Here is a 144179-nt window from a genome sequence, read left to right as displayed (position 1 = left end):
CAAACATGGATCCCATCTCAAATTTCATGGCCTCAAACCATTTCGCGGAATCTGGGCTCATCATCGCTTCCTCATATTTCGTAGGTTCGTCATGGTCAAGTAACATGACCTCCAGAACAGGATCATCATCATTAGCTTCTTCACTAATTGGTATAGGAGTCATAGGAACATTTTTCAGTGATAAACTACTTTCCAATAAGGGAGCAGGTATAGTTACCTCATCAAGTTCTACTTTCCTCCCATTCACTTCTTTTGAGAGAAACTCCTTCTCCAGAAAGGATCCATTCTCAGCAACAAAGATCTTGCCTTTGGATCTGTGATAGAAGGTGTACCCAACATTTTGGGTATCCTATGAAGTAGCACTTCTCTGATTTGGGTTCAAGCTTATCAGGTTGAAACTTTTTCACATAAGCATCGTAGCCCCAAACTTTAAGAAACAACAGCTTAGGTTTCTCGACAAACCACAGTTCATACGGTGTCATCTCCACGGATTTAGATGGTGCCCTATTTAACGTGAATGTAGCTGTCTCTAATGCATACCCCCAAAACGATAGTGGTAGATCGGTAAGAGACATCATAGATCTCACCATATCTAATAAAGTATGGTGACGACGTTCGGACACACCATTACACTGTGGTGTTCCAGGTGGCCTGAGTAGTGAAACTATTTCACATTGTTTTAAGGCCAAACTCGTAACTCAAATATTCGTCTCCGCGATCAAATCATAGAAACTTCATTTTCTTGTCACGATGATTTTCCACTTCACTCTGAAATTCTTTGAACTTTTCAAATGTTTCATACTTATGTTTCATCAAGTAGATATAGCCATATCTGCTCAAATCATCTGTGAAGGTCAGAAAATAATGATACCCGCCGTGAGCCTCAATATTCATCAGACCATATACATCAGTATGTATGATTTCCAACAAATATGTTGCTCGCTCCATTGTTCCGGAGAATAGAGTTTTAGTCATCTTGCCCATAGGGCATGGTTCACAAGCATCAAGTGATTCACAATCAAGTGATTCCAAAATTCCATCATCATGGAGTTTCTTCATGCGCTTTACACCAATATGACCTAAACAGCAGTGCCACAAATAAGGTGCACTATCATTATTAACTTTGCATCTTTTGGCTTCAATATTATGAATATGTGTATCACTACGATCGAGATCCAACAAACCATTTTCGTTGGTGTGTATGACCATAGAAGGTTTTATTCATGTAAACAGAACAACGATTGTTCTTTAACTTAAATGAATAACCGTATTGCAATAAACATGATCAAATCATATTCATGCTCAACGCAAACACCAAATAACACTTATTTCAACACTAATCCCGAAAGTACAGGGAGTGTGCGATGATGATCATATCTATCTTGGAACCACTTCCAACACACATCGTCACTTCACCCTTAACTAGTCTTTGTTCATTCTACAACTCCCGTTTCGAGTTACTAATCTTAGCAACTGAACTAGTACCAAATACTGAGGGGTTGCTATAAACACTAGTAAAGTTCACATCAATAACATGTATATCAAATATACATATGTTCACTTTGCCATCCTTCTTATCCGCCAAATACTTGGGGCAGTTCCGTTTCCCGTGACCAGTCCCTTTGCAGTAGAAGCACTCAGTCTCAGGCTTAGGTCAAGACTTGGGTTTCTTCTCTTAAGCAGCAACTTGCTTGCCGTTCTTCGTGAAGTTCCCCTTCTTCCCTTTGCCCCTTTTCTTTAAACTAGTGGTCTTGTCAACCATCAACACTTGATGCTTTTTCTTGATTTCTACCTTTGTCGATTTAGGCATCATGAAGAGCTTGGGAATCGTTTCCGTTATCCCTTGCATATTATAGTTCATCACGAAGTTCTAGTAACTTGGTGATAGTGACTAGAGAAGTCTGTCAATCACTATCTTATCTGGAAGATTAACTCCCACTTGATTCAAGCAATTGTAGTACCCAGACAATCTGAGCACATGCTCACTGGTTGAGCCATTCTCCTCCATCCTGTAGGCAAAGTACTGTCAGAGGCCTCATACCTCTCGACACGGGCATGAGTATGATATACCAATTTCAACTCTTGGAACATCTTATATGCTCTGTGGCGTTCAAAACATTTTTGAAGTCCCGGTTCTAAGCCGTAAAGCATGGTGCACTAAACTATCAAGTATTTATCATACCGAGCTTTGTCAAACGTTCATAACGTCTGCATATGCTCCTGCAATAGGTCCGTCATCTAGTGGTGCATCAAGGACATAATTCTTCTGTGCAGCAAAGAGGATAAACCTCAGATCACGGATCCAATCCGCATCATTGCTACTAACATTTTTCAACTTAGTTTTCTCTAGTAACATATAAAAATTTAAACGGGGAGCAACATCGTGAGCTATTGATCTACACCATAGATATGCTAATACTACCAGGACTAAGTTCATGATAAATTAAAGTTCAATTAATCATATTACTTCAGAACTCCCACTTAGATAGACATCCCTCGAGTCATCTAAATGATCACGCAATCCAAATCAACTAAACCATGTCCGATCATCACGTGAGATGGAGTAGTTTTCAATGGTGAACATCACTATGTTTATCATATCTACTATATGATTCACGTTCGACCTTTCGGTCTCGAGTGTTCCAAGGCCATATCTGCATATGCTAGGCTCGTCAAGTTTAACCCGAGTATTCTGCGTGTGCAAAACTGGCTTGCACCCGTTGTAGATGAACGTAGAGCTTATCACACCCGATCATCACGTGGTGTCTCGGCACGACGAACTTTGGCAGCGGTGCATACTCAGGGAGAACACTTGTACCTTGAAATTTTAGTAAGGGATCGTCTTATAAAGCTACCGCTGAACTAAGCAAAATAAGATGTATAAAAGATAAACATCACATGCAATCAAAATATGTGACATGATATGGCCATCATCATCTTGTGCCTTTGATCTCCATCTCCAAAGCATCGTCATGATTTCCATCGTCACCGGCATTACACCATGATCTCCATCATCTTGATCTACATCAATGTGTCGTCACTTGGTCGTCTCGCCAACTATTGCTCTTGCAACTATTGCTATAGCATAACGATAAAGTAAAGCAATTATTTGGCGCTTGCATCTTATGCAATAAAGAGACAACCATAAGGCTTCTGCCAGTTGCCGATAAATTCAACAAAACATGATCATCTTGTACAACAACTTATATCTCATCACATCTTGACCATATCACATCACAACATGCCCTGCAAAAACAAGTTAGGCGTCCTCTACTTTGTTGTTGCAAGTTTTACCTGGCTGCTACGGGCTGAGCAAGAACCGTTCTTACCTATGCATCAAAACCACAACGATAGTTTGTCAAGTTAGTGATGTTTGAACCTTCTCAAGGACCGGGCATAGCCACACTCGATTCAACTAAAGCTGGAGAAACTGACACCCGCGAGCCACCTGTGTGCAAAGCACGTCGGTAGAACCAGTCTCGCGTAAGCGTACGCGTAATGTCGGTCCAGGCCGCTTCATCCAACAATACCGCTGAACCAAAGTATGACATGCTGGTAAGCAATATGACTTGTATCGCCTACAACTCACTTGTGTTCTACTCGTGCATATAACATCTATGCATAAACCTGGCTCGGATACCACTGTGGGGAACGTAGTAATTTCAAAAAAATTCCTATGCACACGCAAGATCATGGTGATGCATAGCAACGAGAGGGGAGAGTGTGTCCACGTACCCTCGTAGACCGAAAGCGGAAGCGTTAGCACAACGCGGTTGATGTAGTCGTACGTCTTCACGATCCGACCGATCAAGTACCGAACGCACGGCACCTCCAAGTTCAGCACACGTTCAACTCGATGATGTCCCTCGAACTCCGATCCAGCCAAGCTTTGAGGGAGAGTTTCGTCAGCATGACGGCGTGGTGACGATGATGATGTTCTACCGACGCAGGGCTTCGCCTAAGCACCACTACGATATTATCGAGGTGGATTATGGTGGAGGGGGCACCGCACACGGCTAAGAGATCCAAGGGATCAATTGTTGTGTCTATGGGGTGCCCCCTGGACACGTATATAAAGGAGTGGAGGAGGGGGAGAGGGCCGGCCCCTATGGCGCGCCCTGGAAGAGTCCTACTCCTACCGGGAGTAGGATTCCCCCCTTCCAAGTAGTAGGAGTAGGAGTCAAGGAAAGGGAAGAGAGAAGAGAAGGAAAGAGGGGGCGCAGCCCCTCCCCCTAGTCCAATTTGGACTAGGCCTTGGGGAGGTGCGCAGCCTCTCCTCTCTCTTTCCCCTAAAGCCCAATAAGGCCCATATACTCCCCAGCGAATTCCCGTAACTCTCCGGTACTCCGATAAATACCCGAATCACTCGGAACCTTTCTGATGTCCGAATATAGTCGTCCAATATATCTATCTTTACGTATCGACCATTTCAAGACTCCTCGTCAGGTCCCCGATCTCATTTGGGACTCCGAACTACCTTCGGTACATCAAAACACATAAACTCATAATATAACCGTCATCGAACTTTAAGCGTGTGGACCCTACGGGTTCGAGAACTATATAGACATGACCGAGACACGTCTCGGGTCAATAACCAATAGCGGAACCTGGATGCTCATATTGGCTCCCAAATATTCTACGAAGATCTTTATCTGTCAAACCGCATAATAACATACGTTGTTCCCTTTGTCATCGGTATGTTACTTTCCCGAGATTCGATCGTCGGTATCTCAATACCTAGTTCAATCTCGTTACCGGCAAGTCTCTTTACTCGTTCCGTAATACATCATCTCGAAACTAACTTAGTAGTTGTAATGCTTGCAAGGCATATAGTGATGTGCATTACCGAGTGGGCCCAGAGATACCTCTCCGACAATCGGAGTGACAAATCCTAATCTCGAAATACGCCAACCCAACAAGTACCTTCGGAGACACCTGTAGAGCACCTTTATAATCACCCAGTTACATTGTGACGTTTGGTAGAACACAAAGTGTTCCTCTGGTAAACGGGAGTTGCATAATCTCATAGTCATAGGAACATGTATAAGTCATGAAGAAAGCAATAGCAACATACTAAACGATCAAGTGCTAACCTAAAGGAATGGGTCAAGTCAATCACATCATTCTCCTAATGATGTGATCCCATTAATCAAATGACAACTCATGTCTATGGTTAGGAAACTTAACCATCTTTGATTAACAAGCTAGTCAAGTAGAGGCATACTAGTGACACTCTGTTTGTCTATATATTCACACATGTATTATGTTTCCGGTTAATACAATTCTAGCATGAATAATAAACATTTATCATGAAATAAGGAAATAAATAATAACTTTATTATTGCCTCTAGGGCATATTTCCTTCAGTCTCCCACTTGCACTAGAGTCAATAATCTAGTTCACATTGCCATGTGATTTAACATCAATAGTTCACATATTTATGTGATTAGTTCACATCTCCATGTGACTAACACCCAAAGAGTTTACTAGAGTAAAAAATCTAGTTCACATCGCTATGTGATTAACACCCAAAGAGTGATCATGTTTTGCTTGTGGGAGAAATTTAGTCAACGGGTCTGCCAATTTCAGATCCGTATGCATGTATTATGCAAATTTCTATGTCTACAATGCTCTGCACGGAGCTACTTTAGCTAATTGTTCCCACTTTCAATATGTATCCAGATTGAGACTTAGAGTCATCTGGATGAGTGTCAAAACTTGCATCGACGTAACCATTTACGACGAACCTTTTGTCACCTCCATAATTGAGAAACATATCCTTATTCCACTAAGGGTAATTTTGACCGCTGTTCAGCGATCTACTCCTAGATCACTATTGTACTCCCTTGCCAAACTTAGTGTAGGGTATACAATAGATCTCGTACACAGCATGGCATACTTTATAGAACCTATGGCTAAGGCATAGGGAATGACTTTCATTCTCTTTCTATCTTCTGCCGTGGTCGGGCTTTGAGTCTTACTCAATTTCACACCTTGTAACACAGGCAAGAACTCTTTCTTTGACTATTCCATTTTGAACTACTTCAAAATCTTGTCAAGGTATATGCTCATTGAGAAAACTTATCAAGCGTATTTGATCTATCTCTATAGATCTTGATGCTCAATATGTAAGCAGCTTCACCGAGGTCTTTCTTTGAAAAACTCCTTTCAAACACTCCTTTATGCTTTGTAGAATAATTCTACATTATTTCCGATCAAAAATATATCATTCACATATACTTATCAGAAATGATGTAGTGCTCCCACTCACTCTCTTGTAAATACAGGCTTCACCGCAAGTCTGTATAAAACTATATGCTTTGGTCAACTTATCAAAGCATATATTCCAACTCCGAGATGCTTGCACCAGTCCATAGATGGATCGTTGGAGCTTGCATATTTTGTTAGCACCTTTAGGATTGACAAAACCTTCTGGTTGCATCATATACAACTCTTATTTAATAAATCCATTAAGGAATACAGTTTTGTTTATCGATTTGCCAGATTTCATAAAATGCGGCAATTGCTAACATGATTCGGACAGACTTTAAGCATCGATACGAGTGAGAAAATCTCATCGTAGTCAACACCTTGAACTTTGTCAAAAACCCTTTTCGATAAGTCTTGCTTTGTAGATAGCAACACTACTATTAGCGTCTGTCTTCCTCTTGAAGATCCATTTATTTTCTATGGCTTGCCGATCATCGGGCAAGCCAACCAAAGTCCATACTTTGTTCTCAAACATGGATCCCATCTAAGATTTCATGGCCTCAAACCATTTCGCGGAATCTGGGCTCATCATCGCTTCCTCATAGTTCGTAGGTTCGTCATGGTCAAGTAACATGACCTCCAGAACAGGATTACCGTACCACTCTGCTGCGCATATTATTCTGGTTGACCTACGAGGTTCGGTAGTAACTTGATCTGAAGTTACATGATCATCATCATTAGCTTCCTCACTAATTAGTGTAGGAGTCACAGGAACATTTTTCAGTGATAAACTACTTTCCAATAAGGGAGCAGGTACAGTTACCTCATCAAGTTCTACTTTCCTCCCATTCACTTCTTTCGAGAGAAACTCCTTCTCCAGAATGGGTCCATTCTCAGCAACAAAGTCTTGCCTTTGGATCTGTGAGAGAAGGTGTACCCAACATTTTGGGTATCCTATGAAGTAGCACTTCTCCGATTTGGGTTCAAGCTTATCAGGTTGAAACTTTTTCACATAAGCATCGTAGCACCAAACTTTAAGAAACGACGGCTTAGGTTTCTCGCCAAACCACAGTTCATACAGTGTCATCTCCATGGATTTAGATGGTGCCCTATTTAACGTGAATGTAGTTGTCTCTAATGCATAACCCCAAAACGATAGTGGTAGATCGGTAAGAGACATCATAGATCGCACCATATCTAATAAAGTACGGTTACGACGTTCGGGCACACCATTACACTATGGTGTTCCAGGTGGCGTGAGTAGTGAAACTATTTCACATTGTTTTAACTGAAGGCCAAACTCGTAACTCAAATATTCGTCTCCGCGATCAAATCGTAGAAACTTCATTTTCTTGTCACGATGATTTTCCACTTCACTCTGAAATTCTTTGAACTTTTCAAATGTTTCAGACTTATGTTTCATCAAGTAGATATACCCATATCTGCTCAAATCATCTGTGAAGGTCAGAAAATAATGATACCCACCGCGAGCCTTAATATTCATCGGACCATATACATCAGTATGTATGATTTCCAACAAATCTGTTGCTCGCTCCATTGTTCCGGAGAACAGAGTTAGTCATCTTGCCCATAGGGCATGGTTCACAAGCATCAAGTGATTCACAATCAAGTGATTCCAAAATTCCATCAGCATGGAGTTTCTTCATGCGCTTTACACCAATATGACCTAAACAGCAGTGCCACAAATAAGGTGCACTATCATTATTAACTTTGCATCTTTTGGCTTCAATATTATGAATATGTGTATCACTACGATTGAGATCCAACAAACCATTTTCGTTGGTGTGTATGACCATAGAAGGTTTTATTCATGTAAACAGAACAACAATTGTTCTTTAACTTAAATGAATAGTCGTATTGCAATAAACATGATCAAATCATATTCATGCTCAACGCAAACACCAAATAACACTTATTTCAACACTAATCCCGAAAGTATAGGGAGTGTGCGATGATGATCATATCAATCTTGGAACCACTTCCAACACACATCGTCACTTCACCCTTAACTAGTCTCTGTAGATTCTGCAACTCCTGTTTCGAGTTACTAATCTTAGCAACTGAACTAGTACCAAATACTGAGGGGTTGCTATAAACACTAGTAAAGTTCACATCAATAACATGTATATCAAATATACTTATGTTCACTTTGCCATCCTTCTTATCCGCCAAATACTTGGGGCAGTTTCGTTTCCCATGACCAGTCCCTTTGCATTAGAAGCACTCAGTCTCAGGCTTAGGTCCAGACTTGGGTTTCTTCTCTTGAGCAGCAACTTGCTTGCCGTTCTTCGTCAAGTTCCCCTTCTTCCCTTTGCCCTTTTTCTTTAAACTAGTGTTCTTGTCAACCATCAACACTTGATGCTTTTTCTTAATTTCTACCTTCGTCGATTTCAGCATCACGAAGACCTTGGGAATCGTTTCCGTTATCCCTTGCATATTATAGTTCATCACGAAGTTCTAGTAACTTGGTGATAGTGACTAGAGAAGTCTGTCAATCACTATCTTATCTGGAAGATTAACTCCCACTTGATTCAAGCAATTGTAGTACCCAGACAATCTGAGCACATGCTCACTGGTTGAGCTATTCTCCTCCATCTTGTAGGCAAAGTACTGTCAGAGGTCTCATACCTCTCGACACGGGCATGAGTATGATATACCAATTTCAACTCTTGGAACATCTTATATGCTCCATGGCGTTCAAAACATTTTTGAAGTCCCGGTTCTAAGCCATAAAGCATGGTGCACTAAACTATCAAGTAGTTATCATACCGAGCTTTGTCAAACGTTCATAACGTCTGCATATGCTCCTGCAATAGGTCCGTCACCTAGCGGTGCATCAAGGACATAATTCTTCTGTGCAGCAATGAGGATAAACCTCAGATCACGGATCCAATCTGCATCATTGCTACTAACATTTTTCAACTTAGTTTTCTCTAGTAACATATAAAAATTTAAACGGGGAGCAACATCGCGAGCTATTGATCTAAAACATAGATATGCTAATACTACCAGGACTAAGTTCATGATAAATTAAAGTTCAATTAATCATATTACTTAAGAACTCCCACTTAGATAGACATCCCTCGAGTCATCTAAATGATCACGCGAAACAAATCAACTAAACCATGTCCGATCATCACGTGAGATGGAGTAGTTTTCAATGGTGAACATCACTATGTTGATCATATCTGCTATATGATTCACGTTCGACCTTTCGGTCTCCAGTGTTCCAAGGCCATATCTGCATATGCTAGGCTCGTCAAGTTTAACCCGAGTATTCTGCGTGTGCAAAACTGGCTTGCACCCGTTGTAGATGAACGTAGAGCTTATCACACCTGATCATCACGTGGTGTCTCGGCACGACGAACTTTGGCAACGGTGCATACTCAGGGAGAACACTTGTACCTTGAAATTTTAGTAAGGGATCGTCTTATAAAGCTACCGTCGAACTAAGCAAAATAAGATGTATAAAAGGTAAACATCACATGCAATCAAAATATGTGACATGATATGGCCATCATCATCTTGTGCCTTTGATCTCCATCTCCAAAGCATCGTCATGATTTCCATCGTCACCGGCATGACACCATGATCTCCATCATCTTGATCTACATCAATGTGTCGTCACATGGCCGTCTCGCCAACTATTGCTCTTGCAACTATTGCTATAGCATAGCGATAAAGTAAAGCAATTATTTGGCGCTTGCATCTTATGCAATAAAGAGACAACCATAAGGCTTCTGCCAGTTGCCGATAAATTCAACAAAACATGATCATCTTATACAACAACTTATATCTCATCACATCTTGACCATATCACATCACAACATGCCCTGCAAAAATAAGTTAGACGTCCTCTACTTTGTTGTTGCAAGTTTTACGTGGCTGCTACGGGCTGAGCAAGAACCGTTCTTACCTATGCATCAAAACCACAATGATAGTTTGTCAAGTTAGTGATGTTTTAACCTTCTCAAGGACCGAGCGTAGCCACACTCGATTCAACTAAAGTTGGAGAAACTGACACCCGCCAGCCACCTGTGTGCAAAGCACGTCGGTAGAACCAGCCTCGCGTAAGCATACGCGTAATGTCGGTCCGGGCCGCTTCATCCAACAATGCCGCCGAACCAAAGTATGACATGCTGGTAAGCAGTATGACTTGTATCGCCCACAACTCACTTGTGTTCTACTCGTGCATATAACATCTACGCATAAACCTGGCTCGGATACCACTGTGGGGAACATAGTAATTTCAAAAAAAATCCTACGCACACGCAAGATCATGGTGATGCATAGCAACGAGAGGGAGAGTGTGTCCACGTACCCTCGTAGACCGAAAGCGGAAGCGTTAGCACAACGCAGTTGATGTAGTCGTACGTCTTCACGATCCGACCGATCAAGTACCGAACGCACGGCACCTCCGAGTTCAGCACACGTTCAACTCGATGACGTCCCTCGAACTCCGATCCAGCCGAGCTTTGAGGGAGAGTTCTGTCAGCACGACGGCATAGTGACGATGATGATGTTCTACCATCGCAGGGCTTCGCCTAAGCACTGCTACGATATTATCGAGGTGGATTATGGTGGAGGGGGCCACCGCACACGGCTAAGAGATCCAAGGGATCAATTGTTGTGTCTATGGGGTGCCCCCTGGCCACGTATATAAAGAAGTGGAGGAGCGGGAGAGGGCCGGCCCCTATGGCGCGCCCTGGAAGAGTCCTACTCCTACTGGGAGTAGGATTCCCCCCTTCCAAGTAGTAGGAGTAGGAGTCAAGGAAAGGGAAGAGAGAAGAGAAGGAAGGAGGGGGCGCAGCCCCTCCCCCTAGTCCAATTTGGACTAGGCCTTGGGGAGGTGCGCAGCCTCTCCTCTCTCTTTCCCCTAAAGCTCAATAAGGCCCATATACTCCCCGGCGAATTCCCGTAACTCTCCGATACTCCAAAAAATACCCGAATCACTCGTAACCTTTCTGATGTCCGAATTGTTGGAAATATGCCCTAGAGGCAATAATAAAAGCATTATTATTATATTTCCTTGTTCATGATAAATGTCTTTTATTCATGCTATAATTGTGTTATCCGGAAATCGTAATACATGTGTGAATACATAGACACCAACATGTCCCTAGTAAGCCTCTAGTTGACTAGCTCGTTGATCAACTGATAGTCATGGTTTCCTGACTATGGACATTGGATGTCATTGATAACGAGATCACATCATTAGGAGAATGATGTGATGGACAAGACCCAATCCTAAGCATAAGCACAAGATCGTATAATTCGTTTGCTAGAGCTTTTCCAATGTCAAGTATCTTTTCCTTAGACCATGAGATTGTGTAACTCCCGGATACCGTAGGAGTGCTTTGGGTGTGCCAAACGTCACAACGTAACTGGGTGACTATAAAGGTATACTACGGGTATCTCCGAAAGTGTCTGTTGGGTTGACACGGATCGAGACTGGGATTTGTCACTCCGTATTACGGAGAGGTATCACCGGGCCCACTCGGTAATGCATCATCATAATGAGCTCAATGTGATCAAAGTGTTTGATCACGGGATCATGCATTACGGTACGAGTAAAGTGACTTGCCGGTAACGAGATTGAACGAGGTATTGGGATACCGACGATCGAATCTCGGGCAAGTAAAATACCGATTGACAAAGGGAATTGTATACGGGATTGAGTGAATCCTCGACATCGTGGTTCATCCGATGAGATCATCGAGGAGTATGTGGGAGCCAACATGGGTATCCAGATCCCGCTGTTGGTTATTGGCCGGAGAGGTGTCTCGGTCATGTCTACATGTCTCCCGAACCCGTAGGGTCTACACACTTAAGGTTCGGTGACGCTAGGGTTGTAAAGATATGTATATGCAGTAATCCGAAAGTTGTTCGGAGTCCTGGATGAGATCCCGGACGTCACGAGGAGTTCCGGAATGGTCCGAAGGTAAAGAATTATATATAGGAAGTGCAGTTTCGGCCATCGGGAAAGATTCGGGGGTCACCGGTATTGTACCGGGACCACAGGATGGGTCCCGGGGGTCCACCGGGTGGGGCCACCCATCCCGGAGGGCCCCATGGGCTGAAGTGGGAGGGGAACCAGCCCATAGTGAGCTGGTGCGCCCCCCTTGGCCCACCCCTGTGCCTAGGGTTGGAAACCCTAGGGTGGGGGGCGCCCCACTTGCCTTGGGGGGTACTCCACCCCCCTGGCCGCCGCCCCCCTTGGGAGATCTAATCTCCAAGGGCCGGCGCCCCCCCCAGGGGCCTATATAAAGGGGGAGGGAGGGGACAGCCGCACCCTTGCATCTTGGTGCCTCCCTCTCCCCTGCAACGCCTCTCCTCCTCCGTCACGCGCTTGGTGAAGCCCTGCCGGAGTACTGCCTCTCCACCAACACCACGCCGTCGTGCTGCTGCTGGAGCCATCTTCCTCAAACTCTCCTTCCCCCTTGCTGGATCAAGAAGGAGGAGACGTCATCCGCTCCGTACGTGTTTTGAACGCGGAGGTGCCGTCCGTTCGGCGCTTGGTTATCGGTGATTTGGATCACGGCGAGTACGACTCCATCATCCACGTTCTAGTGAACGCTTCCGCTCGCGATCTACAAAGGTATGTAGATGCAATCTGAATACTCGTTGCTAGATGAACTCATAGATGGATCTTGGTGAAACCGTAGGAAAATTTTTGTTTTCTGCAACGTTCCCCAACAGTGGCATCATGAGCTAGGTCTATGCATAGTTCTCTTTGCACGAGTAGAACACAATTGTTGTGGGCGTAGATGTTGTCAACTTTCTTGCCGCTACTAGTCTTATTTTGGTTCAGCGGTATTGTGGGATGAAGCGGCCCGGACCAACCTTACATGTACGCTTACGTGAGACCGGTTCCACCGACTGACATGCACTAGTTGCATAAGGTGGCTGGCGGGTGTCTGTCTCTCCCACTTTAGTTGGAGCAGATTCGACGAAAAGGGTCCTTATGAAGGGTAAATAGAAGTTGACAAATCATGTTGTGGCTTTCACGTAGGTAAGAAAACGTTCTTGCTAGAACCCTATTGCAGCCACGTAAAACTTGCAACAACAATTAGAGGACGTCTAACTTGTTTTTGCAGCAAGTGCTTTGTGATATGATATGGCCAAAGTTGTGATGAATGATGAATGATATATATGTGATGTATGAGATCATGTTCATGTAATAGGAATCATGACTTGCATGTCGATGAGTATGACAACCGGCAGGAGCCATAGGAGTTGTCATAATTTTTTATGACCTGCGTGTCAATGGAAACGCCATGTAAATTGCTTTACTTTATTGCTAAACGTGTTAGCCATAGTAGTAGAAGTAATAGTTGGCGAGCAACTTCATGGAGACACGATGATGGAGATCATGATGATGGAGATCATGGTGTCATGCCGGTGACAAGATGATCATGGAGCCCCAAGATGGAGATCAAAGGAGCTATATGATATTGGCCATATCATGTCACTATTATTATTTGATTGCATGTGACGTTTATCATGTTTTGCATCTTGTTTACTTAGAACGACGGTAGTAAATAAGATGATCCCTCATAATAAATTTCAAGAAAGTGTTCCCCCTAACTGTGCGCCGTTGCGACAGTTCGTTGTTTCGAAGCACCACGTGATGATCGGGTGTGATAGATTCCAACGTTCACATACAACGGGTGTAAGACAGATTTACACATGCAAACACTTAGGTTGACTTGACGAGCCTAGCATGTACAGACATGGCCTCGGAACACAAGAGACCGAAAGGTCGAACATGAGTCGTATGGAAGATACGATCAACATGGAGATGTTCACCGATGATGACTAGTCCGTCTCACGTGATGATCGGACACGGCCTAGTCGAGTCGGATCATGTTTCACTTAGATGACTAGAGGGATGTCTAATCTGAGTGGGAGTTCATTAAATAATTTGATTAGATGAACTTAATTATCATGAACTTAGTCTCAAATCTTTTGCATAAATGTCTTGTAGATCAAATGGCCAACGCTAATGTCAACCTCAACTTCAACGCGTTCCTAGAGAAAACCAAGCTGAAAGACGATGGCAGAAACTATACGGACTGGGTCCGGAACCTGAGGATCATCCTCATAGCTGCCAGGAAACAATATGTCCTAGAAGCACCGCTAGGTGATGCACCCGTCCCAGAGAACCAAGACGTTATGAACGCTTGGCAGCAGCATACTGATGATTACTCCCTCGTTCAGTGCGGCATGCTTTACAGCTTAGAACCGGGGCTCCAAAAATGTTTTGAGCAACACGGAGCATATTAGATGTTCGAAGAGCTGAAAATGGTTTTCCAAGCTCATGCCCGGGTCGAGAGATATGAAGTCTCCGACAAGTTCTACAGCTGTAAGATGGAGGAAAATAGTTCTGTCAGTGAACACATACTCAAGATGTCTGGGTTGCACAACCGCTTGACTCAGCTGGAGATTAACCTCCCAGACGAGGCGGTCATTGACAGAATCCTTCAGTCGCTCCCACCTAGCTACAAGAGCTTTGTGATGAACTACAATATGCAGGGGATGGTAAAGACCATTCCTGAGGTATTTGCTATGCTGAAATCAGCAGAGGTAGAAATCAAAAAGGAACATCAAGTGTTGATGGTCAATAAAACCACCAAGTTCAAGAAAGGCAAGGGTAAGAAGAACTTCAAGAAGGACGGCAAGGATGTTGCCGCGCCCGGTAAGCAAGTTGCCGGGAAGAAGTCAAAGCATGGACCCAAGCCTGAGACTGCGTGCTTTTATTGCAAAGGGAAGGGTCACTGGAAGCGGAACTGCCCCAAATACTTAGCGGACAAGAAGGCCGGCAACACTAAAGGTATATGTGATATACATGTAATTGATGTTTACCTTACCAGTGCTCGTAGTAGCTCCTGGGTATTTGATACCGGTGCCGTTGCTCATATTTGTAACTCAAAGCAGGAGCTGCGGAATAAGCGGAGACTGGCGAAGGACGAGGTGACAATGCGCGTCGGGAATGGTTCCAAGGTCGATGTGATCGCCGTCGGCACGCTGCCTCTACATTTACCTACGGGATTAGTTTTGAACTTCAATAATTGTTATTTAGTGCCAAGTTTGAGCATGAACATTGTATCTGGATCTCGTTTAATACGAGATGGCTACTCATTTAAATCCAAGAATAATGGTTGTTCTATTTATATGAGTGATATGTTTTATGGTCATGCTCCGATGGTCAATGGTTTATTCTTAATGAATCTCGTGCGTGATGATACACATATTCATAGTGTGAATACCAAAAGGTGTAAAGTTGATAACGATAGTCCCACATACTTGTGGCACTACCGCCTTGGTCACATTGGTGTCAAGCGCATGAAGAAGCTCCATGCTGATGGACTTTTAGAGTCTCTCGATTATGAATCATTTGACACATGCGAACCATGCCTCATGGGCAAAATGACCAAGACTCCGTTCTCCGGGACAATGGAGCGAGCAACCAACTTATTCGAAATCATCTCGCGGAGGATATCGTTATGTTCTCACTCTCACGAATGACTTGAGTAGATATGGATATGTCTACTTGATGAAACACAAGTCTGAGACCTTTGAAAAGTTCAAGGAATTTCAGAATGAGGTAGAGAATCAACGTGACCAAAAAATAAAGTTCTTACGATCAGATCGAGGAGGAGAATATTTAAGTCACGAATTTGGCACACACTTAAGGAAATGTGGAATCGTTTCACAACTCACGCCGCCTGGAACACCTCAACATAACGGTGTGTCCGAACGTCGTAATCGCACTCTATTGGATATGGTGCGATCTATGATGTCTCTTACTGATTTACCGCTATCATTTTGGGGATACGCTCTAGAGACAGCTGCATTCACTTTAAATAGGGCACCGTCTAAATCCGTTGAGACGACACCGTATGGATTATGGTTTGGGAAGAAACCTAAGCTGTTGTTTCTAAAAGTTTGGGGATGCGATGCTTATGTCAAGAAACTTCAACCTGAAAAGCTCGAACCCAAGTCGGAAAAATGCATCTTCATAGGATACCCTAAGGAAACCATTGGGTATACCTTCTACCTAAGATCCAAAGGCAAGATCTTTGTTGCCAAGAACGGATCCTTTCTGGAGAAAGAGTTTCTCTCGAAAGAAGTAAGTGGGAGGAAAGTGGAACTTGATGAAGTATTACCTCTTGAACCGGAGAGTAGCGCAGCTCAAGAAAATTTTTCTGTGGTGCCTCCACCGGTTAGAGAGGAGGTTAATGATGATGATCATGAAACTTCGGATCAAGTTACTACTGAACTTCGTAGGTCCATAAGGACACGTTCCGCACCAGAGTGGTACGGCAACCCTGTCCTGGAAATCATGTTGTTAGACAACGGTGAACCTTCGAACTATGAAGAAGCGATGGCGGGCCCAGATTCCAAAAAATGGCTAGAGGCCATGCAATCCGAGATAGATCCATGTATGAAAACAAAGTATGGACTTTGATAGCCTTGCCCAATGATCGGCGAGCAATAGAAAACAAATGGATCTTTAAGAAGAAGATGGACGCGGATGGTAATGTTACCATCTATAAAGCTCGACTTGTCGCTAAGGGTTATCGACAAGTTCAAGGGGTTGACTACGATGAGACTTTCTCTCCCGTAGCGAAGCTGAAGTCCGTCCGAATCATGTTAGCAATTGCCGCATACTATGATTATGAGATATGGCAAATGGACGTCAAAACGGCATTCCTTAACGGCTATCTTAAGGAAGAACTGTATATGATGCAGCCGGAAGGTTTTGTCGACCCTAAGAATGCTAACAAGGTATGCAAGCTCCAGCGATCCATTTATGGGCTGGTGCAAGCATCTCGGAGTTGGAACATTCGCTTTGATGAGATGATCAAAGCGTTTGGGTTTGTGCAGACTTATGGAGAAGCCTGCGTTTACAAGAAAGTGAGTGGGAGCTCTGTAGCATTTCTCATATTATATGTAGATGACATACTTTTGATGGGAAATGATATAGAACTTTTGGACAGCATTAAGGCCTACTTGAATAAGAGTTTTTCAATGAAGGACCTTGGAGAAGCTTCTTATATATTAGGCATCAAGATCTATAGAGATAGATCAAGATGCCTCATAGGTCTTTCACAAAGCACATACCTTGAAAAGATATTGAAGAAGTTCAATATGGATCAGTCTAAGAAGGGGTTCTTGCCTGTGTTGCAAGGTGTGAAATTGAGCTCAGCTCAATGCCCGACCACGGCAGAAGATATAGAAGAGTAGTGTCATCCCCTATGCCTCGGCCATAGGGTCTATTATGTATGCCATGCTGTGTACCAGACCTGATGTAAACCTTGCCATAAGTTTGGTAGGAAGGTACCAAAGTAATCCCGGCAAGGAACACTGGACAGCGGTCAAGAATATCCTGAAGTACCTGAAAAGGACTAAGGACATGTTTCTCGTTTATGGAGGTGACGAAGAGCTCGTCGTAAAGGGTTACGTCGACGCTAACTTCGACACAGATCTGGATGACTCTAAGTCACAAACCGGATACGTGTATATGTTGAATGGTGGAGAGTAAGCTGGTGCAGCTGCAAGCAGAGCGTCCTGGCGGGATCTACATGTGAAGCGGAGTACATGGCAGCCTCGGAGGCAGCGCATGAAGCAATTTGGGTGAAGGAGTTCATCACCGACCTAGGAGTCATACCCAATGCGTCGGGGCGAATCAAACTCTTCTGTGACAACACTGGAGCTATTGCACTTGCCAAGGAGCCCAGGTTTCACAACAAGACCAGGCACATCAAGCGTCGCTTCAACTCCATCCGTGAAAATGTTCAAGATGGAGACATAGAAATTTGCAAAGTGCATACGGATCTGAATGTCACAGATCCGTTGACTGAACCTCTCCCTAGAGCAAAACATGATCAACACCAGAACTCTATGGGTGTTCGATTCATCACAATGTAACTAGATTGTTGACTCTAGTGCAAGTGGGAGACTGTTGGAAATATGCCCTAGAGGCAATAATAAAAGCATTATTATTATATTTCCTTGTTCATGATAATTGTCTTTTATTCATGCTATAATTGTGTTATCCGGAAATCGTAATACATGTGTGAATACATAGACACCAACATGTCCCTAGTAAACCTCTAGTTGACTAGCTCGTTGATCAACTGATAGTCATGGTTTCCTGACTATGGACATTGGATGTCATTGATAACGAGATCACATCATTAGGAGAATGATGTGATGGACAAAACCCAATCCTAAGCATAAGCACAAGATCGTATAATTCGTTTGCTAGAGCTTTTCCAATGTCAAGTATCTTTTCCTTAGACCATGAGATCGTGTAACTCCCGGATACCGTAGGAGTGCTTTGGGTGTGCCAAACGTCACAACGTAACTGGGTGACTATAAAGGTATACTACGGGTATCTCCGAAAGTGTCTGTTGGGTTGACACGGATCGAGACTGGGATTTGTCACTCCGTATTACGGAGAGGTATCACCGAGCCCACTCGGTAATGCATCATCATAATGAGCTCAATGTGATCAAAGTGTTTGATCACGGGATCATGCATTACGGTACGAGTAAAGTGACTTGCCGGTAACGAGATTGAACGAGGTATTGGGATACCGACGATCGAATCTCGGGCAAGTAAAATACCGATTGACAAAGGGAATTGTATACGGGATTGAGTGAATCCTCGACATCGTGGTTCATCCGATGAGATCATCGAGGAGTATGTGGGAGCCAACATGGGTATCCAGATCCCGCTGTTGGTTATTGGCCGGAGAGGTGTCTCGGTCATGTCTACATGTCTCCCGAACCCGTAGGGTCTACACACTTAAGGTTTGGTGACGCTAGGGTTGTAAAGATATGTATATGCAGTAATCCGAAAGTTGTTCGGAGTCCCGGATGAGATCCCGTACGTCACGAGGAGTTCCGAAATGGTCCGGAGGTAAAGAATTATATATAGGAAGTGCAGTTTCGGCCATCGGGAAAGATTCGGGGGTCACCGGTATTGTACCGGGACCACAGGATGGGTCCCGGGGGTCCATCGGGTGGGGCCACCCATCTCGGAGGGCCCCATGGGCTGAAGTGGGAGGGGGAACCAGCCCATAGTGGGCTGGTGCGCCCCCCTTGGCCCACCCCTGCGCCTAGGGTTGGAAACCCTAGGGTGGGGGGGCGCCCCACTTGCCTTGGGGGGTACTCCACCCCCCTGGCCGCCGCCCCCCTTGGGAGATCTAATCTCCAAGGGCCAGCGCCCCCCAGGGGCCTATATAAAGGGGGGGAGGGAGGGGGCAGCCACACCCTTGCATCTTGGCGCCTCCCTCTCCCCTGCAACACCTCTCCTCCTCCGTCACGCGCTTGGCGAAGCCCTGCCGGAGTACTGCCTCTCCACCAACACCACGTCGTCGTGCTGCTGCTGGAGCCATCTTCCTCAACCTCTCCTTCCCCCTTGCTGGATCAAGAAGGAGGAGACGTCATCCGCTCCGTACATGTGTTGAACACGGAGGTGCCATCCGTTCGGCGCTTGGTCATCGGTGATTTGGATCACGGCGAGTACGACTCCATCATCCACGTTCTAGTGAACGCTTCCGCTCGCGATCTACAAAGGTATGTAGATGCAATCTGAATACTCGTTGCTAGATGAACTCATAGATGGATCTTGGTGAAACCGTAGGAAATTTTTTGTTTTCTGCAACGTTCCCCAACACGAATATAGTCGTCCAATATATCGATCTTTACGTCTAGATCATTTCGAGACTCCTCGTCATGTCCCCGATCTCATCCGGGACTCCGAACTACCTTCGGTACATCAAAACACATAAACACATAATATAACCGTCATCAAACTTTAAGCGTGCGGACCCTATGGGTTCGAGAACTATGTAGACATGACCGAGACACGTCTCCGGTCAATAACCAATAGCGGAACCTGGATGCTCATATTGGCTCCCACATATTCTACGAAGATCTTTATCGGTCAAACCGTATAACAACATTCGTTGTTCCCTTTGTCATAGGTATGTTACTTGCCCGAGATTTGATCGTCGATATCTCAATACCTAGTTCAATCTCGTTACCGGCAAGTCTCTTTACTTGTTCTGTAATACATCATCTAGCAACTAACTCATTAGTTGCAATGCTTGCAAGGCTTATAGTGATGTCCATTACCGAGTGGGCCCAGAGATACCTCTCCGACAATCGGAGTGACAAATCCTAATCTCGAAATACGCCAACCCAACAAGTACCTTCGGGGACACCTGTAGAGCACCTTTATAATCACCCAGTTACGTTGTGACGTTTGGTAGCACACAAAGTGTTCCTCTGGTAAACGGGAGTTGCATGATCTCATAGTCATAGGAACATGTATAAGTCATGAAGAAAGCAATAGCAACATACTAAACGATCAAGTGCTAAGCTAACGGAATGGGTCAAATCCCGTTAATCAAATGACAACTCATGTCTATGGTTAGGAAACTTAACCATCTTTGATTAACAAGCTAGTCAAGTAGAGGCATACTAGTGACACTCTGTTTGTCTATATATTCACACATGTATTATGTTTCCGGTTAATACAATTCTAAATAAATAATAACTTTATTATTGCCTCTAGGGCATATTTCCTTCAGAAAAATGGCTTCTGAATCATCGGATTAGGTGCATGCACCCTCTTCTCCTCAAGACCAATTTTCTGAGCTACCAAGCTCCCCCTCATCATTTCTTTCTCTAAGAAGATTGCATGTATTGTTTCTACAAAATTTGTATATCTGTCTGGGCATTAGAAATGAAAACCCTTTGATCTATCTGGATAGCCAATGAAGTGGCAACTCACTGTTTTGGGATCTAACTTTGCAATGTTTGGATTAAACATTTTGGCCTCAGCAGGGCACCCACACGCCCTGAAGTGTTGTAGGGAGGGCACCGTTCCTGTCCATAGCTCATACGGTGTTATGGGCACCGACTTGCTTGGTACTCTATTGAGAATGTGAATGGCGGTTTTAAGCGCCTCCATCCATAATCACAATGGCAGGTTGGAATAACTCATCATGCCGCGCACCATATCCATAAGTGTACGGTTGCACTTTTTAGCTACTTCATTTTGCCGAGGCTCGCCCGACATTGAATACTGGGCTACTATGCCAGTCTCCTGCAAGAACTTCGCAAAAGGTCCAGGGACTTGGCCATATGGAGTGTGCCGACCGTAGTACTCTCCCCCACGGTCGGACCTTACTATCTTTATTCTTTTATCATGCTGATTTTCAACATCAGCTTTGAATATTTTAAATTTATCCAACGCTTCCGATCTTTCTTTGATTGGATAAATATAACCATAGCGAGAGTAATCGTCCGTGAATATTATGAACGAGTCATATCCATCCACACTTTTCACCGGAAATGGTCCACAAATGTTAGTGTGGATGATTTCTAGTGTGCCTGTGCTATGGATTGCACCTTTTTTGATTTGTTTTACATACTTTCCTTTAATGCAATCTATGCATTGTTCTAAGTCTGAGAATTCTAGTGGAGGAAGAATTTCACTTTTAAAACTAATCTTTCTATTCTCCCCTTGGAAATATGGCCCAAGCGATAGTGCCATAATTTCGATGAGTCGAATATTCTCTTTCTTTTCTTTTGTTCTTTATTCGACGCGGAAACATGTTCTTTCACATTACACACAGAATGCACTTTTTCATGTAGTGATAATAAATAAATCTCATCGTGTAGTAAAGCATCACCCACATAAGCATTATTTAACCATATGGCACACTTGCCATGTCCATAATGACATTCATAATTATCTTTGTCCAAAAAAGAAACACTAATTAAGTTTCTATGACATGATGGAACAAATAAAACATCTCTAAGTAGAAGATTGAATCCATCAGCTAACTCCAAGGAGATGTCACTGGCACCTTCAACTTCTGTTTCAACTCCGTTTGCCACTTCAATGCATCTTTCGCTTCTTTGCGTAGTCCGCGTCGAGTGGAATCCCTATAAAGAATTTGCAACATGAACAGTTGCTCCTGAGTCAATCCACCAAGTGGATTTTCAAAACTGTGTATATAGGAATTCATTTACAAATGAAACTATATTGTTACCTCTTTTTTCCATGATTGACTTTAGCCAATCAGGGCAGTCTTTCTTGTAATGCCCGTTCTTCTTACAGTGGAGATAAGTGTCTTTGTCCACTGGGAAAGGCTGTTGCTGACGCTGATGCTGATAGGGAGCTTTTCCTTGTGGCTTTGAAGGGGAGCTTTTGTTGTTTTGATTGTAATTCTTTTTCTTGTGATCCTTCACATAGTTGAGTGAACCACCATGTGAAGCTTTGAGTCTGTCCTCTTCTTGGACACATATTGCTATTATCTTTTCAATGTCCCATGTTCCAGTGACATATATTAGTTTACAACAAAAGTTTCAAACTCCTTTGGCAGTGAAGCCATGACCAGGTGGACCAGGAGCTTTGGTTTGATCTCCAGGTCCTCATCCATGGGCTTTAGCTTTGCTTCCATATTGCTCATCCTGAGGATGTGCTCTCTTATTCCATGACTACCACATGTGTAGTGTTCTGTCACTAGTTGCTTCAACACCTGGGTGGCATATATCTTTGAAGAGCCAGTGAACTGGATCTTTATCTTTGTAAGAAACTCCCCTGCGGAAGTGCACTCTGCAATGGAGCCTATAACGGTGCTCTCAATTGTATTCTTTATAAATGTCATGCACTTTTTGTTTGCATTGACCCAATTTTGGTTTTCTATGGAGTATGACATCTCCAAAGGAGCATAATCCGCCCTCTTTTTATCCCGCGCAGCATCATCATCAGTGGCCTCTCTTACTAGCTTTGTAGGTCTGACCGGCTGTGGAATGTCCACAACCCAGTCCAGCTCAGCACAGACAAATGCCAGTTCTGCTTTCTTCCTCCACTCAGTGTAATTGTCACCTTTGAGTGTCGGGACATCTTTTAGGCAACTCATCAAGTGAAAGCCTCCTGAAATCACAATTTAAGTGAGATCAGTATAACAATCATATGCATTAATCTAACGTTGGTCAAATTAAACATACAATTGTCTATGCAATTAAATCTATATTACCATTGGGCAAAATATGAGAAATAAATGCACCTTTAATTTCAATGATAAAACATGATCATGTTGTTAACAATGTTAGTCATAAAAATAACATAATCATATTCATCACTTTAACATGCTCTTAAAAACTTAGTTCTATCTAAACTTTCATTTTCTTTATAAAAGTGCACTATTAATTATTTACGCAACAGAAAAAACATTAACTTTTTACTTTTTACAGAAACTTTTCTTTGACTAAATAAAAAATCATAAACTTTATTAATTTCTTTATAAAATTCATGAACATTTCTTTTTCTGAAAATTTTCTATTTTCATTTTCAGAAACTTTTTCCTGTTTACTTTTCTATTTTCTGAACAAATTTTCTTTGGATTAAATTTGAATAGAAATACTATTTGAAATTTTCCCAAAACTAGGCAAAGACCGGCAACTCAGCCGCGGCCTCGGCCCAGCGCGCGTTGCTGCGGCCTCGACCCAGCACGCGGCAGCGGCCTCGCCCAGCGCGCGCGGCTGCTTGCCTGGGCCCAGCCGGCTCTCTCCCTTTCGGCCCAAGAGCCCAGCTCACCCCCTCATAGCGCTAGTATTCACCTTCGTTTATCGAGGCCTTCACAAATTAGTTTCTTCCCTTGTCCGGGTCGTCAGGTTCTGAATCAGACATGTCCATGAGAGTACACACCTTGAAGGTGTGTTCGTCAACCTGGTAAGCTATGTACATGCTGGCACGCTTTATTTCTTCCTGGAATCTGCATGTTTTGTGCTCGTTAAATTCTTATAATTCTTTTTGTAGCACCTTTTGTTGAGGTAGGTCACAACATAGCAAACGTATTGAAATCAACGATGGCAGAGAAAGCTTTTTTCACATATTTTTTTGTATTGATTGTTTCCACATGGCAACTGCAGACTATTTAATATGGCAAATGCAGTTTCTTTCACATGGTAACTAAAGTTTCTTTCACATGGCAACTACAGTTTATGTGTATAGTGTAATCATGGGCTATTTTTCAAACGACCAGCATGTCAAAAGATGGCAACTACATTGCATTCTACATGGCAACTACTGTCTTCATGGTAGTGCAACTGTATCATGTTTTTCTCGATGCACATGAGTTCATCTTACATGTGAAATACAGTTTGCATTATACATGGCAATTATACTACATCCCACATGGCAACCACACCACATTCAAAATGGAAGCTTCACTTTCTTTCACAACAAGCAGCAGCTAATATTTGTTTTCACAACTACAGTGTTTTTATTCCAGTTTTTCATTTTGTTTTGCATTCATGTGTTCACTACAGATGTCACCTTCAAACCAGCAGATATGGCAAACATATTTATTTATTTATTAGAATTTTTCAATGTTGAATGTGTCGTGTCATACATGGCAAATAAGACCATAAGATCATTCACTTACTTGTTAAATATCTTGTTGGTGTATATCTTACTCATTTGCCTCTCCATCGATAAATATGTTAGCAATTTAGGCTGCTTGAGTGCGGTGTTTGCTTATTGCTGTAGCTCAGATCCCAGTGTTGCAAAGCTGAATATTGCTTGGCAAACTGCAGCAATGAGTTGCCAGGGCTCATGTAACGCTTCAAAACAGCATTGAACCCCTCGCTGCATTGCGTAGTCTGCAGAAATGGAAAGAAGCACTGCAGGAAGTAGGCCGGTACCAAGTACATTCACTTCTCCCACGGGCTATTAAGTGTCTCGTTGTCTTGGACTTGGTATGTTTCAATCATAGTCGTCCAGCTCCGTTCAAACTCCTCCAATGTCATCCTGTGGTCCACACACAACTCGAATGCCTTGTGTAGCTCTGGACGGTCAGCAAAGAATGGTCCTAGCGTCTCTTCAGCCTTCTTAATAATATGCCACCTGCAGTGCCTGTGCACTGCCAACGAAAAGACCTCCTCTATGCCAGTACGCATGCTAAAATCCCAGTCTGTTATTATGTTCATCGGAGCAAGTCCATCCATGCACTCCAAGAAGGTTTTGAACAGCCAAGTGTAACCATTTGTATCTTCGCTCCGAACGAGACCGCAACCAAACTGCAAGGACTGATTGTGGCTATTTATTCCTATGAATGGAGCACAGGGCATCTTGTACATATTCGTGAGATATGTCGCGTCGAATGAAATGTAATCACAGAAATGTTTGTAGGCTCTTCTTGCAGCACCATCCATCCAATACATGTTTCTAACACAGTCCTCATCGTCAAATCTTATCCTGTAGAAGAAATCAGGATCTGCTTTTGCTTTCTCTTTGAAATAGGCGATTGTGTCTTCCATGCCAGCCAACCTACTCTCTCTATGGTACTTTGACGTCTGCTGGTATGTAGGGCATGCTACTCAGACTACCTTCTCTGTTGTGGATCAGGGACAGTATTTGGACCATTTTTGATGGTCCGACGTTACAATCATGTAGCAACCTTATGAATTTCTTCTCGTGGGGACTGAATCCTTTGTGGGCGCTCAGAAATTTTACTAGGTCAAACTTCTTTATGAGGTCGTGGTTGTGTTCTTCGACATATTCGGTGACCACCCACCATACTCCATCTGCGTTTAGCTTCATCCGGACAGGGCATTCCGTCTTGAGAATGATGCCTCTCTTTCGTTCCGGCACGACACGCACAACACCTTTACCCTTCTTGTTCTTTCGTGCCTTGTAGCACCTTATCTCACCTCTGCTGTACTCGTTAGTTTTTTTATTTTCCTATGGTATTCTGTGTTCACCGCAAATCCATGGAACAACGCATATCTCTGTTAGTATTCCTTGGCATCTTCAAACGAACCAAATCTCTGCCCAACATAAGGTGGTTGAGGTGGCATGATTTATGATTGTCCATATTCTTCTTCTCCTTGCGCTTTGTCATGAGTTTCATCATTCACTTCAGTATTGGCGGCTGTTTCATCTGCTTGAGTGTTGCTTGTGCTGGTGTGCACAGGCATGCTTGTCGTCATTGCTTTAACGATTGCTAGTTCTAACACTGATTCTACATTATTTGTGGCAGCATCGTTGACTTCATCGTGGAACGCCCCGTCCGCGTGCTTTGAGGTACCCGCAGTAGATGTTCCTGCACCGTTGTTGATTGTAGTTGAAGCTCCTGCAAAAAGCAGGTACATGTGTAGGCAGTATTGCTTGAATGGCATATTCATCATAATGAAATACAACAGTTGCATCTGATTGGCATGATATCATTCATACATGCAAGCCTTGAGCATCTGCATTTGGCCATGCATGGCAATTGCAGTTTTTCAGCCATGGCAGCTACAGTTGACCTAATATGATAGCTGCAGTTGCCAAGTCATGGCAACCAGCATCTTAACATCAAAACTTGCATTCTACATATGAGCCCACAAGGCAAATGCAAATAATCCAGATGATCATTGATGACAAATGGACGTATCCACTTGGTGGCAATCGCAGTTTGCCACCACCACCGTGACAAATCCACTTTCCCTAATGCTTTTCCACAAAAGCAAATGCATGATTTTTATTGGTTCACAAATTTACCTTGTTGTGCTGCATGTGCTAATCGAAGTTGGTGTGTCACTTCAATTTGGTGTGCTGTATCTATAATACCATGGCCTGCAATGGTGAAGCTTGCCATGAGACCTTTGCTAGTGTGGTTCCGCCATAACAACCTGCGATCATGTGGAAGTTTAGCTTTGAAATCATGGCAAATATAGTCCACCATGCAAGGCAACTACAGTTGAGAAGCATTGACCAACTATAGTTGGTTAATGCATGGCAACCATAGTTTTTATAACATGGTAATTGTAGTTGTTCACACTTGGCAACCACAGTTGTTCACACATGGCAACCACAGTTGTTCACACATGGCAATCACAGTTGTTTAGTCATGGCAACTGCAGCTGTTAAGACATGGCAATTGCAGTTGTTAAGACATGGCAACTGTGTGCAATCACATGTGGCAACTGTCAGTCATAGATTCAATTTGACACCCGCAGTTGTCCACATGTGGCAAATACAGGTTACCAGGCTTGGCAAATGCACTTTCCATCATTTTTTCTATTTCTATCAGCAACAAACGCCAATGTCATCTTTTTTTTAAAATTTTGTCACACCACGTAAACACCAATGTCACCTGGTTTCCTTTTTCTGATACACTGTCCGCAAAATCACATCATACGTCTCACCCGCGTACGACGTTGATGGTAGGTATCCGGTTGCCGCCTATTGCCACGTGCTGCATTGAAGGAAATATGCCCTAGAGGCAATAATAAAGTTATTATTTTATTTCCTTATATCATGATAAATGTTTATTATTCATGCTAGAATTGTATTAACCGGAAACATAATACTTGTGTGAATACATAGACAAACTAAATGTCACTAGTATGCCTCTACTTGACTAGCTCGTTAATCGAAGATGGTTATGTTTCCTAACCATAGACATGTGTTGTCATTTGATTAACGGGATCACATCATTAGGAGAATGATGTGATTGACATGACCCATTTCATTAGCTTAGCACCCGATCGTTTAGTATGTTGCTATTCCTTTCTTCATGACTTATACATGTTCCTATGACTATGAGATTATGCAACTCCCGTTTACCGGAGGAACACTTTGTGTGCTACCAAACGTCACAACGTAACTGGGTGATTATAAAGGTGCTCTACAGGTGTCTGCAAAGGTACATGTTGGGTTGGCGTATTTCGAGATTAGGATTTGTCACTCCGATTGTCGGAGAGGTATCTCTGGGCCCTCTCGGTAATGCACATCACATAAGCCTTGCAAGCATTGTAACTAATGAGTTAGTTGCGAGACGATGTATTACGGAACGAGTAAAGAGACTTGCCGGTAACGAGATTGAACTAGGTATTGAGATACCGACGATCGAATCTCGGGCAAGTAACATACCGATGACAAAGGGAACAACGTATGTTGTTATGCGGTCTGACCGATAAAGATCTTCGTAGAATATGTAGGAGCCAATATGAGCATCCAGGTTCCGCTATTGGTTATTGACCGGAGACATGTCTCGGTCATGTCTACATTGTTCTCGAACCGTAGGGTCCGCACGCTTAACGTTACGATGACAGTTTCATTATGAGTTTATATATTTTGATGTACCGAAGTTTGTTCGGAGTCCCGGATGTGATCACGGACATGACAAGGAGTCTCGAAATGGTCGAGACATAAAGATTGATATATTGGACGACTATATTCGGACACCGGAAGTGTTCCGGAGAAGTTTCGGATAAAACCGGAGTACCGGGGGGTTACCGGAACCCCCCCGGGGGTTAATGGGCCTTATGGGCCTAAAGTGGAGAAGAGGAGGGGCAGCCAGGGTAGGCCGCGCGCCCCCTCCCCCTCTAGTTTGAATTGGACAAGGAGGGGGGCGGCGCCCCCCCCCCTTTCCTTCCTCTCCTCTCTCCCTTCCTTCCCCCTCTCCTACATGGACAAGGAAAAGGAGGGAGTCCTACTCCCGGTAGGAGTAGGACTCCTCCCTGGCGCGCCCCTCCTGGCCGGCCGCCCCTCCCCTTGATCCTTTATATACGGGGGCAGGGGGCACCTCTATACACACAAGTTGATCTTCGTGATCGTTCTCTTAGCCGTGTGCGGTGCCCCCCTCCACCATAATCCTCGATAATATTGTAGCGGTGCTTAGGCGAAGCCCTACGACGGTAGAACATCAAGATTGTCACCACGCCATCGTGCTGACGGAACTCTTCCCCGACGCTTTGCTGGATCGGAGCCCGGGGATCGTCATCGAGCCGAACGTGTGCCAAGAACTCGGAGGTGCCGTAGTTTCGTTGCTTGGATCGGTCGGATCGTGAAGACGTATGACTACATCAACCGCGTTGATATAACGCTTCCGCTTTCGGTCTACGAGGGTACGTGGACAACACTCTCCCCTCTCGTTGCTATGCATCACCATGATCTTGCGTGTGCGTAGGAATTTTTTTGAAATTACTACGTTCCCCAACAGTGGCATCCGAGCCTAGGTTTTATGTGTTGATGTTATATGCATGAGTAGAACACAAGTGAGTTGTGGGCGATATAAGTCATACTGCTTACCAGCATGTCATACTTTGGTTCGGCGGTATTGTTGGATGAAGCGGCCCGGACCGAGATTACGCGTACGCGTACGCGAGACTGGTTCTACCGATGTGCTTTGCACACAGGTGGCTGGCGGGTGTCAGTTTCTCCAACTTTAGTTGAACCGAGTGTGGCTACGCCCGGTCCTTGCGAAGGTTAAAACAGCACCAACTTGACAAACTATCGTTGTGGTTTTGATGCGTAGGTAAGATTGGTTCTTGCTTAAGCCCGTAGCAGCCACGTAAAACTTGCAACAAACAAAGTAGAGGACGTCTAACTTGTTTTTGCAGGGCATGTTGTGATGTGATATGGTCAAGACATGATGCTAAATTTTATTATATGAGATGATCATGTTTTGTAACCGAGTTATCGGCAACTGGCAGGAGCCATATGGTTGTCGCTTTATTGTATGCAATGCAATCGCCCTGTAATGCTTTACTTTATCACTAAGCGGTAGCGATAGTCGTAGAAGCATAAGATTGGCGAGATGACAATGATGCTACGATGGAGATCAAGGTGTCGCGCAGGTGACGATGGTGATCATGACGATGCTTCGGAGATGGAGATCACAAGCACAAGATGATGATGGCCATATCATATCACTTATATTGATTGCATGTGATGTTTATCTTTTATGCATCTTATCTTGCTTTGATTGACGGTAGCATTATAAGATGATCTCTCACTAAATTTCAAGATAAAAGTGTTCTCCCTGAGTATGCACCGTTGCCAAAGTTCGTCGTGCCCAGACACCACGTGATGATCGGGTGTGATAAGCTCTACGTCCATCTACAACGGGTGCAAGCCAGTTTTGCACATGCAGAATACTCAGGTTAAACTTGACGAGCCTAGCATATGCAGATATGGCCTCGGAACACTGAGACCGAAAGGTCGAGCGTGAATCATATAGTAGATATGATCAACATAGCGATGTTCACCATTGAAAACTACTCCATTTCACGTGATGATCGGTTATGGTTTAGTTGATTTGGATCACGTGATCACTTAGAAGATTAGAGGGATGTCTTTCTAAGTGGGAGTTCTTAAGTAATATGATTAATTGAACTTAAATTTATCATGAACTTAGTACCTGATAGTATCTTGCTTGTTTATGTTTGATTGTAGATAGATGGCCCGTGCTGTTGTTCCGTTGAATTTTAATGCGTTCCTTGAGAAAGCAAAGTTGAAAGATGATGGTAGCAATTACACGGACTGGGTCCGTAACTTGAGGATTATCCTCATTGCTGCAGAGAAGAGTTACGTCCTGGAAGCACCGCTAGGTGCCAGGCCTGCTGCTGATGCAACTGACGACGTTAAGAACGTCTGGCAGAGCAAAGCTGATGACTACTCAATAGTTCAATGTGCCATGCTTTACGGCTTAGAATCGGGACTTCAACGATGTTTTGAACGTCATGGAGCATATGAGATGTTCCAGGAGTTGAAGTTAATATTTCAAGCAAATGCCCGGATTGAGAGATATGAAGTCTCCAATAAATTCTATAGCTGCAAGATGGAGGAGAACAGTTCTGTCAGTGAGCATATACTCAAAATGTCTGGGTATAATAATCACTTGATTCAACTGGGAGTTAATCTTCCGGATGATTGCGTCATTGACAGAATTCTCCAATCACTTCCACCTAGCTACAAGAGCTTCGTGATGAACTATAATATGCAAGGGATGGATAAGACAATTCCCGAGCTCTTCGCAATGCTAAAAGCTGCGGAGGTAGAAATCAAGAAGGAGCATCAAGTGTTGATGGTCAACAAGACCACTGGTTTCAAGAAAAGGGGCAAAGGGAAGAAGAAAGGGAACTTCAAGAAGAACAACAAGCAAGTTGCTGCTCAGGAGAAGAAACCCAAATCTGGACCTAAGCCTGAAACTGAGTACTTCTACTGCAAGCAGACTGGTCACTGGAAGCGGAACTGCTCGAAGTATTTGGCGGATAAGAAGGATGGCAAGGTGAACAAAGGTATATGTGATATACATGTTATTGATGTGTACCTTACTAGAGCTCGCAGTAGCACCTGTGTATTTGATACTGGTTATGTTGCTAATATTTGCAACTCGAAACAGGGACTACGGATTAAGCGAACACTGGCGAAGGACGAGGTGACGATGCGCGTGGGAAATGGTTCCAAAGTCGATGTGATTGCGGTCGGCACGCTACCTCTACATCTACCATCGGGATTAGTATTAGACCTAAATAATTGTTATTTGGTGCCAGCGTTGAGCATGAACATTATATCTGGATCTTGTTTGATGCGAGACGGTTATTCATTTAAATCAGAGAATAATGGTTGTTCTATTTATATGAGTAATATCTTTTATGGTCATGCACCCTTGAAGAGTGGTCTATTTTTGATGAATCTTGATAGTAGTGATACACATATTCATAATGTTGAAACCAAAAGATGCAGAGTTGATAATGATAGTGCAACTTATTTGTGGCACTGCCGTTTAGGTCATATCGGTGTAAAATGCATGAAGAAACTCCATACTGATGGACTTTTGGAACCACTTGATTATGAATCACTTGGTACTTGCGAACCATGCCTCATGGGCAAGATGACTAAAACGCCGTTCTCCGGTACTATGGAGAGAGCAACAGATTTGTTGGAAATCATGCATACAGATGTATGTGGTCCGATTAATGTTGAGGCTCGTGGCGGATATCGTTATTTTCTCACCTTCACAGATGATTTAAGCAGATATGGGTATATCTACTTAATGAAACATAAATCTGAAACATTTGAAAAGTTCAAAGAATTTCAGAGTGAAGTTGAAAATCATTGTAACAAGAAAATAAAGTTTCTACGATCTGATCGTGGAGGAGAATATTTGAGTTATGAGTTTGGCCTACATTTGAAACAATGCGGAATAGTTTCGCAACTCATGCCACCCGGAACACCATAGCGTAATGGTGTGTCCGAACGTCGTAATCATAATTTACTTGATATGGTGCGATCTATGATGTCTCTTATAGATTTACCGCTATCGTTTTGGGGTTATGCTTTAGAGACGGCCGCATTCACGTTAAATAGGGCACCATCAAAATCCGTTGAGACGACGCCTTATGAACTGTGGTTTGGCAAGAAACCAAAGTTGTCATTTCTGAAAGTTTGGGGCTGCGATGCTTATGTGAAAAAACTTCAACCCAATAAGCTCGAACCCAAATCAGAGAAATGTGTCTTCATAGGATACCCAAAGGAGACTGTTGGGTACACCTTCTATCACAGATCCGAAGGCAAGACATTTGTCGCCAAGAATGGATCCTTTCTAGAGAAGGAGTTTCTCTCGAAAGAAGTGAGTGGGAGGAAAGTAGAACTTGATGAGGTAACTGTACCTGCTCCCTTATTGGAAAGTAGTACATCACAGAAACCGGTTTTTGTGACACCTACACCGATTAGTGAGGAAGCTAATGATAATGATCATGAAGCTTCAGAACAAGTTACTACTGAACCTCGTAGATCAACCAGAGTAAGATCCGCACCAGAGTGGTACGGTAATCCTGTTCTGGAAGTCATGCTACTAGATCATGATGAACCTACGAACTATGAAGAAGCGATGGTGAGCCCAGATTCCGCAAAATGGCTTGAAGCCATGAAATCTGAGATGGGATCCATGTATGAGAACAAAGTATGGACTTTGGTTGACTTGCCCAATGATCGGCAAGAAATTGAGAATAAATGGATCTTTAAGAAGAAGACTGACGCTGACGGTAATGTTACTGTCTACAAAGCTCGACTTGTTGCAAAAGGTTTTCGACAAGTTCAAGGGATTGACTACGATGAGACTTTCTCACCCGTAGCGATGCTTAAGTCTGTCCGAATCATGTTAGTGATTGCCGCATTTTACGATTATGAAATTTGGCAGATGGATGTCAAAACTGCATTCCTGAATGGATTTCTGAAAGAAGAGTTGTATATGATGCGGCCAGAAGGTTTTGACGATCCAAAGGGAGCTAACAAAGTGTGCAAGCTCCAGCGATCCATTTATGGACTGGTGCAAGCCTCTCGGAGTTGGAATAAACACTTTGATAGTGTGATCAAAGCATTTGGGTTTGTATAGACTTTTGGAGAAGCCTGTATTTACAAGAAAGTGAGTGGGAGCTCTGTAGCATTTCTGATATTATATGTGGATGACATATTACTAATCGGAAATGATATAGAATTTCTGGATAGCATAAAGGGTTACTTGAATAAGAGTTTTTCAATGAAAGACCTCGGTGAAGCTGCTTACATATTGGGCATTAAGATCTATAGAGATAGATCAAAACGCTTAATTGGACTTTCACAAAGCACATACCTTGACAAAGTTTTGAAGAAATTCAAAATGGATCAGGCTAAGAAAGGATTCTTGCCTGTGTTACAAGGTGTGAAGTTGAGTAAGACTCAATGCCCGACCACTGCAGAAGATAGAGAGAAAATGAAAGATGTTCCCTATGCTTCAGCCATAGGCTCTATCATGTATGCAATGTTGTGTACCAGACCTGATGTGTGTCTTGCTATAAGTCTAGCAGGGAGGTACCAAAGTAATCCAGGAGTGGATCACTGGACAGCGGTCAAGAACATCCTAAAATACCTGAAAAGGACTAAGGATATGTTTCTCGTATATGGAGGTGACAAAGAGCTCATCGTAAATGGTTACGTTGATGCAAGCTTTGACACTGATCCGGACGATTCTAAATCGCAAACCACATACGTGTTTACATTAAACGGTGGAGCTGTCAGTTGGTGCAGTTCTAAACAAAGCGTTGTGGCGGGATCTACATGTGAAGCGGAGTACATAGCTGCTTCAGAAGCAGCAAACAAAGGAGTCTGTATGAAGGAGTTCATATCCGATCTAGGTGTCATACCTAGTGCATCGGGTCCAATGAAAATCTTTTGTGACAATACTGGTGCAATTGCCTTGGCAAAGGAATCCAGATTTCACAAGAGAACCAAGCACATCAAGAGACGCTTCAATTCCATCCGGGATCTAGTCCAGGTGGGAGACATAGAGATTTGCAAGATACATACAGATCTGAATGTTGCAGACCCATTGACTAAGCCTCTTCCACGAGCAAAACATGATCAGCACCAAAGCTCCATGGGTGTCAGAATCATTACTGTGTAATCTAGATTATTGACTCTAGTGCAAGTGGGAGACTAAAGGAAATATGCCCTAGAGGCAATAATAAAGTTATTATTTTATTTCCTTATATCATGATAAATGTTTATTATTCATGCTAGAATTGTATTAACCGGAAACATAATACTTGTGTGAATACATAGACAAACTAAATGTCACTAGTATGCCTCTACTTGACTAGCTCGTTAATCGAAGATGGTTATGTTTCCTAACCATAGACATGTGTTGTCATTTGATTAACGGGATCACATCATTAGGAGAATGATGTGATTGACATGACCCATTTCATTAGCTTAGCACCTGATCGTTTAGTATGTTGCTATTGCTTTCTTCATGACTTATACATGTTCCTATGACTATGAGATTATGCAACTCCCATTTACCGGAGGAACACTTTGTGTGCTACCAAACGTCACAATGTAACTGGGTGATTATAAAGGTGCTCTACAGGTGTCTCCAAAGGTACATGTTGGGTTGGCGTATTTCGAGATTAGGATTTGTCACTCCGATTGTCGGAGAGGTATCTCTGGGCCCTCTCGGTAATGCACATCACATAAGCCTTGCAAGCATTGTAACTAATGAGTTAGTTGCGAGATGATGTATTACGGAATGAGTAAAGAGACTTGCCGGTAACGAGATTGAACTAGGTATTGAGATACCGACGATCGAATATCGGGCAAGTAACATACCGATGACAAAGGGAACAATGTATGTTGTTATGCGGTCTGACCGATAAAGATCTTCGTAGAATATGTAGGAGCCAATATGAGCATCTAGGTTCCGCTATTGGTTATTGACCGGAGACATGTCTCGGTCATGTCTACATTGTTCTCGAACCGTAGGGTCCGCACGCTTAACGTTACGATGACAGTTTCATTATGAGTTTATATATTTTGATGTACTGAAGTTTGTTCGGAGTCCCGGATGTGATCACGGACATGACGAGGAGTCTCGAAATGGTCGAGACATAAAGATTGATATATTGGACGACTATATTCGGACACCGGAAGTGTTCCGGAGAAGTTTCGGATAAAACCGGAGTACCGGGGGGTTACCGGAACCCCCCCGGAGGTTAATGGGCCTTATGGGCCTAAAGTGGAGAAGAGGAGGGGCAGCCAGGGTAGGCCGCGCGCCCCCTCCCCCTCTAGTCTGAATTGGACAAGGAGGGGGGGCGGCGCCCCCCTTTCCTTCCTCTCCTCTCTCCCTTCCTTCCTCCTCTCCTACATGGACAAGGAAAAGGAGGGAGTCCTACTCCCGGTAGGAGTAGGACTCCTCCCTGGCGCGCCCCTCCTGGCCGGCCGCCCCTCCCCCTTGCTCCTTTATATACGGGGGCAGGGGGCACCTCTATACACACAAGTTGATCTTTGTGATCGTTCTCTTAGCCGTGTGCGGTGCCCCCCTCCACCATAATCCTCGATAATATTGTATCGGTGCTTAGGCGAAGCCCTGCGACGGTAGAACATCAAGATCGTCAGCACGCCGTCATGCTGACGGAACTCTTCCCCGACGCTTTGCTGGATCAGAGCCGGGGATTGTCATCGAGCTGAACGTGTGCCAAGAACTCGGAGGTGCCGTAGTTTCGGTGCTTGGATCGGTCGGATCGTGAAGACGTACGACTACATCAACCGTGTTGATATAACGCTTCCGCTTTCGGTCTACGAGGGTACGTGGACAACACTCTCCCCTCTCGTTGCTATGCATCACCATGATCTTGCGTGTGCGTAGGAATTTTTTTGAAATTACTACGTTCCCCAACATGCATGATGGTCCCGCGTGTTCTCAAAAAAACTCGTAAGTCTTGCCATCCTTGCAAGTTTTTTTCACCACATCAGTATGCTATTTTTTGCGTTACCTTGATTTGCCACATTTGCTACTTGAAGTTGGTCTCTCGTATATCTATCACCGATAGCCTCCTGTGTTGCAACTTGCCACAACATCCCTGCCTATGTGATTGTGTCATAACCTGCGAACAATGGCATTGTAGTACATAAGTAGAATGCCATTTTCAAGCCCACAAACATGTCAACTGTCCTTTTTTTGATCATGCATCGTACCTATGTTCGCGTACTGCTCTAGTAGTGGCAGCAATGGTCCGGCGAAAATGAGTTGATTGTACTCTATTGCATCCCAAGGGGGCGCTTGCGGCCTTCCAGAAAACCAAGGATCAGTCCCGTCTTCATGATTCATTTTTCCTGCTTCTCCTACTGTGTTTTCAGTCATTGCATGAATAAGAACGCATTACTATTCGAATAGCATTTTGTTGTTTCCACACAAAAGGAAACACGGCAATCTTATCACATTTCTTACATAAACAACCAATACAGCATGACAAACATCATAATCGTGCATTTCTGTTGATAGGGCATGCATATTCATTCTCTTTTCTACAATCTAGATGGCAACTACCATGTTGAACTGCTGGCAACAACCAACATAATACGATGGCAACTAACAACAAAGATAGGTGGCAACTAATTTTTTCCCTCCATATGTGCCGCCCAAATTGCTCTGTTCTGCCCTGATCTTAGTGAATCCTAAACATCCTTCTCGAGCACCTACTAGTAGCAACCCCAATCTAAAAGCTTATATCAGATCTAGGATAGAACATGGCAAATTTTGTGTTCGTTGGAGGGCAAAGGGGAATAAACATGAACGACCGGAATTGATGTTAGTTGTAGATCCTTGCGACACAAATCAGTGGTGTGGCCATGACACTGTGGATCCAGTCGCCATCTACGTGGGCAATCTAGAAGTGAAATTATTGGGGGCCAGGGGAAGGAGGAGGAGATAGGAGAACGACCTGTGAGCTCGTTGCCGTGTTTTTCGTCGATGGGGATAGGGGGCGCTAGAGATCTGATCTGATTGCCATGGCAACTAAAGAAGGAAGACGTTGGAGGTAGGGGAAGATTGGTCGATTCAGAGGTTGGAGACGACGGACGATGGCACTGTGGTTCGCAGGCGGAGAGGGACGACGGGCGAGAGAGGTTGTGCGGGTCACGAGGTCGCTCGCCCGGACGTGTGGGCAATTGCACCACACACCGAACGTGAGGGCTGTGGTTGGGTGCGCCCGGACGTCGTCGTGCGGACGGGGCTGTGTCGATGCCACACGAGGCGTGCGGCACACCCCCTAAATGTCTGTGTGGTGAATATCAACGTCCTTAAAAAGAAGAAGGGAGTATTCTAGTCCCTTGTAGCATAGTCAGGTGGCGGCCGGCCATAGATGTTCTAAATTACCATTCCTTTTCCCCGTTGTAGCCAAACACGCCGTCGATAGTCGTCGTCTCGGGCGAGTCAACGCCCAACCGCGTGCGCTTATCCGGCCACATGACCCACATCGCGCCCACGCCCGAAGCGCGCCGCCACCTGCCTGCCTGGTCGGCGTGCACTCGTCGCCGGCGAATCAAACCCGATGCCGCGGCCTGCAAGCCATATGCTCTTCCAGGCTGCGCGGCGCCGCCGGGCACCGGTTCCCCTCTTTGCCGCCTTGCGGTGAGTCGGATATTGATTTTTGGATCGGTTCAGAGATTTTTCCTTGATGCTTGTTTCCAAGGGATTGCCAATTTGAAAGCTGCTCTTGTATATTCTGTCCAAGCTCGCCGGCGTGCCGTTGTATGACCGGCGAGCGAGGGGAAGGGGCCGGGGCATGTGGATGTGGATGTGGATGGTGAATTGGAAAATTCTGTTTGCCCCCCACTGCGACTTTGTCACAGCCTATCTATTGCGCTGCTCCTTCCCAGTTGACTTCCTGGCGTCGTCCCCTCAAGCCCTCGGTCACCCCGCACTGCAAACAAATAGAGGGAGCACATCTCAGATCCACATGCTGTGATAAGAGGATCACGCGGCGCCTACCGAGGAGGAATTAACAGGTACCATTGCTTGACTAAGTGTAATACATATTGATTTTTGGCTCATGGGATTATTATGATCCACCATGCTTCTGCACAAAATATTTCGGGGATATGTAGGAAAAAATACATCTTGCCTCATAGATTAGTAAAATCCACATTTAGTATGCTTCGAGGGGTTTGGCTCAGGATCCTTTCCAGGTTCTGTTTGTTTGGTGGTGGCAATTTCTCATCAACAGTCTAAACACCCAAATGGCCGGCTTCTCCGAGGAGGCACGCCAGGGCAGGGGCACTAGCCACTCAGATCTTGCCGGTTCAAATCTAGATATGAATCCACAATTGCACATGTTTGAGGTATAACAATCAGAAACCCCAATTCCCTGCCTCCCAATTCGCGCCGCCTTGGTCTTTTCAGTTTCCCCTTGCCCCATCTCAGCAAGAAGGGGATTTCTTCCCTGCCATAAGAATGCTATTCCAAACTGATAGTGGTAACATTTTGCGTTCTACAATCTCTTTTTTTTTTGGTAAAATGAAACTACTTGCAATCAATCTAAGTTAAGCCAACATTACGATGTCTTTTGTTGCAGAGGTAAAATTCCCCCTCGTATAACATACTCCCTCTGTCCCAGAATATAAGAACGTTTTTGATACTATGATAGTATTGAAAACGTTCTTATATTTTGGGACGGAGGTAGTAGTATTCAACAATTAATTTCAAGTAAGCCCACTGATATTAGTTCACATTCTGACATACACAGGCAAGCCGCACCTCTCCTCGCATTACCAATTTGATCTTGGTTTGCAAATGGATTACCAAGGGAGCAATGTTAGGGATTTCCTTCATGTTAATGGACAAGTGGTGCTAGAAAGAGTGAATACCAACTATAATCTAAGATCTTTCACTCAAAAAGAGATAGAAGACATTACTGGTGGGTATAGCACTGTGCTGGGAGAAGGGGGATTTGGTAAGGTTTACAAAGGAAAATTAGATGGTCTTCGTCCAGTCGCAGTAAAGAGATACAAAAATGGAACCAAGAAAGAAGAGTTCGCCAAAGAGGTGATAGTGCATTCCCAGATAAATCACAAGAATGTTGTCAGACTGTTTGGTTGCTGCACGGAGGAAAATGCTCTTACTATTGTTATGGAGTTTGCATGCAATGGCAATCTCTACAATATCCTTCACTGCAGCAGAAGCGATGCTAATGGTTTTGTCCCCTTCCCTTTGGACAAACGTTTGGACATCGCCATTGAGTCAGCTGAAGTATTATCATGCATGCATTCAATGTATAGTCCCGTTCTTCATGGTGACATCAAACCCGCTAATATACTGCTAGATGAAAATTTTCGGCCAAAGATATCAGATTTTGGGATATCAAGGTTCCTTTCTGCTGATGAGACTCAGCATACCAGACATGTCATTGGATGCATAGGTTATATGGACCCTTTGTTCTGTCAGAGTGGGATTCTAACTTCGAAGAGTGATGTATATAGTTTTGGAGTCGTTTTGCTGGAAATCATCACCCGAAAGAAAGCCGTCGACAGGAATGTCATTCTTGCTCAGAGTTTTGTTGAATCCCTGAGAAAAGGGAAAAAGGTGAGACTAATGTTTGATGAAGAAATTGCCAACGATAAAAAGAACATCAAATTTCTTGAAGATGTCGCAAAGCTAGTAGCTGAATGCTTGAAAATGGAGGCCAAAATGCGTCCAGAAATGGTTGAGGTGGCGGACAGGCTTAGGACGATTAGAAAAGCTTACCGCCAGCGGAAGGGCAGAAATTCTACAGGTCATAAGGAGTTTGTAAAGTCTTGTATGATTAGCATGATAATTTTACAATACCAGTTCCTCTCTCCTTCAATTAATGTTAAGTTCATCTCACTAGTTGTATATATACGAGTGCAGTGATTCAGTGCCCACGCTCATCTGCACCCGGTCAGAAACAAAATCATAAAAAAAAATCAAAAATTCCGAACTTTTTTTGCATGGTAGAAAATTTGATGCGTGAGGTTTGCTCCAATTTTCAAATCATTTGGACATCTGAGAAGCTCTCGGCAAAAAAGACAAATCGGGTCAGAAACAATAAACTTTTTTACAGACCCCGAATTTGTTTTTTTTTTTTGCTGAGAGCTGCTCAGGTATCAAAATGATTTGTAAACTGGGGAGGACCTCTCGCATCAAATTATCTACCATGCAAAAAAAATTGGAATTTTTTGAATTTTTCTAGTATTTGTTTTGATTTTTTTCGTCAGGGCAGGTGCAAATGAGCCTGGGCTCAGAAGATGATTATCGTATATATACACATTTGAATTCATTTATAAATATTAACTCAATAAAGTAACTGTGTATTGTAGAAATTATTTAATAATACTGATATATAAAAATTTTCTTGTATCCCATAAATATGTTCTGTGATTCTCGTTCCTCTTGTGCTAAAAGGTGTCTTATTGGTGGTTCAATCCACAAGGTAAACCACCTAAAGTCTTATTGGTGGTTCAGTCCACATTCAGATTTGTCACTTCCCATATCCTGGTTGCTGTAATTCAGACCTTGTTTTTTCCATTATGTCAATGTAATGGAAAGGGGGATAGCCCGGTTGAAAAATAAAATCAAGATTTGTCACATAAGTAGCTTGTCGATAAATATTCATTGTGCTAAATAATAGAACTAAATAATTGAATGTTTCTTGAACAGCTTCTCATTAAATATTCATTGTGCTAAATAATAGAACTAAATAATTGAATGTTTCTTGAACAGCTTCTCATTTATTTTTCAATTTCTCCCTAATGTAGGTAGCAACTCTGGACTTATTAAAAGTGGAAAGGCACAGGATATGCTTTCCCCTACCCCTGTTACCGCTGCTACTGCCAAGAACACTGACAAAATTCCATCATATGTGGTACCGACCATTTCCATGGATGAACTGAAGAAAATAACCAGGAACTTTAGCAATGATGCTGTAATAGGGGGCTTATCCAGTGGTTGTTTCTTCGGGGTGCTGAACAATGGAAATAAATCCGCGATCAAGATACTCAGTACTGAAGAAGTTACTTTGGAGGTCCTCACCGCATTGCCTCGCCTTTTTCCCAATCCAGTTAATGCTCTTCATTTATCAGTACAACAAGGCTTACCTTGTAACTACCACCCTTCTGCTGCAGATTCCAGTGGTCTCAAGATTCAGACATGAGAATATTCTCCAGCTTCTCGGATACTGTGTTGAAGGAGACAACTTTCTTCTTGCTTATGAGTATGCATCCAGGGGATCCTTGCATGATATTCTTCATGGTGAGTTGTTACTTCCAGATTTTTGTGTGTTGACTGATATTTAGCTCAACTTGAACAAAAATACTGGGGAGCAAATAAATATAAATATCACACTCAATCCAAGGAAGGCCCTAGGGGAGAGGGGCAGTTTGTTGTGTTAATGTTCACGCTTGTGCCATATCAATCTGGGAACTCTGTGAGCCAATTTTTTTTTTGGTCAAAATGTAACAAGTATCATCAAATTGACAAACTGCTCTGAATATTGGAGAATAGTTCCTCCCGCAAAAAGCCTGATATTCTCATGGTTTATGACCACAGGTAAAAAGAATGTTACGGGGGCTGAACCAGGACTCGTTCTATCATGGACGCAACGCGTGAAGATTGCCCTGGGTGCTGCAAGTGGGCTCGAGTGCCTCCACGAGAAAACAGAACCTTGCATTATCCACAGTTGCATCAAGGCCAGCAACATATTTCTCTTTGACAGTGACGTTGCGAAGATTGGTTACCCTGGTTTTTCCAGACACCCTCACTACATAGACAATATTCTTTTGGACCGTCCAGATTGTCCTGGAGGAAAATATTATCCTCCCAGTTCCGCTTATGATGCGCCTGAGTATGCAACAAAATGTTCCACTGCTGTCAGATTCTTCTACCAGGTTAGCAAAATCATTACTCTCCTACTTATCTAATCTTTGGTTCTGTCAGGTATGCAATGTACGGAGAGTTTTCTACAATGAGTGATGTCTACAGTTTCGGGGTTGTTGTGCTGGAACTTTTGACCGGTCGGAAGGCATTTGATCCCTCACTATCCCGTGGCCAACAATGCCTCGTGACATGGGTACGTATGCACATTCATGGATATAATTTCTCAGAAGTAGTGCTCCGGTACCCTCTAAAAAACTAGAAAAAGGGTATTTTCATCCATCATCATTTAATTAAGATTTCTGGTATTAATTAGCTGGCTAATTAGGTGGTTAGATCTATTTGACCCAATCCATATTCAAAACCAATTCCATCGGCATCCCGGGACTCGTTTCTTGAAGCGGAACTCATTAGTACTAGTGCGGTCTATCCATGGCAGAACCTCCTAAGTCCTAACTGCTCTCGCCGCTGGCTGGGAAGCATCCGTCACATAGATTGGAGACTAGACAGAGAGAAATCTGATTGGATTCCAAAGGAAAACGTTTAAACACGAGATAGTATTCTTCTGTCCTTAGCTTCCCAAACATGCAACGACTCTATTTAAAAACGAAATCTTGCATGGATTAGGCTGCTCTGAGTCTCAGATCAAACTGTCGTCGTTGTGCACTGACGCACCCACACGGGGCCTGGACTTCGAGCTGGAGGTTGAATGAATCTGCTGCGCCGCAAGGACATGTTTCAAGGTAAAGATGATGCAGCCCATGTCCGTCAGCAGAGGCACAACCGGTACAGGATGGAGAGGCGGCGTGGCCTGGGATGGGGTGGAGGCTGGTATGCTGGTGCCGTTAGCCGCCGACAAGGACGGGTGAGCAAGTGGAGTAGGCGATGACGCCCGTACATATTTGTACAAATACGGCCATATTAAATGCACGACACGTACGGATTCAGATGGGTCATACGGGTTTCGATAGGTTTAGACTTGACTTAATTATTTTTAATGCCCTTAATTATGAATGTGTACGGACTGATCTCGACCGTTGATGCGTTTAGCGGGGGTGTACTGAAGCAGAAGTGTTTCTTCAGAAGATGCAGTAGAAAAACTCTAATGACATCGACATGCAGGCTCGACCAAGACTTGATGAATCCAAGGTGCACCAATGCGTGGATCCGAGACTTGGTGGAGATTTCCCTCCCAAGGCTGCCGCCAAGGTATATTCTTGAGCTCATATTCTACCATGCTCTACCGAGAAGCTAGCAGTAATATATGCAATCACTATTTAATTAGATGTACCCCCCCCCCCCCCCCCCCCCCCCAATTCTCCTCCGCCCTGCTGGAAGGATCATTAATTAGCTGGTAATAATTACTCTTCTAATCAACATTGTAATTAACCAGGGGCATTTCAGTCCCAAATTATCTTCAAATCAGTGGCCAGCATGAAAAAAATACAATTATCAAAAAGAAATGGAGGGAGTATTTGTTTACCATTCGTTTCCTTTTTCAAGAAGACAATACCTCACATTCATCTTCTTTCTTTTAATAAGATGCAAAAGCAACAAAGCCAAAACATCTTGCAAGCATACCACATGAAATGGCCAACAATGGGACCCACTCCTATCAGACTGTGCCGGAGAGAGAGAGAGAGAGAGAGAGAGAGAGAGAGAGAGAGAGAGGGAGGCGTATGCTCCATGTCTGAACTTTTTGTTGCAATTCTCAAACATGCTATGTTTCTAACCTCAAGGTACTATAGTGTAAACGTTAACAATTTCATTTCTGATTATGTACACACTCTGGCAAGCAGATGGCTGCAGTGGCAGCGCTCTGTACACAGCATGAGAAGGAACACCGGCCAAAAATAAGCATCATGGTCAAGGCTCTGAGGCCGTTGCTGGTCAGCAAGTAATCTTCCCCGCCCTGCTGAAGCATCTCGAGTGTGAGGCATCGTCTTCTCTAGCAGTGAAATAGCATGTGGTGTGATTTCCTTGTAGAATTCGAAATCATGAATTCAGAGATGTATGATTTTAAATGTCAGCGGCATATGCATATATTGTGTATATTTCCCAGCAAAGAATTTTTTTGTGTATATCATACCGCACGAGATCATGAAATTTCCCAGCTGCCACCTTTCCTAACGCTTTCTACCGGACATCGCTTCAAGTCATGCATGTGCTGTGGATGCATCAGGTTTTCCTTTTATTATGTGTTTCTTTCTCCCGGTTTCTTTCGGTTTTTTCATTCTCCTTTTTCCTACTTTTCTATCTTTTACCATTTTGTTTTTGTTTTTTCAATTTTTGAATTCATGAACAATTGTTCTAATTTGTAGACCTTTTTAAAATAAGGGATATTTTAAAAATATGGGAAGTTTTTTTGAAATCTATATTTTTCAAATTCATGAATATTTGTTGAAAATACAGAAACATTTTGAAATTCATGAACATTTTTAGTTTGGAAACCATTTTTAAAGTTCTTGAACAATTTTTTAAATGGAAAAACTTTTTTTTTCGAATTTGTGGGCATTTTGTTAATCGGGGAACCTTTTCCAAATTCATGAAAAAATCAGAAATATTTTTTAAAAAATCTGTTTTTAAAAAATAAATTCCTATGTTTTTTTCTAGTTGCCCCTTCTTTTTCGCTTCTCTGTATGGGCTGGGGGCCAATTAGGCCGACAATCCTGCAGCTGGGTTGGTTCATCACGAAGCTGGAGTCAACCATTTCATCAGTTAGATTTTCTTGCTGCTTCCTGTGCACTAGTTAGGAGCATTTCTTTACTTTTGTGAATCCCTTATTCTTGATAGAAATAAAGGTCCACATCCAAATCAATTCAAAACTGAATTTACCGACTCCCGAATTTCTGACAATGCACGCGCATGAGCCTTGCATCCTCGTACGCCATGCTCACCTTGAATAACATGAAGTCGTCAACCGGTGGAAACAAGAAAATGCAGTAATCAGCCTTCGTGATAGGCAAGATGCCATCATATAGCTTTCCTCTGCAATGCATGGTTTAGGGGTTCTCAAAAAGGATCAGAAACCAAATGTAGGGAAAACTCACATGATGGAAAACGGATAACTGCAAGGGGACTGTTCTGACTTTCCTCTGGCTGATTTGAAATATAAGATCACGATTGGTTCTTTTAGGCCAAGGATAAACTATCCGGAGGCAAGTTTGTGCAAATTACAAGTTGTCCAGTGGAGGAAGATAGTCAGCCAAATGCATTGCAAGCACAGTTATGCTGGCAACGTGACGGCAAAAGGCAAACAAAAAACGTCTTGTCATGCATGAGGTTCTCTGCACAATGGAAGCACGACCTTTCTGGATGATCAAATTCTGCACTAGATCCTCCACTGCCTCTCTGGAGGCAGTCTTCAAGAAATATGTCAACGATATAGCATGACCGACCTGTAACATGAGAGTGATCTTTCAAGACAATCACAGTGATCTATGACAGGAAATTTGAATGATAATTCAACTATGCATTCCTGAAGTATGGCTCCCATATGAGCTCTTACCTCAACTTAATGGCTGCCTGTTGAATCAAAGTAGCACTGCATAAAACTCTCAAACATTATACTGAGTCCATATTTGAGGACACTGGATTTTGCAGAGAACAATCAATAAAATATAAGATAATCCTACTGCCATCTCATAAGCTGATAGCTCAAAAGTTAAATTATAACGGTTGGGTTGTTTACTCTCTATCAAATACATAGTTCCCTCTCTACTCTTCTCTTAAATGTTCAGTACATCCATGTTTTCTTCAGGGTTCAAATTTCCACAGACTTACTATAGATAGATTCAGAAATAACTTTCACTTACTATCGATAGCTTGTTCACTTGGGCGCAAGTCAGGGAGGAAGATTCAGAGTTTCAGAGTAACCTGAATTGCCATGGTTCCAGAATTTTGCAATTATTAAGCCTATTCTGCAATTCTGGAAGCAAAGTTGGTTGTTATGTTCTTTTTCAGATATTCATTGTAACAGAATACTGTACATCAGTAACAGAAAATTAAACCGGCGATGAACCAGCCGGTTCATAGTAGAGACAGACTCAGCGCCCAAGAGAAAGAGATACAAAAGAGGAGCAATACCAAATACAGCCACCCAGAAAAGCTCCTGCCTCCATGGATTGGAAAACACTTCAGATCCCATGAGCTCTGCGCGCTGTTGCGGTGCCTCCCTTTTTCCCCTCCGTCGCCTGTACCAACATCCAACGCTTGTTAATCCAGTAGCAAATGTGAAAAATCACTCAACTGGGGTCGCAACTCGAAACAGGCCATATTCTTTTGGCCTTCCAGATCCTGCAAAGTGTCCCAGCAACTCTGACAGTCACAATCTTCCTTTCCCCGGTAGGAACCAGGAAGAGATTTAAGCCAGCCACTCACTGCAACGACAACAATCAGATGAGGTCAAAGTTGGCAACAGAAGCCAAGTGCACAACAATATATATTGAGCTGGTAAACACTATACTTCCCCTACAGTAGAAGTCCACATACACGCTCAAGTATAGAACAAGATTGATGTTACCTCTGGCTCCTCAAAGATTTCTGAATGCTTACCATAGCTTGACACTTGAATTGGGTAATAAGTTTTAGAGTTCACACATGGAGTCTGAAAGATTCAAGTTAATGTTCAGCTCTGACACAAATTCAGAGTTCAGAGTACAAATTTTGCATAATGCATACTGTTTACATGCATGTCTAACTCGCACAAACTGTTTACATCCAAGTGAAGATCCAGCAAATTGCAAAAAATGATTAAAGTACCAGATGCTAGTTTATTCACATCAATACTAGTACAATACTAGACGGATTACTTAACTTGCAAAATTCAAAAAAGAGAAAAGTAGGAGCTTCCCTGAATAAAACTTACGCCATTGTCAGGTCATACTTGTCACTGAATCTTCAGGGCATCATCAACTAACAGGGCCTTCGGAATCATGTATAGTACAGCAAAGCCATAGCCACCATGTTTTGTCGCTTTTCCTGGAAGAAGAAAAAAGCACCATCAATATCCACTTTCAGCACATTTCACCTGGAAGAAAGAAAGCACCATCCACATTCATTAAATCAGTATCCTCCTGTTGCGCAGCCACTCTTTGCTTGAGGAAACCTCCACGTCTCCTCACCTGGTGGTAAGTTGTTTCATTGATCAACCTGTTCCCCTCGCCTGCATTTCATTCATCTTGTTTCTATAATTTCAACAAGCACCACAGAAGGGACACACAGCTAGCTGATCTTCAAACCACATCTCTTGGCCAGTATAGCATGGACCACTCCTTTGCCTTACCGCACGCACACACCAGAGATCACATTTCTTCCAACTTCCACAGACTCACATCAGGAACAAACAAATGTGCACCATCCTCACAGGTTGGTTCGTAGACTGAGGCACATAGTAATTCCTATATTTGAAATTCTGCAAGATTCCAGACTACATGGAATCCCATCCGGCTTTTTTCCTTTTCCTATTCTGACTTTCCAGATAGAAATTTGCAAAAATGACGGTACATAAGACCCACTATACTACCCTAAACAAATATGCTAAGGGATAAATATGCCCTCGCGATCAATATAGATAGTGCGATTATGGAATGACAAAATTAGCTAAAAGATATAGCAGAAATTTACATGGTAATGCCATAACCCTTTTTAAGGTTACCATTTGCTTCTCCAGTACAATGACCAGGGCATTAGAATTTTCTGTTTACATAGTGATATACAAATAGGCTTTCAACAAAAATGATACTAGCCTACTACTCAACTATTCGGTTTCGAGATCAGATTCCCTAGAAAAGTATCACCCAGAAGGCCATCCAAAACTACAAGAGACAAATAAACGAAAACTGAAACAAATTACTAGTGAGAAACAGAAATACTACTCCCAGGGAAGTTTGAGACTTCATATCATCTTCATGGCCAAAATGAGAACATTCTTTCATGAAAGGCAGATGGAGGATTGCATTGAGAACACTGCAATGGCCATTTCAGAACACAAAGATACAGAGTGTGCAGAAATACTACTCATTGATACTTCAAATAAATTGGCAGGATGCCCTGATCTCACTCTTAGTTCCAATCTGTGTGTCAATATGACACAAGGAAGAACAAGTTCATAGCAGTGCGATGTTTTCTTCTCTACAGAATGACATACCAGTTTTCATACTGGTCTTGGTTCATGTAAAAGTGAATCTGGCGGGCACTTCCCCTCTACAAGCGGTGGCATAGTCTTCAGCGAGATGTGCTGCAGCTTTCTTGTGAGGGCATATGAACCTTTCCATAAATACCTTCTCACTGACCATGACTGTATTATAGAAATCCCGGTCGTGATCTAGCAATCCATTTTGCTTGAGAAACTTTACAACGTAGTATCGGGGTCTGATCCTGCCCTCCAAGCTGTACATGAGCATTGCTGGACGATAAGCAATGTATGCTGGTGCCAACCCCACCACGGAGATGAGGAACTCGGACCTGTGCTGCAGCGATTCCTTATCCCTCGTCAGCAACGTTGGAGCCTTAGAAATAGCAATGCCCACCTCAGCATCCGACCATCTGAACGTGTTCTTCATGTAGTTCACTTTGGCGGTGATCTTCTCCTGGCTGAGGAATGCGACAGCACGCAACATCGGTCTGAACATCCCAGAGTCACGTGGCACACCGATACCTTCGGCGCATGCCACCATTGCCCGGAGGCGTTCGAGGTTGGTGGAGAGCAGCCATCGCGAAGAGATGCACAGCTTGGCAATATCGCAAGCACCTAGCCCGCACTCGAGGAGGAAGGCGACGTTGGGCTTGACAATCTTGTCGAGGTCGCATCCGAGGAGATTAGGGCTGTGCTTGAGTACCCGGAGGAGGTTGTCGTAGGATCCGAAGAGGGACAGGAAGTAGGATAGCTTCGAGGCGACAGATCTGCCGCGGAATTTTTCGCCGGCGAGCGAGACGAGGCGTGCGATCTCAGGACGCGAGAGGCCGAGGCCGGTGAGCCCGACGACGACGGGGGCCAGCGTTCTCTCGACGCCGGCGCAGAGGAACTTGGGGTCCTTGGCAACGAGAGCTGCGACGTCGGCGCCCGAGAGGCCGAGGCCGGCGAGGAAGGCGAGGACGGCGTCGGGCTTGGCGGGCGATTTGAGGTGGGAGAGCTTGGCGGAGGCCTTGGCGGCCTGTGGTCGCGTGAGGCCGCAGGTGGAGACGAGGTACTCCTCCACGGCGAAGCTAGGGTTGGGGGAAACGGCGGGCGCGGCGGCGGAGATGAGGCGGCTGAGAGGGGAGATGGCGGAGGCGGAGGAAGACGAGAGGAGCTGGGAGAGGACATACTTGTGGAGGCGGAGCATGGCGTACTTCTGCTGGCGGCGGCGCGGTGGCGCCGGCGGCGAGGGAACGGCCGCGTTGGTGCGAGCGGAGAGAGAGAGAGAGTGGTGATGGTTTGCGTGGTGTGGTCTGGTTGGACCTTGATGATGACCAAATGACCCCACCCGTCAGGCCAGGCAGTGTTTCCACATCTAATAATGGGTTGGGTTTTTTGTTTTCCTATATATAAATAAAAATAACCCAGCTTTTTTCCTACTAAAAATAATTCTTGGAGTAGAAAAACTAAAAAATAATTCATTTTTTCCTCTCTTTTCTTATCACGACTTTTTAATAAAAAAAACACCACTGATCACATGTGTTGTATTCAAGGGAGAATGAGCATCGATCCGGCCACGAATTGCAAGCGAGCGATTTAATCACAATGTAAACATCCTGAACCCTCCCGCGGCATGTCGAGTGGAGCAATGAGATGAGCGAGGCGTACCCGTAGAATGGTGCGCAACGATTTTCGAAGGGTCGCTCTTCCATCGGCCCGATTCAGATTCTGGGCGCGATTGTGAATTTCATAGGTGCGATCTTGTTGCTTCGGGAACTTGCTATTTGAATCTCCGTAACCTCTAGGCAAAGAACACTACTTGCTACCTATGAAATTGTAACTTTTTAAGAGCAACTCTAGCAGACCCTGCAAAAATACGACCCGCAAAACGCGTTTGCGGGTTCACGAAAATCGCTTTTGCGGGTCAAAAACATACGCGGCCGAGCAGAATTCGTATCTAAACTTGCATAATTTGAAAAAAATACTTTCGCGGGAGAAATTGCACAAACATAGTTCATCACATACTACATTGTTCATCGCATACTATATAGTTCATCACAAACTACAAGCATAGTTATACTACATACTATGTTAAACTAGTACTGGGGGGTCGGATCTGACAGCGGCGAGGTCGCGGCAACTGGACGACGCCGTGGAGGAGCCAAACGCTCAATGCTCCTCGCCAGAGCTGCAAAGATCGACGTACTTCTCCGCCTACTCCGCACGTATGCGGCGCCACTCGTCAGCCTTCTCGTTGGCGGCGACGTTGTCGGCGACCGCCTGCCGCCACTCGAGGGCTTCGAGCTCCTCGGCGTGGCGCCGGCGGTCCTCCTCCTCGCGCACGCTCCGCTCGGCGATGGCGGCGGCGACGGCGTCGAACTCCGCGACGTAGTCCTCGGGCCTGACGACTCCGCGGCAGCGGGCTCTTCGGGCTCCTCCTTCATCGGCCGAGCGAACGGCGCCGGCGGCTCCGGCTCCTCCTCCTCGTCCGACCACTCCCTCTTCACGGGGAGGAAGCCCGCGGCGGAGGAGGAGGAGGATCCGGCGTACGAAGAACGCGCGGAGAAGAACGACGCGCGCCGGCGGTCGTACTCCACCATCTCGCAGCGGTCGAAGCTCGCCGGCGGCGAAAGCCCGCGGTTGGTCCACTTCCGCGCGCCGCGCTTCCTCGCGCCGTCGGACCGGACGCGCCGCTCGCGCTCCTGGTCCCTCTCACGGTCGGATCTGCTGCCGGAACCGCGTCCGGAGCTCCACATTCGCCCCCACATGACGGCTGGAGGCGGGGCGGAGGGTCGCCGGCGGCGAGAAATTGGGAGAGGAGAAAGGGGAATCGGGTGGCTCGCGCGGCGGGGGGATAGGGTTTGGACCCGCAAAAGGGCCGCGGAACCGCACTTATAGTGCTCGAGGCGTGCGGTTTGCGGGCTGTGGCAAAAAAAATTGCGGGCCGGGCGAGTATGCGGGCTCTGTTCTGGCCGCAAAATTGGCCCGAGCCCGCATACTCGCCGAAATTTTTGCTGGCTGGGCGTTTTGCGGGGTCTGCTAGAGTTGCTCTAACCCAAGTGAAATTGGTGAAGTCTGCTTCTTCTCTCTAATGGCAGCCGAAACAATTTTCATCAGTAATGATGTGCTAAGTCCAAGTGATCCAGAAACAACTTTCACCTACTATAGATAGCTTGGGCGGAGAATAGACCTCTCCCTCGCGTCGTCTCCCTCGTGAGGCGACCCGAGGGCCCCCAGATCCCAGCGCCGCCAGGCCGGCCCTCCGCTGCTCCCCTGCCGCCGGCCCCTGCCACGGTGGCGGCAGGCCCCATTCCTCTAAGGGGAGGGGGATCTCCGGCCGTAGCGTTGAGCAAGGTGGAGCTTGAGCCTCGAGGCGGCGGCCTCGGTCTGCGTGGCGACGGCGGCCGCTGCGGCCGCTCGGGCGGCATGGTGGTCGGGCCTGGGCACGGTGCTGCTGCCGCGCCGGGTGCTCACGGTGGAGGATGGGGGTGGCTCTTCTTTGGTCTGCTCGGCGGCCGGCGGCGTCGTCCCGGTGGCCTGGGGCGCAGGTCCGGTGGGTGGCTCCTCCGGCAGCGTCTTCAGGCCTGGCATGGAGCGGATCCGGCGGTCAAGGACCGGCTCGTGTGGCGGCGCACGGGGCCCCTCCCTCGGCTCTCAGATCTGGCCGACCTCGATGGGGCGGGGTGGCAGCCCCCCCCCCCCCCCCCCGTCCTCTGCTCGCAGGCCTACGGCTGCGGTGCGGTGGTGCTCCTCGACTTCGTCGGCGGCAAGGTGCGGTGCTCCTGAGGCGGTGGTGCTGCTCAATGGCGGCTGAGCAGGATCTGGCCTGCGGTGGTCCGGATTTGGTCACGTGCGGCGGCGGGCTGCAGTGATCCTTGCTCTGTGGTGGTGCAGGGACCAACGATTCGTAGTCTACCGGTGCTCCTCGGAGGTGGTCTGCTCACTTGGGCGAAAGCCACTGCTCCTGCCGGAGCCAGCGATGGTGACGCCCGCGGGTGCCGCTTATCTCCTTGGAGGCATCGCTGTCATGGTGACTTCCCCTTCGAGGCTCCTGGGGAAACCCATGTTCTTGGTCCGTCCGGAACGGCCGATGGCGGCGCTATTCGCGTCGCATTCCTTCCTGAAGGCATCAACTTGGTGGATTGTGTGGTGGCTGCTCACTGCGGGTTGGACAGTGGTGGTGGCGCGGCCGGCTTCTGCTGGTGTGCTTGGAGAAGCGATCCGGATGTAGACTCGGCTCCTTGATGCCCTTCGGCTTCGCCGGCGGTGCCGCTGTTGTGATGTAGACTCGACAGTGTGTGACTCTTCGTCCGGGTGTGGACTCGGTTGCTCGTTGCCTTTCGGCTGCACCAATAGCCTTGAGGCATCATGGATGATCTCGATTGATTGGAGCTCTTCGTCTACGATGATGGTGTTCTCGTGTGGCTCAGGTTGGTAATGGTTGCTCAAGACCCTCTCATGGTTACCTTGTGTTGCGGCGAGCTTGGTGCTCTTGGTGTTGTCTCGACTCATCTTTGCACAAGGATGGCGCAAGATGCCTCTCAAACTGCTATTCGTTCCATTCTTTCTATGGTGGAGCTCCAGTCAAGATTCGTGTCTGGGATGACACTCGTTGATTGTGGATGCTCCTGAGTTGTGCCATGGGGCCGGTATGCCCGCCGATGCGTTCGGCTGTTTGCAAAGTCATGGTATTGTGATCTCTCGACGACACCTCACATCTACTTGTGTCTCTTATGGTGATGGTCTGCCAGCTAGGCCGTGCCTTTAGGGTTTTCGGCCCGGTTTCCCTTATAAACGAGGTCAATTTGTTAAGGTTTTCGATCCGGTTTTCCTTATAAACTAGATCACCACTCTGGCTTTTTGGCCACTTTAAGTAATATATTCAATTTGTAGTAATGCAATGTTTCCTCATACCAAATGATTTCGACAATTAAATCTGAAGTGATGGGTATCAGTATCTACAAACAACAGGTTCTTGGCCTGAGTCAAGTTTGATCTTCGAGCAGCTATCTAAAAGCTGGATTGATACTTTTTTTTAATGTACAAACAAAAGGCGTATGCAGCAGCTCCATCCAGGACACATGTACCATCCAGGGGAAATACCTTCAGGCCTCGCCCGGTTCAATCTCTGCCATCTTCAAGACATCATCCATCCGTTTAATCCCTGTCAAAGCCGGGCTCTGCAACCAACACCCACCTTTGGACTGCAAGCAATAAAACATCCTGTTATTACATGGGCAGACCCACAGATTCGCATGATAGTGCACCGAGAGCTCTTGGGATCACACAGGACCAGGAAATGTGAATACCACATTCTCCACATCTCAAAAAAAGAAAGAAAAAAGCATCTTCTCCCAGACTCACAAGTCCTAACAGGAAATGTATGCATCTTCGCCGCCAGCGCATGTGAGATGATGTTGCTGCTTGATAAGGTCCGTACCGCCCTCAGCCGAGCCGGGAGACTTCCGCATCACCACGCTAAACCTCTGTTGCATCACAGAGAGAGCTTTATGCATGATCTGCAACGCTTAGAGGAAAGCTTATCTGGAAGCGCTAGCAACCAGCACGGAGCAAAGGAACGAGTGTCATTTCTACAAACTACAACCACTTGAAACGAATCAGGCGAATCAACAAGGAAAATGCATATTCAAGTCAGTTTACTAGCAGCTTCGACGACGACGACAACAACTGATTCTACAGACGTGTATGTATAAAACTAAAATCTGAGGGTACTTTTGTGTGTAAAGAGCACGGGTAAAAGTGACACATGCCACTTGCTAGCAGTGACAGAGCCAGGGGTAGGCAGGCTGGGGCCATGGCCCCCCTTATGCTAATATTTTTTTTCTGAAAACACCACTAGATAATTAGCTCAAAGTAGTCTAAATTTATATGTTTGGCCCCCTCCAACCTTTTATCTCTTGCATTGGCCCCCTTTATATATTATTTCTGGCTCCGTCCCTGCTTGTTAGTAATGATACCAAGAAGCAACAGGGCCACACTCTAATACAATCCTTATAAAGAAAGCAAAGTAATTCAAGTATGGACATCATCCATCTAATGCTACACTCTGAAATAGAGCGAAACAGACTCATTCGTTGGATAAAAATGCTAACGCTACTGTTAATCCATTATCAGTAACTTGTCTCGTGAACAGAAATACTGAGATAGTGCTTTACCTTTTCGAGAAACCCATAATCTTCAGTCAACTGTTCTGGCCATCGTGATACAAAACAAAACGTAAGAGTTCATGAGAAGTCGACAACATCAGAAAAAGAGGTAGACTAATAAACTTAACAGTTTGCTTGGCCAATTACCAAATGTCAACTTGTGCACTGTAGCATTTTAGTTACAGAACATAATACCAACACGGGAATTATGAGATATATAAAAATAGCAAAAGAAGCATCTGCTAGCAACCACAACAATTACAACTTATAAGGGGAACGGGTTTATCATTTTGCTGGGCAGAACAAATCAATGTATAGTTGGCCGCCAATATCATCATAGGTCAGAGAAACTTGATGAATCATGAAACATATAAACACTCAAGTGTATGATGCATTACTGCATGGACCACCACAAAATATCCTTTTATCATTCCCAACAAGGCAACAAAATCTTGATCAAACCTCAACAGGTTTGTGTCTTGCTGAAAATAACAAATAGTTCAACAGTTGAACAATAATGCACCTTTAACGTCCATCTCCAACAAAAGCAATTCTTACACCCAGGAGCCTTTCCATAACCCTGCATCGACAAGTAAAATAAGCAGAGCAATAACAACAGGGCAAAATGACATGTAGCAAACACCTAATCTGGAGATAAGTGGACATATGAAAGGTTTAAGTACAGACAGCATGTAATGCTTAACTGTGTTACAGAAAAAAAAAACAGATCATGATAACTACAACTTATCTGCTTGACAACTTGAAGTTAAACTAATTCTAGCATGCTTTGGCAGTTACTTTTGAAGTTAACGAAATTACTGAAATTCTTTGTCTTTTCAGATCAAATAGTTCAAAACCTTAATTTTGCCTTGCGAAAATCATAGAGACACAGGTATCAAATTTTACTATCCGTCACTGAACTTCAATGATATCTTTATCCAGATGAACACCCAAGATAGCAGAAACTAATTCAGGTACACCTTACGTCGCCAGTTGGAAGTAATGTGCTCCCAAAAGCTAGCAGATTATGTGCAGCTTTTCATACAAACAAGAATACTAGGGGCGAATAATCAAGAACTGCAGTCTCTGCAGAAATTCAGAACATGTATTCAGAGTATGGATGTACATGATACCAACTGTTTGGTGCCTATATTCACGATCACACCAACCAAAGCAATAAATTAATCACTCAGTTTTAGCCAAACTAAAGAAGAGCTAGCTCAGACACAGAAGAATGTGTAGATGCGCTCCAACCTTGAGGATGACCAACAAACAATTGTGTAGAGATGGGCTGGGCTAGAGACCCATTTAGATCAAGGGAAAAAAATGACTCATCTAAATGATCTTTGTGACTTTGTGAGCAGTGTTAGAAATTAGACCGGACTAGCGGTCCGACCGGGAAAAAAACAGGTACCGGCGCCTTGCTCGTTTTTTTTAAGGTGTACCAGACTTTTAGTAAAACCCAGAAAAATCTTTCAAAAAAATGTCGAATCAACAATGAATCAAACACCTAACCTCGAGGCAAGACATACTAAAAACACAATAACCAACTAGGCTAACAACACTTTGTGATCTACTAATGGTTTACGTCAAATATTATGTGTATTCCTTTAATGTGAGGTCAATATTTTTGATAAATCACCTTAAATATTATGGGTTTTTCTAGCAAATGGACTGATGAACCGGCGGTCTGACCAGTAAAATCCTGAACAAATAGCCTGACTAGTTCGGATTGTGAATTTCGCGCAATCAATGTCGAAATAGTAGTTCCACCCCTTGTGTCAATTGGTAGCCTCAAGGTCACCCATGTCATGTTGAGTCTCCGATTATCATTTTTTACAAGTTCAAAGTCGAGTACTTTAAGGTGTCTATTCTTTTCCCTGAATGATGATGGATCGTCACGGAACCAAGATCTGAAGCAAATCATTGAGCAGCCAGACACTAACATGGGGTGATATTTTTCTTTTTCTTTTCGAAACCGACATGGAGTGATACTAATGTGCACAGAGAATGCTCAGGACATGAAGAAATAAGCGACCAACCAATTGTCTTTCGCGGGGAAATATAGGAAGAACACAATCAGGTGTCACAGGATATGAGGTGTCACGGAAAAAATATCTACAGCAACAGCTAAAGCAAGGAATGGAGTCTTCATCCAACCAGCAAAAGAGCACATCAAAAAGGAGGAATTTTCATATCAGCAGCAGGTGCAGAGGCCCAAGGTTGCTGCACACACACGGATCGCCACAACTTTGACAAACAAACACATCACCTTCCTGGCGGTCAATCAGATCTTATCTCGAGCAGCAGCTTCAAAGAATCTTCGACATGAACCTGGTCAATTGGATATTAGGAATCAGCTAGCTAGCTGCTTTCATGATGCTACGTACAAGCCACATTCAGATTCAGGTTTTCCATATTCCTAGGGTCCACAACTCTAGGGCTCATGAGTGTGCAGCCAATGTTATTAATCTCATATATTCTCACAAGAGATAGCCCAAAACTGGCTTGCTCTAACAGCGCTCCGTTGATCTGTTCTACCCTCTTGAAGCTAGGCCATCTTCAGATGATAGATTGTAAAATCACAGCTGTCATATCTTCTAGAAGCAATTGAACCATGGAGGTCCACTTGGCTTTAAAAATAACCCATGCATATGCGACCAAGACCAACAACAGAATGTTCTCTAGTTACAATTTTTTTTCATAATGTGCAAAGGAAGAACAGTTCACGGAAATCACGATACATCTATTTATCTAGTATGTACTTACTACAATGAAGGCAAGGTGCCAACAGTAGATAGAGCACCACTCTGAATTAACCCCAGAAATTATAACAGTTATCTCTATGGAGTACAGATAAATAAATTACCGAAGAGAGATTGAGATTGCTTGCTTAAGATCCATTCTATTGCCTCGTATATCTGAGGGTAGTTCCGTTTGTAAAGAGCACGCCACTTGCTATTAATGATACCAAGAAGCAACAGGGCCACACAATCCTGATAAAGAAAGCTAAGTAATTCTGGTGTAGACATCACCCATCTAATACTACACTCTGAAATAGATCACAACATTGGCTCGTTGGATACAAATGCTAACAGTACTGTGAATCGATTATCAGCAACTTATCTCATGGACAAAAATACTGAGATGGTGCTTTACCTTTTCGAGAAACCCATTAATTTTTGTCAACTGTTATGGCCATCCAGATAGAAAACAAAATGAAAGAGTTCATAAGAAATTGACAACATCTGAAAAAGAGGTAGACCAATTGCTTGGCCAATTGCAAAATGTCTAACTTGTGTATCCTAGTATTTTAGTTACGGAAGTAAATACCCACATGGAATTATAAGATACTCCCTCCGTTCCTAAATATAAGTCTTTTTAGAGATTTCAATTATGGACTACATACGGAACAAAATGAGTGAATCTACACTCTAAAATATGTCTATATACATCCGTATGTACTTCGTATTAAAATCTTTAAAAAGACTTATATTTAGGAACGGAGGGAGTATATGAGAACAGTAAAAGAGGCATCTGCCATCAATCAGAATCACAACTTATACGGGATATCATACTTATAAGAGGAACAATATTATCGTTTATGCTGGGCAGAGCAAGTCAAGGTCAAGGTCAAGGTCAATGTCCAGTTGGACTTCAATATCATCGTAGGCCAGACAAACTTGATGAAACATGTAAACACTCAAGTGTGTGCTGCATGATATAGATTTACTGCATGGACCACCACAAAATATCCTTTATAATCGCCAACAAGGCAACAAAATCTTAATGAAACCTAGGAAGAAATATCACTGCAAAAGCATCAACAGGTTTGTGTCTTACTGAAACAACAGGCCATTGACAGTTGAGCAATCACACACCTTTAAGGTCCATCTCCAAGAAAAGAAATTCTTAAGCCCAGGAGTCTTTCCATAGCCCTGCATTGGCAAGTAAATAACTAGAGCATTAACAACACGGCAAAATGACACACAGCAAACACTTAATCTACAGATAAGTGGATGTATGAAAGGTTTAAGTACGGTCAGCTTGAAATGCTTACTTTGTTTCATAAAAAACAGACCATGACAACTACAACCAATCTTCTTGAAAAATATAAGTTAAACTCAAACAAGGTTCAAATCCTTTATTTTCCCTTTGCGAAAATCATACAGACACAGGTATCAAATTTTACTCTGGGTCACAGAACTTCATTGATATCTTTCTCCAGATGAACACCAGAGATGGTGGAAACCAACTCAAGTACAGATTATGTGACCAGTTGGAAGTAATCTGCCCCAAAATGCTAGCAGATTATGTGCAGCATTTCGAGCAAACAAAAATACTAGGGGGGAGTAATTAAGAACCTGCAGTCTCTGCTGATATTCAGACCATGTATTCAGGGTATGGATGTATATGACACCAACTATTTGTTGACTATATTCACAATCACACCGACCAAAGCAACAAATTAAGCACTCAGTTTTAGCCAAACTAAAGAAGAGCTAGCTCAAACATAGAAGGAAGAAATAACAAGTAGATGCTAGTGAAACCCCTGGTGGTGCTTGGCACAGAGAATTATCCATAGGACCAAAACAGAATAATGACTAAAAATATTAAGCTGACATGCATACTAACACATAATTTATGGCCATGGCGCAGAGCATGAAAATCCACAATAAACACAGTACAAAATCAGTGCTTCTTTGTCTCAATAGCATCACTAGCAGTGAGTGCTTCTCCATTGTCTCAATAACATTACTATGTACTAGCATAAAAATGAACAGAGGCACCTAAGTTTACTTACTTAAACTTAAATGATGCCAACCCTTCCTCCATGTGAGAGTTCGATGTTTTCTTTAGATAAAGTGTACAGATCTGAGCCCTGCACATTTTATCATGCAGCCCAGTAGGTGTTTCCAGTATGACCAATGGCTCCAAATTGATACAACTAAAGGAAAACTCACTTCCAGACACTTTCCATAGTTGAATGAATACATATATATTTGGTTGGTTAGTTAAAGTCAAAAAAGGGTCGCTATGGTTCCATAGTTGAATGAATACATATATATTTGGTTCCAAGATGTGTGCAATACGACAACACGAGGAAGGACAAGTTCATAGAAGTGCAATGCTTTCTTCTCTACCGAATGACATAATGAACATACCAATTTTCTTATTAGTCTTGGTTCATGTAAAAACTGAATCTAGCTGGAACCTCCCCTCTGCAAGCTGTTGCATAATCTTGAGCGAGATGCGATGCAGCATCCTTATGAGGGCATATGAACTTCTCGACGAATACCTCCTCGCTGATCATGACTGCAGCATAGTAGTCCCGGTCGTGATCTAGCAATCCATTTTCCTTGAGAAATCTGACGACGTAGTACCGGGGCCTGAGCCGGCCCTCTAGACTGTAAGTGAGCATTATTAGTCGGTGAGCAATGTATGCTGGTTCCAGTCCCAACTCGGAGATATGCACAATCCACATTCAGTAAATCAGTATGCTCCTGTGGAGCAGCCACTTTTTGCTTGAGAAAACCTCCACGTCTTCTCACCTGCTTCATTGATCAACCTGTTCCCGTCGCCTGCATTTCATTCATCTTGTTTCTATAATTTCAACAAGCACAACAGAAAGGGACACGCAGATGATCTTCAAATCACATCTCTTGGCCAGTATAGCATGGACCACTCCTTTGCCTTACTGCACGCACACACCAGAGATCACATTTCTTCCAACTACCACAGCCTCACATCAGGAACAAACAAATGTGCACCATCCTCACAGGTTGGTTCGTAGACTGAGGTACATAGTAATTCCTATATTTGAAATTCTGCAAGATTCCAGACTACATGGTCCCATCCGGCCTTTTCCCTTTTCCTACTGACTTTCTAGATAGAAATTTACAAAAAAGACGGTACACAAGACCCACTATACTACACTAAACAAATATGCTAAGGGATAAATGTGCCCTCGCGATCAATATAGATAGTGCGATTACGGAATAATAAAATTAGCTAAAAGATATAGCAGAAATTTACATGGTAATGCCATAACCCTTTTTAAGGTTACCATAACTTAAGTATGTCCTCTGTTTTTCAGCACTATGCAATACAAGCATCAATTTGCTTCTCCAGTACAAATACCAGGGCATTAGAAATTTCTGTTTACATAGTGATATACAAGTAGGCTTTCAACAAAAATGCAACTAGCCTACTACTCAACTATTCAGTTTCGAGATCAGATTCCCCTAGAAAAGTATCACTCAGAAGGCCATCCAAAACTACAAGAGATAAATAAACGAAAGCTGATACAAACTACTAGTCAGAAACAGAAACACTACTCCCAGGAATTTCGAGACTTCATGTCATCTTCATGGCCAAAATAAGAACATTTTTTCATGAAAGGCAGATGGAGGATTGCATTGAAAACTGCAATGGCCATTTTAGAACACAAAGATACAGAGTGTGCAGAAATACTACTCATTGATACTTCAAAGAAATTGGCAGAATGCCCTGATCTCATACTCTCCTAGTTCCAAGATGTGTGCAATATGACAACACGAGGAAGGACAAGTTCATAGCAGTGCAATGCTTTTTCTTCTCTACCGAATGACATAATGAACATACCAATTTTCTTATTAGTCTTGGTTCATGTAAAACTGAATCTAGCTGGAACCTCCCCTCTGCAAGCTGTTGCATAATCTTGAGCGAGATGCGGTGCAGCATCCTTATGAGGGCATATAAACTTCTGGACGAATACCTTCTCGCTGATCATGACTGCAGCATAGTAGTCCCGGTCGTGATCTAGCAATCCATTTTCCTTGAGAAATCTGACGACGTAGTACCGGGGCCTGAGCCGGCCCTCCAAGCTGTAAGTGAGCATTGCCGGACGATAAGCAATATATGCCGGTTCCAACCACACCTCATAGATGAGGAACTCAGACCTGCGCTGCAGCGATTCCTTGGTCCTCGTCAGCAACGTTGGAGCCTTAGAAACGGCAATGCCCACCTCGGCATCCGACCACCTGAACGCTTTCTTCAAGTGCTCCACTTTGGCGGTGATTTTCTCCTGGCTGAGGAATGCAACAGCTTGTAGTGCATGTCTGAACATCGGAGATCCACGGGGTACACCAAGACCTTCGACGCACGCCACTACTGTCTGGATGCGTTCCGTGCTGATGCTGAGCAGCGATGGCGTAGGTATGCAGAGCCTGGCAATATCACAAGTAGCCAGGCCACACTCCCGCAGGAAGGCGACATTGGGCTTGACCACTCGCTCGAGGTCGGACGAGAGAATGGAGCCACTCTTTAGGAGCAGAAGAGGGGCAAGCAGTAGTGCAGTCCAGAGACGATGGATTTGCAGCGGAAACTGGTGCCGGTGATCGAGACGAGGCGCGCGATCTCAGAACGCGAGAGACCCAGGCCGGTGAGCTCCGCGACATTGGGGGCCAGGGTTGTCTCCACGCCCGCGCAGAGCAACCTGGGATCCTTGCGGATGGCGGTGGCGAGGTCGGCGCCGGAGAGGCCAAGGCCGGCGAGGAAGGCGAGGACGGCATCGGGGTTGGCTGGGGACTTGAGGTGGGAGAGCTTGGGGAAGGCCTTGCGGGCCTGCGCTGGGGTGAGGCCGCAGGTGGCGACGAGGTACTCCTCCACGGCGAAGCTAGGAGGGCTCGGAGAAACGGCCGCGGAGAGGAGGCGGTGGAGGGGGGTGGCGGGAGATGAGAGGAGGCGGGGGAGGATGCAGCCCCGGAGGCGGAGCATGGCGGCGATGCTGGCGCGCCGGGCGGCGGCGGCGGCGGCGGCGGCGAGGGAGAGGGGATCGAAGGATGCGGGAGTGGGGATCGAATGTCGTGGAGAAGATTTCCATGGTGGTCTGTGGTCCGTTTACAAGGAGTTGTCTCGTGCAAACTTGGCCCGGGGCCACATGCCGGCCCGTTAGCATGTACCCGGCCCGTGGTGGGCCTGGCCCGGCACATATCTAATCGGGCCGTACCTGGCACGTGGCCCACACGCTTGTTTTGCTCATATAATATTATACTATATGCAGAAAGGTTGCAAATTTTCGTTTTGATTTGCTCAAAAAATATATGCAAGTTTTGGTTTTGCGAAGAAGAATACATTTGTCTATCGATGATCAAGAGAGGTTTATTGGTTGTTGGCACACTGATTGCTAGAAATGAGATTACAGTGGATGCAACGTCTAAATTTCTTCATGAGGAAGCAGAGAAGAAAAAAGCGTCTAGACAAGAGAAGTCAATAGAGAAGGGAAAAAGTGATGGCAATGAACATAAGAAGATGGAGAAATTATTGATTGGACTTGTAGAAGCAGTCAAAAATGTATTTCTATTGAAGTGTGTGTTTTTTCTTGTCGTCCTGTTTGGACCAGTTCTCTTTCTCTTAGTGAGGAACTGGTGAACTATGTGCCCAAAATATCATTTAGTGAAGTACTTGAGTAGTCAACCTTAACTCAATGGCTTACAAGTAAATGAATTTGTGTTTAAAAAAATTAGGGAGTTAAGCTTTGAGGAGGCTCTTTTTAGGTGTAGCAAAGATGATCATGCTGAGATGGATGTGTGGTCACACAAGGAAGAACCGGGTCCGGAATGATGATATATGGGATAGATTTGGGGTAACACCGATTGAAGAGAAGTTTGTCCAGCATCATCTGCGATGGTTTAGGCATATTCAGCGTAGGCCTCCAGAAATTTCAGTGCATAGCGGATGGCTAAAGCATCCTGATAATATCAAGAGAGGTTAGAATAGACCGAACTTGACATGAAAGGGGTCTATGAAGAGAGATACGAAGGACTGGAGTATCATAAAAAAAAACTAGCCTTGGACAGGGTGCATGAAAGCTAGCTATCCATGTGCCGGAATCATGAATTGGTTGCGAGATCTTATGAGTTTCAGCTCTAGCCTACCATATAACTTATTTGGGACTAAGGGTTTTCTTGTTGTTGATAAACTCATAGGCGTGCTGCCTTTTAATTAGAAGAAAGAGGGTGTTACAAAGATTTACACGTGACAATTTTGGGGAGGTGAGTCGGAAACCTAGAAAATAGCGACATGCGATTACTCTCAAAAGAGAAAGCAACTAGACATGTGCAAGGGGACACCCGCCAAAGCTAGGCAAGCCACCTCCTGGTAGGTCATCCTCTTTCCAGTGAAGACGCGGTGGTTCCTCTCCTTGGAGGAGACTTTTGGGGGGCTAAACTTTGAGCGTTCAGCTAGAGGTGCTCTTAGCGAACTTGAAAGATAAATGAAACCCAAGGTAACTACCCATCAATTCATCCTACTCCTACAGATTTGTAAGAAATTGGCCAGTCAGTCAATGAAGACATAGTTTAAAACGGCGCTGATATAGCACATATCTTAACTTCACTACAGTCACACCTATTTATCGTGTATGATTGCAAATTTCAAGTGAGGCAACCTAAATCTATCTATGACCCAAAATTGTTTGATGCACCACACATAAAACATCCCGCTAGGTGGAGCACATGTCAACCTATATATGAAGCTTGTAAAGGTTTCACATTACCATCCCACCATCGATGACAAACACCTGCCAAGAGATAGTTCAATAAAAAACCTGTTAAGTTTCACATAACCAATTGTCACGAACATTGTCAATATTACACCAACCTGTCCGGTGATGTAGCTCGCCCCAGGATTCAAGGCCAAGAACTCAACCAACCCAGCAACTTCCAGTGGCTGGACATACCTCCCTGTGAAGTTGTTGAATGAAGCATTAGTGCCGACTGGAAAAAATCACTTAGTAGATATAGTGCACAAGGGCGCACATGTACATAACATAATACTATACAGTAAGTTTTTCTGAAGAATTTTTTTCTTTTGCTCCACTTAGGATTTATGTACAACAGTCAGAATATGAACAATGCTAGTTTTAAGCAGAGGTTGCAGCTTAAGATGCATACCCAAGGGAATAGTTGACAAGATTCTCTTCTCAAGCTCCTCTCCAAGTTCAGCGGTCATGTCAGATGCGATGAATCCAGGTGCGATTGCATTCACCTGAGCATTGAAAACTGTTCAGAAGTTGGACTACAGTTTTATGAGTTACGAGCTAACAATGAAAAGACGGAGAGATCACATTGATATTCCTGCATGCCAATTCCATAGCAACTGCTTTTGTGAAACCAATGACCCCAGCCTTGGCAGCACTATAATTAGCTTGCCCAGCATTGCCAGTAAGACCAACAACTGATGCTATGTTGATGACTCTTCCCTGCATTAAACATAAATAAGTATCTTATAACCGATAACAGAAAATTTGATGAGGTGACTTCTGATTCTGAGCAGAGATTGTTTTATAAGGAAGAAACACAATATCCTAAGTATAAAAGGGACAAATTACTACTCTTACTTTGGTGCACTAGCAACACGTTAAGGCCTTACGCAAATTCTCTTTCAGCTCTAAGTATTTCAAAAACACAATAAAGCAAAGTAAGGAGGCCTACTTTTTGTCGATCAGCTAAGAAATTAAGCTGAGTCCTGAAGTGACCAAGCTGTAAATTTGTAACTGAGGAGATGGGGTATGGGAGTCAATGGAGACTCGGCGACTTGCTATTATGAAACGTTACAGAACTTAAGGGTAGATCTAAAGTCTGCTACATAGAACATATTTTTCATACTACTTTTGTTCTAAAAATAGACGACACTTCAGAAAACATGAAGTCAAACTTCTCCATCGTTGACAAGTAATACAAAAAAAAACTGGACAGGTGGTAATTAATGGTACCATTAGGTTTGCCGTGACTAATGGTTCGACAGTACTAATATATTCTTGATGTAATGTTTTGCTTACATATGATACAAAAATTAAAGGCCAGAGTTGTGTATTGGAGAGCGCGCAAAGTAATGAACATCATGTCATATTTAATTGAAGTAAATTGAAGTATATGATTAACAGAACCAGTAGCTAACGCATACAAAAATAATAAACTCTAATAAGTAGTGCATGGTAGCAAAAATGTTCAAACCAATTCGAAGAATGAAACAAAACAAAAACCTTCTTTTTCTTCGTCATTATTTTTGTGCCAGCCTGTAAAGAATGTGCAGGTGTAATTAAGAAGCATAAACATTATTCAAGTACAAAATTTTCAAGAAATAAAGGGACGAACACGTACCTTTGTACAGAGGAAAACACCAGTAAGATTTAGACCAATTACTTCTTGCCACTGGGATTCCGTCATCCTCATCAACAAGGCGTCTCGCGTAATCCCTGGTTACGGAATGTTATTTCACATACAGAAAAAAATTAACAGTAGAAAGCTAAACTGGTGCAAACTAATTAACTGTTGGTACCTACCTGCATTATTTACTAGGATGTCAATTGTTCCCTATTTATCAAGAGCCTGGTGAAATCCATAGACTAATGATAACCAAGTTTGTATAATCTGATCAATATATATGCAAAAGGAAAAACATTTTCCATCCATAAAAAGAACTTACTGCTTTCATCATAGATTCCACATCAGCTTCTTTAGAAACATCTCCTCCAAAGGTAATAGCCTGACCACCAGCTGCTTCAATCTGCAAAAGAGGATTACATTGCAAATAGATCAGTGCATTTAGGCTTAGTAGAGAAAAAATGAAGAGAAAAGGATCAATTTAACAAATAAAAAAAAAGATGCCTGTCCCAAAACCAATAATGTTTCAATGGCGGTATCAGCATATTTTAGCCAGAATAACTATTGAGTCAACATTAGAAAAATACAATTGATTTCTTTTAGCCTTTGTGAACTATTATTGCTACCATCTATACTAGTCTGAACAAGAAATTACAATGGGCCAATGAGATTTTCCGAAACTAATACCATATGACTATATTTCACATTGCATTGTATGATTTCTGAAACATAACACAAGGGTCATGTTCACTTGCTCATGAATGAGAATGAAAATTCAGCACAACTGTGTTTTTTCTTACTCAGATAAGAGGTCAGAAATGATAACAATTGTACGCATTCCTGTACGAGGCAAATGAAAGAACAACGTAGACTAACTAATTTAATAATACTTATTGCAATCACCAGTTACAGTCTGTCTTCGTATATCTTATAACTGTATGATGCAAATTAACAGACGGGTAAGCAGATATTAAACAAAATATATGTGCAAATATTATGTTTTAATCAACCAGCTCACCTCTTTGGAGACTGCTTCAGCCTCTTTGGAGGATCGTGCATAATTCACTAGGACCTGCAGGCAAAGTCGGCGTGAGGTCCCTGGGGTTAAATTTAGCGTTGTGCAAATGGGGAGGAAATAGCCATTTGCATATGCAAGCAGAGAGAGTTATAACTATACAACCACATATCTGGCCATCTAAGAATATCTATTGCTTTGAGTTAGAGGAATGTGAAGTTGCATCTTTCGGAAATAAATGGCACCGATTTTAAGAGGGGGGAAGAAATCGACTCTTTCTGCACATACAAAATGACAACCTAATTAAGGCAGCAAAGTAGCTCACCTTGCATCCAGCTTTTCCAATCCCTCTGGAAGCACCTGTAACGACAGCAACTGGAGCTTCCGGCTTTGTAGCATCCTGCACAACTGCTTGTTCAACAGCAGCAACATGGGTGGGCACACCACCATCAGTTTACTACTGCAAAAGGTACAGAGAAAAGACCTTCCAACAGATAATTTAGCCCTGAATTTATACCTACATGAGTGCTTAATTAGAGAGAGAGAGAGAGAGAGAGAGAGAGAGATCTTTCATCTTTGTTAAGCGCTTGTACAGAAGTTTTCACCTCCAATCTAACAAAGTTATAACGGTGCTTAAATTGTTCAACCATCTGCTTAAATTGTCCTGATCGATCGAGTGGCAAAGCAAACCAGCAGCGCGACGAAAGCCAAAGAGAAGGGCCATGCATTACCGGAGGAGAAACCGCTGGCGGCGGCCCTGCCCAAGGAGACAAACCCCCTGCGGGCCGCGGCCGAGGCGGCGTGAGGGAATTGGGCGGTGGCCGCCCGGGACGAGAAGAATGCGGCCGAGGTGGCGGCGGCCATGAGCATGAGGGGCCGGAGGGAGGCGGGAAGCCAGCGGGGCCAAGGTGGCGTGCGAGGAGGAGGGTTTGGGGCTTTGGAATCTCAAGCAAAAGCTAGGGCGTCTCGTAACAAAACTGACCTTCTGTCTGTTAACAGAAAAACGAGAGACAATCGAGAGAGAGTCGACACAATGTACTCCCTCCGTTCCTAAATACATATAAGTTTTTTTTAGACATTTCAAATGGACTACAACATACGAATGTATGTAGACATATTTTAGAATATAGATTCACTTATTTTGTTCCATATGTAGTCATTTGTTGGAATATCTAGAAAGACTTATATTTCAGAACGGAGGGAGTATAAGCGAACAGTTGTCTTTACTGATACAATAATCCTACACCTACGTACCGATCTAGGTAAACTTAAACGAGTGCGGCGTTTCTGCTCCCGAGCTCATCTGCACCCCGGACGAAAAAAATCAAAACAAATACTAAAAGAAAATCTATTTTTTCGTGGTAGATAAGTTTATGCGTGAGGTGCGCTTCAAGTTTCAACTTATTTGAACATATGAACAACTCTCAGCAAAAAAGACAAATTCAGATTTGTAAAAGAGTTTGCTGTTCACACATTGTTCTGATCTGATTTGTTTTTTTTTTTGTTAAGAGCTGCTCAGATGTCCAAATAAGTTGAAATTTGAAGCGAACCTCACGCATACAATTGTCTATCACACAAAAATAATATATGATTTTCACAGGGTGAGGCCCGGGCTATTTTTTCCTTCCAATCAAATCATCCCAAATCAGTTTTTACGTAGCTTTACCTAGAATATACGTAGGTGTAGCAAAGCCCTTACTTATTTTTTGCGAGAAGTAGCAAAGCAAGTCCTATTGATACGGGATTACACATATATATATAGCCCCCGAAGGGGTGCGCCCGTAGGGACGTGATGCAACCGTCTTGGTTAGGGATTATTAGAATTAATTAAATCCTAACAGTTCAGCTGTCAGGGAAGCAGCAATCGCTGTGAGGAGAACCCCCAAGGCGATTAGATAGCCTGTCAAGCCGTTAACTGGGCCTCCTCCTCCCAGTGTCATCCCATAAGCCAAAAAATGCATATTAATTTGAAATAAAATTGATGTGCACACGGTTTCATTCGTGTGCACAAAAAATCATTTTGCAAAAAAAACATAGATTAGTCACAAAAAATAATGTAAAAAGAACATAAATTAGCCATAAATATATAGAAACAAAAAAAATGTATGCACACAAAAAGGTGCCCGTAATGTTTGTACCTGAAATGCCATGCAAAGATGAAATTACCATGATATGCTAAAAAATGCCATCCTATCTAAAAAAAGAAAGAATGAAAATGCATGTTCTTCGCAATAAAAAAAATACCATTCTCTTTCTCATAAAACTTAACATGTTCTACAAAACAATAACAATAAAAAAATGCCATGCTCTTACTAACAAAATTGCCATGATCTACAAAAACAAAATGACACACTATAAAAATGCCATGCTTGGTAACATAAAAGTGTCATGCTCAGAAAAATAAAAGTGTCATGATTGTACAATAAAAATGACATGCTCTGCTAAAAAATGGCATGCGCTTTGAAAAATAAAATCCCATGCTATTTATAATAAAAATGCCATGCACTTAATAAAAAAATGCAATGGGTTCTACACAAAAATGGCATGGTTTGTCTATAATTGTTTTTTTGTTATGGGGACACATGTTAACTTTGCCATGGTATATACATGTTTATTGAAATTAAAACAAAAGGAAAACTCAACATGGCATTTTATATAGGGACCATGGCATAGGCCATGGAAAAAAACCAAGAAATATATTCACTTTGCCACAACAATTATGGAGCTGCCAATTGAGTTTTCCTCCGAATATCACATTCAAGAATCAATGCAATTATAGCACAAAAATATAAACTTAATCATGCAAAATGAAAATATAATAATACATTTATTATAAGACATTTTAAGAAAAGACAAGTTGGATTTTTGTCCTGTTCCACATCTCATATGGCGTCGATTGAACAGACCTGAACAGTGCGGGCGTTGAAGAAAAACAATATCTCTCAACACAACACAGAGGAATAAAAAAACTAAGGCAATTCCAAGTAGAGATAAAACTAAGGATGAAACTAACTTAAGAGGGAAAACTACTACTCCATCCGTTCCTAAATATAAGACATTTTAGAGATTTCAATATGAACTACATACGGATGTATATAGAAACGGAGGGAGTACAAACTACTGAGATATATCTAGCAGAACTGACGTGAGGAGAATCACCAAGTAGCTGTAGATGAAAAACATGTGAACGGACAAACATATCGACTTAAGAATGGCGAGACAGAATACGAAGGATAACATGATGAACAAACAGACAGAGATGTTATTCAGTTACGAAGAACTGATCACAGAATGCGAGGTATGCTGGTCCAGCCGGTGGGGTGGCCGGAAATGGTGGCGGCAGGGTGACCCAAACCCAAGCGCCCCGCCCTTTACAAAATTTGATGTTTGTTCCAGCTTGTGCTTCTAGGAAGCTAGAAGTAGCAAAACCTGAAGCTTTAGCCCAAACAAACAGGGGCATGGTATTCAAATCGCTTGAGTTATAAAGCCAATCTACAACCCGTGAACTATGGTCTTGTCATCTTCATTTGTAGAATTAAGAACTGAATGCGCAAGCAGCTGCCAGATTCAACTGTCGATAGAACAGTATCAGCTGTGTTGTCCAAAACTTTCAGTAAACCATTCTGCAACAATGCTATTAGAGGCCCCGAGTAAAAATGAAGACAGCTTTACAACAACAGAAGGTTGCCAATGCACACAAAAAAATGTCAGCGCACAGGTTCCTATCCCAGACAATGCAAAATAAAATAAAATAAAATGCTCAGTGTGAAAGTAAGTTATCATGCATGTATCAGATTTAGTATAACTGTATAAGTACTTGTGGCAGAAAGAAACTAACACTATTTAGCCTTTTCGAACAAATACACAAATGTCCACTGTTCTGCATTTGACCCGACATGGTGGCATGTTAAACCACATTCATCGGGCATGCCTCTGAATTGGCTGCAACTAACGCAATTGTGTTTCTCAACTCACTACATGGTTTCAGATTGGCAATTCCTTGAATGGCTCGTCTTATTCATCTTTTCAAGTAGAATTATAAGATATATCAAATTTAGTCTGAACATTTCGTGATGCCTACAAGGAATAGCAATTGCATTAACACATTGGGCTGCTTAATTTACCATGACCTTGTAACAGTCCATGCACGTAGGGTTACACCACATAGATACAATTTTTAATAAATGGTTCCATAAATTATTAGAGGAAACACAAAGGAAATATCTCAGTAACATGTCAGTATGAGGAGCTGTTCTGATCAAGTAGTTAAAGAATATTGCAATTATTAAATATATCTAAAATAACTTGGTTGAGGTAACAAGAGTTTGATGGTATTAGCTACATGGCACATCTTCATGCTTACAAGATCCATTTTTACATATGAAGAAATTAATAAATCTCCAACGTCTGGTTCCCCGTTTCTCCATGGTGAGGATCACCAGCCTTGTAAGCTAAATAACAGCACTTGAGTTAGCATCAGGAAACAGAGAGACAAATTAGAAAACACCACAAAAAGGAAGTTTGGAAAGAAAATAATATGAAAGCATGTGCTTTGCCACTTTCTCTAAACTGGTAACACGGTATAATTGATGAAATGACATGTTTGCAGCTGTTAGTAGCCATCTTTGCATATTTTCGTAGAGCAAACTAAACAGGGCATGAATAGAGCAAACCGCCCTAGTGGCAAATGATAAGGGTAGTTCATCACAGAAAAAAAAATATAAGGGTAGTTCATCACAGAAAAAAAAATATAAGGGTAGTTCATCACAGAAAAAAATGAAGAGTTTGCCTCTTAGTCTTGCCTGGCTTTCTTGTCCTGGTCAAGCTATCTGACCACCAAACGACGGCCACTGAAGGCGGCCGCCAGCAGTCAGATTCTGATCTCCGTCGCACCTCTCCACTCTCCACCCTATCCCAGTCTCCTTGAAGCCCTGAAAATTTATCTGCAATCCGTTCAAACCCGATGGAGGTCAATTTTCTATAGCAGTACTCCAAAGATTGAAGGAAAAAATCGGATAGGCACCTGACATAACGAGGAGACAGAATCCACAGAAAGCGTGGATTATTGAGTTCATCTGGTACTGCAACAAGAGCTAACGACATCAAAAGGTATACAGCCACAGCCTTACAATCACACAAAAAGGGCATAAACTTTAATGCACACTTGGCATCATATGTAAGTAGGAAAATTGTCAAATACGCAGATAGAGTTAGCATTATGTTTTCCAGACAGTAACATTCTAGGTAGCTGATAATTCATGTTGTCAGTATCACATCCAGCATTAACATGTTTTAATACAAAGGGCAGCAGTAAAAGCTCAATATAGTTGTGAAGATATATTTTTATAGCACTAACAAATATATCAGATGCCATCTAGCGGATCCAGCTTGCATCTGTTAATGCATAACTCTGTTTGCATAAAGCATAGCCTGTAAACATTTTAGGCAGATTGGATAACACGCTCGACTTAGGTTAAACATTCTAACAATCTGCTGGGCTTAAATGATGACATAACAAATTAACAGCATAGCTTCATTCATACCTGTTAAAGAACACACGTAACCCCTGATTGGTGCAAATCAGAAGAGGCTTTAGTTTACCAGCCATAGTATTTGGAGGAGATAATAGGACGTACAAAGATAATATACTACTGCATTATTCAGTTTTGAGTCAAGTTGTGCCTCAAACTGAAAGCATCAGCCATTAGGCTAATCAGAAATATAGGAGAAAAATAAATGAAAAAACTGATACAAACATTAACAACTAACAATAATTAACTTCATCAAGCATTAACAACTAACAAACAAGCAGTGACAGACATACTATATCAGACAGCCAACATTTAGTTAGGCAATAACACTGAAACAAAGCTTACAAGCCTACTGCATAAAGTGGAATATGTGGTACAGTAAGCATCAAAATTTCAATATTTGTGTTTTCAGCTCATGCAAATACGAATCTAGCCGGCACTTCCCCTCCGCAAGCAGTTGCATAGTCTTCAGCGAGGTATGGTGCAGCTTCCTTGTAAGGGCACATGTACCTCTGCGCGAAAACATTCTCATTCACCATGACAACTGTATAATAGCTCGGATCACCCTTGAGCAATCCATTTTCCTTGAGAAACTTTAAAACGTAGTACCGGGGCCTGAGCCGGCCCTCCAGGCTAAGACAGACAATTACGGGCCGATTAGCAATGAATGCCGGTTCCAACCCCACCTCGGAGATCAGGAACTCTGACTTGCTCTGCAGCATGTGGTGAGACTTAGTCAGCAGCATCGGATACTTGGACACAGCAACGCCGACCTCAGCATCTGACCACCCAAACGTCCTCTTCAAGCAATCCAATTTGGCGGCGACCTTCTGTTCGCCGACAAACGCGACAGCATGCAGCGCGTGCCTGAACATCCCGGACCGACGGGGTATGCCGAGGCCTTCGGCGCACAGCACCAACGCCTGGATGCGCTCCCAGCCGGAGGTGAGCAGGCATGGGAGAGTGACGCACAGCTTGGCAATGTCGCAGTCAGCTAGCCCGGACTCCCGCAGGAAGGCGACGTTGGGCTTGACCACCGTCTCCAGGTCGGACGAGACGAGGCAGGAGCCATACCTCAGCACCCCGAGGAGGTTCTCGTAGGACCCGACGAGAGGCAGGTAGTAGTGCAGCTTGGAGACGATGGATCTAGAGCGGAATTTGTCGGGGGCGAGCGAGGCGAGGCGGGTGATCTCGGAAGGCGACAGGCCGAGGCCGGCGAGCCCCGCGGCGACGGGGGACAGGGTTCTCCCCACGTCGGCGCAGAGGAACTTGGGGTCCTTGGCGACGAGGGCGGCGGCGTCGGCGCCGGAGAGGCCGAGGCCGGCGAGGAAGGCGAGGACGGCGTCGGGGTTGGAGGGGAACTTGAGGTGGGAGAGCTTGGCGGAGGCCTTGAGGGCCTGCGGTCGGGTGAGGCCGCAGGTGGAGACGAGGTACTCCTCCACGGCGAACCCGGTGCTGGGGGCGACGGCGGGGGCCGGCGCCGTGGTGGAGATGAGGCGGTGGAGAGGAGAGACGGAGGGATACGAGAGGAGCTTGGAGAGCACGCTGCGCCGGAGCCGGAGCATGGCGGCGTCGGCGAGGCGGAGGGGATAGTGGTGAGGGTTTGCGTCGGCGTGGCGTCTGGTCCAACCTTGATGGGCCGGGCTGAGTTAGACTATAGAGACCCATTTAGATCAGCTCAAAATGCCCTAAAAGATGTTCAGAATTTTGTCTACAAAAAAGATACCCTCAAAAAAAGATGTTGATATTTTTTCTACAAACTTAGTCAAAGTTGACAAAGTTTGACTTTGGCCAAATTTTATATACAGATAGAAAGAAACGGGGGGAGTAAAAAATAACTTTCAAAAATCCCAACTCTTTTACTTCTAAGGGGCCACAACAAGTTCTCAGTAACAATCCTCCCCATTCGCGACGTCTCCTCCTTCCGCTTCTTAGGGTGTTATGGCCCGGCCGGGGACCCCTAGGCCGGATTTCCACCCTGGACCACCATGCCGGCCCATGCGCTCCGTAGGAGGAACATTCGAGAAGCCTTGTTATTCAAGGCAAGGAAGCTAAATCCGTGGAGGACTCCTCGGTGGCAGTGAAATGTGTTTTATCGGTCGATAAGATATCAAAATGGCACCTTCATAAGCCGAATCAAGATTTTGAAATATGTTTTCCCGGGCAAAGTGGACACAGCCGTGAACTTAGCTGAAGCAATGCCCAGTACGTTTATCCCCATTGTGCCAGCTGATAGCACCAAGTTTCAATCCCATGGCACCGGGCAGTGGCACGACGGCATGGCGCTCGCCGTTGCTCCGCGCAAGAACAGTAGCCGGCTCAGCCAAGGCGCTTCACTCAAACTGAAAAACGGAACCAAAATGTGAGGCAGATAGGCATATTCATCCAGCAGTCAGGTCTGAAGACGGGAGCTCCAAACTATGGAGATCCACTTGGCTGAGACACATCCTCTTGCCTTGTATTTGTGCTTTTAAGGTTACCATAACATAAATTCCCTTATTGTATGAGATGACATCTGCTTTTCAACACCATACCATACAACTATCGATTTGCTTCTACGGTAAGAATACCAGGGCATTTGAAATATCTGTTGTCAATAAAAAAAACACTAGCCTACTACTCAACTATTCAGTTCTGAGATCAAATGCCCCTGGAAAAGTATCAGCTTGTAGGCCATCCAAAAATACATGAGACAAATAAACAAATCAACTGATACAAACTAATGAACAATGGCCTGCTTTCACTAAAGTTAATATCTAAGGAAGAATGAAGATTTTCATCTTAGAAGAACTAGAGCAAGCCCAAACTAAGATCAAAACTGCATCCTCAACAGTGATCCGCACATTGTGGCAAATAGGCCATCAACAAATCCAAAAATGTTTCTTGTGGAAATAGAAGTTCAAAATTTTCATCCAAAGGAAAGTTTGATGCATCGTATCATCATCATGGCCAGAATGAGAACACTCTTTCATGCAAAGATAGATTAAGGATTGCATTGAAAACTGCCATGGCTATTTCAGAACATAAAGACACAGTGTGCACAGAAATACTACTCACTTCAAAGCATTGGTAGGATGCCGTGATCTCACACTCTCTTAGTTCCAATATATGTGTCAATAACATGAGGAGGGGCAAGTTAATAGCAGCGCAATGCTTTCTTCCTACTGAATGACATAACGAGCATACCAAGGCTCACAAATCAAAATATCAGTTTCATCCTGGATTAGCACCACCAAATGAGAACGTAACATACATGCTATAGATTGTAGATAGCAGCCAACCACCATTAAGTTTAGGCCAACAACATTGAATCAGGAATGAGCGGCTTGATGCGGAGAGTGAAACTTCTGTTGTGTCATACCCGGTTATGAAATTTTCGTACAGGCCTTGGTTCATGTAAATCTGAATCTAGCCGGCACTTCCCCTTTGCAAGCTGCTGCATAGTCTTCAGCGAGTTGTGGTGCAGCTTCCTTGTAGGGGCATATGAACTTCTCCATGAATACCTCCTCTCGCAGCATGACTGCACAATAGTAGTCTCGGTCATGATCTAGCAATCCATTTTCCTTAAGAAACTTCAAAGTGTAGTACCGGGGCCTTAGTCGGCCCTCCAGGCTGTAAGTGGGCAATGTCGGCCGATAAGCAATGTATGCCGGTTCCAACCCCACCTCAGAGATCAGGAACTCCGACTTCCTCTGCAGCAGGTCCTTGGACAACGCCAGCACCATCGGGGCCTTACAAAGAGCAATGCCCACCTCAGCATCGGACCATCTGAAAGTGTCCTTCAAGTACTCCACTTTGGCGGCGATATCCTTCTCGCGGAGAAACGCAAGGGCATTCAGCATGCGCCAGAACATCCTGGAGCCAAGGGGCACACCTAGGCCTTCGGCGCTTGCCGCCATCGCCCGGACGCGCTCCACATTGGAGGTGAGCATCCTCGGCTGAGCGACACACAGCTTGGCAATATCACAAGCACCTATCCTGCACTCCCTCAGGAACACGGCGTTGGGCTTGACCACCCTCTCGAGGTTGGAGGAGAGGATGTAGGGGCTGCGGTCGAGAACCCGGAGGAGCTTCCCGGAGGAGCCGAAGAGGGCCAGGTAGTAGTGCAGCCTGTCGATGATGGCTCTGCAGCGGAACTTCTCGCCGGCGACCGAGACGAGGTGCGCGATCTGAGGACGCGAGAGGCCGAGGCCGGTGAGCCCGTCGACGACGGGGGCCAGGGTCTTCTCCACTTTGGCGCAGAGTAGCAGCGGGTCCTTGGCGACGACGGCGGCGACGTCGGCGGCGGAGAGGCCGAGGCCGGCGAGGAAGGCGAGCACGGCGTCGGGCTTGGCGGGAGACTTGAGGTGGGAGAGCTTGGGGGAGGCCTTGGCGGCCTGTGGTCGGGTGAGGCCGCAGGTACGGACGAGGTAGTCCTCCACGGCGAACCCGATGCTTGGGGAGATGGCGGGCGCTGCGGCGGAGAGGAGGCGGCGGAGATGGGACACGGGAGAGGCGGAGGAAGACGAGAGGAGCTGGGTGAGGACGCAGCCACGTAGCCGGAGCATGGCGCCGTGGTGGCGCGGCGGACGCCGGCGGCGGCGGCGGCGGCGAGGGGATATGGGGAACGGTGGCGCGAGCGAGAATGACTAGGAAAATGACCTGCGTGCTCTGGTATTTGACCAAGTGGGTCCCCCGCGTCAATCTCATGTTGACTGCCTATATAAAAAATTACCTTATTAGAAAAATATATATGTCACACCTGCTACTGTGTAGCGATGGACTAGCAAGGAGAAGGAGAAGCTATGAGTGTGTTGGGCTGAGCCCACGGGTTCCGACTTGGGCCATCTGTGGCCAAGTCTGATGGTGTGTGTCTGTACTAATAGACTTGTCCTTTGTTGGGCACGGCAGAAAAGGAAAACGTTTGAATTATTCTCATCTCCTTCTCCTACCTCACCTCCTCTCGGTTCTTCCTCATCCCCACTCCGATCCCCTTCTTTGTGGCGACGATCTTCGTCGATCGGTCGTCACATTTGGTATCTCAGAGCCAGCAAATTTCTCCCGAAAATTTTTCCACCGCGGTTTTCCTCACTCCCTTGGTCCGATTAGTAACACCCACCGCCGTAGGTGCGATTTCACTCCGGTGAGGTCGCCCGAAATCCTCGACGGGGTTCGATCTGCTTGGGGCAGGAACCACGGCACCCTCCAAGCCCTCCGCGCAGGCGCGACAAGTGATTGCCGCCATGGAAGGACAGACAGCCAACCTCACTGCTCTTATGGAGAAGCTCCTGTCCAGATTTGACGAGGAGAAGGAATTGGCGGAGAAGAGAGCCGATGCGCAGACAGCGTTCAACACTCAAGTCTCCCACGAGTTGAAGAGCCTGTCCAAGCAGATCGGGCTTACTCAAGCCGATGTAGACGACGTTCGCAAGGTTGCTTCCCCAACGGCCTATTCCGTCACGGCACCGGAGTCACAAGTGGAAGACCCCTCCACGGCGGGTGTGCATACATCGGCGGCCCACCTCGGCCTCCAGCAACCTGCGCCGCCTCCAAGCGCGCTCCCGATTCCGCGGGCCATCACGGGCCACGCCTTCCTCCCACGGCTCACCAACGAGGGGCCTCCCCTGCTCGCCCGCCCAGATCAGCCTGGAGTAGTGGATCGACTCCATCAACCACCTCTGCGCGACGAGCACAGCACCACGCCGCGAGAAGAATACTTCGTCCGGCCACCTAAACACCAGTTTCCCGTTTTGACGGCGATGCACCCCGCGTTTGGCTGGATCGCTGTTTAGCTTATTTTGAGCTGTACAGGGTGCCACTGCACAACTGGGTAGCGACGGCGGCTCTCTATGTTGAAGGGCACGCAGCACTGTGGCTGAGAGCATTTCGTCAGACAAATTCAGATATCACTTGGGACAGGTTCCAACATGCTGTAGTGGAGGAATTTGGTCCAGAGGAATTTGAGTCCACAATGCACAATCTGCTGCAGCTTCGGCAAACAGGGACAGTGGCAGAATATAGACAGCAGTTTGAAGTTCATATGTACAATTTGCTCGCACTGGATGCTTCTCTCAGTCCTAAGTTTTTTGTCACTCAGTTTCTGTTGGGAATGAAGGATGAGTTACGAGCCGCCGTGCGTCTTCAGGCGCTCAACAGCATCACGCGCGCCACAGTGTTCGCTCGCATCCAGGAGGAGGAACTGGACATCAGTGTCCCCATCTTCGGCCGGTGTCTGCAGGTAGACCATCACCTGTGCCTAGCTTGCTACCGGTGTTGGGCCGCCCTCCCCCAGCTCCAGTCTTGCCCAATACAGAAGCTCCCTCACAACGTGTTGTGCCAACTCTCAAACCTGCTGCTGACGATTTTGGACACGAACGGCAGCTACACGACTACCGACGACATCATGGACTCTATTTCAGATGTGGGGATAAGTACTCAAGAGATCATCAGTGCAAACGATCAGCTCAGCTACTTACAATCGAGGTGGGAGATCATGGCGAAGTATTATCTGATGAAGCAGTCCGAGCATTGCAATTGTTAGACGAACCAGATGCAACAGCCGACCCGGTGTGCTGTCTACTCTCTGCACATGCTGTTGAAGGGACTGAAACCGCTGAAACTATCCGGTTGCAGGCCACTGTGGGCACTCAAACAATGTTGCTGCTGGTGGATTCTGGAAGCACCCACAGCTTCGTCAACTCTTCCTTTGCAGCACGAATCTGATGGGTTTCGTAGTAATTTCAAAAAAATTCCTACGCACACGCAAGATCATGTGATGCATAGCAACGAGAGGGGAGAGTGTTGTCTACGTACCCAACGCAGACCGACTGCGGAAGCGATGACACGACGTAGAGGAAGTAGTCGTACGTCTTCACGATCCAACCGATCAAGCACCGAAACTACGGCACCTCCGAGTTCGAGCACACGTTCAGCTCGATGACGATCCCCGGACTCCGATCCAGCAAAGTGTCGGGGAAGAGTTCCGTCAGCACGACGGCGTGGTGACGATCTTGATGTACTACGGCAGCAGGGCTTCGCCTAAACTCCGCTACAGTATTATCGAGGAATATGGTGGCAGGGGGCACCGCACACGGCTAAGGAATAGATCACGTGGATCAACTTGTGTGTCTAGAGGTGCCCTCTGCCTCCGTATATAAAGGAGTAGAGGGGGGAGGCTGGCCGGCCAAGGAGGAGGGCGCAGGAGAGTCCTACTCTCTCTAGGAGTAGGATTCCCCCCCCCCCCCAATCCTAGTCGGAATAGGATTCGCGGAGGGGGAAAAGAGGAGGAGGGGGCCGGCCACCTCTCCTAGTCCTAATAGGACTAGGGGAAGGGGGAGGCGCACAGCCCATCTAGGGCAGCCCCTTCTCTTTTCCACCAAGGCCCACTATGGCCCATATAGCTCCCGGGGGTTCCGGTAACCCTCCCGGTATTCCGGTAAAATCCCGATTTCACCCGGAACACATCCGATATCCAAACATAGGCTTCCAATATATCAATCTTTACATCTCGACCATTTCGAGACTCCTCGTCATGTCCATGATCACATCCGGGACTCCGAACAACCTTCGGTACATCAAAATGCATAAACTCATAATATAACTGTCATCGTAACCTTAAGCGTGCGGACCCTACGGGTTCGAGAACAATGTAGACATGACCGAGACATGTCTCCGGTCAATAACCAATAGCGGGACCTGGATGCCCATATTGGCTCCTACATATTCTACGCAGATCTTTATCGGTCAGACCGCATAACAACATACGTTGTTCCCTTCGTCATCGGTATGTTACTTGCCCGAGATTCGATCGTCGGTATCCAATACCTAGTTCAATCTCATTATTGGCAAGTCTCTTTACTCGTTCCGTAATACATCATCTCACAACTACCATATTAGTTGTAATGCTTGCAAGGCTTATGTGATGTGTATTACCGAAAGGGCCCAGAGATACCTCTCCAACAATCGGAGTGACAAATCCTAATCTCGAAATACGCCAACCCAACATCTACCTTTGGAGACACCTGTAATGCTCCTTTATAATCACCCAGTTACGTTGTGACATTTGGTAGCACCCAAAGTGTTCCTCCGGCAAACGGGAGTTGCATAATCTCATAGTCATAGGAACATGTATAAGTCATGAAGAAAGCAGTAGCAACATACTAAACGATCGGGTGCTAAGCTAATGGAATGGGTCATGTCAATCAGATCATTCAACTAATGATGTGACCTCGTTAATCAAATAACAATTCATTGTTCATGGTCAGGAAACATAACCATCTTTGATTAACGAGCTAGTCTAGTAGAGGCATACTAGTGACACTTTGTTTGTCTATGTATTCACACATGTATTATGTTTCCGGTTAATACAATTCTAGCATGAATAATAAACATTTATCATGATTATAAGGAAATAAATAATAACTTTATTATTGCCTCTAGGGCATATTTCCTTCAGTCTCCCACTTGCACTAGAGTCAATAATCTAGATTACACTGTAATGATTCTAACACCCATGGAGCCTTGGTGCTGATCATGTTTTGCTCGTGGAAGAGGCTTAGTCAACGGGTCTGCAACATTCAGATCCGTATGTATCTTGCAAATCTCTATGTCTCCCACCTGGACTAGATCCCGGATGGAGTTGAAGCGTCTCTTGATGTGTTTGGTCCTTTTGTGAAATCTGGATTCCTTTGCCAAGGCAATTGCACCAGTATTGTCACAAAAGATTTTCATTGGACCCGATGCATTAGGTATGACACCTAGATCGGATATGAACTCCTTCATCCAGACTCCTTCGTTCGCTGCTTCCGAAGCAGCTATGTACTCCGCTTCACATGTAGATCCCGCTACGACGCTTTGTTTAGAACTGCACCAACTGACAGCTCCACCGTTTAATGTAAACACGTATCCGGTTTGCGATTTAGAATCGTCCGGATCAGTGTCAAAGCTTGCATCAACGTAACCTTTTACGGTGAACTCTTTGTCACCTCCATATACGAGAAACATATCCTTAGTCCTTTTCAGGTATTTCAGGATGTTCTTGACCGCTGTCTAGTGATCCACTCCCGGATTACTTTGGTACCTCCCTGCTAAACTTATAGCAAGGCACACATCAGGTCTGGTACACAGCATTGCATACATGATAGATCCTATGGCTGATGCATAGGGAACATCTTTCATATTCTCTCTATCTTCTGCAATGGTCGGGCATTGAGTCTTACTCAACTTCACACCTTGTAACACAGGCAAGAACCCTTTCTTTGCTTGATCCATTTTGAACTTCTTCAAAATTTTGTGAAGGTATGTGCTTTGTGAAAGTCCAATTAAGCATCTTGATCTATCTCTATAGATCTTAATGCCTAATATGTAAGCAGCTTCACCGAGGTCTTTCATTGAAAAACTTTTATTCAAGTATCCCTTTATGCTATCCAGAAATTCTATATCATTTCCAATCAGCAATATGTCATCCACATATAATATCAGAAATGCTATAGAGCTCCCACTCACTTTCTTGTAAATACAGGCTTCTCCAAAAGTCTGTATAAAACCAAATGCTTTGATCACACTATCAAAACGTTTATTCCAACTCCGAGAGGCTTGCACCAGTCCATAAATGGATCGCTGGAGCTTGCATACTTTGTTAGCTCCCTTTGGATCGACAAAACCTTCCGGTTGCATCATATACAACTCTTCTTACAGAAATCCATTCAAGAATGCAGTTTTGGCATCCATCTGCCAAATTTCATAATCATAAAATGCGGCAATCGCTAACATGATTCGGACGGACTTAAGCATCGCTACGGGTGAGAAGGTCTCATCGTAGTCAATCCCTTGAACTTGCCGAAAACCTTTTGCGACAAGTCGAGCTTTGTAGACAGTAACATTACCATCAGCGTCAGTCTTCTTCTTAAAGATCCATTTATTCTCAATTGCTTGCCGATCATCAGGCAAGTCAACCAAAGTCCATACTTTGTTCTCATACATGGATCCCATCTCAGATTTCATGGCTTCAAGCCACTTTGCGGAATCTGGGCTCACCATCGCTTCTTCATAGTTCGTAGGTTCATCATGATCTAGTAGCATGACTTCCAGAACAGGATTACCGTACCACTCTGGTGCGGATCTTACTCTGGTTGATCTACGAGGTTCAGTAGTATCTTGATCTAAAGTTTCATGATCATTATCATTGGCTTCCTCACTAACTGGTGTAGGTGTCACTGAAACAGTTTTCTGTGATGAACTACTTTCCAGTAAGGGAGCAGGTACAGTTACCTCATCAACTTCTACTTTCCTCCCACTCACTTCTTTCGAGAGAAACTCCTTCTCTAGAAAGAATCCATTCTTAGCAACGAATGTCTTGCCTTCGGATCTGTGATAGAAGGTGTACCCAACAGTCTCCTTTGGGTATCCTATGAAGACACATTTCTCCGATTTGGGTTCGAGCTTATCAGGTTGAAGCTTTTTCACATAAGCCTCGCAGCCCCAAACTTTAAGAAACGAAAACTTTGGTTTCTTGCCAAACCACAGTTCATAAGGCGTCGTCTCAACGGATTTTGATGGTGCCCTATTTAACGTGAATGCGGCCGTCTCTAGAGCATAACCCCAAAACGATAGCGGTAAAATTAGTAAGAGACATCATAGATCGCACCATATCCAGTAAAGTACGATTACGACGTTCGGACACACCATTACGCTGTGGTGTTCCAGGTGGCGTGAGTTGCGAAACTATTCCACAATTTTTCAAATGTACACCAAACTCGTAACTCAAATATTCTCCTCCACGATCAGATCGTAGAAACTTTATTTTCTTGTTACGATGATTTTCAACTTCACTCTGAAATTCTTTGAACTTTTCAAATGTTTCAGACTTGTGTTTCATTAAGTAGATATATCCATATCTGCTTAAATCATCTGTGAAGGTGAGAAAATAACGATATCCGCCACGAGCCTCAATATTCATCGGGCCACATACATCGGTATGTATAATTTCCAACAAATCTGTTGCTCTCTCCATAGTACCGGAGAACGGTGTTTTAGTCATCTTGCCCATGAGGCACGGTTCGCAAGTACCAAGTGATTCATAATCAAGTGGTTCCAAAAGTCCATCAGTATGGAGTTTCTTCATGCGCTTTACACCGATATGACCTAAACAACAGTGCCACAAATAAGTTGCACTTTCATTATCAACTCTTCATCTTTTGGCTTCAACATTATGAATATGTGTATTACTACTATCGAGATTCAATAAAAATAGACCACTCTTCAAGGGTGCATGACCATAAAAGATATTACTCGTATAAATAGAACAACCATTATTCTCTGATTTAAATGAATAACCGTCTCGCATTAAACAAGATCCAGATATAATGTTCATGCTCAACGCTGGCACCAAATAACAATTATTTAGGTCTAATATTAATCCCGAAGGTAGATGTAGAGGTAGCGTGCCGACCGCGATCACATCAACTTTGGAACCGTTTCCCACGCGCATCGTCACCTCGTCCTTTGCCAGTGCCCGCTTATTCTGTAGTCCCTGTTTCGAGTTGCAAATATTAGCAACAGAACCAGTATCAAATACCCAGGTGCTACTGCGAGCTCTAGTAAGGTACACATCAATAACATGTATATCACATATACCTTTGTTCACCTTGCCATCCTTCTTATCCGCCAAATACTTGGGGCAGTTCCGCTTCCAGTGACCAGTCTGCTTGCAGTAGAAGCACTCAGTTTCAGGCTTAGGTCCAGACTTGGGTTTCTTCTCTTGAGCAGCAACTTGCTTGCCGTTCTTCTTGAAGTTCCCCTTCTTCTTCCCTTTGCCCATTTTCTTGAAACTAGTGGTCTTGTTAACCATCAACACTTGATGCTCCTTCTTGATTTCTACCTCCGCAGCTTTCAGCATTGCGAAGAGCTCAGGAATAGTCTTGTTCATCCCTTGCATATTATAGTTCATCACGAAGCTCTTGTAGCTTGGTGGCAGTGATTGGAGAATTCTGTTAATGACGCAATCATCCGGAAGATTAACTCCCAATTGAATCAAGTGATTATTATACCCAGACATTTTGAGTATATGCTCACTGACAGAACTGTTCTCCTCCATCTTGCAGCTATAGAACTTATTGGAGACTTCATATCTCTTAATCCGGGCATTTGCTTGAAATATTAACTTCAACTCCTGGAACATCTCATATGCTCCATGACGTTCAAAACGTCGTTGAAGTCCCGATTCTAAGCCGTAAAGCATGGCACACTGAACTATCGAGTAGTCATCAGCTTTGCTCTGCCAGACGTTCATAACATCTGGTGTTGCTCCAGCAGCAGGCCTGGCACCCAGCGGTGCTTTCAAGACGTAATTCTTCTGAGCAGCAATGAGGATAATCCTCAAGTTACGGACCCAGTCCATGTAATTGCTACCATCATCTTTCAACTTTGCTTTCTCAAGGAACGCATTAAAATTCAACGGAACAATAGCACGAGCCATCTATCTACAATCAACATAAACAAGCAAGATACTATCAGGTACTAAGTTCATGATAAGTTTAAGTTCAATTAATCAAATTACTTAAGAACTCCCACTTAGATAGACATCCCTCTAATCTTCTAAGTGATTACGTGATCCAAATCAACTAAACCATAACCGATCATCACGTGAGATGGAGTAGTTTTCAATGGTAAACATCGTTATGTTGATCATATCTACTATATGATTCACGCTCGACCTTTCGGTCTCCGTGTTCCGAGGCCATATCTGCATATGCTAGGCTCGTCAAGTTTAACCTGAGTATTCTGCGTGTGCAAAACTGGCTTGCACCCGTTGTAGATGGACGTAGAGCTTATCACACCCGATCATCACATGGTGTCTGGGCACGGCGAACTTTGGCAACGGTGCATACTCAGGGAGAACACTTCTTGATAATTTAGTGAGAGATCATCTTATAATGCTACCGTCAATCAAAGCAAGATAAGATGCATAAAAAGATAAACATCACATGCAATCAATTTAAGTGATATGATATGGCCATCATCATCTTGTGCTTGTGATCTCCATCTCCGAAGCACCATCATGATCACCATCGTCACCGGCGCGACACCTTGATCTCCATCGTAGCATCGTTGTCGTCTCGCCAATCTTATGCTTCCACGACTATCACTACCGCTTAGTAATAAAGTAAAGCATTACATCGCGATTGCATTGCATACAATAAAGCGACAACCATATGGCTCCTGCCAGTTGCCGATAACTCGGTTACAAAACATGATCATCTCATACAATAAAATTCAGCATCATGTCTTGACCATATCACATCACAACATGCCCTGCAAAAACAAGTTAGACGTCCTCTACTTTGTTGTTGCAAGTTTTACGTGGCTGCTACGGGCTTAAGTAAGAACCAATCTCACCTACGCATCAAAACCACAACGATAGTTTGTCAAATAGACTCCGTTTTAACCTTCGCAAGGACCGGGCATAGCCATACTTGGTTCAACTAAAGTTGGAGAGACAGTCGCCCGCAAGCCATCTATGTGCAAACACGTCGAGGGAACCGGTCTCGCGTAAGCGTACGCGTAAGGTTGGTCCGGGTCGTCTCGTCCAACAATACCGCCGAACCAAAGTATGACATGCTGGTAGGCAGTATGACTTATATCGCCCACAACTCACTTGTGTTCTACTCGTGCATATAACATCAACATAAATAACCTAGGCTCGGATGCCACTGATGGGTTTCGTAGTAATTTCAAAAAATTTCCTACGCACACGCAAGATCATGTGATGCATAGCAACGAGAGGGGAGAGTGTTGTCTACGTACCCAACGCAGACCGACTGCGGAAGCGATGACACGACGTAGAGGAAGTAGTCGTACGTCTTCACGATCCAACCGATCAAGCACCAAAATTACGGCACCTCCGAGTTTGAGAACACGTTCAGCTCGATGACGATCCCCGGACTCCGATCCAGCAAAGTGTCGGGGAAGAGTTCCGTCAGCACAACGGCGTGGTGACGATCTTGATGTACTACGGCAGCAGGGCTTCGCCTAAACTCCACTACAGTATTATCGAGGAATATGGTGGCAGGGGGCACCGCACACGGCTAAGGAATATATCACGTGGATCAACTTGTGTGTCTAGAGGTGCCCTCTGCCTCCGTATATAAAGGAGTAGAGGGGGGAGGCTGGCCGGCCAAGGAGGAGGGCGCAGGAGAGTCCTACTCCCTCTAGGAGTAGGATTCCCCCCCCAATCCTAGTCGGAATAGGATTCGCGGAGGGGGAAAAGAGGAGGAGGGGGCCGGCCACCTCTCCTAGTCCTAATAGGACTAGGGGAAGGGGGAGGCGCACAGCCCATCTAGGGCAGCCCCTTCTCTTTTCCACCAAGGCCCACTATGGCCCATATAGCTCCCGGGGGGTTCCGGTAACCCTCCCGGTATTCCGGTAAAATCCCGATTTCACCCGGAACACATCCGATATCCAAACATAGGCTTCCAATATATCAATCTTTATGTCTCGACCATTTTGAGACTCCTCTTCATGTCCATGATCATATTCGGGACTCCGAACAACCTTCGGTACATCAAAATGCATAAACTCATAATATAACTGTCATCGTAACCTTAAGCGTGCGGACCCTACGGGTTCGAGAACAATGTAGACATGACCGAGACATGTCTCCGGTCAATAACCAATAGCGAGACCTGGATGCCCATATTGGCTCCTACATATTCTACGAAGATCTTTATCGGTCAGACCGCATAACAACATACGTTGTTCCCTTCGTCATCGGTATGTTACTTGCCCAAGATTCGATCGTCGGTATCCAATACCTAGTTCAATCTCGTTATTGGCAAGTCTCTTTACTCGTTCTGTAATACATCATCTCACAACTACCATATTAGTTGTAATGCTTGCAAGGCTTATGTGATGTGTATTACCGAGAGGGCCCAGAGATACCTCTCCGACAATCGGAGTGACAAATCCTAATCTCGAAATACGCCAACCCAACATCTACCTTTGGAGACACCTGTAATGCTCCTTTATAATCACCCAGTTACGTTGTGACATTTGGTAGCACCCAAAGTGTTCCTCCGGCAAACGGGAGTTGCATAATCTCATAGTCATAGGAACATGTATAAGTCATGAAGAAAGCAGTAGCAACATACTAAACAATCGGGTGCTAAGCTAATGGAATGGGTCATGTCAATCAGATCATTCAACTAATGATGTGACCTCGTTAATCAAATAACAACTCATTGTTCATGGTCAGAAACATAACCATCTTTGATTAACGAGCTAGTCTAGTAGAGGCATACTAGTGACACTTTGTTTGTCTATGTATTCACACATGTATTATGTTTCCGGTTAATACAATTCTAGCATGAATAATAAACATTTATCATGATTATAAGGAAATAAATAATAACTTTATTATTGCCTCTAGGGCATATTTCCTTCAGAATCGGTGCAGCAACCAGCACAATATCCCCGATATCAGTGCGTGTAGCCAATGGCCAGAGATTACATTGCACGACCATGGTGCCCCAACTGCAGTGGTGTATACAAGAGCATCAGTTCACTACAGCTATGCGTGTGCTTGACTTAGGGGTCTATGATGCAGTACTGGGTGTGGATTGGTTAGCACGCCACAGTCCAATGCAGTGTGATTGGCAATTGAAAACTATGCAATTTGAGCGCGAAGGCAAAACAGTGCACCTGAAAGGAGTGCGATCAGATGGGCAGCCAGCACTGACTGCTCTAGATGCATCTACTTTGTGGCAAATGCATGACGCCAATGAGATTTGGGGGGCGGCCTTGCTGGAGATTCAGTTGACACCGCCAAATTCAGACTCTAACCAGCCAATTCCACCTACCATTCAGCGTATTCTGACAGAGTTCAGTGACATCTTTGAAGAACCAACACAACTCCCTCCACACCGGCAGTATGATCACGCGATCAATCTCGAACCTGGTGCAACACCGGTCAATTGTCGACCCTATCAGTACTCTCCGTTACAGAAAGACGAGATAGAGCGTCAAGTGGAAGAAATGCTTCGCACGGGCATCATTACCCACAGTATGAGCCCTTTTGCTTCCCCTGTCTTGCTGGTCAAGAAGAAGGATGGAACCTGGCGTTTTTGTGTTGACTACAGACGCCTCAATACCGTCACGATTAAGAACAAGTTTCCTCTCCCCGTCATTGATGAACTGTTGGATGAACTCTCGGGCGCTGCTTTCTTCTCCAAAATTGACTTGCGAGCGGGGTACCATCAGATTCGCATGCGTGCGGGCGATGAGGAAAAGACAACCTTCAAGACACATCACGGCCATTTCGAGTTCCGCGTCATGCCCTTCGGCGTCACCAATGGCCCGCCTACATTTCAATGTGTGATAAACTCGGTGTTCGCCGGGCCAAATCGTAAGTTTGTAATCACTTTTCTTGATGACATTCTTGTCTTCAGTGCTACCTTGCAGGAGCATGAAGCTCATCTACGCACGGTCTTCTCCATCCTCCGTGAGCATCAGTTATACGCCAAGCTGTCCAAATGCTCATTCGCACAACCCCGAGTTGAGTACCTGGGCCATGTGATCTCTAGGGAGGGTGTGGCCACGGATGCGAGCAAGACCAGTGCCATGCGCGCGTGGCCGACACCAACAAATGCCACAGAATTGCGCGGTTTTTTTGGCCTTACAGGCTATTATCGCAAGTTCGTGCCGCGCTATGGGATTATTGCCAAGCCCCTGACTCAGCTCCTCACCAAGAAAGGATTCGCATGGTCAGTGTAAGCCCAAACAACATTTGATCTTCTCAAAGAAGCCATGGCGAGCACACCCGTGCTGGCATTGCCTGATTTCACCCGCCCTTTCTATATTGAGACGGACGCATGCGACACAGGGGTGGGCGCGGTCCTTGTACAGGACGGTCACCCGATCGCCTACCTCAGCAAGGCGTTGGGCATGCGCAACCAGCGTCTGTCAATCTACGAGAAGGAGTTCCTTGCAGTGATCATGGCCATGGACAAGTGGCGAGCCTATCTCCAGCGCAACCCGTTCGTCATTGTCACGGACCACAAGAGTCTCTGTCACCTCGGCAATCAACAACTCGACACAGAGTTACAGCGCAAGGCTATGTCCAAGATGGTGGGTCTCCAATTCTCATTCAAGTACCGTAGTGCGCGGACAATGGCGCGGCTGATGCACTGTCCCGCGTTGGACACATGCTCTCCCTAGATGCTCTCTCAGTCTGCCAACCCCAATGGCTTCAGGAGGTCAGCAATTCTTATGAAACTGACACGGACAGCCAGGATTTGCTGCAACGACTCGCTCTGTGTAGCCCAGATGCAGAAGGTTATGAACTTCGTCAAGGCATCATTCGCCTTCAGGACAAGATTTGGATCGGCGCCAATACATCCCTCCAGACCAAATTAATCAGCGCATTCCATGCAAGTGCAATTGGGGGCCACTCCGGTGTGACAGCAACATACCAGCGCGTCAAGAAGCTGTTTGCTTGGCATGGTCTGAAACCAGCAGTGGAAGATTTTGTTCGTCAGTGCCCTATCTGCCAACAAGCCAAGCATGAACACTTGAAGACACCGGGATTACTCCAGCCACTGCCAATTCCAACAGAACCGTGGCGGGACCTCACTATGGATTTTGTCAAAGGCCTACCGGTGTTCGAAGGCTACGAGGTGATCATGGTGGTGGTCGATCGCTTCACCAAATATGCCCACTTCGTTCCCCTTTGTCATCCCTTCACAGCAGCAACAGTAGCTCGAGCTTTTTGGGACAACATCATCAAATTGCATGGAGTACCTCACTCGATTGTATCGGATCGTGACCGGGTGTTCACCAGCGCGATGTGGCGTTCTCTCCTCGAAGCGGCGGGTACCAAACTCAGTTATTCCACAGCATATCACCCTCATACGGATGGCCAGAGCGAACGAGTCAATCAATGCCTCGAGATGTATCTTCGATGCGCGGTGCATGACCAGCCCAAGAAGTGGCGGCAATGGTTACCTACTGCCGAGTTCTGGTACAACACCACCCACCACTCCTCTCTGAACACTTCACCTTTCAAGGCGCTCTATGGTCAGGAGCCCAATTTGGGAGGCTTGCCCACTCTTGCCATCAAGCTGCCAGATGATACCAATGTTGATTTGGACTGGGCAAAACATAATGATGGTCTGCGTGACCAGCTGGCTCGGGCACAGAACAGATACAAGCAAAAGGCTGATCGTCACAGAACAGATCGCTCCTTTGAGGTGGGGGGACAAGTTCTGCTAAAATTACAACCTTATGCTCAATCTACTGTTGCAAATCGTCCCTGCCCCAAGCTAGCATTCAAATTCTTTGGTCCATTCACCGTCGAGCAACGGATTGGTTCCATGGCTTATAAACTGCAGCTTCCATCTGACAGCCGCATTCATCCGGTCTTCCATGTATCGCAGTTGAAGCCATTCACACCAGACTACTCTCCAGTCTTCTCGGAATTGCCTCGTCCGTCCGACCTGACGGCTGCACCACTACAACCGGAGCTGATCTTGGATCGCCGCATGGTCAAGAAAGGTAACACCTCCGTCGTGCAGATTCGTGTGCAGTGGTCCTCACTCTCCCCAGACTCGGCGACATGGGAAGATCACACCGTACTCCGTCATCGCTATCCCACAGCTCCATGCTGGGAACAGGACGCTCCCGCTCAAGGGAGGAAAATTGTCACACCTGCTACCGTGTAGCGGTGGACTAGCAAGGAGAAGGAGAAGCTATGAGTGTGTTGGGCTGAGCCCACGGGTTCCGACTTGGGCCGTCTGTGGCCAAGTCTGATGGTGTGTGTGTCTGTACTAATAGACCTGTCCTCTGTTGGGCACGGCACGGCAGAAAAGGAAAACGTCTAAATTATTCTCATCTCCTTCTCCTACCTCACCTCCTCTCGGTTCTTCCTCATCCCCACTCCGATCCCCTTCTTTGTGGCGACGATCTTCGTCGATCGGTCGTCACAATATAGTATATAGTAAAATATTATTATTATTTTTGAAAACTTTCGGTCTATTTATCTTCAATCATGGCAGTATAACGAACACTAGAAATAATAAAAAGTACATGCAGATCTGCAGACCACGTAATGACGACTACAAGCACTGAAGCGAGTCTAAGGCACACCGCCGTCACCACCCTCCCTCGACGGAGCCAGGCAAGACTGGTAGACAGTCGGTAAATCGTCGTGCTAAGACACCACAGGACCAACGCACCAAAACAACAGCTGCCGCCGTTGAAGAGTAGCGTAGATCGCAAGGATCCAACCTAAAGACACACGGATGTAGACGAACTACAAACAGATCCGAGTAAAACATTCATTTATATAGATAAAAAACACTCATCTAGTTTACAATTATATACAAAAAATAAACATATTATATGCTAGTGAAAAATGCGTGTATACTAAAAAAAAGCCACTACTGAGATAATTTAAGAAAAATGCAGTCGTCAACAGTTGGATACTTCGACGTATGCCACAGCCATGGTGGCATTTTTTGAATCAAATTACTTTTCTAAGTTATAGTGGTATTTTTCAAATACACGAAGTAGACATTGGCATATATGGAGCAAACCAAAAAGTATCATTTGGACTTTTGTGTGTGTGTGTGTGCTGTTGCCCTTGATCACCTGAAGCTTCAAGCATAACTTCACAAGTCGAAAGATGTCGCATTGGTATCCTTAGGACATACCCGTGTGTAAATACGAGCACACAGTGAGTGGGATAACTCCCAACAATCCACCACCCATCCTCCGGAGGCGGATCCTCTAACTTAGAGAAGCAAAGTCACGGTGCTACAGTGTAATCATAGTGTAAAATGAAGAAGGAATGTTAGAGATGTTTAGCGGATTATTTACTATTGATATTTACTGTAGATATAAATAATCTATAATTGATTTTATTTCACCATCAAATTGTTTGTATGTAATGATTATGAATGTAAACATTAAATTTATAATTTACATATTAATTTAAATTATTTTACCCTTAATCATATGGATTGCAAGAAGGAAAGTTAGAGGATTGTAGCTTCTCTAACTTTCCTTCTTAATGTTAGAGGATCTGGTTCCCCATCCTCCTCCTCGAACACGTCTCATCCCACTTGCATAATTCATTAGCAACAAGTCCGGGCATCGAACATAAGTCGGTGAATCATAAGGAGTCCCCGACACATAAGTCGGTGAATCATAAGGTCTTCCGTTGGTATAATTCAGGGTATCACAAACCCCACACCATAGTTTTCAAATTTGGGTCACAAGCAACAAAGAGCGCATACACGAAATTATATCAGACCACACCAACCAAGATCAACAAAAACAACATGCTGAATACATACAGCTATCAACTCACAAGGGGGCAATGAGCTCTTTTATGCGTTTAACCGAGGCAAAAGAATCGAATCATCTCTAAAGAATAATACACTAGTACAATATACCATGGTATGTGGTAACAAGTACAGACAAGTATAACAATACGACGTGGTCGGGCTTTCCTTTCTTACACTAGAATAACAGACAGATTATCTCTATCTTCTATTCTCATCATCAAAACCAAAAAAAGAATGAGGGGGTGAACTGGTTTGTGCCTTCGAACAATGAATCGGGGAAGAGGCGGATTAACTGTACAATGGCATCCAGATGTTGCTTTTCCTCGCACGCAACGAAAAAAGGATGCCTGGCTCTGTTCTCCTGCGCTCTAGTAAACATAATAACAACCAACATATGGCTACGAAATACTCAAAAAACCAAGACTGTACTTATGTAGTACACGCCTGGCGCACCTTGGTTTCGGTGCGGTTTCCCCCAAGGTTTCATTCAAAATTGGAGGGGATGTCTGTCCTTCTCTGTCCTGGCAATCATCACTTGATTCGCTGTGAACAGCTCCTTTCACCTTTTTAACTTAGTTGGGGTTTGCTGGAAGAGCCATGGTTAACCAAGGTTGTGTGGGCTGAATCATGGCTGACACGGCAGTCATGCTGAGCCGTCACCTCACCTGTCATAGCTCAACCTCGTGAAGATCCTCCGTCAAGCCGGTAAACTGCACGGACGAGTTGCTGTTGGAACGACTGTGTGAGGGGGGTCTGCCAGGCATTTGTGGCGAGGGCACAGTCGGTCCGTCAGGTGACCTAGCCCCTGCCGTGGAACTGAATTGGTCAGAATATGTTCCACTCCATGATGCTGCTCGTGATCTTGATGCGAATGAGCTGCTGTTACTTCCCGGGGACATCCAGGGTGCCTGGTTCGGTGTAGCAATGTTGTCCATGCTCGGGTACCGCTGAATGGTAGATGACATTGGTGATGAAAATTGTGCTGCTGGTGGGGGTGATGAAAATGATGTTTCCGCTGGCGGTGAGGATGAGCGCTCATCCCGTTGGAAGGTTTCACCACGTGTCTCCACTGATTGGCTAGGCATCTGCTCTGCAGCGACAGCAGTCGCCGTGGGCACAAAGAACCTAGCACCGGTAGGTGGTGTCACAGACGGAGCAGCTGGCCTGTTATAAGACTGGGCTGCTCCAGTTGCACCAGCCTTATTGAATGTGTCCACATATCTAAAATGAACAAAATACTAAAGTTTTATCTTGTTGACAGAAAAATTAGAGAAAATGAACTGAAAGCAAATGTCATCACTACTGAAATACCTGGACCGGACACCCATTCGTCCACGAGCAGAAAACTGGTTCTGGCTGGGTGGAATTGGCGGCATCCCCAAACCATGATCTGAATGTTTTGGAGATCTTCGTTCTGTCACTCCATTAGGAGTATGCATTCCACTACTAGGGCCATTTAAGTTATAGTCTGGCATGCCATTCTGGTATGAGGAGGATTTTGTTGGAGGTGGAGCGAGAGGAGGCTCCTCGGCAGGAATCTCAGCACCTTCCTCTACCCATCGCTTCAGCTTTTCATCATAGTAAAACTTGTTCTGTTGCCCTAATTTTGCCTTTGGAACAACAGGATTTTAGCATCAGCATTACTATGCAGATAAGACAAACTGAACAATGGTGGAGATACTGCAATTTCATAACTCACCTGGCGGGATTTTGAAACAAATCCCATTGTCTTTTGCAGTGTGGAGCTGATCCAACCAAATCTTGAACCTGATGCACTGCTCTGTGTATTATCCGATCGTGCACCCTGATAGATTTATTCAATACGAAGTGAGAAGGGAGAATCAAAAGATCTTCCTTGCAGAACATCCATTGATAAAAAAGCTGCTACATCTCTCTTCCTCTATAAAAAATATATATATACCTGGTTTGGTGTTTTGCCGAAGTCTGGTTCAGAAACACTTCTGTTGTGTGCAATCTTCCTGCCAGCGCCACCACTATTCTCTGCCATTTCAGTAATAGAATGCACTGAAGGGGATGCGGTTAATGATGACATCGTCATTAATGATTGGCTATTTACAAATTTTGCAGCTGCAGGTGCTGAATAGGTTTCCTTATCACCAACAGAGCCCTGTGGCACTGGTGGCAGTGTTGCGGATGGTGTGCCCATCATGCGGGATATAGATTTATCAAGCGAGGTAAATAACTTTCCAACTAGTTTCGCAGGGGCTAAATTCGTTCCATACCCACCCTAAAAAAGGTAAAGGAAGTGGGTTAGTGATTAACGAAGGAGGGGCATACCTCAGCTACATTGCAGAACATGATTTGGAATCTAGGAACAGCATACGCAAATATTATAATTATGTAAGGTTGTACCTGCTGGTGAGTGCGTATCCTGTCCTCCAGGGAGGAAAATAATTGTTTCCATGCTTCCAGTTCTGGAGCACGGCCGGAAGCTTTCAGCACCTTCATAGAAGCTTGGCAGTACCTTGAAGAGGTGATTTAATTCGGTCATACTGTGCAAGAACAGATTCTAGGGAAAACACCCAAGTCATTGTCTAATCATGCAAAACAAGGCAATAACCTACCTCAAGGAATCAGCGAGCCTTCCCACTTCCGCAAGCATGTACGCATATATTAGCTTATATGGCTGGAAGGGTAGCAGGATATACTGGGAATTACCAAGCACCTTTGTATATTCATAAACCTCTGTCCTCTGTAGTTGCATTTCAAATATATTAGTCCAGAGTAGTGAATGGCCAAAAAAAGCAAGTAATAGGCTACGCAAGATCATGCATGTGTATCCACATAATGATTGTTTAGAACACACTGTGGATTAAGGCCTCTTCTTCAATATACAATACAAGAAAGTTTTGAAGTAAACTTGCACTGAGCTTGAATTTTTTTGCAGGTAACAAGGAAGTTGTAACAGACCTGAATGGCTTCAGGGCTGGCAAATGTTCGAGGACATTTCAAATGGTCTGCGCCAATGAGACATAACCGAGCACTTTCAGAGTATGGGTCAATGTTTAGTTCAGCGACTAAGTAGCATGAATGAGCAGCTGCAACCTGTATCAAGTGGCTCCATAAGGTACTTGATCACAAAAAGGAAGGAACACATATATCTCCGAATATGTATCATACAAACCTCATTTTTCTCTTTCCAAAGGCAATCTCCAAGATGGGTAATAACTAGGTCATCACCTTTTGTCCTGTTTGCAGTTATAATAGCCAAATTCTCTTCCCAGTCATCCAACATACCATTAGGATTAGGCTGTCCCACGGAAACACGAAGTTATGAAGTCAGTCTCAAGTTAAGCAGAAATTCAGAAGTTTTAACTGATACATGCGATGATAGTAAAAGGGCAATCATTTTTCTAAGCAATATTTAGAACCCGTGACACTAGTAATCAATAATATCACGCTTCCATCTCAGTGCAGTAACCAATAAATAAGAAGCACCAGCTCTAAGAAAACAATATGACAAATAGCCATACATACACCAACAGAATGGCTTACTACAACTACTTAGTCTCTTTCACAGCATTAATGTGGGATCAGAGTCAAGCTATTGCAATAATTATACTCTTGATTTCCTCAATGGATAAAAATTCTGAAACAGATCTTATGATGAGAAAATATCTGAACAGGGGGAATATATTATCTTACATAACAACATGAGAAACACAGTGCCTATATAATAATCATTAACTGTTGAAAATAACAATGCATCTCGCAAGTGAAGAAATCATAACAAAGTAATTACCTGCATAGGTTGTTGGGATGCACCTAGTGTATCATAGTTGATGTTGCTGTTGTTCTCTACATTAAAAACATCTGCAGGCTGACCAGCAATGAGAAGGCACAATGTTCGCAAAGGTGACCCAGAAATAAAGTGGCACTGAGCCATTTTCTTCACAGTATCAACGTAGAACTGCACCACCAATCAAATGAAGGAGAAAAAAAAAACTAATTTAGGGAGCTGGAAACCAGACAGCTAAATCAAGCAAACTGTTAGAAACGAAAGAAAGAAGCTAAACCAAGTTAAACTAACATTATCGCCAAGTTGTAAAGCAAGTATGACTGCAGGCCCCCACAGTTGACCTTCCTGAGCATACAAAAGAGCCTCTTTTCTTCTGCCAGATACTAGAAGAGCTTGTACCTCTTGCGCAACAGCCTACAAGCAGAGTAGTTGCCTCAACTGGGGGATATTTGGTTAAATATGGCATGACACAGGATACAACAAGTACCTGCATCTGACTTTCAGAGGGGATGTTTTGCATGAAAGGAACATTCGACCCAAAATCTCCCATATGATTGCTACTTCTCTTGCAAGATGAAAAGAGCTTGGTTACTGCCATCTCTGGACCGTCTGTATCCTATTACCAGGAATTTAAACAAGAATCAGATGTGTAAAGGTTACAGAAATAGTCAAATTATCCTTCATGTTACTCAACAATAAAGTTTTGCTAGGTTCCAGCTGATATATTGCTAAGACGAGTTAGACATTCACCTAATTCTAGACCAATAATACCAATCTATAATTTGAGATGCTACTTGATGAAAATTAACTCAATAATGGCCTTAATCTTGAAAGGAACCATTTTAGTTGTAACCTAAATAAGGACCATGAAACAGGTTGGAACCAGTAGCCATAGCAGTAGCCAGTAGGTAGAGTCCAACGGAGTGGAAAATGTAAAATCACAACCTAGGATATGGCCGGGCAATAATACCAAACAGAATTATAAAAAAAGCAAGTCTGCTGCATCTAGCATAAACATTCAGAAATGTTAATCCTACCAATCATATTAGTTTTCTTGCACTATGTGGCATTATCACAACACAAGGGTTGATTAAGTAGAACATGCATTATGGGGATCCTCCTTCCGATGAAAATTCCAAATGAATAAAAATATAGTAAAGGGGAACAGGCGCACAATAGAATGGTAACAGAAGTAACAGTAGAACTATAACTGCAACAGAGTAAAGCATGAAAGGAAGAAAGAAAGAAAGTACCTCTTGTGATGGATCAGACCCAAAAGGTGCACGTAGTTTCCCATAGTGCTGACATAGTATCTTCAGCAATGAAATAAGCAACTTGCGAGGATCACCTTTCTGGTATTCATTGGTGGAAGATGCATACCATGTAATCATCTCATCGAGCCATTTATTTACATCCTTTGATGCAGCACTTCCACCAACAAGAGGACCAGGAACAGGTTGACGGCATAGAACATGGAAGTAACTAAGTGCACTGCCATCAGTGATCCTCGAAGCATCAACTTTATCGGCAACAACCTCTGATAAATTAAGAACAGACACCGTTCCACTAGAAATCCCCTTAATTTGCCAAATATAATACCTTTAGTTACTTCACATAAAATTTATGATTTCTCTTGGTTGTCAAAATATATTGCATGGAAGATATAAGCATACCTGATTTCCACTGTTAAAGTTTGTGGCCATTGAGCTTGTTTCTTTCATAACTATAAGCTTTCCTCCAAACCCAAAAGCAACCAGAGCATGAGGTGGGCGTCCAGCTGATGACATTTCTTCGTGTGGAGAGTAACCAAATTGCATGTGTGAAGCATTTGTACCACTAAATTGTTGCTGAGAGAAGTTCATGGAGTTCTCAGTACCGAGATAGCTGTTAGACAAGTGTGCTTGGGTGTTTGCATGAGCTTGTTTCTGGCTGTTGTACATACTCCCCGTTGGAACAAAGCCTTGTGTATTGACAAAACCATTGGCATCACCATAACTCTGGTTTGTAGAAGTTCCAAATCCCATGTAACTAGACTGGTGATCTGTAGAAGGTTGGGATCCCATGTAACCAGCATGTTGACCTGTAGAAGGTTGGGATCCCATGTAGCCAGCCTGGTGACCCGAGGAAGGCTCAAATGTCTTCGTATGGTAGCCCGTAGAAGTACCAGATCCCCTGTAACCAGCCTGGTGGACTGTGGAAGGAGTGAATCCCTTGTAACCAGGCTGGAAACCAGTAGAAGGCATAGAACCCTTGTTCTCACCAATGTGGTGAGCAGCGGTAGGTTCAAATGCCTTATAACTGCCCTGGTTACCGGTGGATGACTGGAGCACCTTTGGACTGGTCTGGTAAACCGTTGAAGGTTCGAACCCATTGTAACCGGCTTGTTGGCTACCAATCGTGTTGTAGTCATTCTGAAGGTTACCATAATGACTTGTGGAAGTTTCAGCTGTGTTAAAGGGAACCTGATGATTTGTGGAGGGGCTGATGGATTCGGCATGCGCATGCTGATCAGCACCATAGAAACTACCTGCCAAGCTATTCATGGCACTTTCAGGTTGAATACTGTTAGCAAATGCATCCGGCTGGCCGTAGTTATGTTGGGCCACCTGACTGTTGACAGCAGGAACCTCTGCTTGGTTGACATTGTAATTTATCACACCAGAAGGCGCAACAACACCATGGTTTGCACCAACCTGAACAGGACTGGCTGCGCCGACCTGCATGATGGCCTGCTGGTACGCCTCGAGCGATAGCCACTCCTGCTTGTCGGTGTCAAAGTACCACCCTGGGTACTCGGCGTAGAACAGCATGTTGGCCGGGTACTCCGAAACAGGCCCCTGTCCCCAGCCCAATGCACCCCCCGCGGCGGCGCTCTCCTCCGCGATGGTCTCCAGCCCGGCCTGCGCTGAATTCAGCAAGTAAGAAGCACCAAAGTGCTGCTGCAGCTGCTGCGCATTCTCGCCGGCCGTCTGGGCAGTATCAACCTGGTACCACTGCTGCGTCGCCTCGTCGAACTTCCACCCGGGGTAAATGCTCTCCAGGTACCTGGGATCCATGGGGTCCACAGCAGCACCGGTGCTGCCGCCGAGCTGCTGCGCGGCGGTGCTCTGGTCCGAGCTTGGCCCGACACAGCCCTGCTCCTGGGCCAAGCCCTGGCTCCCGCCGAAGAAGCCGTGATCCGCCGCCCCACCGACAGCGGAGGAGAGCGCCGAGGCCTGGTCCGGGGACGCGGTGCCGAGGAAGGCCTCCTCCTGGGCCGCACCCGCCGCCAGATCGCCGAAGGGGTCGGCCCCGAAGGCGGCCCACTGCACCTGCTTGACCGTGGTGTGGACGGCGGCGCCCCTCCCCGAGCCCGGCGACCCGCCCTCCGCAGCCGCCCCGGCCACAGGGCGCGGCGCCGCGACCTGCCCCAACGCCCCCGCCGACGGCCCGGGCTCGCCGAGGCCGGAGACGCCCCGGGCCAGCTCCGCCTCCGAGGCCCCCACCACGGCGGGACCGGCCGCGGGCGCGGGGCCGGCCTCGTCGTCGTCGTCCACGAGCCTGTCGAAGAAGTCGGCGTCGGTGAGGTCGTCGGCCATCTCCTCCGCGCCCCTCCCGCCCAGCGGCGATCGGCGCGAGATCTCGCGGCTGGGGGCGCGGATCTAGGGTCCGCCCCGGCGCGGGATGGGCTGGCTGGCTCAGGAGGAGGACAGCCGACGTCGCGTCATCCCACCGCGCCACCAGTTTCCATTTCCTCCTCCTTTTTTCTCTCCCTGCCCCGAGCTTGCTTTTGTTTTGTTTTCCACCTCATTCACTCTTGCTGCTCCCTGCCATGGATTTTTCCTCTGTTTTGGCAGCTGCACACGGCTGGATTGCTCCGGTTCCCATCGGGACTACTTCTGTTCCGGCTGCACACGGACATTGGTGGCCCCACCAGAGATGCCCATTTATACATCTCATATACTCTCCTCCTTTTATTATGCTTCTTTTGGTTCATAGGATAGGATTATTGTAGGAATAGGAATTTTGTAGGAAAGAAGACGTCTTACAAAGATTGAGAACGTCATTGCACACACTTCTAATAGTACTTATATTGCACATGTTCTAATGTATGTACAACATGAGTCTCAAAAATATGCACACCATGAGTCTGCAAGTTAAAGGAAAACAATTAGGCACAACATGTTTGGATATTAGTGAGTCCTACATTGACATACCCCCATTGTATGAAAAGATTTACGCATTTTCCCCCAGTATATGAAATGGCATAGTAGGGGAGGGGGTTGGTGTTAAAAAAACAACAACACTTTTTGCGGACCAAAAAAAATCGAAAAAATTGTGCGGCATAACTAGGATTTTTTTCTTTTTTTCCAAAAAGAAATTGAAAGCAGCCTGGTCATATCTTTATCAGAAAGTGAGATTGAAAACAGCCTGGTGGTATTGTTGTTATTTTTTTTCCCTTCTGAAGTTCCTAAGAGAGGACTCCGTTTTAAATTGCAACCACAGGCACCACCAACCGCCCAACCAAAAGACACATGCTGGAGTACGGTGTGTTAGCAGCACACATGCCTATAGCTAGAGCTGTCTGGCTACCGCCAGCATCCACATCAGCATAATTAAGCTGCTACTACCACCACATCGCTTCTAGAAGAGAGCATGGCTTACTTACAGACACATTTCTACACCAGCAAGAATAAAATAAAAAAAAATTACATGTAGGTAGCAATCTGTTTTTGGAGATGAGCAAACATATTTTCTTCATACGGCGCCGAAAGCCTTCGGATTCGGAACACACGGTGTTGAGTTGACCGTAATGAAAAAGGTGGTGTGTGTAACACACATAACCATCAAACGCTTGGAATACAGCTACCCTACTCCTCACCTCTGACTTTTTGTTTGCAGTTTGTCAACCAATATGGTCGCTGAAAAGGGCAGCAATTTTCACTCCAGAGTTCAGACAAATGTTACTCCAAACAGCCGGAGATCGCAAGGATCCGCCGGGACGCCCCCGTAGAAATTCGCGAAAATTGGAAACATAACCGTGTCACGAGCAAGACAGAGATTATATATAGACACAAAGGAGTGAGCATATAAACAGCTGCTGGGCCTGACAGTATCACTCACCATTCATTCCTCTGGAACATGCTACTACATAACATCACTAAGTGACAGCCTGCTGCAAATGATGAGCGGGCAAGCGCACGAAACATAGGGCAAACAAAGCAATACGAAACGCCTAACGCACGTTCTGCATCACCCGTTGATTCAAATACGCCTTCGGTTGTCGACCCTTGGTTTCTTGGATGCGGCGGCAGCAGCATCAGAAGTTTCACCGCCGGACTGTATCTGGTATTTTGAAAGGGCAACTTTTAGGTCATCCATGTGGCTGTTGCACCCAAAGTGATAGATGGCGCAGATACTCTTACCTTATCAAGCTTCTGTCTGACTAGGTTCACGGTCGCATTCATCGACTTGGACGGGAAATAGTCCTACAATTAAATAGCATCACAAGGCATTTTATTAACGGAACGAAAAAACATAAGCCATGATAAGGAAAAAAGGGTTTCGTTGGAAACTCCTAAAGATTTATGTCTCCTGCACTAACGTGAATGAGGCAGTAGAGATTTTGCCCTGCTCGGGTACTTTGCATATGAGCTAGTGCACTAATGTTGTCTTTTTGGTAAAAGTGCAGCTTAACTGATTGAAGTTTCTTCCCAGATTTTCTGCAAATAAAGTTGCCTTTAGCATGTGATCTGTTCTTACTAAATGTCCCAATTTTTCTCAGTGAACAACTACTTAATTTCCCTTAGTTTTTAACAAAAACATTGTTTTACTAATACTGCATACCTTATTAGAGGGCACATGGCTGAAACGATCATCTTCGATATGAGTAGCGGGCATTGCCTTTGTGTATTCCCTGAAGATGATAAGATGAAACTTTAGAGGAGAAGTCACCATGGTGCTCGTCTTTTTCTTGGAAAACAGTCTGGTTGTATTGTTCTAGGCTTTTAGGTAGGTAGTGCAGCTCTGCATACGAAAAACCTTTGAAATAATAAGATCGCATATGATTGTATCATGGTCGAATATATTTCCTAACAGAAAGACACAGAATCTTGGAATGTTCTGCCAAGTCGGAATATCCACATTGATGCACAGAAGCTCAGGGCATGCCTGGCCTCAAACAGCAAGCTATTCCATTAGATCATCGACCTGGCAAAATTGCCGGCAACCAGATGACTTACAAAGTCCAAACACAAAAACTTGACATAAGAACTAAATGCCTGTAGGATCTGATAAAACCTCTTAACTAGTTTGCCCCTTTTAGTTCTTAATTTTCTCTGGTCATCCATATTTAGCTGCGTGAACCATAACACAAGTATCCATAAGATCAGTGATCGGAGTCAATCATGCTACCAATATCAATTCTGAAGTGGCAACATGATTTCATCGGATGAGTAAATTATGACCAACTTTTGATTATCAGTTTTACAGCACAAAACAAAATGAAGAATGTAAATATTAACCTCTTGCTGGAGTTCATATGATGGTGTGGATTCCCACTAGATGATCCCTGACCCGGTGAATACTGAGATATTCCTTCAGGTCTGCTTCCAGCAGGTGCTGAAAAATGCAAGAAATATCTAAATCCAACTAGTCAAGTACCTAGGAACATGCACTAGCAATTATGGTTGCATTCTGCCATCCCAATAATACATTCTACAATGCAGATACAATTAAAAAAAAATGAAACCATACATCTTATTCGTCTGAGGACTTCATTTCTCCTGACTTCTAGTTTCTCCTTGGTATCCAGAAGACTTTCAAACTGAGGTGCATATGACACCTGCAGCCGGTTGCCAAGAAATACAGACTCGTCCAACTTCCTCTTTGCAAACCTGCAACATAACAGATCCATTACCACACTTTAAAACTTGAAAGAAGGGTAGTTGGGGCAACTACTGGCTCCAGATCTGTTTCCCAGGTGCCAAAGACTGGACCACAGGACCTGAACTAAACCATGCCCTCAAAGAAGGTCCAGGAAATAATCCAATCCTTTCTTTCACTCGCAACTTGCTAGTCCCAAGTAAAGCGCACATACTGACATTACAGTATATGACATCACTGAATTTCACATCTGGAAAGCCTACCCAAGTCATCCTTCCTCACTCACTTCCATTAATTGTGCTGAATAAAAAGCCTCAAATATTTCCCCCTCAAATACAGAAGCACCGAACACCGATTGTCCAGTAGATCAGCAAGCTACACACATCCTTCAGTTACATATTCAGAGATGTGACCGCCGAATCAGATACATAATGACAGAAAACAGAAGAGAATCTTATCGACCGGACCAAACGAACCTTATGGTTCTTAAAAAGAGCATCTAAACCATGCCCGACAAACGCGAGGCTACCGCGGCAAACCATGTCCACAAATCGATCACCAACTCTCTTTACCACAGAGGGAGCGAAAAATCCTAGACTCGAATGAGGTAGATATATGCGTGCATTGGTCACCTCGCGTTGCTGACCTGTGCGAACTTGATGAAGTAGACGTCGGTGTACTCCTCGCAGTCCTCGGCGTCCATGGGCTTGCACCTGAACCCAAACAAACACGCACACACACAGGCACGGAAAGAAAAATGGTGAGCACTGAACATTAGCAGGGAGAAGAAGAAGAAGTGGATTCAGGTCGCTGCTGCCGGCTCACTCTTCCAGGGGGCCGTACGCCGAGAACAGGGAGCCGAGCTCGTCGCCGCATCCGAGGGCCGGCACGTTCCGGACGACGAGGTACCTGCGGCCGAATCGGGTTCGGGAAACGACGGGGGGAGGGGTTAGCGGCGGTGACGCGGAGGAGGAGTTGGATAGGGTTGAGGGGGTGGGAAGACGGCGGTTACTTGGATTCGTCGCAGACCGTGTAGACGCGCACGGCCGCCGGCTCGTCGCGGTCGCGCGGCATCTCGCCGGGCGTCCGTCGAGGAGGGGGTGGATTCTTCGGGCGCGCGGCGACCGGATCTGGGAGAGGGGGTGAGTTGAGGCTCGATGCGACGCCGGACTGCCGATGTCGCCGTCGCCGCCGCCGGTTCCCGCCTGGGCTCGGGTCTGGGCCGGGCGGGGGGCACGGGCTGAGCAGGAGTTCACAAAGAGGGGTAGAAAGGTCTTCGGCCTTTTCTGATTAGTTAATACAGCACGAGCAGGCCTAAATGTTTTCCATAAAGTGTCCAAACTTTGAAGTATATAATTGGGGTATTATATACTTCCTTTGTTTCAAAATATTTAAAATCCTAGGTCTGTCCTAAGTCAAACTTGCTCAAGTTTAGGAAAACATTTTAAAATAGATGAAGTACGTGTTAATTTTTCATGATATACATTTTCTTCTTCTAATTTTTGTATCATATCATAAAATGAACAACTAAATATGCATTTTTATAAACCGTGCTTGGTGCCCAAAACTGCAGCCTTGAAATGGTCGGATGAAGTATATACGTTAAAAGCTCAAATTAGAGTGCAATAGTATCAGCAAACTTCTGCAAAACTCATCCCCTAAAGATGAAATGAAAATATGTGAAAAGTAAAGAAAAAGGTGAAGAGATGGCAAACAATATTCACTTTCGCATTTATTTGCCTTTGTTATCATAAATGGTTACATTTTTGGGGTTGAACATTAGGCTACTTTTGCGGCAAATAGGTGACATGAGTATTATCTAGTTAGTTGACAAACAAAACAAGAGTATATTGCAGAACTATACATTTTATCATAAAAATGTGAAGCACACCGTCATGCCTCTAAAAATAAACTAACAATGTGATTGCACAGACAACATGACAAATGATCTATCCGACTATCAGAAAGAGTATAATCAATTTGTCTTAAACTTTACCGGGTAAAATAAACCGAGGTCCTTTGTTTGGTAGATACAATTACTTACTCTTTTAATTCATCAATGCTTAAATTGGAGCCCTTAATGCAAGGTAATTTTGATCACTTTGGTCCAAGTTTCACCATATTGCAACTAGTCATCATGGCATGCTAACTTGGGATGGGCACATGCATTGAGCATGCGATGGTGAGGATGACAATGACATGCTTGCTCGACCATAGGGTCAGGCAGTGGGGCGGCCAACCCGGGCTATCAAGCTGCAGGGGCGTGAACTCACATAATACACATTCATATTAATTTGTTTATACGCGTTCGTGTTGTTTTCCATCAAAACAATATGTTAGAGATGTTAATAACATGTGTTTTTAGCTATCAAAAAAACAAGCAAGACTAGTAAGTCAGTAGTTAGAACTCCACCCCTCCTCTCTCTCTCTCTCTCTCTCTCTCTCTCTCTCTCTCCTTTTTGACATTTTCCAAAAAAGCATGAAAGATCCCAAATACATACAACATTGGCATTACTAGCATATAAAGTACTCAAACACGCCGACAACTAAATGCCTTTTTTCTCATTTGAAAATGTTTCGAAAATGCATTGTACACCCGTGGTAGTATTATGTAGATTAGAAACTTCTAGAGAAATATTATCACTTATTCTCCGGAAGTATCCCCAAGCACAATTCATTGTTTCTCCAGCCGATTTAAATTTCCAATATCACCTTCTCCAGTAACTATGTGAACACTATGAATGCTCCTCCATAATCATTTGGATTTCTTATCATGATTCTTGTCTTGAGCTACAATCAACCAACTGACATAGAAGTAAAACCATGTGCATAATTCTCTAATAGGTGTTTTGTGTACCATCATATAATTTGATTGAATATTATTGTGGCTATTAAAAGAAAGAAAAATAAGTTACTTTCTTGCCCTAGGGGCTACGATATGTGAGAGCATCTCTAGCAAGACCCCTTAAACCGCGGAACTGTAAACGTGGTTTTCAGATCGCCAAAAACGCGTTTTAAGGGTCGTTTTGAGCTGCGGGCAAATAGACCCCTCAAACTTAAAATGTAAAACCGAATATTTGCTTATACTTCCCCTCGCCCGTTTTAAGGGTCGTTTTAAGGAGTATTTTTTCCCATGTCTTCTTCTTCCTCTCGCCCGTGTCCACGATCAACTAGCTTGCTCCATCAAGAAGTACAATGAGTTCTACAACTTTCTTGATAAATGGGCGGCTGATCAGTCTGGATCTGGCAACACAAGTGGATGCCTCCTCAAGAAGAAACCCAATAGGGAGAAAGCAAAGAGAAACAAAAGCAAGAAGGGCGGCATTATCTGGAAGGTGCCCATGATTTCATGATGGAGAGTGCTTCATTGTTATCGTTGTCAGTATTCTTGTGTGAAGCTCCGTTGTGGTGTGTAAGTGTCGAGGGTTGCGGTTGTGGTGCATTGGGAGGGCCACATGTGCGGTCATGGTGTTTCTTGTTGTGTGAGTAGTACGCCTTTGGGTTGTTCATTTTTCACGCAGATAGTGGTTGGTGTGTGATGGCGTTGGACGGATACTTTGGAAGTTGGAAGCACAAAATAGAGTAATGAGGAACTTAAACTTGCTCAAGTGTTGACTGTGAAGAAGACAAGAAGGGACTACAGTTGCAGGTGGAGTCACATGGAGTCTGGGAGTAGCAGCGGTGCTCATGGCGTACCTCAAGTCCAATTTACATGGAGGTTCAACGCATGGATGAATCCAAGGTGGTGGAGAATATTTCCCAAGGTGGAGTTTGTTATATTAGAGTTGTGTCGGATATTATTGTACAAGGTAGGTTACAGTTGGACTTGGTTTTGGACTGTGTGTAGACATGATAGGAGTTGTGTCCTAATAGGACACTTGTACCCTAGGCCTCTCATATATAGAGGGGGTAGATACACGATGTAAGCTATGCCAACATAATAGCACAGACACGCGGGGGTGCCGGCGGCATATGGGCCGGCGCCCAGGTGGCCGGGGTGCGGTATTGTAGCGGTGTCATGGGAAGGAGCGTCCATAGTCATGCCCTGGGGATGTAGCCATGATGATGAACCTCGTTAACAAATCTCGATGTCATGCTTGTGTGATTGCTTGGTCCTTGGTAGATCGACGGTGCGCCTCGGTCTTATTCTAACAATTTTTGTAAGATATATTTGCATGTAGCCAATGAAAAATTCAAAATTCTATGTTGTTCAGGTTGACATTTGTGTTGGAAGTGTGAGAGCATAGGTGGAAAATATTCTCTTAGAGAAATACACGATAGAGAATTCCCCACAACTTGTCACATTAAGTTAGAGGCTTAAAACTTTTCATCCAAAAGCCAACAACAATATGAGCATATTGGTATGCTGAGATAATACAGAGATGAACATCAAGCTATACATTAAACACGAATGCACATGAGTAAAAGAGAAAATACATTGTTGAAAGTTACCCCAACATCAAAATTAGGTTGTCAAACTATTTTGAGACCTTCCAAGAAGCCCAACTTGCCAAATTTTGCAATATCTTACAGTGATAAACCATTGGATTAGGACAAGAGTGAATTCAAATGCCAATTAAAGAGTGTTGATTTAACGCTGTGCAAGTTTAGTTTATACAAATGTACCGACCTGCCAAATTAAATGACTCTAGTACATTTGAAACATTTGAATGGGTAGGCAATTCAACAAAAAGTGCAAATCTAATATAACTTGTTTAAAACAACAATAGATCTTGCCGATCATAAGAAAAAGAACAAAAAGAAAAGAACCATCCCTCCATATATGCAAATCTATTGATTGTACTATTCAACTGATACTACCTCAAAATTGCACACAAAGAACTTAACTATAACTCTCTAGATTGCTAACATTTGATAAGCATACCAAATTCCATATGATAGGTAGTGATGTTTTGTTTCCCAGCAAAGCAATGCTATTAATATGTAATCGAGATTTTGAGGCTCTCATGAGTGAGGTAGCACAAAATTGCCATATAAGCGATGGCCATGAGGAAAAACCACATACATGAAAATAGTACATGAGTCCGAAATTTACACCCCCAAAAATCCTAATTCATATGTAGTAATAACATTCCAGTGTGATCTCTTGTAATATTCCAAAGAAGATTCTCATGTTAAAAAATGTGTGTTGTAAGTAATTGCATCGAAGTAAATGATACTCGATAAAACACGACAGATCTTGTGCTAGAGGGATTCAACTGAATGAATTAGAGAGGAGAAACACAAGATAGTGCACTGCCAGTTATAAGGCATGGCTGAGAGGAGCACGATGCGGGAAGTGAGCTCCCGGTTGCTAGCTCGTAGTGTAGCCTAATGAAGTGGTCAAACTTAATCATGGAGTTCCACCTCTGAAGAATGTGCTGGAGCAACCCAAGGGTGAGCGTCAGGGGAGGACGAGAGCTCAACTATGGCGGTGAGCTTGGCCATCTCATTAATTTCCTGTGAAGTGGCGCTAGACCGATTGTGCAAGAATGGAGCGATGCCTTCGGCAAGGACAACCTTGGCTACTAAATGGATGACTCAGATGTGTATGTATGGAATCATTGTGTTCACATGCTACTATGTGTTGTTTGCTCTCCCTCTACTTGCAACTAACCTGTATCATCAATCTACAATTCAAGCACTGATAAGTTGTTCCAAGTTCCAATGAAGTACTAGTTGTCTTGCAACATCATCTAATTCTTCCTCGAGCGCATGTACCCTCTTTCCCAACGTCTCCTATTCCCTATTGCTTTTAGCTTCACATCCTTCACCTCTTCCCCGTTTCATCTCTCTAGGCTACTACCTCACTTTTTATATGGTGTGGTATGTATGCATATGCCCATCCACGCGGTGTCAGGTTGGTTCATGAGTCTGTACTATTTTTTGCGATTTGATGTCTTTATTTGGTAAAGTAGTACATGTTCCTATGTCAAAGTGACCTTTGGCGATTCCCGGCATAACACCGGTTGTTTGAAAAAACATGCAAATTCATCCATGAATCAGTAAAAGACACATGGTGCATTTCTTTACAATCGATCGCAGAAGTTTGTGATACCATATAACTGAATTTTCTTTCTGGGGGAAAAAGAGTTTATTAAATATTGGCAGGAGTACAATCAAAGTTCATCGCTGTATCGATAGGTTTTTTCGTGGCATGCTAGGCAGGCTTCAAGCTCACTACTGCTACGTTATAGCAGTTACATTCCCCACGCTGGCTTCACATCGTTCAGGCAAGAATCCGGAGTGGAACTACCAGCGTAGCGATCCCTCTGTATATCTAGTACTCGCACACATTGTTAAAACTGAAGTTCGTTCAGCAGTAGCCAACACTCCCGGCCAAGCTCCAGAACACAACGGACCTTAGTCATGGAGTTCCACCTCCGACATATGCACTCGAGCAGCCCCAGGGTGCGCCGAGTGTCAGAGGAGGCCAAGAGGTCAACTACGGTGGTGAGCTAGACCAATTCCTCGAGGCCCCGTGAAGCGGCGCTAGGTCGATTGAACAAGAATGGAGCGATGCCCCTGGCAAGGACAACGTCGACTCATTGTGTTGTCATGCTACATATATACTCATGAATATGTAACGGCATGCACAGTGTGCTCATAAAATATTAAAATACCCAGTATCAGGAAAGTTATAAATTTATATGGCAAATACATGTAATAAAAATCCTGAAATATATTTAAGAAAATAAAAATTACTAAACTGTGCAAGTGCATAAAAATATCCTAAAATACATTAAAAAAATCAAAAAAGTGAGGTCATGTAGATTAAGTTTAATCGCACAACAATGGTGAGCGCTTAATTAAGTAAAAAATATATAATTTGTTAGTAGCAAAGAAAAGCATTGTTATTACTTTTCGTGACGAATGAGTCGGGATCAAGGATCAATTCCCAATATGTACAAACAAACTTTCAAAATCATATAAGTGGGCATCCAATAGTTTATGGGAAATTTTACAATAGAGAATGGGAACTTCTAGAAATTTACAGGCCAGATAAAAATAAAAAGAACTTCTAATGTTAATGCTGAAGTTTTAATATACAAGGATGTCATCTAGAGCATTGCTGTCCAAGTGAAAAAAAGATTTGACCAAAAATACCAAAAAAGGGAATTATTGGAAAGACAAAGAAGGCATCCAAAAGTAAAAAGTTCAGTGATTTCCCGAACATTTTAAAAGTAAATGGTAAACCTGAACTGAGCCATGTCTCATAACGAGGCATGCAGCTCAGAGCATTCTTAGAATGATCGACATAAATTAACTCCTCTGAGAATGGCGGAAGCTCACCTATGTTTCGAGGAATATCTCAATCATAGGTACTATCTAGACGCAACCAGTAATTGTGCAAGTAGTAACCAGTTAAATAGAAAACACATTTTGAATGTATTTAGTAATTACAAAAGTCAGGAGCCGTTAAATATATATAATGGCGTCACTGCTTTTTGTTGTGGCACAGTGCTTAAAACAAAATTTCAAAAATAGAAGATGATCCACGATGTGCTGGTCATAATAGGAAGTAGAGAAACATAAAACGTTATACACAATGAAAATACTTTTCTTTCTACAAGATTCAAACAAAACAATATTTATATAAATTTTCTCTATACAATATTAATTTGTCAAAAATTACTAGCCCGTGCAAGAGCACGTGTTGATGACTAGTAATTGAATATTATTGCTGCTCTCCTCTAACCACGGGATGGATCTCAATGCCGAGCACATCTAGAGCTCCAAGGCCCCCCATCAAGGTCAACATCTTCAGCTGGCTTCTTCGGCGCGACAGGCTGGACATGAGGGCCAACTTGCTACACAAAACCATCTCCTTAGACTCATCTTCCGCCGGTGTGCGCAAACCAGAGAAGACGCTACACACCTCGCCATCCTTTGTCCTTGTGCGACACAGGTTTGGTCCCTTTTGGGACTACCGACTCTTCGCTCCATCAACCACATCTGGGACACTCCCACGCTTGTTAGCCTCGACATCAACATTTGGCCTAACCGCCGCCCTCTCCATCCTCTGAAAGTTGCCAGTACCTACGAATGCTCATGTCTTTCGTAATGAGCTGAACTCCCCCCGTGAAACTCTTTGAAGCATCGTTCCCGACTTTATTCTTTGGGTCCTTAGGTTTAAGGACCCGTCATTAGGGAGGCGGCCGTGCGCCTATACCTTTTCTCTCGCTGTAATCTATATAATGTAACACCGCCCTTGGGCTTTTGAATAATATATTTATGTGAGGACCCTCTCCCCCAGTGATTGTTCAAAAAAATAAAATTGAATAATCTTTTTGGGGAAAAAAGGAAATTACTAAATATTGGTAGGAGGACAAACAAAGTTCATCGCTGTACCATGCTGGCTTCACATCGTTCAGACAAGAATCCAGCAAGTCGAACCACACCAGCGTAGCCATCCCTGTGTATCTGTAGTACTCGCACACATTGTTAAAACTGAAGTTCGTTCAGCAGTAGCCAGCACTCCCGGCCAAGCTCCAGAACACAGCGGACCTTATATTAGTCATGGAGTTCCACCTCCGACATACGCACTCGATCAGCAGCCCCAGGGTGTGCCGAGTGTCAGGGGAGGCCAAGAGGTCAACTGCGGTGGTGAGCTAGACCAATCCCTCGAGGCCCCGTGAAGCGGCGCTAGGTCGATTGAACAAGAATGGAGCGATGCCCTTGGCAAGGACAGCGTCGACTGAGAAATGGGTGGCTCCGATGCGTGTATCTATTGACTAGTTGTGCTGTCATGCTACTATGTGTTGTTTGCTCTCGTGCTATCCACAGTTGTACCATATCAACATCTTCTACGAGCATGGGTGCTTTTTTCCTTTGGCGTTCTACTTGCTGTACTGCTAGTTCATCGTGTTTCACATCGAGCATAGGTTCCCTCTTTCCCAGCGTCTCCTATTCCCTAATGCTTTTAGCACCACATCCTTCTGCTATTCCTGGTCTCATCTCTATATGCTACTACCTCATTTGTCCATGTGGTGTGGTATATATGCATATGCCCACCCATTCGGTGTCAGGTTGGTTGGTGAGTCTGTATTGTATTTTTGCATCAAATTGATGGCATTACTTGGTAAATTAGTATATGTTCAGGTGTCAAAGTGACTTTTTACGATTCCCGGATGTGGTTTGATATATATAGTCTCGTGTAAGAGCATCTACAGCTAAATTTGACAAATACAACCCCTCAAACGCCCGCGGACGCGACCGGGTGTGTCCGCGGACAGTCAACAACCACTTGAGGATGGCCTGCTACTCCGCCTGCAAATCCGCGTCCCCAGGATCCCCAACATCTTCCTCCGGCTCCTCCTCCTCATTGTCCTCAACCTCATCCTCCTCGTCCTCCTCCTCAACCTCATCCTCCTCATCCGGATCCACTGCATCCGGAGGTAGCCCCACGATGATTCGGGCTTCGCACCTGGCGCTCCAGTGTTAGGTATGGGTAGCTCCGACCCCGGCGGCGCGGGGACATGTCTACTAGTGGGGGCGAACGGGGAGTGGAAAGTGGTGGCAACGACGGACCGGGGGGGGGGGGGTGGGGGGAGGGTGGAGGGTGGAGGGTTAGGGTTTTGGTGCCGGTGATTGGCTTAAATAGCCGGGTTAGGCAGTACCTGGCTCGCCGGAGCATCGCCACACGGCGACATCGGTCCGACGGAGGAGACGAACTTTGGACCGCCAGGTTTTGGACTTGTTTTGTGTCGGAGCCCAGCGTTAGTTTGACGAGGCGGACGCTCCCGGACGTCCCCATATCTGCCTCATATTTGGTCTGGATACGACAGGTGCCTGCCACTCTGGACTTTTGAGACCCGTTTGAGGAGCCTGTCTGGGTCGCATTTTTTGTGAATTGTGAGTGACCAGGCCATTCACCCGGGTGAAGGGGCAGCCCAAGAACATGTGTTGTATCCTTATCTACCTGGCAACAAAGTCGGCATTGTCGAGTGCGTGGTAGGTTTCGGCATGCCAATCTATCCGCCGTCCAAAGCCTCCAGCGACACCCAGCCAAGTGAAGATTTTGATCTCTAGGGGTGCCCATGATCGCCAAATTTCGTCAGTGCAAGGAGCAAACTCTCTTCCAAAGAAAAACGCGGTATAGGTATCACACGATGAGTATTTGCCCGCAGCTCGAAGCCTCCAGGTGAAAGTGCCTGGCGTGGAGGTGAGGGTGATCTGTCGTAGCTCATCCCAGATGTGTAGGAATTCAGCAATGGCGGGCACAGACGGCGTGCCGTGACTCGCATCCACCGAGAGATGCCCTGGCAAGGCCTCGGCCATGAGCATGTGTTGGCCACTCCATCCATGAGCATGTGGTGGCTGATGCGGCGCTACTTGAGGGCCGTTAGTGCGATGATGCACGACCCTACTATGCCGTCAGTCTCGACCAGCACGATGCTGCAGCCTACATGCGCTCTCCTCAATGTGTTCCCCAGCGGCAACCATGGGTGCGTGACGGAGCTCGTCATGGGGCAGCTGGCCTGGCTCTGCGCACGAGTACTAGTCAAGGGGTGCTAGCTCAAGATTGCGTCAAGGGGCTGCTCAAGATTGCATCTTTCCTGACGTCTCCCATTCCCTAACGTTTTTAGTTTCACATCTCCATGTCTCATCTCTCGACGCTGCTACCTTCTTTGTCTTGGATGGCGTGGTATATATCCATATGCCAATCCGCACGGTGCCAGGTTGGTTGGTTGGTGGGTATGTAGTCCTTTTTCACATCGATTTGATGCCATCGCTTGACAAAGAGTGCATGTACCCCATGTCAAAGTGGTTTCATATATTGTCTTGTGTGCCACCGGTGGTTCAAATGCAAATCCATCCTTCAATGAATAGAATGTGTTTGGCGCATCTGTTTTACTATCGACCGCATGCTGGCATGCAGCAGTTCGTGGTAGCTCCATTCTGATAACAAGGAATTGACCAGCTGATCTACATTTTTTGATGCTTTTAAGAGACAAATGCTGCATTTCTAAGATAACTAGGTTGGCCGTGGCCTATGAGCATGTTGAAAGTAAATAAGTTCCTGAATTAGCAATGGTCAAGATGTGAGTAAATCACATCAAGAAAAGTATACGCACACGTAAGGAAATTACATCTATCACAACACTTCTACCTTTTTATGGTTGCTCCTACTACTTCAGAATCTTGATTTGAATGATGGAAGAGACTGCAAAACAGTGATATTCTACAGTTTCACCATGGTTTTTCCTCATTTGATGATCCACGATGTGCTGGTCGTAATAGGAAGTAGAGAAACATAAAACGTTATCCACAATGAAAATACTTTTCTTTCTACAAGATTCAAACAAAACAATATTTATATAAATTTTCTATATACAATATTAATTTGTCAAAAATTACTAGCCCGTGCAAGAGCACGGGTTGATGACTAGTAATTGAATATTATTGCTGCTCTCCTCTAACCACGGGATGGATCTCAATGCCGAGCACATCTAGAGCTCCAAGGCCCCCCATCAAGGTCAACATCTTCAGCTGGCTTCTTTGGCGCGACAGGCTGGACATGAGGGCCAACTTGCTACACAAAACCATCTCCTTAGACTCATCTTCCGCCGGTGTGCGCAAACCAGAGAGGACGCTACACACCTCGCCATCCTTTGTCCTTGTGCGACACAGGTTTGGTCCCTTTTGGGACTACCGACTCTTCGCTCCATCAACCACATCTGGGACACTCCCACGCTTGTTAGCCTCGACATCAACATTTGGCCTAACCGCCGCCCTCTCCATCCTCTGAAAGTTGCCAGTACCTACGAATGCTCATGTCTTTCGTAATGAGCTGAACTCCCCCCGTGATACTCTTTGAAGCATCGTTCCTGACTTTATTCTTTGGGTCCTTAGGTTTAAGGACCCGTCATTAGGGAGGCGGCCGTGCGCCTATACCTTTTCTCTCGCTGTAATCTATATAATGTAACACCGCCCTTGGGCTTTTGAATAATATATTCATGTGAGGACCCTCTCCCCCAGTGATTGTTCAAAAAAATAAAATTGAATAATCTTTTTGGGAAAAAAGGAAATTACTAAATATTGGTAGGAGGACAAACAAAGTTCATCGCTGTACCATGCTGGCTTCACATCGTTCAGGCAAGAATCCGGCAAGTCGAACCACACCAGCGTAGCCATCCCTGTGTATCTGTAGTACTCGCACACATTGTTAAAACTGAAGTTCGTTCAGCAGTAGCCAGCACTCCCGGCCAAGCTCCAGAACACAGCGGACCTTATATTAGTCATGGGGTTCCACCTCCGACATACGCACTCGATCAGCAGCCCCAGGGTGTGCCGAGTGTCAGGGGAGGCCAAGAGGTCAACTGCGGTGGTGAGCTAGACCAATCCCTCGAGGCCCCGTGAAGCGGCGCTAGGTCGATTGAACAAGAATGGAGCGATGCCCTTGGCAAGGACAGCGTCGACTGAGAAATGGGTGGCTCCGATGCGTGTATCTATTGACTAGTTGTGCTGTCATGCTACTATGTGTTGTTTGCTCTCGTGCTATCCACAGTTGTACCGTATCAACGTGTTCTACGAGCATGGGTGCTTTTTTCCTTTGGCGTTCTACTTGCTGTACTGCTAGTTCATCGTGTTTCACATCGAGCATAGGTGCCCTCTTTCCCAGCGTCTCCTATTCCCTAATGCTTTTAGCACCACATCCTTCTGCTATTCCTGGTCTCATCTCTATATGCTACTACCTCATTTGTCCATGTGGTGTGGTATATATGCATATGCCCACCCATTCGGTGTCAGGTTGGTTGGTGAGTCTGTATTGTATTTTTGCATCAAATTGATGGCATTACTTGGTAAATTAGTACATGTTCAGGTGTCAAAGTGACTTTTTACGATTCCCGGATGTGGTTTGATATATATAGTCTCGTGTAAGAGCATCTACAGCTAAATTTGACAAATACAACCCCTCAAACGCCCGCGGACGCGACCGGGTGTGTCCGCGGACAGTCAACAACCACTTGAGGATGGCCTGCTACTCCGCCTGCAAATCCGCGTCCCCAGGATCCCCAACATCTTCCTCCGGCTCCTCCTCCTCATTGTCCTCAACCTCATCCTCCTCGTCCTCCTCCTCAACCTCATCCTCCTCATCCGGATCCACTGCATCCGGAGGTAGCCCCACGATGATTCGGGCTTCGCACCTGGCGCTCCAGTGTTAGGTATGGGTAGCTCCGACCCCGGCGGCGCGGGGACATGTCTACTAGTGGGGGCGGACGGGGAGTGGAAAGTGGTGGCAACGACGGACCGGGGGGGGGGGGGGGGGTGGGGGGAGGGTGGAGGGTTAGGGTTTTGGTGCCGGTGATTGGCTTAAATAGCCGGGTTAGGCAGTACGTGGCTCGCCGAAGCATCGCCACACGGCGACATCGGTCCGACGGAGGAGACGAACTTTGGACCGCCAGGTTTTGGACTTGTTTTGTGTCGGAGCCCAGCGTTAGTTTGACGAGGCGGACGCTACCGGACGTCCCCATATCTGCCTCATATTTGGTCTGGATATGAGAGGTGCCTGCCACTCTGGACTTTTGAGACCCGTTTGAGGAGCCTGTCTGGGTCGCATTTTTTGTGAATTGTGAGTGACCAGGCCATTCACCCGGGCGAAGGGGCAGCCCAAGAACATGTGTTGTATCCTCATCTACCTGGAAACAAAGTCGGCATTGCCGAGTGCGTGGTAGGTTTCGGCATGCCAATATATCCGCCGTCCAAAGCCTCCAGCGACACCCAGCCAAGTGAAGATTTTGATCTCTAGGGGTGCCCATGATCGCCAAATTTCGTCAGTGCAAGGAGCAAACTCTCTTCTAAAGAAAAACGCGGTATAGGTATCACACGATGAGTATTTGCCCGCAGCTCCAAGCCTCCAGGTGAAGGTGCCTGGCGTGGAGGTGAGGGTGGTCTGTCGTAGCTCATCCCAGATGTGTAGGAATTCAGCAATGGCGGGCACAGACGGCGTGCCGTGACTCGCATCCACCGAGAGATGCCCTGGCAAGGCCTCGGCCATGAGCATGTGTTGGCCACTCCATCCATGAGCATGTGGTGGCTGATGCGGCGCTGCTTGAGGGCCGTCAGTGCGATGATGCATGACCCTACTATGCCGTCAGTCTCGACCAGCACGATGCTGCAGCCTACATGCGCTCTCCTCAATGTGTTCCCCAGCGGCAACCATGGGTGCGTGACGGAGCTCGTCATGGGGCAGCTGGCCTGGCTTTGCGCACGAGTACTAGTCAAGGGGTGCTAGCTCAAGATTGCGTCAAGGGGCTGCTCAAGATTGCATCTTTCCTGACGTCTCCTATTCCCTAACATTTTTAGTTTCACATCTCCATGTCTCATCTCTCGACGCTGCTACCTTCTTTGTCTTGGATGGCGTGGTATATATCCATATGCCAATCCGCACGGTGCCAGGTTGGTTGGTTGGTGGGTATGTAGTCCTTTTTCACATCGATTTGATGCCATCGCTTGACAAAGAGTGCATGTACCCCATGTCAAAGTGGTTTAATATATTGTCTTGTGTGCCATCGGTGGTTCAAATGCGAATCCATCCTTCAATGAATAGAATGTGTTTGGCGCATCTATTTTACTATCGACCGCATGCTGGCATGCAGCAGTTCGTGGTAGCTCCATTCTGATAACAAGGAATTGACTAGCTGATCTACATTTTTTGATGCTTTTAAGAGACAAATGCTGCATTTCTAAGATAACTAGGTTGGCCGTGGCCTATGAGCATGTTGAAAGTAAATAAGTTCCTGAATTAGCAATGGTCAAGATGTGAGTAAATCACATCAAAAAAAGTATACGCACACGTAAGGAAATTACATCTATCACAACACTTCTACCTTTTTATCGTTGCTCCTACTACTTCAGAATCTTGATTTGAATGATGGAAGAGACTGCAAAACAGTGATATTCTACAGTTTCACCATGGTTTTTCCTCATTTGATGATCCACGATGTGCTGGTCGTAATAGGAAGTAGAGAAACATAAAACGTTATCCACAATGAAAATACTTTTCTTTCTACAAGATTCAAACAAAACAATATTTATATAAATTTTCTATATACAATATTAATTTGTCAAAAATTACTAGCCCGTGCAAGAGCACGGGTTGATGACTAGTAATTGAATATTATTGCTGCTCTCCTCTAACCACGGGATGGATCTCAATGCCGAGCACATCTAGAGCTCCAAGGCCCCCCATCAAGGTCAACATCTTCAGCTGGCTTCTTTGGCGCGACAGGCTGGACATGAGGGCCAACTTGCTACACAAAACCATCTCCTTAGACTCATCTTCCGCCGGTGTGCGCAAACCAGAGAGGACGCTACACACCTCGCCATCCTTTGTCCTTGTGCGACACAGGTTTGGTCCCTTTTGGGACTACCGACTCTTCGCTCCATCAACCACATCTGGGACACTCCCACGCTTGTTAGCCTCGACATCAACATTTGGCCTAACCGCCGCCCTCTCCATCCTCTGAAAGTTGCCAGTACCTACGAATGCTCATGTCTTTCGTAATGAGCTGAACTCCCCCCGTGATACTCTTTGAAGCATCGTTCCTGACTTTATTCTTCGGGTCCTTAGGTTTAAGGACCCGTCATTAGGGAGGCGGCCGTGCGCCTATACCTTTTCTCTCGCTGTAATCTATATAATGTAACACCGCCCTTGGGCTTTTGAATAATATATTCATGTGAGGACCCTCTCCCCCAGTGATTGTTCAAAAAAATAAAATTGAATAATCTTTTTGGGAAAAAAGGAAATTACTAAATATTGGTAGGAGGACAAACAAAGTTCATCGCTGTACCATGCTGGCTTCACATCGTTCAGACAAGAATCCGGCAAGTCGAACCACACCAGCGTAGCCATCCCTGTGTATCTGTAGTACTCGCACACATTGTTAAAACTGAAGTTCGTTCAGCAGTAGCCAGCACTCCCGGCCAAGCTCCAGAACACAGCGGACCTTATATTAGTCATGGAGTTCCACCTCCGACATACGCACTCGATCAGCAGCCCCAGGGTGTGCCGAGTGTCAGGGGAGGCCAAGAGGTCAACTGCGGTGGTGAGCTAGACCAATCCCTCGAGGCTCCGTGAAGCGGCGCTAGGTCGATTGAACAAGAATGGAGCGATGCCCTTGGCAAGGACAGCGTCGACTGAGAAATGGGTGGCTCCGATGCGTGTATCTATTGACTAGTTGTGCTGTCATGCTACTATGTGTTGTTTGCTCTCGTGCTATCCACAGTTGTACCGTATCAACGTGTTCTACGAGCATGGGTGCTTTTTTCCTTTGGCGTTCTACTTGCTGTACTTCTAGTTCATCGTGTTTCACATCGAGCATAGGTGCCCTCTTTCCCAGCGTCTCCTATTCCCTAATGCTTTTAGCACCACATCCTTCTGCTATTCCTCGTCTCATCTCTATATGCTACTACCTCATTTGTCCATGTGGTGTGGTATATATGCATATGCCCACCCATTCGGTGTTAGGTTGGTTGATGAGTCTGTATTGTATTTTTGCATCAAATTGATGGCATTACTTGGTAAATTAGTATATGTTCCGGTGTCAAAGTGACTTTTTACGATTCCCGGATGTTGTTTGATATATATAGTGTCGTGTAAGAGCATCTACGGCTAAATTTGACAAATACAACCCCTCAAACGCCCGCGGACGCGACCGGGTGTGTCCGCGGACAGTCAACAACCACTTGAGGATGGCCTGCTACTCCGCCTGCAAATCCGCGTCCCCAGGATCCCCATCATCTTCCTCCGGCTCCTCCTCCTCATTGTCCTCAACCTCATCCTCCTCATCCTCCTCCTCAACCTCATCCTCCTCATCCGGATCCACTGCATCCGGAGGTAGCCCCACGGTGATTCGGGCTTCGCACCTGGCGCTCCAGTGTTAGGTATGGGTAGCTCCGACCCCGGCGGCGCGGGGACATGTCTACTAGTGGGGGCGGACGGGGAGTGGAAAGTGGTGGCAACGACAGACCCGGGGGGGGGGGTGGGGGGAGGGGGGAGGGTGGAGGGTTAGGGTTTTGGTGCCGGTGATTGGCTTAAATAGCCGGGTTAGGCAGTACGTGGCTCGCCGGAGCATCGCTACACGGCGACATCGGTCCGACGGAGGAGACGAACTTTGGACCGCCAGGTTTTGGACTTGTTTTGTGTCGGAGCCCAGCGTTAGTTCGACGAGGTGGACGCTACCGGACGTCCCCATATCTGCCTCATATTTGGTCTGGATATGAGAGGTGCCTGCCACTCTGGACTTTTGAGACCCGTTTGAGGAGCCTGTCTGGGTCGCATTTTTTGTGAATTGTGAGTGACCAGGCCATTCACCCGGGCGAAGGGGCAGCCCAAGAACATGTGTTGTATCCTCATCTACCTGGAAACAAAGTCGGCATTGCCGAGTGCGTGGTAGGTTTCGGCATGCCAATATATCCGCCGTCCAAAGCCTCCAGCGACACCCAGCCAAGTGAAGATTTTGATCTCTAGGGGTGCCCATGATCGCCAAATTTCGTCAGTGCAAGGAGCAAACTCTCTTCTAAAGAAAAACGCGGTATAGGTATCACACGATGAGTATTTGCCCGCAGCTCCAAGCCTCCAGGTGAAGGTGCCTGGCGTGGAGGTGAGGGTGGTCTGTCGTAGCTCATCCCAGATGTGTAGGAATTCAGCAATGGCGGGCACAGACGGCGTGCCGCGACTCGCATCCACCGAGAGATGCCCTGGAAAGGCCTCGGCCATGAGCATGTGTTGGCCACTCCATCCATGAGCATGTGGTGGCTGATGCGGCGCTGCTTGAGGGCCGTCCGTGCGATGATGCACGACCCTACTATGCCGTCAGTCTCGACCAGCACGATGCTGCAGCCTACATGCGCTCTCCTCAATGTGTTCCCCAGCGGCAACCATGGGTGCGTGACGGAGCTCGTCATGGGGCAGCTGGCCTGGCTTTGCGCACGAGTACTAGTCAAGGGGTGCTAGCTCAAGATTGCGTCAAGGGGCTGCTCAAGATTGCATCTTTCCTGACGTCTCCTATTCCCTAACGTTTTTAGTTTCACATCTCCATGTCTCATCTCTCGACGCTGCTACCTTCTTTGTCTTGGATGGCGTGGTATATATCCATATGCCAATCCGCACGGTGCCAGGTTGGTTGGTTGGTGGGTATGTAGTCCTTTTTCACATCGATTTGATGCCATCGCTTGACAAAGAGTGCATGTACCCCATGTCAAAGTGGTTTAATATATTGTCTTGTGTGCCATCGGTGGTTCAAATGCGAATCCATCCTTCAATGAATAGAATGTGTTTGGCGCATCTGTTTTACTATCGACCGCATGCTGGCATGCAGCAGTTCGTGGTAGCTCCATTCTGATAACAAGGAATTGACTAGCTGATCTACATTTTTTGATGCTTTTAAGAGACAAATGCTGCATTTCTAAGATAACTAGGTTGGCCGTGGCCTATGAGCATGTTGAAAGTAAATAAGTTCCTGAATTAGCAATGGTCAAGATGTGAGTAAATCACATCAAAAAAAGTATACGCACACGTAAGGAAATTACATCTATCACAACACTTCTACCTTTTTATCGTTGCTCCTACTACTTCAGAATCTTGATTTGAATGATGGAAGAGACTGCAAAACAGTGATATGCTACAGTTTCACCATGGTTTTTCCTCATTTGATGATCCACGATGTGCTGGTCGTAATAGGAAGTAGAGAAACATAAAACGTTATCCACAATGAAAATACTTTTCTTTCTACAAGATTCAAACAAAACAATATTTATATAAATTTTCTATATACAATATTAATTTGTCAAAAATTACTAGCCCGTGCAAGAGCACGGGTTGATGACTAGTAATTGAATATTATTGCTGCTCTCCTCTAAACACGGGATGGATCTCAATGCCGAGCACATCTAGAGCTCCAAGGCCCCCCATCAAGGTCAACATCTTCAGCTGGCTTCTTTGGCGCGACAGGCTGGACATGAGGGCCAACTTGCTACACAAAACCATCTCCTTAGACTCATCTTCCGCCGGTGTGCGCAAACCAGAGAGGACGCTACACACCTCGCCATCCTTTGTCCTTGTGCGACACAGGTTTGGTCCCTTTTGGGACTACCGACTCTTCGCTCCATCAACCACATCTGGGACACTCCCACGCTTGTTAGCCTCGACATCAACATTTGGCCTAACCGCCGCCCTCTCCATCCTCTGAAAGTTGCCAGTACCTACGAATGCTCATGTCTTTCGTAATGAGCTGAACTCCCCCCGTGATACTCTTTGAAGCATCGTTCCTGACTTTATTCTTTGGGTCCTTAGGTTTAAGGACCCGTCATTAGGGAGGCGGCCGTGCGCCTATACCTTTTCTCTCGCTGTAATCTATATAATGTAACACCGCCCTTGGGCTTTTGAATAATATATTCATGTGAGGACCCTCTCCCCCAGTGATTGTTCAAAAAAATAAAATTGAATAATCTTTTTGGGAAAAAAGGAAATTACTAAATATTGGTAGGAGGACAAACAAAGTTCATCGCTGTACCATGCTGGCTTCACATCGTTCAGGCAAGAATCCGGCAAGTCAAACCACACCAGCGTAGCCATCTCTGTGTATCTGTAGTACTCGCACACATTGTTAAAACTGAAGTTCGTTCAGCAGTAGCCAGCACTCCCGGCCAAGCTCCAGAACACAGCGGACCTTATATTAGTCATGGAGTTCCACCTCCGACATACGCACTCGATCAGCAGCCCCAGGGTGTGCCGAGTGTCAGGGGAGGCCAAGAGGTCAACTGCGGTGGTGAGCTAGACCAATCCCTCGAGGCTCCGTGAAGCGGCGCTAGGTCGATTGAACAAGAATGGAGCGATGCCCTTGGCAAGGACAGCGTCGACTGAGAAATGGGTGGCTCCGATGCGTGTATCTATTGACTAGTTGTGCTGTCATGCTACTATGTGTTGTTTGCTCTCGTGCTATCCACAGTTGTACCGTATCAACGTGTTCTACGAGCATGGGTGCTTTTTTCCTTTGGCGTTCTACTTGCTGTACTTCTAGTTCATCGTGTTTCACATCGAGCATAGGTGCCCTCTTTCCCAGCGTCTCCTATTCCCTAATGCTTTTAGCACCACATCCTTCTGCTATTCCTGGTCTCATCTCTATATGCTACTACCTCATTTGTCCATGTGGTGTGGTATATATGCATATGCCCACCCATTCGGTGTTAGGTTGGTTGGTGAGTCTGTATTGTATTTTTGCATCAAATTGATGGCATTACTTGGTAAATTAGTATATGTTCCGGTGTCAAAGTGACTTTTTACGATTCCCGGATGTGGTTTGATATATATAGTCTCGTGTAAGAGCATCTACAGCTAAATTTGACAAATACAACCCCTCAAACGCCCGCGGACGCGACCGGGTGTGTCCGCGGACAGTCAACAACCACTTGAGGATGGCCTGCTACTCCGCCTGCAAATCCGCGTCCCCAGGATCCCCAACATCTTCCTCCGGCTCCTCCTCCTCATTGTCCTCAACCTCATCCTCCTCATCCTCCTCCTCAACCTCATCCTCCTCATCCTCCTCCTCAACCTCATCCTCCTCATCCGGATCCACTGCATCCGGAGGTAGCCCCACGGTGATTCGGGCTTCGCACCTGGCGCTCCAGTGTTAGGTATGGGTAGCTCCGACCCCGGCGGCGCGGGGACATGTCTACTAGTGGGGGCGGACGGGGAGTGGAAAGTGGTGGCAACGACAGACCGGGGGGGGGGGGGGGTGGGGGGAGGGGGGAGGGTGGAGGGTTAGGGTTTTGGTGCCGGTGATTGGCTTAAATAGCCGGGTTAGGCAGTACGTGGCTCGCCGGAGCATCGCTACACGGCGACATCGGTCCGACGGAGGAGACGAACTTTGGACCGCCAGGTTTTGGACTTGTTTTGTGTCGGAGCCCAGCGTTAGTTCGACGAGGTGGACGCTCCCGGACGTCCCCATATCTGCCTCATATTTGGTCTTGATATGAGAGGTGCCGGCCACTCTGGACTTTTGAGACTCGTTTGAGGAGCATGTCTGGGTCGCATTTTTTGTGTATTGTGAGTGACCAGGCCATTCACCCGGGCGAAGGGGCAGCCCAAGAACATGTGTGTTGTATCCTCATCTACCTGGCAACAAAGTCGGCACCGAGTGCGTGGTAGGTTTCGGCATGCCAATCTATCCGCCGTCCAAAGCCTCCAGCGACACCCAGCCAAGTGAAGATTTTGATCTCTAGGGGTGCCCATGATCACCAAATTTCGTCAGTGCAAGGAGCAAACTCTCTTCCAAAGAAAAACGCGGTATAGGTATCACACGATGAGTATTCGCCCGCAGCTCCAAGCCTCCAGGTGAAAGTGCCTGGCGTGGAGGTGAGGGTGATCTGTTGTAGCTCATCCCAGATGTGTAGGAATTCAGCAATGGCGGGCACAGACGGCGTGCCGCGACTCGCATCCACCGAGAGATGCCCTGGCAAGGCCTCGGCCATGAGCATGTGTTGGCCACTCCATCCATGAGCATGTGGTGGCTGATGCGGCGCTGCTTGAGGGCCGTCAGTGCGATGATGCACGACCCTACTATGCCGTCAGTCTCGACCAGCACGATGCTGCAGCCTACATGCGCTCTCCTCAATGTGTTCCCCAGCGGCAACCATGGGTGCGTGACGGAGCTCGTCATGGGGCAGCTGGCCTGGCTCTACGCACGAGTACTAGTCAAGGGGTGCTAGCTCAAGATTGCGTCAAGGGGCTGCTCAAGATTGCATCTTTCCTGACGTCTCCTATTCCCTAACGTTTTTAGTTTCACATCTCCATGTATCATCTCTCGACGCTGCTACCTTCTTTGTCTTGGATGGCGTGGTATATATCCATATGCCAATCAGCACAGTGCCAGGTTGGTTGGTTGGTGGGTATGTAGTCCTTTTTCACATCGATTTGATGCCATTGCTTGACAAAGAGTGCATGTACCCCATGTCAAAGTGGTTTCATATATTGTCTTGTGTGCCATCGGTGGTTCAAATGCGAATCCATCCTTCAATGAATAGAATGTGTTTGGCGCATCTGTTTTACTATCGACCGCATGCTGGCATGCAGCAGTTCGTGGTAGCTCCATTCTGATAACAAGGAATTGACTAGCTGATCTACATTTTTTGATGCTTTTAAGAGACAAATGCTGCATTTCTAAGATAACTAGGTTGGCCGTGGCCTATGAGCATGTTGAAAGTAAATAAGTTCCTGAATTAGCAATGGTCAAGATGTGAGTAAATCACATCAAAAAAAGTATACGCACACGTAAGGAAATTACATCTATCACAACACTTCTACCTTTTTATCGTTGCTCCTACTGCTTCAGAATCTTGATTTGAATGATGGAAGAGACTGCAAAACAGTGATATTCTACAGTTTCACCATGGTTTTTCCTCATTTGATGATTCACGATGTGCTGGTCGTAATAGGAAGTAGAGAAACATAAAACGTTATCCACAATGAAAATACTTTTCTTTCTACAAGATTCAAACAAAACAATATTTATATAAATTTTCTATATACAATATTAATTTGTCAAAAATTACTAGCCCGTGCAAGAGCACGGGTTGATGACTAGTAATTGAATATTATTGCTGCTCTCCTCTAACCACGGGATGGATCTCAATGCCGAGCACATCTAGAGCTCCAAGGCCCCCCATCAAGGTCAACATCTTCAGCTGGCTTCTTTGGCGCGACAGGCTGGACATGAGGGCCAACTTGCTACACAAAACCATCTCCTTAGACTCATCTTCCGCCGGTGTGCGCAAACCAGAGAGGACGCTACACACCTCGCCATCCTTTGTCCTTGTGCGACACAGGTTTGGTCCCTTTTGGGACTACCGACTCTTCGCTCCATCAACCACATCTGGGACACTCCCACGCTTGTTAGCCTCGACATCAACATTTGGCCTAACCGCCGCCCTCTCCATCCTCTGAAAGTTGCCAGTACCTACGAATGCTCATGTCTTTCGTAATGAGCTGAACTCCCCCCGTGATACTCTTTGAAGCATCGTTCCTCACTTTATTCTTTGGGTCCTTAGGTTTAAGGACCTGTCATTAGGGAAGCGGCCGTGCGCCTATACCTTTTCTCTCGCTGTAATCTATATAATGTAACACCGCCCTTGGGCTTTTGAATAATATATTCATGTGAGGATCCTCTCCCCCAGTGATTGTTCAAAAAAATAAAATTGAATAATCTTTTTGGGAAAAAAGGAAATTACTAAATATTGGTAGGAGGACAAACAAAGTTCATCGCTGTACCATGCTGGCTTCACATCGTTCAGGCAAGAATCCGGCAAGTCGAACCACACCAGCGTAGCCATCCCTGTGTATCTGTAGTACTCGCACACATTGTTAAAACTGAAGTTCGTTCAGCAGTAGCCAGCACTCCCGGCCAAGCTCCAGAACACAGCGGACCTTATATTAGTCATGGAGTTCCACCTCCGACATACGCACTCGATCAGCAGCCCCAGGGTGTGCTGAGTGTCAGGGGAGGCCAAGAGGTCAACTGCGGTGGTGAGCTAGACCAATCCCTCGAGGCCCCGTGAAGCGGCGCTAGGTCGATTGAACAAGAATGGAGCGATGCCCTTGGCAAGGACAGCGTCGACTGAGAAATGGGTGGCTCCGATGCGTGTATCTATTGACTAGTTGTGCTGTCATGCTACTATAAGTTGTTTGCTCTCGTGCTATCCACAGTTGTACCGTATCAACGTGTTCTACGAGCATGGGTGCTTTTTTCCTTTGGCGTTCTACTTGCTGTACTGCTAGTTCATCGTGTTTCACATCGAGCATAGGTGCCCTCTTTCCCAGCGTCTCCTATTCCCTAATGCTTTTAGCACCACATCCTTCTGCTATTCCTCGTCTCATCTCTATATGCTACTACCTCATTTGTCCATGTGGTGTGGTATATATGCATATGCCCACCCATTCGGTGTCAGGTTGGTTGGTGAGTCTGTATTGTATTTTTGCATCAAATTGATGGCATTACTTGGTAAATTAGTATATGTTCCGTGTCAAAGTGACTTTTTACGATTCCCGGATGTTGTTTGATATATATAGTCTCGTGTAAGAGCATCTACAGCTAAATTTGACAAATACAACCCCTCAAACGCCCTGTGACACCCCAAATTTTTGGCCTTGTTTTATTAATTAAGATTTTTGCCAGGAATTAAAATTTTATTTTCTGGGCTCCCTTTTTATTTTTGAACCATTTTCTCCCTTGTTACTATAGAGTTTTTCCTCAAAGTGAAAACCTTCCAAATATGTTATTGGACTTGTTTAACCTCTCAAGAAAAACTTTTCTTTTATCAGTATAACTAATCACCTAATTAAGTTGCTTGATCTTTACTTTCTTGAAAATGGTTTTTCAAGGTTAAATGGCCATATTTGAACTACAACCATTTGATAAATTCACTTAAAATTACAACCAAAATTTGGAGATGTCATGTGATGTTTTTAAATCATTTTTATACAAAAATATCTATTATTCATGAAATATTTTGAGCTCTACACTCAATTTTTCTTCTCTGGTCCAGAGTGCATTTTGCACTACAACCCATTTAAATAATTCTTTCTAGCCTCCACCAAAATTATGGGATATTGGTAGTAGCATATGATTCAACTTTATGCAAAAACATAGTGCTATTCTTTGAAAATTTGGAGTGAATCAACCTCTTTTCCATTCTGGTCCAGCCTTGTGATTTCTACTGCAACCCTATTTAATTTTGCTCCAAAGATCTTGTGCTTTCTCCTACTTGTAGACAGCCCTACCAAACCCCTAAATCCAGGAGCATGCACCAATTGGATTAATTTTGGTTCATGAAATAATGTCATTTATTTCCTGTCCAGAATTGTAGTTTTGCAAAACTTGCACTAAAAAGTTTCTGCTTTTGGCCAACTAACCTCACCACCCTCTTGTACATCTAAAGAGACCCCAATCTGGAAGTTTTGGCCACCCCAAGAGATGCCTAGGTGCATGTGGCATTCTATCGAGCACCCTGTAGGCATGACCAGTTTTGACATGAGTTGTGGCATTGCACTGTGAGCTTGCAACTCTGATCAAACAAGCATGTCCACTAGACTCCCCGTTACTCCTAACCTAGATCTGCTAAATGCCAGCCTCACCTAAGCTCTGTAGCATGCTCTGGCATTTCGTCGAGCACATTCAGTGCGTGCACGGGACGCGCCCAGAGCGCGCGTATTGCACGACCCGCGCCCGAGCCGACACGCTGGCCCCCCTGGTTTTGGCCCGCTCTGCAGAGCCTCGCCACGCGCTCCCCTCCTCACAGCAACGCGCCAAGCCGCCCTGGCAGCCTACAGCGACGCCGACAGAGCTTTTGGCGGCACACCGGCGCCCGCAGCGCGCCTCTGCCACGGTCGGCGCCGCCAAAGCCACCCCGGCTCGCCACATGCCCCTGGGAACAGCGTGAACTTATCTCCTCGCTCGTCGGCTAGCTCTCGTCACCTCCACGTTGCCCTGCAAGCTACAGAGAGGCGGTTCGCCGGCATCCTCATCCACCACCGTGGAACCGACCTCGTCGCGCTATAAAAGGAGGCCCCGAACCCATTCAAGCACACAGGCAACCCTAGAATGCTCCCCTAGTTCTCTCATGGCAGCCAATCGACCCGGGGGAGGTCTTCCTCCCCACCTCCGGCAACTGCAGCCGCCACCACTGCCCTGGCCAATTCGGCACCACCAGGGCCTCCTCCTCTCCGTTCTCTCCACCAAGAGCTTCCTCATCCTCCCGTGAACCATTCCCACTACTCGATTTCGATCGGGGCTCACTGCGGGAGAATTTTCACTCCGCCCCCGAAGCCTCCTCCGCCGCGAAGCTCGCCGCCGGCAGCTCCCTCCGTCCCCACCGGCCTGGCAACCACCGGGAGGACCGCACTAGAGTGGCGCATCCATCCCCGCCCTCGGGGCCCCGCGAAGAGCTGCCAGTCGCCGGCGACGATCGCCTGAGCTCCGCCTCCGCTCGGGACAAGGGAAGGAGGGGGAAAGAGAGACTAGTCAAACCTGACTAGTGGGACTTCCTGGACCCACTGTCAGTGTCTCACCGCGCCGTCCACGTGTTTAAGTGAAGGCGTAATCCACCCCAGTACATCTCTCCCGCTTCGAAAGCGTATTCCTCTCTGAAACGTTTTTCTTTTTCTGTCTTATTTAAAAACAGATTTTTGACCACAACTTTGACTGCCTATAACTTTTTAAATATAACTCCAAATGAATTGATTCCTTTTCCTACCTCTCTCAAATATTGTCTAGTTTATTTTAAGATTTATTTTAAAATTTTCCAAACAACTTTTTTGTACTGTTTTTGAAATATGTGTTATTTGCATATTTTTGGAAATAGGATTTTTGGGAGAGAAGGAAGCTTTCAAAATTTTTGGAGAGCACCCCCACCTCTCCACACCATTAAAGGCAAGCATTCTGAACCCTGGCATAATGTTTTTGGTGTGTTATTTGACACGTTTATAACACCACCTTATTTCAGAGGTCTTGTTATTTCATGTGACATGATCATTTGCATGGAAGCATATTAGTGATTTCCTTGCTGTTGGAAATGAATATACTTGTGATGGTAATCACCCTCATGTGCCTTGCATGCATGCCGAAAAGGAATCCGGGAAAGCCTCTGCCTTGGGTAGGAGTGAGCTTGTCGCCGGTCCCCGTCGGGACGGTTATGTCCGGTATGGCATGGTAAGGTATATTGAGTGGTGATTTTGTTGATTGAAATATATTTGTTACATGTCATGCAGGGAACTTATAAACCTCCTGAGTCGACCGTACACCGAGTCTTGTTTCCAGTAACCCCCATACTTGCTATGTACTACCACTTGTTCCTGCCACAGGTAGGGTATGGTTCAGTAAGTCGTCAACCCCTTTCAAGCACACACCGTACAGAGAGGCCATGGTGGAAGATATCGGTTGTAGCCGGTAGGCATGCCACCTCGTCCGGGGGCATGGGTGTTTCCGGTTGGAACCGAGAGGGGAGGCCACCCCTTAGAGCGCGCGATATAAATTTGATCCCATGCTACGCGAGGTTGTAGCCTCCCCACTTAGAGTTTTGCTTAACAAGTGTCGTGGGTGATTCCAGACACCGATGAGTTAAGCTGGTGTGTGCAAGTTAGGCGTGTTTTCAACTAAAAGACCGTAAACGGAATTAGTCCCGATGGACTAAAGAAATCCGTTACTCGTGGGTAAAGAGTACACCCTCTGCAGAGATTAAAACCTATTCGAATAGCCGTGTCCATGGTTAAGGATTACAGTCTGGGATGGGTCAAGTGTTGGTCTTAGTGTCAGTCTTCAGAGGAGATATTGTTAAACCAAACTTGGATATCGACTGGTTACTTGTGAGGACCATGATTATTATTTTGTGATGGACTAACCTGTTGCATTATTTGTATTATTGAGTATCCCTGGGACGGTTCTACCTCCTGGATATTCATTGTGATTATTTATTTTGTAAGCCCTTTATGTGGTGTCGCTCAGACGCCCGACTGTGGCAATGCTTGTTATTTATTTTAAAGCCCTTTATGTGGTGTCGCTCAGACGCCCGACTGTGGCATTTCTTTTAAAAGCCCTTTATGTGGTGTCGCTCAGACGCCCGACTGTGGCATTTCTTTTAAAAGCCCTTTATGTGGTGTCGCTCAGACGCCCGACTGTGGCATTTCTTTTAAAGCCCTTTATGTGGTGTCGCACAGACGCCCGACTGCGGCATTTTATTTCCCCACTTCATTATTGCTTATTCATGTTGCATATAAATAACCTGCTTGCATGCATAAAAGACATTTTTATTTGTGACTGACGATGTGATCATAGAATTTTTCAGTGCAAGTTTATCAATTATATTATACCTGTGTTCATAATGTTTGCGAGTACATTCAAAGTACTCACTGGCTTGTCCCTGGCTATTGTCTTGGCCAGATTGCTTGCTTGGAGAGGAGCGTGGCGATGACAGCCTCGAGACTTAAGCAACGGTGATAGCAGCCTCGCGAAGATAGGAGTTAACCTGGTCAGCTGTTCCCGTGGGAAATGGAGTCCCATAGACACTGATGTTTCACAAACCGCTTCCGCCATGGACCACTAGAAACCCATTTGTTGTACTCACAGGCCAGAATGGTCTTGTACTACATATGTTGTATTCTGCTTGGAATTTCTGTATCCAGTTCGAGCCTCATCAGCTAACAGTAATCCTGGGGCTGATGAGCACGACGGTCTTTTCTGGAAATTTATGTCTGGAAAACCCGGTCGTGACAGACTTGGTATCAGAGCCAGGCTGACCATTGGCTAATCCTATCTTAGCCGGGTCTATAAACTTAGGCAAACCAACCCACCAAGCTATAACCAAACCCCAGCCAAGCTTCTCGTGCAAGATAGCCACACAGTGACCCAACACTTTTTGGCAGTCGGTGCCCAACCTATCAACCTAACCTGTCACTCATGCGCCAGTGATCGAATCCTGAATAGTCCTTTCTCGCAAGCGTGCAAGGGAAGACTCCGTCCCCTTTTTCCTATAAAAAGGGGCACGCTAGCCCCAACACAGCACAACACAGCCTCTACCCCAAACCAAGCTACAATGCCTGGCCCTGTCGTGCACAATGAGACCACAGCAACCAACCTTGGAGGCTTTGTGACCATACTCGCAAACCTCACCCGTCGTGCCTATGCGTTAGAAGAGCCCCCAGAATATGTTGTGTACCAAGGACCCATGAGCAGTGAGAGCCGTCAATTCTGGGCCACTGTACACATCTACGGTAGGGGTCTAGAGCCCGAGCGCCCCTACAGGTTCACTGGAAGGACAACTTCATTTGAGCTTCAAGCCATCCAACTAGCTGCTCGAGAGGCTATAGTTCATCTCCGGCACTTGTCGCCCAGAGTTAACTATCGCTCGTTCCACTACTACCCCAGACGTGAAGGGTATGGTAGACCACCTCGAGTTGCCAACGGAGATCACGAGACGGATCCTGCATTGTTGCACCTAGTGCGCTATGTAAGTGCACTAGAGGAACTGTGCGATCAAATCACTATTGATCTAATCGCAGCTCGTGGAGAGCTGGTTCGTCGAGCCCCGGCGAGAGAAGAAAACGAGCCCAACGCCGACAACCCAGTCGTGCTGTTTGGACACCCGATCGAGTCCCTGAGGTCTGCCCCAGCCATCGGCCAAGGTGCTGCGATAACCCCAGAGGTGCTTCGTCGCATATTGGGAGCACACTCCAACGGGATTGTGGCTAACAATCCCCGAGATGGTCCTCATCGCTACCCCGAGCCTGCAGCCCCTCAACCCACTCCAGCTAATTCCGACGACGAGACCCGTGGAGGAGCCTCAAGGCACGCCCGCTTGGATGTAAACGAGGTAGACTAAGTCACTCGAGTAGTGTCGAGTCCCAGTGTACCCTCACTTGTTATTGTGTGACCTTGTAAGTAAATGCCGCCTGTTGTCATGCCTCTATTTTAATAGTGGCCTTGCCTGGATACGCCAGTATGCAGTATAAGATTTCTATCCCAGACACAGTTACCAAAAATCACCCCGTCAACCCCACTGTAACACATCACTATAGTGAGATGTGTGAATCTGTGACTTGACCCCGGCCCTTGGAACAGATCTGAAAATTTTCTTTACCATTCACCACGGTAAAAATGACCCAGCTCCGGTGCTATAAAAAGGCCACCGCGTGACCTTGCCAAGCACCTCTCACCTTGTGCACCACCCTCACAACCATTTCCTAGCCATGCCGAGCCCTAGCATTTATCTGAGAACCCCAGATGCAACCCCAGGTAGTTTTGTCAAGATATTGCGGGATTTTACCTGCAGTACCATGGGCGCTACCCAGCCACCCCAGTACGAGCTGTTCAAATCGAGGATCACCCCTTCCACCTCAAGATATTGGGCAGCAGTACACATCCCTCCCGTAAACTCAAACCAAGACCCAACAGAGGTCTCCTTCGTGGGGAAATCTATGCCAACCTCACAGATGGCCATAGAAGCTGTTGCATACGAAGCGCTTGCTCGCCTTCGATTCGCGGTACCCTATGCCAGTGAACGAGGGTATTATTACTTCCCGAGCCGTGCAGCACCCGGAGGAGTGACATCTTTTCCCGGTGGACGCATTGAGAGAGACCCAGTCCTGGCCAACCTTGTCCAGTACGTCATCGCTCAAGAGCGTTTAACCCAACGTGTGATGGGTTATCTCCAGAGCCTCGCAGATTTAAATCCTCAGATCGCCATCGGCAGAGCACTAAGGCCCGACCAGGAGAGACACGTGCATCGACTGGTCAATCCACTTTCCCCGATAGAAGAGGAGTGTATCCCAGTACCAGAGACGTTTTCTAGGGACCCCATCCAGTTACCGTTTCCATTTTAGACGTTGCTGCGGTGTTCATTATTGCAAACATTTATTTATGTGTGTGACTTATGCGTGATACCTTGAGTTTGTACGACGAGTCAATTATTTGGTTTCTACTAATGTGCATAGTTTTTTTTTGTTGTGGTTTATGCTCCTTTAAATTAACTGTTTTCCCTCGCAAAATCCTGGAGTGAGATTTCTTTTCCCTGAATTGCTACACCCGCCCCTTCTCACAACATGGATTATTTAATTTCACACAGCACCGCGCAGCAGACTCACAACCATTATCATTCGGACACATACACTGTTTGCAAAACTTTGCAACAGTGTTGCATCCAGCTAATCACCCCCTAACAACGGTTAGCACCCGGCACACCTCACCTACTCCTCGTGATCACCACCACCGCGGAGAGCCAACACCCAAGCAGCAGCATCGCGACGCTCGTCGAGGATCATCGCGCACAGGAGCACGGAGAGCCCCAGCAGTGTCGCCAGCCCTACGCATATCAGGATCGCAAACCAGTCCGGCATCACCTCCGCCATTAGAGCCTAACCCCGAGCTTCTGTAAGCAGTAATGGAGGAAGAAGGAGGAGGAGAAGTGAGGCCAGGTGTGAGGAAGAAGAGAGAGGCACCCCGACCGTTTTATAGCTCGAGCTCGGTGTACGGTGGGCGAAGTCCACCAACGCCGCTCGTCGCCGATCGCCGGTGTTCGGAGTCGAATCCGCGAGCAGTGCCGACAGCGCGCTGGCCCGCGAGGTGAGTGCACGCTGGACCGGCAGCTAGCACGCCGCGCACTACCGCGGTATGGCCTAAATGCCCTACGCGCTAGGCGTCGCCGGTAGAGAAAGCGCGGGAGAGAGGGAGAAGAAAGAGCCAGAGGGAGAAGAAGAGACTGACAGTGGACCCCGGGTCCACCTGTCAGCCAGAGAGAGCACTGTGCTCTCGGGTACGACCAGCGTATATTTAAATTTAGGAGTTATTCTAAATTTATATCCAGCGTAGAAATCTCACGATTTTGTCCCGAACCGTAGACTTTTCCACGCAGCACCAGTATTCACACCGTGATTTTTCACCACTTATTGTCCTCTCACTGTAGCCACATTTTTATTGCGTATAGTTTTTCTTAAAACAGCTTTTAACAAATCTCAAGGACGAGATTTTTTCTTAAGGGGGGTAGTGTTGTGACACCCCAAATTTTTGGCCTTGTTTTATTAATTAAGATTTTTTCCAGGAATTAAAACTTTTATTTTCTGGGCTCCCTTTTTATTTTTGAACCATTTTCTCCCTTGTTATTATACAGTTTTTCCTCAAAGTGAAAACCTTCCAAATATGTTATTGGACTTGTTTAACCTCTCAAGAAAAACTTTTCTTTTATCAGTATAACTAATCACCTAATTAAGTTGCTTGATCTTTACTTTCTTGAAAATGGTTTTTCAAGGTTAAATGGCCATATTTGAACTACAACCATTTGATAAATTCACTTAAAATTACAACCAAAATTTGGAGATGTCATGTGATGTTTTTAAATCATTTTTATACAAAAATATCTATTATTCATGAAATATTTTGAGCTCTACACTCAATTTTTCTTCTCTGGTCCAGAGTGCATTTTGCACTACAACCCATTTAAATAATTCTTTCTAGCCTCCACCAAAATTATGGGATATTGGTAGTAGCATATGATTCAACTTTATGCAAAAACATAGTGCTGTTCTTTGAAAATTTGGAGTGAATCAACCTCTTTTCCATTCTGGTCCAGCCTTGTGATTTCTACTGCAACCCTATTTAATTTTGCTCCAAAGATCTTGTGCTTTCTCCTACTTGTAGACAGCCCTACCAAACCCCTAAATCCAGGAGCATGCACCAATTGGATTAATTTTGGTTCATGAAATAATGTCATTTATTTCCTGTCCAGAATTGTAGTTTTGCAAAACTTGCACTAACAAGTTTCCGCTTTTGGCCAACTAACCTCACCACCCTCTTGTACATCTAAAGAGACCCCAATCTGGAAGTTTTGGCCACCCCAAGAGATGCCTAGGTGCATGTGGCATTCTATCGAGCACCCTGTAGGCATGACCAGTTTTGACATGAGTTGTGGCATTGCACTGTGAGCTTGCAACTCTGATCAAACAAGCATGTCCACTAGACTCCCCGTTACTCCTAACCTAGATCTGCTAAATGCCAGCCTCACCTAAGCTCTGTAGCATGCTCTGGCATTTCGTCGAGCACATTCAGTGCGTGCACGGGACGCGCCCAGAGCGCGCGTATTGCACGACCCGCGCCCGAGCCGACACGCTGGCCCCCCTGGTTTTGGCCCGCTCTGCAGAGCCTCGCCACGCGCTCCCCTCCTCACAGCAACGCGCCAAGCCGCCCTGGCAGCCTACAGCGACGCCGACAGAGCTTTTGGCGGCACACCGGCGTCCGCAGCGCGCCTCTGCCACGGTCGGCGCCGCCAAAGCCACCCCGGCTCGCCACATGCCCCTGGGAACAGCGTGAACTTATCTCCTCGCTCGTCGGCTAGCTCTCGTCACCTCCACGTCGCCCTGCAAGCTACAGAGAGGCGGTTCGCCGGCATCCTCATCCACCACCGCGGAACCGACCTCGTCGCGCTATAAAAGGAGGCCCCGAACCCATTCAAGCACACAGGCAACCCTAGAATGCTCCCCTAGTTCTCCCATGGCAGCCAATCGACCCGGGGGAGGTCTTCCTCCCCACCTCCGGCAACTGCAGCCGCCACCACTGCCCTGGCCAATTCGGCACCACCAGGGCCTCCTCCTTTCCGTTCTCTCCACCAAGAGCTTCCTCATCCTCCCGTGAACCATTCCCACTACTCGATTTCGATCGGGGCTCACTGCGGGAGAATTTTCACTCCGCCCCCGAAGCCTCCTCCGCCGCGAAGCTCGCCGCCGGCAGCTCCCTCCGTCCCCACCGGCCTGGCAACCACCGGGAGGACCGCACTGGAGTGGCGCATCCATCCCCGCCCTCGGGGCCCCGCGAAGAGCTGCCAGTCGCCGGCGACGATCGCCTGAGCTCCGCCTCCGCTCGGGACAAGGGAAGGAGGGGGAAAGAGAGACTAGTCAAACCTGACTAGTGGGACTTCCTGGACCCACTGTCAGTGTCTCACCGCGCCGTCCACGTGTTTAAGTGAAGGCGTAATCCACCCCAGTACGTCTCTCCCGCTTCGAAAGCGTATTCCTCTCTGAAACGTTTTTCTTTTTCTGTCTTATTTAAAAACAGATTTTTGACCACAACTTTGACTGCCTATAACTTTTTAAATATAACTCCAAATGAATTGATTCCTTTTCCTACCTCTCTCAAATATTGTCTAGTTTATTTTAAGATTTATTTTAAAATTTTCCAAACAACTTTTTTGTACTGTTTTTGAAATATGTGTTATTTGCATATTTTTGGAAATAGGATTTTTGGGAGAGAAGGAAGCTTTCAAAATTTTTGGAGAGCACCCCCACCTCTCCACACCATTAAAGGCAAGCATTCTGAACCCTGGCATAATGTTTTTGGTGTGTTATTTGACACGTTTATAACACCACCTTATTTCAGAGGTCTTGTTATTTCATGTGACATGATCATTTGCATGGAAGCATATTAGTGATTTCCTTGCTGTTGGAAATGAATATACTTGTGATGGTAATCACCCTCATGTGCCTTGCATGCATGCCGAAAAGGAATCCGGGAAAGCCTCTGCCTTGGGTAGGAGTGAGCTTGTCGCCGGTCCCCGTCGGGACGGTTATGTCCGGTATGGCATGGTAAGGTATATTGAGTGGTGATTTTGTTGATTGAAATATATTTGTTACATGTCATGCAGGGAACTTATAAACCTCCTGAGTCGACCGTACACCGAGTCTTGTTTCCAGTAACCCCCATACTTGCTATGTACTACCACTTGTTCCTGCCACAGGTAGGGTATGGTTCAGTAAGTCGTCAACCCCTTTCAAGCACACACCGTACAGAGAGGCCATGGTGGAAGATATCGGTTGTAGCCGGTAGGCATGCCACCTCGTCCGGGGGCATGGGTGTTTCCGGTTGGAACCGAGAGGGGAGGCCACCCCTTAGAGCGCGCGATATAAATTTGATCCCATGCTACGCGAGGTTGTAGCCTCCCCACTTAGAGTTTTGCTTAACAAGTGTCGTGGGTGATTCCAGACACCGATGAGTTAAGCTGGTGTGTGCAAGTTAGGCGTGTTTTCAACTAAAAGACCGTAAACGGAATTAGTCCCGATGGACTAAAGAAATCCGTTACTCGTGGGTAAAGAGTACACCCTCTGCAGAGATTAAAACCTATTCGAATAGCCGTGTCCATGGTTAAGGATTACAGTCTGGGATGGGTCAAGTGTTGGTCTTAGTGTCAGTCTTCAGAGGAGATATTGTTAAACCAAACTTGGATATCGACTGGTTACTTGTGAGGACCATGATTATTATTTTGTGATGGACTAACCTGTTGCATTATTTGTATTATTGAGTATCCCTGGGACGGTTCTACCTCCTGGATATTCATTGTGATTATTTATTTTGTAAGCCCTTTATGTGGTGTCGCTCAGACGCCCGACTGTGGCAATGCTTGTTATTTATTTTAAAGCCCTTTATGTGGTGTCGCTCAGACGCCCGACTGTGGCATTTCTTTTAAAAGCCCTTTATGTGGTGTCGCTCAGACGCCCGACTGTGGCATTTCTTTTAAAAGCCCTTTATGTGGTGTCGTTCAGACGCCCGACTGTGGCATTTCTTTTAAAGCCCTTTATGTGGTGTCGCTCAGACGCCCGACTGTGGCATTTATTTTAAAGCCCTTTATGTGGTGTCGCTCAGACGCCCGACTGTGGTATTTCTTTTAAAAGCCCTTTATGTGGTGTCGCACAGACGCCCGACTGCGGCATTTTATTTCCCCACTTCATTATTGCTTATTCATGTTGCATATAAATAACCTGCTTGCATGCATAAAAGACATTTTTATTTGTGACTGACGATGTGATCATAGAATTTTTCAGTGCAAGTTTATCAATTATATTATACTTGTGTTCATAATGTTTGCGAGTACATTCAAAGTACTCACTGGCTTGTCCCTGGCTATTGTCTTGGCCAGATTGCTTGCTTGGAGAGGAGCGTGGCGATGACAGCCTCGAGACTTAAGCAACGGTGATAGCAGCCTCGCGAAGATAGGAGTTAACCTGGTCAGCTGTTCCCGTGGGAAATGGAGTCCCATAGACACTGATGTTTCACAAACCGCTTCCGCCATCGACCACTAGAAACCCATTTGTTGTACTCACAGGCCAGAATGGTCTTGTACTACATATGTTGTATTCTACTTGGAATTTCTGTATCCAGTTCGAGCCTCATCAGCTAACAGTAATCCTAGGGCTGATGAGCACGACGGTCTTTTCTGGGAATTTATGTCTGGAAAACCCGGTCGTGACATGCCCGCGGACGCGACCGGGTGTGTCCGCGGACAGTCAACAACCACTTGAGGATGGCCTGCTACTCCGCCTGCAAATCCGCGTCCCCAGGATCCCCAACATCTTCCTCCGGCTCCTCCTCCTCATTGTCCTCAACCTCATCCTCCTCGTCCTCCTCCTCAACCTCATCCTCCTCATCCGGATCCACTGCATCCGGAGGTAGCCCCATGGTGATTCGGGCTTCGCACCTGGCGCTCCAGTGTTTGGTATGGGTAGCTCCGACCCCGCGGCGCGGGGACATGTCTACTAGTGGGGGCGGACGGGGAGTGGAAAGTGGTGGCAACGACGGACCGGGGGGGTGGGGGGTGGGGGAGGGGGGGGGTGGAGGGTTAGGGTTTTGGTGCCGGTGATTGGCTTAAATAGCCGGGTTAGGCAGTACGTGGCTCGCCGGAGCATCGCCACACGGTGACATCGGTCCGACGGAGGAGACGAACTTTGGACCGCCAGGTTTTGGACTTGTTTTGTGTCGGAGCCCAGCGTTAGTTCGACGAAGCGGACGCTCCCGGACGTCCCCATATCTGCCTCATATTTGGTCTGGATATGAGAGGTGCCGGCCACTCTGGACTTTTGAGACCCGTTTGAGGAGCCTGTCTGGGTCGCATTTTTTGTGAATTGTGAGTGACCAGGCCATTCACCCGGGCGAAGGGGCAGCCCAAGAACATGTGTGTTGTATCCTCATCTACCTGGCAACAAAGTCGGCATTGCCGAGTGCGTGGTAGGTTTCGGCATGCCAATCTATGCGCCGTCCAAAGCCTCCAGCGACACCCAGCCAAGTGAAGATTTTGATCTCTAGGGGTGCCCATGATCGCCAAATTTCGTCAGTGCAAGGAGCAAACTCTCTTCCAAAGAAAAACGCGGTATAGGTATCACACGATGAGTATTTGCCCGCAGCTCCAAGCCTCCAGGTGAAAGTGCCTGGCGTGGAGGTGAGGGTGATCTGTCGTAGCTCATCCCAGATGTGTAGGAATTCAGCAATGGCGGGCACAGACGGCGTGCCGCGACTCGCATCCACCGAGAGATGCCCTGGCAAGGCCTCGGCCATGAGCATGTGTTGGCCACTCCATCCATGAGCATGTGGTGGCTGATGCGGCGCTCCTTGAGGGCCGTCAGTGCGATGATGCACGACCCTACTATGCCGTCAGTCTCGACCAGCACGATGCTGCAGCCTACATGCGCTCTCCTCAATGTGTTCCCCAGCGGCAACCATGGGTGCGTGACGGAGCTCGTCATGGGGCAGCTGGCCTGGCTCTGCGCACGAGTACTAGTCAAGGGGTGCTAGCTCAAGATTGCGTCAAGGGGCTGCTCAAGATTGTATCTTTCCTGACGTCTCCTATTCCCTAACGTTTTTAGTTTCACATCTCCATGTCTCATCTCTCGACGCTGCTACCTTCTTTGTCTTGGATGGCGTGGTATATATCCATATGCCAATCCGCACGGTGCCAGGTTGGTTGGTTGGTGGGTATGTAGTCCTTTTTCACATCGATTTGATGCCATCGCTTGACAAAGAGTGCATGTACCCCATGTCAAAGTGGTTTCATATATTGTCTTGTGTGCCATCGGTGGTTCAAATGCGAATCCATCCTTCAATGAATAGAATGTGTTTGGCGCATCTGTTTTACTATCGACCGCATGCTGGCATGCAGCAGTTCGTGGTAGCTCCATTCTGATAACAAGGAATTGACTAGCTGATCTACATTTTTTGATGCTTTTAAGAGACAAATGCTGCATTTCTAAGATAACTAGGTTGGCCGTGGCCTATGAGCATGTTGAAAGTAAATAAGTTCCTGAATTAGCAATGGTCAAGATGTGAGTAAATCACATCAAAAAAAGTATACGCACACGCAAGGAAATTACATCTATCACAACACTTCTACCTTTTTATCATTGCTCCAACTACTTCAGAATCTTGATTTGAATGATGGAAGAGACTGCAAAACAGTGATATTCTACAGTTTCACCATGGTTTTTCCTCATTTGATGATCCACGATGTGCTGGTCATAATAGGAAGTAGAGAAACATAAAACGTTATCCACAATGAAAATACTTTTCTTTCTACAAGAGTCAAGCAAAACAATATTTATATAAATTTTCTATATACAATATTAATTTTTCAAAAATTACTAGCCCGTGCAAGAGCACGGGTTGATGACTAGTAATTGAATATTATTGCTGCTCTCCTCTAACCACGGGATGGATCTCAATGCCGAGCACATCTAGAGCTCCAAGGCCCCCCATCAAGGTCAACATCTTCAGCTGGCTTCTTTGGCGCGACAGGCTGAACATGAGGGCCAACCTGCTACACAAAACCATCTCCTTAGACTCATCTTCCGCCGGTGTGCGCAAACCAGAGAGGACGCTACACACCTCGCCATCCTTTGTCCTTGTGCGACACAGGTTTGGTCCCTTTTGGGACTACCGACTCTTCGCTCCATCAACCACATCTGGGACACTCCCACGCTTGTTAGCCTCGACATCAACATTTGGCCTAACCGCCGCCCTCTCCATCCTCTGAAAGTTGCCAGTACCTACGAATGCTCATGTCTTTCATAATGAGCTGAACTCCCCCCGGGATACTCTTTGAAGCATCGTTCCTGACTTTATTCTTCGGGTCCTTAGGTTTAAGGACCCGTCATTAGGGAGGCGGCCGTGCGCCTATACCTTTTCTCTCGCTGTAATCTATATAATGTAACACCGCCCTTGGGCTTTTGAATAATATATTCATGTGAGGACCCTCTCCCCCAGTGATTGTTCAAAAAAATAAAATTGAATAATCTTTTTGGGGAAAAAGGAAATTACTAAATATTGGTAGGAGGACAAACAAAGTTCATCGCTGTACCATGCTGGCTTCACATCGTTCAGGCAAGAATCCGGCAAGTCGAACCACACCAGCGTAGCCATCCCTGTGTATCTGTAGTACTCGCACACATTGTTAAAACTGAAGTTCGTTCAGCAGTAGCCAGCACTCCCGGCCAAGCTCCAGAACACAACGGACCTTATATTAGTCATGGAGTTCCACCTCCGACATACGCACTCGATCAGCAGCCCCAGGGTGTGCCGAGTGTCAGGGGAGGCCAAGAGGTCAACTGCGGTGGTGAGCTAGACCTATCCCTCGAGGCCCCGTGAAGCGGCGCTAGGTCGATTGAACAAGAATGGAGCGATGCCCTTGGCAAGGACAGCGTCGACTGAGAAATGGGTGGCTCCGATGCGTGTATCTATTGACTAGTTGTGCTGTCATGCTACTATGTGTTGTTTGCTCTCGTACTATCCACAGTTGTACCGTATCAATGTGTTCTACGAGCATGGGTGCTTTTTTCCTTTGGCGTTCTACTTGCTGTACTTCTAGTTCATCGTGTTTCACATCGAGCATAGGTGCCCTCTTTCCCAGCGTCTCCTATTCCCTAATGCTTTTAGCACCACATCCTTCTGCTATTCCTGGTCTCATCTCTATATGCTACTACCTCATTTGTCCATGTGGTGTGGTATATATGCATATGCCCACCCATTCGGTGTCAGGTTGGTTGGTGAGTCTGTATTGTATTTTTGCATCAAATTGATGGCATTACTTGGTAAATTAGTATATGTTCCGGTGTCAAAGTGACTTTTTACGATTCCCGGATGTGGTTTGATATATATAGTCTCGTGTAAGAGCATCTACAGCTAAATTTGACAAATACAACCCCTCAAACGCCCGCGGACGCGACCAGGTGTGTCCGCGGACAGTCAACAACCACTTGAGGATGGCCTACTACTCCGCCTGCAAATCCGCGTCCCCAGGATCCCCAACATCTTCCTCCGGCTCCTCCTCCTCATTGTCCTCAACCTCATCCTCCTCGTCCTCCTCCTCAACCTCATCCTCCTCATCCGGATCCACTGCATCCGGAGGTAGCCCCACGATGATTCGGGCTTCGCACCTGGCGCTCCAGTGTTAGGTATGGGTAGCTCCGACCCCGGCGGCGCGGGGACATGTCTACTAGTGGGGGCGGACGGGGAGTGGAAGGTGGTGGCAACGACGGACCGGGGGGGGGGGGGGGTTGGGGGGAGGGTGGAGGGTTAGGGTTTTGGTGCCGGTGATTGGCTTAAATAGCCGGGTTAGGCAGTACGTGGCTCGCCGGAGCATCGCTACACGGCGACATCGGTCCGACGGAGGAGACGAACTTTGGACCGCCAGGTTTTGGACTTGTTTTGTGTCGGAGCCCAGCGTTAGTTCAACAAGGTGGACGCTCCCGGACGTCCCCATATCTGCCTCATATTTGGTCTGGATATGAGAGGTGCCGGCCACTCTGGACTTTTGAGACCCGTTTGAGGAGCCTGTCTGGGTCGCATTTTTTGTGAATTGTGAGTGACCAGGCCATTCACCCGGGCGAAGGGGCAGCCCAAGAACATGTGTGTTGTATCCTCATCTACCTGGCAACAAAGTCGGCATTGCTGAGTGCGTGGTAGGTTTCGGCATGCCAATCTATCCGCCGTCCAAAGCCTCCAGCGACACCCAGCCAAGTGAAGATTTTGATCTCTAGGGGTGCCCATGATCACCAAATTTCGTCAGTGCAAGGAGCAAACTCTCTTCCAAAGAAAAACGCGGTATAGGTATCACACGATGAGTATTTGCCGCAGCTCCAAGCCTCCAGGTGAAAGTGCCTGGCGTGGAGGTGAGGGTGATCTGTCGTAGCTCATCCCAGATGTGTAGGAATTCAGCAATGGCGGGCACAGACAGCGTGCGCGACTCGCATCCACCGAGAGATGCCCTGGCAAGGCCTCGGCCATGAGCATGTGTTGGCCACTCCATCCATGAGCATGTGGCGGCTGATGCGGCGCTCCTTGAGGGCCGTCAGTGCGATGATGCACGACCCTACTGTGCCGTCAGTCTCGACCAGCACGATGCTGCAGCCTACATGCGCTCTCCTCAATGTGTTCCCCAGCGGCAACCATGGGTGCGTGACGGAGCTCGTCATGGGGCAGCTGGCCTGGCTCTGCGCACGAGTACTAGTCAAGGGGTGCTAGCTCAAGATTGCGTCAAGGGGCTGCTCAAGATTGCATCTTTCCTGACGTCTCCTATTCCCTAACGTTTTTAGTTTCACATCTCCATGTCTCATCTCTCGACGCTGCTACCTTCTTTGTCTTGGATGGCGTGGTATATATCCATATGCCAATCCGCACGGTGCCAGGTTGGTTGGTTGGTGGGTATGTAGTCCTTTTTCACAT

At 45.6% G+C, this 144179-nt stretch overlaps 7 protein-coding genes and 3 pseudogenes across 12 annotated transcripts; 1 reads left to right on the top strand and 9 right to left on the bottom strand.

Moving 5' to 3' along the window:
- Positions 1–22155: 22155 nt before the first annotated feature.
- Positions 22156–22978, bottom strand: LOC147963252 (uncharacterized). Its single transcript, XM_087526704.1, is given in 3 exon segments — positions 22156–22202; positions 22310–22591; positions 22594–22978. Coding segments are annotated over 3 exon segments (714 nt in total).
- Positions 22979–24977: 1999 nt separating this feature from the next.
- Positions 24978–25583, bottom strand: LOC147963251 (protein FAR1-RELATED SEQUENCE 5 pseudogene; annotated as a pseudogene).
- A 12118-nt stretch (positions 25584–37701) lies between these two features.
- On the top strand, positions 37702–44347 carry LOC125513009 (uncharacterized). Of its 2 annotated transcripts, none has more exons than XM_048678057.2 (9): positions 37702–37984; positions 38088–38361; positions 39078–40124; positions 41128–41393; positions 41494–41620; positions 41918–42212; positions 42305–42437; positions 43364–43450; positions 44041–44347. In XM_048678057.2, the coding sequence occupies exons 3-9, from the start codon at positions 39146–39148 to the stop codon at positions 44140–44142; spliced, it is 1989 nt and encodes a 662-aa protein (XP_048534014.1). In that variant the 5' UTR covers positions 37702–37984; positions 38088–38361; positions 39078–39145; the 3' UTR covers positions 44143–44347. The 2 variants fall into 2 exon arrangements, with proteins under 2 accessions (XP_048534014.1, XP_048534013.1); XM_048678056.2 differs by having other exon boundaries at positions 37703–37984; positions 39099–40124.
- A 3898-nt stretch (positions 44348–48245) lies between these two features.
- LOC147963250 (transcription termination factor MTEF18, mitochondrial-like) lies at positions 48246–49714 on the bottom strand. The gene has a single exon (XM_087527857.1). The coding sequence runs from the start codon at positions 49564–49566 to the stop codon at positions 48412–48414; it is 1155 nt and encodes a 384-aa protein (XP_087383983.1). The 5' UTR covers positions 49567–49714; the 3' UTR covers positions 48246–48411.
- An 11179-nt stretch (positions 49715–60893) lies between these two features.
- On the bottom strand, positions 60894–62397 carry LOC125516264 (uncharacterized; annotated as a pseudogene).
- A 1166-nt stretch (positions 62398–63563) lies between these two features.
- On the bottom strand, positions 63564–67552 carry LOC125516044 (3-oxoacyl-[acyl-carrier-protein] reductase 4-like; annotated as a pseudogene). Its single transcript, XR_015609207.1, has 11 exons — positions 67379–67552; positions 67014–67142; positions 66692–66745; positions 65996–66076; positions 65853–65898; positions 65671–65765; positions 65553–65585; positions 64635–64769; positions 64462–64555; positions 64169–64251; positions 63564–64088 (listed from the first exon to the last, which is right to left on the bottom strand). The product of XR_015609207.1 is annotated as a 3-oxoacyl-[acyl-carrier-protein] reductase 4-like (transcript).
- Positions 67553–72445: 4893 nt separating this feature from the next.
- On the bottom strand, positions 72446–73862 carry LOC125514615 (transcription termination factor MTEF18, mitochondrial). Its single transcript, XM_048679949.2, has one exon. The coding sequence runs from the start codon at positions 73782–73784 to the stop codon at positions 72633–72635; it is 1152 nt and encodes a 383-aa protein (XP_048535906.1). The 5' UTR covers positions 73785–73862; the 3' UTR covers positions 72446–72632.
- A 1272-nt stretch (positions 73863–75134) lies between these two features.
- LOC125516359 (uncharacterized) lies at positions 75135–76889 on the bottom strand. 3 transcript variants are annotated; one of them, XM_087527853.1, is made up of 2 exons: positions 75808–76889; positions 75135–75739 (listed from the first exon to the last, which is right to left on the bottom strand). In XM_087527853.1, exons 1-2 carry the CDS (start codon positions 76764–76766, stop codon positions 75667–75669), a joined length of 1032 nt encoding a protein of 343 aa, XP_087383979.1. In that variant the 5' UTR covers positions 76767–76889; the 3' UTR covers positions 75135–75666. The 3 variants fall into 3 exon arrangements, with proteins under 3 accessions (XP_087383979.1, XP_048537786.2, XP_087383980.1); XM_048681829.2 differs by having other exon boundaries at positions 75885–76889; XM_087527854.1 differs by having other exon boundaries at positions 75136–76886.
- A 15628-nt stretch (positions 76890–92517) lies between these two features.
- LOC125516358 (protein transport protein SEC16B homolog) lies at positions 92518–100170 on the bottom strand. Its single transcript, XM_087527851.1, has 13 exons — positions 97971–100170; positions 97551–97874; positions 96785–96913; positions 96589–96711; positions 96301–96468; positions 95683–95808; positions 95469–95603; positions 95123–95250; positions 94911–95022; positions 94459–94785; positions 94237–94341; positions 93849–94147; positions 92518–93758 (listed from the first exon to the last, which is right to left on the bottom strand). Exons 1-13 carry the CDS (start codon positions 99873–99875, stop codon positions 93206–93208), a joined length of 4434 nt encoding a protein of 1477 aa, XP_087383977.1. The 5' UTR covers positions 99876–100170; the 3' UTR covers positions 92518–93205.
- A 1154-nt stretch (positions 100171–101324) lies between these two features.
- LOC125514828 (uncharacterized) lies at positions 101325–104371 on the bottom strand. 2 transcript variants are annotated; one of them, XM_087527852.1, is made up of 8 exons: positions 104174–104371; positions 103987–104070; positions 103794–103874; positions 103033–103172; positions 102801–102897; positions 102124–102193; positions 101703–101765; positions 101325–101622 (listed from the first exon to the last, which is right to left on the bottom strand). In XM_087527852.1, the coding sequence occupies exons 1-8, from the start codon at positions 104233–104235 to the stop codon at positions 101542–101544; spliced, it is 678 nt and encodes a 225-aa protein (XP_087383978.1). In that variant the 5' UTR covers positions 104236–104371; the 3' UTR covers positions 101325–101541. The 2 variants fall into 2 exon arrangements, 1 of the variants encoding a protein (XP_087383978.1); XR_015608098.1 differs by lacking the exon at positions 101325–101622 and adding an exon at positions 101882–101999 and having other exon boundaries at positions 101715–101765.
- Positions 104372–144179: the final 39808 nt, after the last annotated feature.

This window comes from Triticum urartu, chromosome 6A (genome assembly GCF_056163025.1).
Source record: "Triticum urartu cultivar PI428250 chromosome 6A, HENAU_Tu73, whole genome shotgun sequence".
In the NCBI taxonomy this organism is placed as follows: Eukaryota; Viridiplantae; Streptophyta; class Magnoliopsida; order Poales; family Poaceae; genus Triticum; species Triticum urartu.
Note: the sequence above shows the minus strand (reverse complement) of the source record. Positions and strands in the feature narration are given on the sequence as shown.

Coding starts and splice junctions, on each gene's coding strand:
- LOC125513009 (XM_048678057.2), top strand. CDS start 39,146: ATGGATTACCAAGGGAGCAATGTTAGGGATTTCCTTCATGTTAATGGA. Junction 42,213..42,304: donor TCCGCTTATGATGCGCCTGA/GTATGCAACAAA, acceptor TGGTTCTGTCAG/GTATGCAATGTACGGAGAGT. Junction 42,438..43,363: donor AACAATGCCTCGTGACATGG/GTACGTATGCAC, acceptor ATCGACATGCAG/GCTCGACCAAGACTTGATGA.
- LOC147963250 (XM_087527857.1), bottom strand. CDS start 49,566: ATGCTCCGCCTCCACAAGTATGTCCTCTCCCAGCTCCTCTCGTCTTCC.
- LOC125514615 (XM_048679949.2), bottom strand. CDS start 73,784: ATGCTCCGGCTCCGGCGCAGCGTGCTCTCCAAGCTCCTCTCGTATCCC.
- LOC125516359 (XM_087527854.1), bottom strand. CDS start 76,766: ATGCTCCGGCTACGTGGCTGCGTCCTCACCCAGCTCCTCTCGTCTTCC.
- LOC125516358 (XM_087527851.1), bottom strand. CDS start 99,875: ATGGCCGACGACCTCACCGACGCCGACTTCTTCGACAGGCTCGTGGAC. Junction 95,604..95,682: donor TTTGGAAAGAGAAAAATGAG/GTTTGTATGATA, acceptor CACTTGATACAG/GTTGCAGCTGCTCATTCATG. Junction 94,148..94,236: donor TTGTTTCAAAATCCCGCCAG/GTGAGTTATGAA, acceptor GTTGTTCCAAAG/GCAAAATTAGGGCAACAGAA.
- LOC125514828 (XM_087527852.1), bottom strand. CDS start 104,235: ATGCCGCGCGACCGCGACGAGCCGGCGGCCGTGCGCGTCTACACGGTC. Junction 103,173..103,793: donor GCACAGGTCAGCAACGCGAG/GTGACCAATGCA, acceptor GTTATGTTGCAG/GTTTGCAAAGAGGAAGTTGG. Junction 101,766..102,123: donor GCCATGTGCCCTCTAATAAG/GTATGCAGTATT, acceptor ATTTAATTGTAG/GACTATTTCCCGTCCAAGTC.